At 44.6% G+C, this 129447-nt stretch overlaps 3 protein-coding genes across 3 annotated transcripts; 1 reads left to right on the forward strand and 2 right to left on the reverse strand.

The window, feature by feature from the left end:
* The first annotated feature begins 14540 nt into the window (after positions 1-14540).
* On the forward strand, positions 14541-86052 carry Vps35 (Vacuolar protein sorting 35). The gene is made up of 17 exons (XM_050194112.3): positions 14541-14766; positions 15219-15417; positions 15527-15650; positions 24516-24701; positions 25183-25239; positions 25343-25559; positions 28074-28267; positions 32284-32380; positions 41132-41280; positions 59587-59794; positions 67359-67514; positions 67617-67739; positions 72062-72241; positions 72392-72631; positions 73032-73175; positions 75610-75818; positions 85175-86052. Exons 1-16 carry the CDS (start codon positions 14764-14766, stop codon positions 75787-75789), a joined length of 2457 nt encoding a protein of 818 aa, XP_050050069.1. The 5' UTR covers positions 14541-14763; the 3' UTR covers positions 75790-75818; positions 85175-86052.
* Positions 86053-95872: 9820 nt separating this feature from the next.
* Positions 95873-98140, reverse strand: Pdp (pyruvate dehydrogenase [acetyl-transferring]-phosphatase 1-like protein, mitochondrial). Its single transcript, XM_050194115.3, has 2 exons — positions 97775-98140; positions 95873-97507 (listed from the first exon to the last, which is right to left on the reverse strand). The coding sequence occupies exons 1-2, from the start codon at positions 97916-97918 to the stop codon at positions 96230-96232; spliced, it is 1422 nt and encodes a 473-aa protein (XP_050050072.2). The 5' UTR covers positions 97919-98140; the 3' UTR covers positions 95873-96229.
* A 19499-nt stretch (positions 98141-117639) lies between these two features.
* Positions 117640-128189, reverse strand: LOC126543245 (uncharacterized). The gene is made up of 3 exons (XM_072285902.1): positions 126339-128189; positions 124274-124516; positions 117640-118798 (listed from the first exon to the last, which is right to left on the reverse strand). The coding sequence occupies exons 1-3, from the start codon at positions 126752-126754 to the stop codon at positions 118615-118617; spliced, it is 843 nt and encodes a 280-aa protein (XP_072142003.1). The 5' UTR covers positions 126755-128189; the 3' UTR covers positions 117640-118614.
* Between the last annotated feature and the right edge of the window lie 1258 nt (positions 128190-129447).

The raw sequence follows: 129447 nt of genomic DNA on the forward strand, positions 1-129447 counted from the left end.
ACACACACACACACACACACACACACACACACACACACACACATATATATATATATATATATATATAGCGAATGGTATTTGCTGTTCAGATCGCATTCTACTTCAGAATTCACTATTAAAATTAGTGAATAGCCGTTTCTATTCGAATATCTAACGCATATAACAGCACTTTTGACGTCTCGACAGTGAGGGCCCGATGCAAGTGAGGACTTTTATTCCGAACGATTGTGCTGCTGGAGAGACGTGGCTGTTGCGCAGAGGCGCACCAGTTCCTGAGAGAATTAACAGACTGGTGCTAATTCGGTTCTGCTGAACAAGGTCCCAGCTGTCATTCAATATAAACGCCCCGTTTTGGGCCAGCCTGTAAATCTGCTAACTTGATTCAGGCAGGGATAACACTTTTTTTTAACAATCACATATGTCTGCAACCCATTAAAACTGTGTGCTCAATGTGATACCAGACTTATATCTTCTTCGACTAACACAGCAGATCTACAAATATCTCTACGTGTATGTGAGGCATGCCGTGCCTTTAATTGCTTCTTATTAGAGACCTTTAGCTTGTACGCTATTCCGGTAAACGGGAGCGGTTTGGGCGGATTACCGGATGGTCGGGGCGTAAACGTGAGCGGTGAAGCCGCCTGGTGTTGTAGAGCTGCACCGCTCTGGCCGCTCACGTTTACGCCCCCGCAAACCCGGCAATCCGCCCAAACCGCTCCCGTTTACCGGAATAGCGGATAGGCTAAAAGTCTCTATTATTGTCTTTATGATAGTACACCGGATAACTGAAAGCAGCCGTTTATAATACAGAAGCTAGTTGAGTGGACGTACAGTTCGGAACGACATTGCAATTAGGTATGAAGTATAATTAAGACCCTAGAAAAAAGTTGAAAGACGCTGCAGCTACCTCCTTTTTTTTTAACAAATTCTGGCGTTTTACGTCTGGCGATAAGAGTATGAAGCACCCTGTTCACTTCTCACCTCCTGGCCTTTCTTTAACGTGCACCGAAACAGAAGTACAGGAGCGTTTTTCCATATCGTTCCCATCGAATTCTGCGACCTGGTTTGAACACGTGAGATCGAGTTTAGCAGCGCAACGCCATATCCACTATATGTAGCTAGGCTACCGCGCCGTTTTTTTTTCTTTCTTTTTCTTTTGTTGTTGTTGTTGTTAAGCATGGACTGGAAAAGAAATTTCACACGGCTTACGGATCAAAGATTAGAATACACAATGGCTCCCTAAAACTGTTTTCGGCGCCCGAGGTCCGACCGCAATAAAAGAACCCGTGCCAATTACTCTGCATTCTGTTACGCGAGGAAGACGGAAACATGAATGGACTGTTGCACTGCAGTTTTTTTTTCCTCTTTTTTTTGATAAGAATACTTCCCGTAAATCTGAGTACAGGGCGCCGGATGGGGCAATATATTTTATTTGTTTGAAGCGGCAAGCAGCAAGTTTACATATATTTTGGCCTCATGCGCTTCGCAAGACATACTGATGGAAAACTATACGCGCAGAAATACACACGAGAGATACATGCTGCTTTAAGAACAAGAAAAATATTTGTTCTCCAAAGGGAACAGTACAATAACATAGTAGAATGAGAGCCGACACTACGGCCGCAATGCACGCGCAATAACCGAGCGGCATTAAAAAAGAAAAAAAAAAGTGAAATAAAGAAGAAAGGAATATATTGCTAAGGCATAAATACATGTCATATCCAATCATAAACACCGTTTGAGCAGCCTGAACGCATATACCAGCGCGCGAAGTAGTACGAATGACCCATCCTAGAAGTATCGCCAGCACTTTCCAACGGCGCGACCTTTACGCGGCCCAATGCCACATAGAATAAAGAACCAACTTCTGGTCGAGGCCGACGCCGCGTCGCCATTGGCCTAACGGCATCATGTGGGCCCTCGCGCTGGCTTCGTTTGTTTACAGTTAGAGTTCACATCCGGTTTAACCGGGGGAAGTGAATCCGGTCTCGAAACCCGGTTATACGGATTTTAAGAAACGGATATTGAGGATATCCGATTTAAATAACCAGTTAGCCGGATATTCGAATATTCGATTTTACTTCATTTTCCCGCTCAAATGAATTCAAGCGCCAGCTTAGTCCAAGCGCCAGTGAATTTAACTCTAATGCCACGCATTCATTCTCAGCGCCAAATAATTTATCTACGCACCAGATATTTTAATCCTAAAGCCAGTGAATCTAATACAAAGTAAATATGCATTTGCGGAGGTGTTCTAACATGTTCAAAATAATGACGAAATGTTATAATATTGCGCCGACCAAACATAACTGAAGAGCTTTCTTGATGAGCGCTGTCATGTGACAACAAAAATTCCTTTCCTGCGCGATACATGATCTAAATAATACGTTGTTATGGGCGTTGCTGCCATGAACAGGTCATGTAAAACGTAGCTGTTTGATGGCTTTGTTAACATGCATTGAAACAAAGGGGCGTCCAGCAACAATCCGTTGATTTTTAAAGTTCATAAAAACAGGCTAAAAAGAGCGTAACCTGACCTCTCATCATTTTGTTTTCTACAAGGCCCGTTGGCATGCATAATAAACGAACGAGCTTCGAACTATGTCTGCGGTTACAACCACAAAACGCTCCTGAGATCACGTTGAAGAGGGTGTTACGGGATGTCACGTAACATTCTGCAGCCTATTCCTCATTCTCAACTATATTGACATGGATAGCAAACGATCGGGCTTCGAAGGAGCTCCGTGGTCTAGCATACCCACGAAGGGTATGCTAGACCACGGAGTGAAGGGTGTCACGTGACCATCTGTAACTTTCGGAAGCCCACATGTGATTCACAAACACAGTGAGATGGGTGTCAAACGAACGGGAATCGCAAGAGCCATGAGATGGTACACACGTAGCGAACGTCAAATCACGTGGGAGACGCTGTCCCGTGACCTCACGTATATTTCGCTGGCGCATGCGTGATTCCCAACCATACTGACATGGGTATCACACGATCCGGCTTCGAACAAGGTCAACGATGACACGCACTCCCAGTACTTCAGACCACGTGGAAGAGAGTCACGTGACATCACGCAACTTTAGCCAGACCATGGTTAATTACAAACCATGCCGACACAGACATCAAACGAGCGGGAAAATCAAAAGCTATGCGATGGTGTACACGTAGTTAACGTCAAATCACGTGGAAAATGGTGTCACGTGACCTCACGTATCTTTCACTAGCCCATGCGTGATTCCCATCCATACTGACATGGATATCAAACGATCCGCCTTCGAACAAGGTCTGCGATGGCACGCACTTCGCGTACTTCAGACCACGTGAAAAAGAGTCACGTGACATCACGTAACTTTAGCCAGACCATAGGTAATTACCAACCATGCCGACATGGATATCAAACGAGCGGAAAAATCAAAAGCTGTGCGATGGTGTACACGTAGTTAACGTCAAACCACGTGGGATAGGGTGTCACGTGACCTTGCGTATCTTTCGCTAGTCCATGCATGATTGCCTACCATACTGAAATGGATATCAAACGATCGGGCTTCGAACAAGGTCTGCGATGGTATGCACTTCGTGTACTTCAGACAGACCACGTGGAAAAGAGTCACGTGAAATCACGTAACTTTAGCCAGACCATAGGTAATTACCAACCATGCCGACATGGATATCAAACGATCGAACTGTAATAGAGAAAGCTATGCGATGGTGCACACGTAGTTAACGTCAAATCACGTGGGAAAGGTTGTCACGTGACCTCACGTGTCTTTCGCTAGCCCATGCATGATTGCCAACCATACTGACATGGATATCAAACGATCGGGCTTCGAACAAGGTCTGCGATGGTACGCACGTCGCGTAGTTCAGACCACGTGAAAGAGAGCTACGTAACGTCACGTAACTTTCGCAAGCCCATGGGTAAGTTCCAACCATTCCAACATGGATATAAAACGAACTGGAATCGAGAAAGCTGTGCGGTGGTGCCCACGTAGCGAACCTCAGAGAAGGTGGCGAAGGGTGTCACGTGTCCTCACATAACTTTCACAGGCCCGTAGATGCTTCTCAACTATATTGACATGGATAGCATACGAATTCAGAAGGAGTGTTATAAGACATCATGGGGCTTTCTCGAGTAATCTTATGATTTACAGACATACTGGTATGCATACTAAGGATTAGGAGTCGAACAGCCCGTGTGACTTTTGTCACGCAACACCACGAAAACGGAGGTGAAAGCGCGTCACGTGACTTCACGTAAATCTGCGTTGAACGTGATTAACTGCTTAACCGGTTGCCGTGGATATCACGGCGAGCGGAATTTACCTTGAAGGTGATGTGGTACTGATAGAAAACATGAAGTGGTAATGCTTGCCATAATTTTTTTTCTTTCCTCACACACGCACAGGACGACTGAAATACTTGCAAATTCTGGTTTCTATAGTTGCTGTTCACAAATTAACGATGCCATCGAATTGTTGTAATGGTCTCGTTCATCCGGATGCTGTGTTACATTGAGCGTAATTACTGCACACTGAGTCAGGAGCTTCAGGGGAAGTGTTTGCAACCATCGCGGCAGCACTGCGTGCTAATAAAATTTATTAAAAGCTTTGTTCTTCCAGTTCCATTCGAAAACGTCACCCGCACCCCAGAAATAGGTTTTTGTTGTTGGGAAATGAAACTGTTAGGAAACTGAGGCTGTCGTGGTAAGCGATAGTAATTTGATATAGACATGTCAGGTAAACAGGTTTGCTAAAGTTCAGTGGTGCCTGCCAGGTTGCTCGTTGCATAAACGGTGCTACATTTTTCTTGTGCACACATTGGTTAACTGAGCTAGCTGCGCCAACTGAGCACCATGTGCTGTAGAGAAATCTTGAAAAATTTGTCACGAGAAAGCGCAGGGATGCAGATTAGAAGGTATTAAAAGACTTGTATCCTTTTGATGTGCATAGTGTACTATGATATGACACTCTCTTGCTCTTTGCGCACCTCAGTGCATCGCGAAGCGCGCATATAGATTAAAATGGCGAACTGAAATATTAGAAGAAATTAGGAAATATATATGAATGAATGAATGTGTGGTGTTTATTGGCGCAAGGGCCAGGTATGGCCAAAGAGCACCAAGGAAATATATAGTACAACGCTACACGAGTTCAAGCATTGCGTTTTTTGAAGTAGAGAAATAATACCAGGATAATTCTCGCCGATATTATTCTGTTCATATATTTCGTTCCGTCGAGTGGCGAATTTCGGTGGAAATTGACACTCAACTTGCTCGAGCCAAGGTCGCATGACGAATATATATATATATATATATATATATATATATATATATATATATATATATATATATATATATATATATATATATATATATATATATATATATATATGTATATATATATATATATATATATATATATATATATATATATATATATATATATATATATATATATATATATATATATATATATATATAAAGAAATGACCGTTATTTTCTATTACGCCTAGTCATACTTCTGCTCACCCATGGTTCGGAAAGGCGCGTATCTCTTTTCGCATACTAAGGAATTTTGTGCAGTGATAACGCACAAAGCAGCCCAGAGTTCCCAGCAACGAGACCATAACATTAATTCGATAGCGTCGTTAATGTGTGAAGAGCAACTACCGAAGCAAGGATTTCAAAGCATTTCAGGCTTCCTGTGTGTGTGTGTGCGAGGAAAGAAAAAAAGTATGGCAAGCTTTACCAATTCATTCCTTGTATCAGTATACCACATATGGCTTTCCACGAAAATTCCTCTCGCCGTGAAATCTGCGTCAATCGGTTCAGCAGTCAGACACGTTCAATGCAGCGTTACGTGAAGTCATGTGAGGCGGTTTTCACCTCTGTTTCCGTGGTGTTGCGTGGCAAAAGACGCACTGGTTGTTTGATTTCCATGCGTTTAGTGCGCATGTTGTTACGGTTCACTGTGTGCGGCGATGAATGGAACGGATGCCAAGCGCCTGAGACGACGTGCCTGATCGCCACGCTGCTCAACATGAAAAGACTTGTCCGTTGGGTGTGTGCGACGGGATTATGCATCAGTGCAAATACCACTTTCGTTTGTCCTACGTTTTTCCCCTCTACACCAGGGAGTGGTATCGCTCCGAATTCCCCTGTGCGGATTGGCCAGTCGGTTAACCAGCGTGTTGACGCGACGTGACCTACGCTCCCCACCACTACTTCAGTGAGTGGTTTTTCTCCGTATTTCTCTGTGTGGGCTGACCAGTGTGATGACAAGGCCCTCTACCAGGGAGAAAGAGAGAATGAGGTTGCCCGGATTGTGTAGCGTATAAGGAGGTTAGCGAGATGCCACGAACACATCGTCTCTGCCCATGCGTGCAGGAGCACGCACGCTGAACGTTTGCTCGCTCGTAATGGTGCATTAAACTTCTGTTATTAGCTTTTACATCATATCATCTTTCCTGCCGGACCCTCAACGATGCTCAATCTGGTTCTAACTCTAAGCAGACGCTGTTGAAGGTCGCCGAAACCCTGTCCCTGAGACGTCTTTATGTTTGTGAATCACCGCATGACTGGAGAAAGTCTCGTGAGGGCACGCGACAACGTGACACACTTTATCGCGTGGTCTGACGTGCTTTTCGTGCGTGCCATTCATTGCAAAGCGTCTTCGAAGCCAGTTCGTATAATATTAATGTCCAAGGAGGTGAAAATAAACGAAAAATATGATTGGGAAGCACCCATGGGCCTGCGAAAGTTATGTGGGGTCACGTGATACCCCTCGCCACCTAGTCTGATGTTCGCTGCGTGGGTACCACCGCTAGGGTGGCTAGAATATTCTAGCCACACTACCACCTTCTAGCCACCCTACCACCGCATAACTTTTTCGATTCCCGTTCGTTTGATATCGATGCCGGTATGTTGGCAAATTAACCATGGGCTTGCGAAACTTAAGTGACATTACGTCACTCTTTTTCACGTGGTCTGAAGTACGCGACGTGCGTACAGTCTCACAGCTTCTTCGAAGCCGGTTGGTTTGATTTTCATGTCATTATGGTTGGAAATGACCCATGAGCCTGGCGAAAGATACGTAAGGTCGCGTGACAACCTTTCCCATCTGATTTGACATTCGCAACGTGCATACCATCTCATATAGCTTTTGCGATCCTCGTTCGTTTGATAACCACGTCGGTGTGTTTGAGAATCACATGTCGGCTTTCGAACGGTACACTAGGTCACGTGACACTCTTTACCACTTGGCCTGACGTGTCTTGCGTGGGTGCCATCACGGAGCCTCTTGGAAGACCGTTTGTTTGATATTCATGTCAGTATGGTTGGCAAAGACCCATGAACCTGGCGAAAATTACGTAATGTCACGTGACACTCTTTTTCTCGCGGTTTGACGTGCGTGCCAACGCAGACGTTGTTCGAAGCCCGATCGCTTGATATCCATGTCAGTATGTTTGGGAATCACGCATGGGCTAGCGAAAGATACGTGAGTGCACGTGACACTCTTTCCCACATGATTTGACGTTAACTACGTGTGCACCATCGTATAGTTTTGATTTTCCCGTTCGTTTGATATCCATGTCGGCATGGTTGATAATTATGATAATTATCTATGGTCTGGCTAAAGTTACGTGTGTCAAGTAACTCTTTTCCACGTGGTCTGAAGTACGCGAAGTATATGTGCTATCGCAAACCTTGTTCGAAGCCTGATCGTTTGATATCCATGTCAGTATGATTGGGAATCACGCATGGGCCAGCGAAATATACGTGAGGTCACGTGACACCCTTTCCCACGTGATTTGACGTTCGCTACGTGTGTACCATCGCATAGCTCTTGCGATTCCCGTTCGTTTGACCCCCATCTCACTGTATTTGTGAATCACATGTGGGCTTCCAAAAGTTACGCAAGGTCACGTGACATCCTTTACCATGTGGTCTAGCGTACCCTTGGTGGGTACTATGACAGAGCTCCTTCGAAGCCTGATCGTTTGGTATCCGGCCATGTCAATATGGTTGAGAATCAGGAATATGCTGGCGAATCTTACGTGAGATCCCGTAACACACTTGCACGTGATCTCAGATGCATTACGTGGTTATAACCGCATAGATTGCTCGAAGCTCGTTCATTTGATGTCCATGTCAACGGGCCTTGTTGAGAACAAAATGGTGAGAGGTAACGTGACGCTTTCAGCTTGCTTTTATCAACTCGCTCCTGGCTTTCGCCAAGGACGCGAAGCTCCTAGGACTCCTAGGACGGCTCTGAACACGCCTCCCCCCTCCTCTTCCTGTTCCCTATTATAGGCCTTCGAGCCATCCCTCAATATATACATCTTGTCATCATCATCGTCATAGTCATCATCATCACCACCAGCTTTCGCAATCAAGATTTTGTTTCGGGATGCCGCTTTGTTTAAATGCATGTCAGCAAAGCTATCAAACTAGCTAGATTTTGCATGATCTGTTCATGGCAGTAATATAATGTCCATAACAACGCAATATTTTGATGCTGTATCGCGCGGGAAAGGCATTTTTGTAGTCACATGACAATGCTTTTCAAGAAAGCTCTTCAGTTATGTTTGGTGGGCGCAAAATTATTACATTTCGTCATTGTTTTGAACTTGTATAACACCTCCGCAAATGCATCTTTGGATTAAATTCACTGGCGTTAGTATTAAAATACGTGGCGTGTAGAATAAATTATTTGCCGCTGGGATTAAATTGACTGGCGCTTCGACTAAAATAGCTGGCGCCTGGAATAATTTGAGGGGAAAAAACTGTATTACTGTTTTAGAGAGCACAGCAATTCGGAAAGATAAATTTAAAACGAAAGGTAAGGAGGTTAACGAGACAGGATATCATGTTTGCACGAGCGGTTGCAATGATAACTACAAATCTAATACAAAAGATTAAGAGAGGTAATTTGGGCACAAGTACAGATGAACACCGATCACTCCGGTTATCCGGTTTTCAAATTCGAATAACCGGTGAATCGAATAACCGGATTTTCCGCAAAACCGGTTTGATGTTGCTGCACTAGTTTACAGTCGCGCTTCAGCGCCATTTTCGCTTAATAGGAAGCTTTTGCTCGGGTGTTCCTATCTAAGTACATGTAAAAGGAGAATCCGCTTTTCTCGGCAACCACTGCACCAAATTTGACGAAGTTTGTCGCATCTAAAAGAAAAACTTAAAATCCAGTGACTGTTGGTTTTGAAATTTTGAGTTAGGTCGGTAATTTTTTATTAAAAATTGTCACAAATAAAAAATTTTTGCAGAACGAAACTATCAAGTTTACACCTCTGTAACTCGAAAACTAAAAATGAGAATACAATTCTGTGAATTGAATCTAATAGTGCATCCAAAGTGGACAAAATTGATATGTGAAACATGAATATAAAAAAATTAGTGATATGGAAATACAACTTTTGCAGAACCATTGTAAACAACGTAAAACATTCCCGTAAGATGTAAAATGACGTATCAAATTTGTCCGCTTTGAATGATGTAATGGACGGATTTTACAGAACCGCAATATCTGTCCTTGATGTAGAGCTATGAATTTGTAAACTTCGTGCTTCTATTTTTTTCAAACGATCGAATATTTGAAAATTTGTTTAACAAAATTCAGGCCCTAAATCGAAATTCCGCTTCCAACAGTCACTAGAATTTAGCTTTCTCTCTCAAATGCAACAAATTTCATTAAAATCGCTCCAGGGGTTATCTCAGAAAAACGTTTTTGCGTTTTACAAGTATTTGATTAGGCCGCGTCGGGTTGGGCCCGAGCTAAAGCTTCCTCTTAAGAAGCGCCTACGGAGTGGCGTGGAGAACATGTTAGCGCCGTTGCTCTTCTGTGTTGTTTTGGTTTGCGAACGCCTTGAACCTTTGTGGCAAGCGCGAACATAAAGCATATTTAGCTGGCTCTAAATATGCTTTTCATGACAGTTTACCAACACGCCCAACAAATGGCAATGCGACGTCGCTTCACGGCATTTTTTATCACCATAACCTGCTGCGCCTTCGTATGCCAAAATAGTTTCAGCAAAGACAAGAAGCTCTTCTCGACACCGTCCGGTAAGCGCTACGGGTTAGGAAGAGACATGGATTCGTCGAACTGAAAGGGAGGACTTCAGACCAACGTTATCCGCACGACTATAGGAGGTAGTTGCGAGTCTCTCATAGTATAGTCCTACGCGACGTGTTCTTTGTTTATATAAGTAGTGCGGTCGTCTTAATCATATTGTATGCTGACAGGCTTAAATTCGCGGGCACGCGAGGCTGCGTGCGGAAACGTAATTACGAAACCTTTAGGATTCAGCGCATTCCTTTTGACCAAATTTGAGACTCAAGCTTGAAAACTCATCTTAGGAAAGCAACTCTGCATATTGTAGTTACTAAATAGCCTTCTTTAGAGCGAATAGCTTTGTTTGCCTCTTTTCTTCGTGTTCATCATTGGCGATCGCCCGGTGGATTTGCGATACAAAGGAAAAGTGTGCGTGCTCTCCCGAAATCGCGTTCGTCGCCGAACGACACAAGAGACGTACGTGTTAATTCGTGTCAGCTTTAAAGTGTCTGTAGGTTAAGATGCGGCGGTGCAGCACTCGCAAAGGAAACGTGCGGTCGCCCGCTCGTTCACGGACTGGTTTAGTCGTCATTCGCGCGTTCGTTTATCGTTCGCTTACTCGCTTGTTCAGCCATATTAGCTCATTCAACCACTATATCTCTTTGAGACACACGTAATGAGACAACAAATAGTGCCTCAATTGAACGACTGCATCATTTCACTTGCCGCAATTTCGACCGCGTCATAGCGCGGCAATTCTTTGCGCGGTCATCACTTTACTAAAGTCATATCTCGCAAATGTTATTTCGGAGTGAGCGCAACCGTCTTCAATGCATGCACCTTAATTAGTGCGCAACTCGGTTCGCAACAAGTAAGTCACTTCATAAACGGACGAGTAATTAACGCACGATGAAATGTTATTCGTGATGAGTCATTAACCTGAAAAAATAACGCACTTCTTTGAGCCTGAATGAAGCGTTAATGTTACCGCGTTACCGCTTCGCGAACGAATACTAAAAAAAAAAAAACTGCTTTCATTTTCTATATACGCAGAATACCGACTCTATGATCGGCCGCGCGTATTTCTGTCGACTTTGAGGCACGAGAAACACAAAAGCAATCGCCCACCTCTGAGCCTTTGCGCGTGCTTAGAAGATTGGCAAGCACGCTCGTTGGCTTCACTGTAGCTTGTAATATTCTTTCGAACCTTCAGGATGGATGGATGGCTGGATGTTCTGAGCGTCCCCTTTGGAACGGGGCGGTGGGTTGCGCCACCAAGCTCTTGCTGTTATACTGCCTAATGTCCTACCTAGGATAAACAATAAAAAAGGAAAAAAAAGAACACTATGAACTCCAACCACCAAATTTTCTGATCCCCTATTGCGAACTGTGCTTTTGTACGTCTCCGTTTTTTGTCGTTTCCCTACTTTTATTGCACCAATCCTCCAATCGCCTCTTACTAATACCTATTGAGGACATGTTTACTTTTCCACTGCTCTCGCTGAACCCAAGGGCTTCAAGGAGGCCAGTGGTGCCTAAATCGACCGCTGGGTAGACGTCTTCACATTCTAATAAAACATGCTCCATAGTTTCCCTAGCTTTACCGCAGCAAGCAAATGCTTCTTCTTCCTTCTTATATCTCGCCTTATATGTGCGTGTTCTAAGGCATCCCGATCTCGCTTCGAAAAGTAATGAGCCTCCCTTTGAGTTATCATAAATTGTTTCTTTCCTGATTTCGTTTTTTCATCTTAAGTCTTACTCATGGCAGGTTTATTTTCCATTGCCGCCACCCATGAGATTATTTCGACCTCTCTCACTTTTCGCTTGACGTTCTTTGTTGCTGTACGTGTTGCCTACACTACAGGCCGCATACTTGCTGGTATGCTTCCTAGTCCTTTTCCTCCACTGTGAATCAATATTTTTCCTGTACAGATACCTTAACACTCTCCCAGCCCATTTACTTTCTTCCATATTCCTCAGTCGTTCTTCATACTCAATTTTACTGCGAGCTTCCCTCACTTCAAAATTAGTCCAGCCCATATCACCCTACACAGCTTCGTAGTCTTCCCGTGAGCGCCCAATGCGAGGCGACCCATGCACTAACCTTCGGTTCACATCAAGTCCTGATTGTACCCCTGATTTAAAGCAAACAACCGCATTTCCAAAAATAAGTCCTGGAACCATTACACCTTTCCACATACCTCGGAGCACCTCGTACCCCCATAGCGCTCTGTGCTTCATTATGGCTGCATTTCTCTTCCCCTTCGCTGTTATTGTTTTTTCCTGTGTTTGCATATATCTATTGCGTTCGTTTATCCATATACCAAGGTATTTATATTCTGTTACCCGAGGTATTTCCTGGCCCTGTATCGCCACTGTCTGTTCACTGTTTTCATTGAATACCATAACACCTGATTTTCTAACACTAAATTTCAAACCTAAATTGTTGCCTTCCTGTCCACAGCCAGACGTTGCAAGTCACTTTGCTTATTAGCTAGCAACACAATATCGTCCGCGTAAAATAAACCTGGAAGCTGCTGCTCTACTACTGTACCCGCCTGTTTGTATGAGGGATATTAAACCCGATATTACTTCCTTCTAGCGCCCTCTCCAGCCTCACCATGTACATCATAAACAGCAGTGGGGATAAAGTGCACCCTTGCCTCAGTCCTTTGTTGATATGAACTTTCTCCTCGCTCCTCATCCCTTCCCGTTCAACGCAAATGGTATTTTCTAGGTAAATATCTCTCAAAATCTGTAGACAATCGTCACCTAGGCCTTCCCCTTCCAGAATATCCCACGAAATATTGCGGTCTACGTTGTCATAGGCTCCTGTAATGTCTAAAAAGGCCACATATAACGGTCTGCTTTCAACTTTTGATATTTCAATACACTGAGTAAGAACGAATAAGTTATCATCTAAACGCTTACCTATTCTGAAGCCATTCTGAAGTTCTCCCAAAATGCCATTATTCTCTGCCCATGCTTGAAGCTTTAATTTGATTGCCTGCATTGCTAGCCTGTATATTACCGATGTAATGGTCAACGGTCTATACAAGTGAATTCTATCGTTCTCCCCCTTACCTTTATAAATTAAATTCATTCTACTTTATCGCCAACTTTGGTATTCGTCTATCTTTCAAAGTTTTTCCCACTGCTTTCACCAGAGCTTCCTTACCTTTTGGTCCTAGTTCGTTAATCAGCCTAACGGGAACCTCGTCTAGCCCTGTGGCTATGCGCTTAGGAATTTTCTCTTCGGCTTTCTTCCAGTTGAAATTTGTCAGCACCAGCTCCTTTTCCACCTGGGTCTCTTTCATGCTCTTTTTTTCTTCAAATACAACCTCGGCATTGCCTTGGAAAGATTCGGCTGTTATTTTTCGGATGTAATTTATTGCCGCTTCTCCTTCCAGTCTGTTTCCATCTTCGTCTAGGATATGTTGTTGTATTGTTGTTGACTTCCTGCCTTCATAGCAGCGATCGTTTGTGCCCTCTATGGGCCTTAATTTTTGTGCGCCATAGCGGCCATAGCTGATACGCGCCGCGAATTCACGTGGTAAGGACGGCGCGGATTATTTAGGCTACCGAGGGCTTGCTGGAGGTCAGGATGTTGGCATTCGATCGTAAATGTGTTATCTACAACCATTCGCAACAGCATCTTGCGACACTCACTTGACAAATGTTGCATACTTAATTGTAGTGCACGTGATACACTCGGAGTCGCCATGGCACAGCGTTAGCGCTCGTTCAGATACGTTGAAAAATGATCAAAACAGAAAAAAAAAGAAAAGCTGCCGTCACTGAATTTGTATAACCATCCGTATAGAAATTCTATGCTGTATACGAAATTACTCGGAGCTAGAAAGCCAACGCGAACGCCTAGAGCGCACCGCCTTGCTATGCGTGCATTCACTCTGTGAAAGCGCCTCTGCTACGCTCGAGCGGTGTAGGCGGCGTCACGGTCGAGGAGAGAGAGCGTGAAAGAGAGGATAAACGAGGAGTGAAGGCGGAGGAGGAGAGTGTCGCTACTTTACGTATATTCTAGGGACCATAGTTTAATGCATAGATGGGAAATTCTATGGTTTAAGGAGTTTTAAATCCACTTCGATCGAAACGCCGCCACTGTATTTTTCGTCATCGCGCGCCTCACTGCAAAGCATGCGCCGCCCCAGCCTCTCGTCCCATAAAGTTTCTATGGCTCGTCCCACTCAACCATGGAAGAAGGAAAAAAACTCAACCGTATTCTAGTACACTCTAGTTGGGAGTAAAACACAACCTGACAAAACCCCTCCATACAAGTTTTCGCGTCTGTGGCATAGAGTTTATCTATGGTCTGTGGCGCATGGATGGAGGGGCTTTAGTTGGGAGGGAGCCGGAGTTGCGTTGTGTAGACTTCGCTTTTCGTCCACTAGAGGGTCTAAAGTCTTCCTGATGTCATAGCATCATAGCTGTCTGCAGCTAATGGGACTTCTGTACCAGCGTAATAGTGGCTCACCGTCGACGTTGTATCTGTGGTTGTATGCACTTCATGGTGGGCGTCAAACGAAGTCATTTTGGTGTGTTTACGGCGGCGTACTGCCTGAGTATTCAAGCTGGTTAAGTCATAGACCACGTATACGACGTAGTACTGGACTTACAACTCCGCGGGAGGCCACTATTCCGTACTGAAGCGTTGCCTGTGGACATCCCGAAATGGTACGCACTACGTGCATTTGTGTGTATAAATAATCTGTATACCCCAAGTAATAGTTGACGGCTGTATAAACGAAAATCATTTTTGTAGCTCCTTGTAGTTGTGTTTGTTGTCTGTCGCGAGAACTCCGTGGAACAACCTCTAGGTCACTAACTCGTTGACCTTACATGGGTAGCAAACGCAGACCTCGTCAAAGCTTTAGTAAAGTTCTGCGCATATCAATATATCAATATATCATATCAATATATCAATATAGTTGGCGAAACGGCGTGACCAGGCGTATAGCGTTAGTGCATGGCTAGTTTAACATGTGTCACTGCGAGAGATGGTTTGTCGGCAGATAATGCGCACCCGCGTCAATGCTGGTCAGTGCTTGTTAGTTTACGATCTATTGTAAGTACATCTCCCGCGTGTTTAGTTCACCCTGATTTTTAAAAAAAATCGTATCTTGCAGCCTCAGACACCACAAGCGTCCCCGCAAGAAGACCAAGAAAAACTACTCGATGATGCGGCCAGCATTGTCAAAGTCCAAGCATTTCACATGAAACGCTGTCTTGATAAAGGAAAGCTTATGGAAGCATTAAAACATGCTTCTAACATGCTCGGTGAACTTCGCACTTCTCTCTTGAGCCCGAAGAGCTACTACGAGTTGTGTATCCTTTTCTTAGTTCATGGATTTTGGTATGTGACGATGCATGCAATTTTCACTGCATTTTTTTTACATGGATAATGTTGTGACGGTTTCCTTAATTATCTATTTAGATATGGCGGTTACTGATGAGCTGAGGCATCTAGAAATTCACCTTCTAGATGAAATTCAAAAAGGGCGCAAGATGTCTGATCTCTATGAGCTTGTTCAATATGCTGGCAACATCATCCCTCGTCTGTAAGTTTCTTTGGCTTCCACTGTACTGGCGTTAAATTATTTCGAATGCAGGCAGTCATGCTCACTGCTTACTCTGTGGCCATACTGAACTAATGTTGTACTGTGCAAGGCAGCTTGCTTAGTGGTCTTAGTAACATGCTCAAATACAAAATGAAGAAAGCAATGCCTTGATTGATGCTACATGGGAAAGGGCAGTGTATTGCTGTAAAATGGTGCACACTTTGACTCTTGCTGTGTAGGCTGTATTTTGTTGTCCGAATAGTTAGTTGAAACTTGATTTAACAAAGTGATGACCATGCTCGAATTATTTCGTTAAATCAGGAAGTTTGTAAAATCGAGAAAGGGATTGTTCAGTCCTTCGAAATCTAAAATTGTAATGTACCAACACCCAAAAGCTGCCACGGCATTGTATTTGCTGCTAACCCACGTTTGCGTGTTGACGGTTGACGCTGCTGGACTTACCGCTTAACACTTTTCTTGCAATCCTGTATTGCTCTTTAAAGCATGAGAGTCAGCGTGGGTTCATCTTGAACTTATGGTACCCAAGAAAGCAGGCAAAGCTATGTGCTTTCTGTTGGACCATTTTCCCGGTCCTTGCATGTCCATAAACCACATAAAGAGGGCTTCCTCCAGCTTTTCGTGTAGTGTGATCTTCAACATCTTTTTCTTGGATACGTTGCCGGACAAAGCGGCACGCTTGATGGCATCCTAATGCCATCTGGTAAGTAAGAGCGCTACCGACTGCCATGTCCGTTGTTCCGTGCGTAGACGCGGCGTGCAGCCGCGTCAAAATAAAGCTAGGGCCGTGACTAGGACACTGAGATGTTTTGATGCTGTAGTGTTAGTGTGCATGCTTGAAGAAAAACCAACCTTTGTCAAAATTAGAAAGAAATCACTTTTTTTACTAATTTATCGAGTTTGGTGGCCAAGTTAGTTTCGTTAATTCGGGTTTGTGTCAACGTACAACCCTATGCTTACCTGCCGGGGAATGGAAGTTTCTTTGTTAGATTTGGAACTTCGTAAAATCGGGTTTTGTTAGATCGAGTTTACCTGTATTGGTATATTATTTGGGGTATGGTGTTGGTATAAAATGCTATGTAATACTTTCTGCTGGTCATATCGCAATAACCATCCACCATCTCAGTGCATAAGCTGCTTAAGTATCTGGCAATGTTTCATCCTCATTTTGTGCTTCTTTTGTACAACAAATTCTGTCAACTTGGAATTACCATGCTTGTATAAGGAGCAACTTGACATTGGATTGAATTCCTATATACAAACATATAGAACAGACTAGCAATGACTTTGAAGGTAAACGGCATAAAGGACGATGACGGACAGAAGAAATGAACACACACCACAAAGCACTGGATAACAACTGGAGGATTTATTGTGATTGCAATAATAAAAAGGAAAAACAACCAACATGTGACAGCAAGGAACATTGTTGCTTGATTAAACTAGCTTGAGGAAAGTTACTAAAAAAAAAAAAAGAAGAAATCTGCAGACTCCCCTGTGCTGATCTTTACGCACTGTCAAGGTAACTGATCTTTTTTAGTTAGAGCTAAGGATGGGGTGTGCACACAAGCATCACCTCTTTTATTAATCGTGTATGCTTCAGCGATCAGGCGACCATATGTGCTACGATAACATCCTGGCACCTTGCACTTTGCAAAGTCTGGAGCACAACTGCAGGCATTGCAGTGAAGAGCCGTGTTGCTGCTTTGGGTTTGGCAACACTTGTTGGCATGCTCACTGAGCTGCTGGTCAAGACAGCGACTGGTCTGACCAATGTAGATGTTTTTACAGGAGAGCAGGACTTCATAGACGACGTTGACTGTACACTTCACGAAGGGCTTTGTGTGCCTTGTGGTACACACAGCCTTTTTGGGCCCTGTTGTGTTGACGCGTCTACATAGTCAACTCAGCTTGTAGGGGGCTGAGAAAAAAACTTTGACTCCCACTCTATTGAAAATTTTCTCGTTCTTGTGGCAAAATGCTGTGTATGTACAGAAAAATGCTCGTCTGGGACCTTCTCTAAGTTTGCTGCATGTTGCTAGTCTACCGGAGAAGCTCAGTGAAAAGCTCTTTGGCTAGGAATTGGAAGTCAATTTTCTGGGTAACCTGTGTTCCACAGTCTTTCCACTTGAGCCTTGAAGCTGAACCCTACCTTGTGATGGCATGGCCAGGTGAGAGCTTTCTTGAGCATGGTGGTGCCAACAGCATGCTTGACAAGTTTTGAGTGGGAAGAGGAAAACGGGAGCAGGCCCTTTATGGTGCAGAGTGCATAATGCCAGCAAACGTGGTTGTCAAGTCTGGTTGTGCTCCAGACATTACAAAGTGCGAGTTGATAAGATGCTGTCGCAGAACATATACTTGCCTGTTGCTGAAGTGTATGTTATCAACAAAAGAATTGAGGCCTGTGTGAGCAGCCCATCCTTAGCTCTAACTAAAATATAGATCAGTTATGTTGCCAGTGTGTAAAAATCCACGCGAGGGTCTCTGCATATTTTTCTTTGTACCATTTCTTTTTCAATAACTTTCCTCCTGCTAGTTTTCTCATGTGACAATGTTTCTTGCCATCACATGTTTTTTTTGTTGCTTTTTATTATTGCTGTCATCACAATAAACCCTCCAGTTGTTAGTCTGCATTTCGTGGTGTTTGTTCATTTCTTCTGTATGTTGTCACTCTTTGCAATGTTTTACCTTCAAAGCCATGTGCAACTAACTAGCCCAGCGTTGCATGCTTCTGCAATATAGTAATGAATATAGGGGAAAATAATAATGGGGAGGCCCCGCCTGCACTGTAGCTAGTGGCATATACATGAATGTGACAAGTGGTGCATTGCATCGCATTTCCAGCCCATCACATTCATGTAAACGGCGGCAGTGTGCTAGGGAGGGGAATAGCATTGATGCGACAGGAGACTGTAGTTCGAGATAGTACAAGTCGTCTCGCATGGTGCATGTAAACGATGGTGTGTTACACTGAGAGAGACAGAGACAGCTGCTGCCATGCGCTCCTTTCCACTTGCCGGTGGAATGCAAATACCTGAAACAGGTTTCAGCTTGTTTCGGATGAGGGCGGATGTGCCACTTGTAAATGCTGTCACATGGCAATTATTGGGGTGCACTAAAGAAGGTGACACACTACTGTTGCATTCATGTAAACATAGCTACTGTCTTGCAGCATTGAGAGAACCTGAAAGATCCCATGGCTAATTGGAAATAGTGTATTAGATCAAAAATGGTATGGTGCACAAAACAAAGGTTTCAAGAGAGAAGGGCATTAAAACTTCGGACGTCATGGCCCTGTCTAATGATAACTTGATATGTAGTCATAGCTATTTCAATGCATACTCTTCTTTGCCTTTGTTTGAGAGGCTTGAAGTGACTGTAGTCTTGACTTTGTGCATACATTTTACTTTTCTAAGATAAAAAAGTCAAAGGAACCAGTACAAACACCCTGAATTATGCCCGGGTCATTGTGTTATTCCTGAAGTATACACTCAGAAAAGGGAACAGAAGTCTCCATGACTATACAGCTAGAGTTCATTAGCCATGCATGTGGTGTAATCAAGGTAAACAAAAAATTTTTATCGGTGGCATCTGAGAAAGGTTATACGGTTCTTAAATAGTAACTTTTTTTTAACTAAAATTTTATTAATGTGCCTATTATGTTTATATAAAAACATCTAGTTCACGGACCCTTGTTAAAACTATGAGAATTATGGGGCCCCATATTCATAATGTGCCCCAATGTATAACTATCCATGCAATAAAAACTTGCATGGATGAGAAGTGCAGTAAGCACAAGTAGACAGTTGCATTCTGTACACATTGTAGAGCGTGGATGCACAATGTTACGAAAGACTGCATGAAAGTGTAAAAACCAACCTGTGTTGCAACGCAAGAATACAGCATTTTAATGTGCAACGACACTGAGACAGTGTAGAAAAGTGCTTTTCTCATTGCAGTTTTATTGTTAGAACATAAAGTTTGCAGGAGTTAAGGGGTCCCTGAAAGGGATTGGACAGATTTTGTAGACACGTAGGGCACAGCTACAGTAAACCATTGGTGCCATAATTTAAGTGAAGCATCTCGTATTAAGAGAGCTACAGACGATTACAAGTTGCCCTCCTCCCTAGACATGCTTTTCCTCCTCAACACGTTCGCCGAGTGATCGGGGCTAACATCCACCTTCACTGGCTCTGCGTCATGATATGGCGTCATGTCGGCTAGTTCCGGTTGTCTTAGAGCCAGCACGCGAAGCCCCTTCAACCTCTCCGCTAGGCGCCTGGCCGTCAATCCCCCGCAAGAGCTATCCAAGCAGCGAGCGTTCTGTTGCAGCGCCGAGCGTGTACGGTATTCTGGCAAACGCAGGCGAGCTGGGCGTTTTGGCAGATGGGTGGAGGCATAAGCTAAAGCCCCTCTATTCTACTACCGCTGTGATGAAGGGCTTTAGCGTAAACATGAGCTGCCTGCACGGTGTAGTCACCTGGCCGCACAGAGCTTAACCAGCCAAAGACAGAGCTACTATTGCTGGAACCCAGTGTAAAACATTTTAAATATTTGCATAAAAATTTGCACCAGCAGCAAAGTAGAATACACTTGTTTACTGCTATGTTAGCTATGTGTTTGTCTGGTTGAGCTTTGTGCCACCAGGTAGCTACACCATGCAGGAAGTTCACGTTTGTGCCTCCACTCATTCAGTAAAACATCCAGTCTGCTTGTGCTTACCTGCATACTGGACATGCTAAAGCTCTCTATTATGGTAGTAATCTTCTAGTGTGAAGTGATCGCTGCCAACGCATAGATGCTGGCGCTGATTGGATACTGACAGTCCGATGCGCTGCAGCCACTCTGCTCATCTGCTGCCTTGCCGAAGGACACAATGTCGCAGCTTGACATAACGGTGATGGCTACATTTGCAGCCCACAATGCAACAAGGGCGAACCATAGTGCTCACCCACTGTGGTTGCTTAGTGGCTATGGTGTTGGGTTGCTGAACGCAGAATCGAATCCTGGCCATGAAATGCGAAAACACCCGTGTACATAGATTTAGGTGCACATTAAAAGAACCCCAGGTAGTCCAAATTTTCAGAGTCCTCCAATACGACGCGCCTCATAATCAAATTGTTTTGACATGTAAAACCTCATAATTCAATTTTTAAATTTGCATTCTCATGAAAATAAAGCTCAAGCTGACCGCACAGCTCGCGTCAACATTGAGCATGTTGGAACACAAGCAGACACTTGCTTTGTGCCAGAAGTGCTTGAGTGCTGTGATTAGTTGTTGTTTTGTATTCTCCTTCTGTAACTTCTTTTAATAAAAACAAAGGAACCAACATTCCAACTTTTACAGAGAACATTTGTTCACCATAAAGTTGTAAAAATTATCAATGATGTGACCTGGGTAGCCAATCGGATAGCTCGCCAAACTGATGTCAGTTGTGCCAAATGCCTCAATTGAGATGGGGCGATTGAAATGTCAGGGGAGCAGCGTTGCTGCGATCGGTAGCGATGCATATTTTTGAAACCCTATAATAAATAATCGTATCATAAGAAGCCAACAAACACGGACACCAAGGACAACATAGGGGAAATTACTTGTGCTTAATAAATGCAATGAAGAAATGATAAATTAATGGAAATTAAAGTGGATGAAAAAACAACTTGCCGCAGGTGGGAACCGAATCCACAACCTTCGCATTTCGCGTGCGATGCTCCACCAATTGAGCTACCGCGGCGTTGTTTTCCCGTCGACTTTCTTGGGTATTCATGTGTCCTAGTAGAACCCTGGGAGTGTTAGCCAGCGCCACCACTCGCAGACCGTGGCAGCGGACGTGGAACGTCCTTTTTGCCACAGGCGTCACGAGAACGTGATCTTCTTGGGTGAAGGTAACAGTCAATAAACCCACACATGCTACCTGAAGGCATCAGTGTTGCCAGATTTGAGACCCTCGTTATGTAATGAACGAGGGGAAAGGGGGTTAACCGAGGGGCCCAATTTTTATTAGTCATATCATAAGAAGCCAACAAACACTGACACCAAGGACAACATAGGGGAAATTACTTGTGCTTAATAAATGAAAATAAAGAAACGATAAATACTCCTTCACAGACCCTAGAGGCTGACTGGCGATCCCAAACACTTGTTCTCTTGCCCGGCAATAGCCGGGCAAGGGAACATTATCTTTATCTGCAACTTATCTTTGTCTTCTGCAACTTAATCTTCAACCCCACTCTTATACTCTCTCTGTTAAGGTACTCAATCATTAGTTGTAACTCGTCTGCAGTGTTGCTGAATAGAACAATGTCATCGGCACACCGAAGGTTGCTGAGATGTTCGCCGTCGATCTTTACTCCTAAGCCTTCCCAGTTTAATAGCTTGAATACTTCTTCCAAGCACGCAGTGAATAGCATTGAAGAGATTGTAGATCTTGTCTGACTCCTTCCTTTATAGGTATCTTCCTATTGTTCTTGTGTAGAATTAAGGTAGCTGTGGAATCACTGTAGATATTTTCCAAGATATTTATGTAAACGGTCTGTACTCCTTGATTATGTAATGCCTCTATGACTGCTGGTATCTCTACTAAGTCAAATGCCTTTTCGTAATCTATGAACGCCATATAGAAAGGCTGATTGTACTCTACGGATTTCTCGATTACCTGTTTAATGACATGGATGTGATCCATTGTAGAGTATCCCTTCCCGATGCCATGGAGCCTGTTCCCTTTGTTGACTAAAGTCCAGTGTTGCCCTTATTTTATTTTAAATTATCTTGGTGAATACTCTGTATAATACAGTACTGGGATAAACGAGAAGAAAGGGGGTTAACTGAGGGGCCCGATTTTTATTAGTCATATCATAAGAAGGCAACAAACACTGACACCAAGGACCGGTTGCCTTCACCCAAAAAAGATCACGTTCTTGTGACGCCTGCGGCAGAAAGGATGTACCACATTCACCGCCAAGGTCTGCGAGTGGTGGCGCTGGCTAACACTCCCAGGGTTCTACTAGGACACATAAATACCCAAGAAAGTGGACGGGGAAACAACGCTGCGGTAGCTCAATTGGTAGAGCATCGCATGCGAAATGCGAAGGTTGTGGGTTCGGTTCCCACCTGCAGCAAGTTGTTTTTTCATGCACTTTAATTTCCATTAATTTATCATTTCTTCATTGCATTTATTAAGCACAAGTAATTTCCCCTATGTTGTCCTTGGTGTCAGTGTTTGTTGGCTTCTTATGATATGACTAATAAAAATTGGGCCCCTCGGTTAACCCCCTTCTCGTTTATTACATAACGAGGGTCTCGAATCTGGCAACATTGATGCCTTCAGGTAGCATGTGTGGATTGACTGACCAGTTGCCTTCACCCAAAAAGATCACGTTCTCGTGACACCAAATTGCTTTAGTGTGATTCATATGTGTTGACCATATAACAACTCTGTTCTAATTCTCATCCAGTCTGATTCTTGTTCTTCGCAGTTTAAAACTGCCATTAATAACAGGGCTGACAGTTGACTACAGCGGATGAGAAGAATGATGCAGGATGATAAAAATTGCTGTTATGCCATATATTATGAAAAATGACCTTCCATGCTAGCTAGCTCTTAAACTGGTTTCCTCATTTTTCATTCAAAAAATAAAAATGGACTACTACTATTAGGAAGGTTAAAATTATCATAATTGGTCAGTTTATGAAACATACATAAAATATGTGGTTTCCAAGTCTCATTTCTGAAGTAGGTGTAGGTATCTGACTAGGATTTGAAGCATCTCATGTTTTCCTCTATATCTCCCCCTTTCACTCTCTTTGCCTTTTTATCCCCCTTAACCCTTCCCCCCGTGCAGGTTAGCCAACCGGAGTTACCTCTGGTTAACCTCCCTGCTTTTCTATGCATCATTTCTCTCTCTCTCTCTCTCTCTCTCTCTCTCTCTCTCTCTCTCTCTCTCTCTCCCTCGTTTTCCTTACAGAAAATTGGCTTTGATTAGAATCTGGGGCACCTGAAAAGTAGTGTATTCAGGGTGTCACTTGTGCTCTAATGAGTAGTGTTAAACCCTGAAGGGAATCCTGAAGGCATTGGAAATTGTGCAAATTAGCATGTTTATAGCACATGTTTATATAGCTGCCAAATAGCACACACAGCTGAAATCAATCCATGGTTACATGCACAAACATTTCATTTTCTATACCATTGCTTCAAAATGTGACCCAGCTTATTGACCTTTCTAATAGGAGGTCCCTTGGCATCCATAATCTATTGCCAGACTGTTGTGAGCTTGCATGAGCACCTGATGAAAGTAGAAGGCAGCAACACATGTGCTTTGCACTTGCTCACAGCTGTCTAAGCCTTGGTGTAAAGGACAAACCTTGGTGTAAAGCACAAAACTGTTCATATCAATCTGTTTCAGATGTGGCTGTGCTTTATTATTGTGAGAGCATGTGAACCCTAGAGGAAGCTTTTTTCAATATAAACTCCTGAGAAAGAAACATTTTCATCAAGGTTTTTGGTAAACTTTCTTAATGCACAAATTTTTAGAATAATTAGGTTTAGTCGATAGTGTCTTGTGTTATTATCTGTTATGGCTCTGTCTAATATTCTCCTTGAATTTCATTTCTTGCAATTTGTCTTAATCTACATTACATTGTTTAAATGCTGGTTTTATCTTAGTGTGGCTTTTCTTTTTTTTTGTGGTAAGGATGTGTTGCTAACATATACAGTTCACTGTGTGTTTGGATTTCCTAGTCTTGATATTCTGGTTTCAAATAGCTATTTCCCATCACCTGAATGTCTTGCTGTCCTTTAAGCATGTCCTTGCCTTTCACAGTATACTACAGCATGTGCTTTCTCTTGATAGATATCTTCTAATAACTGTTGGATTGGTTTATATGAAGTCAAATGAACACTCTAAAAAAGACATCCTTAAGGACCTTGTGGAAATGTGCCGTGGAGTGCAACACCCACTACGGGGGCTCTTTCTGCGCAATTATTTGCTGCAGTGCACACGCAATATTCTCCCTGACAATGAAGAGGATGCAGCCCTGTAAGTAGCTGTGGTGTCACATCAGTATCGGTCAAGATGGCTGTAATGACATATTTGTGTAGCATTATCTAAATTCTATGCTATTTAGCCAAACAAGGTACGGGAATATGCATCTAGTGTCCTAAGGAGTGGTCAGAAGTCTGTGAATTGCTTGTGGAATCAAATTCTAATGCTGTCGTATTTACCTGTGTGGCAGGGTGTAGATGACATCTATAGAGAGACATCAAACGCCACATGTCATTTTCAGTGCTCTTGCAGCACAGGTGTGGTTTATGCATTATTATAGCAGGTACTTGATTATGGTAACTAGGTAACTGCAGTAGAAACTGAATACCTTTCTGTGGAAAAAAAAAATGTGTAGTTTTAAATCAGTTAAGTAGGTGGCTATATAACTTTTTTCTTTTTCATCTGTTCATACTTATGTTGCACAGTATAAAAGTTCATTTAACTCCACTTCAGAGTACCTCTTGGTGTTTTCCAGGAATGATGCAAACCTGAATGCTGATGGAGGGAAAGTTGAACTGCTGATGTACACAAGGTAATCATCTAGTATGAGTTTGCAGTTTTAAATTTCCAACTGCAAGGGGAACTATTTCTGTAAGGCAGCTGCTCAAAGCAGTCTTGTTGCTGTTTTTTTCCAGAGACAGCGAAGTGAGTGGAACAGTGAAAGATTCTGTAGACTTCGTTCTTCTTAATTTTGGTGAAATGAACAAATTGTGGGTGCGGATGCAACACCAAGGCCATTCTCGGGATCGAGACCGCAGAGAAAAGGAACGCCAGGAGTTGCGTCTGCTGGTAGGAACCAATCTGGTGCGTCTCTCTCAGCTTGATGCTGTGGACATGGAACGTTACAAGAAGGTAGGCTGCTGTCCTAGTTATTTTCTGCATAAATGTGGACAGGTTTTCCTTGTGATGAATGAAAGGTGTGATGAGAAACACCAAATGGCGTCTGATGTTTTGTAGTCTACTGGCATTTTCAAACGCACAGAAAGTTTGCATAGCGTTCCATTATGCTTCTGTCGTCTTAATCAGAAGCAGCATGGTTATGACAGCTGCAAAGGACAGTGCTGAATTCAAGCACCAAATATCCTTCTAGTCAGCTTACAGAAAATATTCGTATGCTTACACCTTGTAATCCTTGCTTACTGCATCATAGGTAGTTGACTAATTTCGTCATTGGTCTTCAATGCCCCCCTATACCTTGGTATTTTAACATTTCAGCAAGAAGCACGACCTTATGTTTAATCTTCGAATGCTGTTTCAGTCTTGGTTTCATTTGATGCTTTCTGATGCAGTGGTGAACCTTCATAATATTTAATGTACCCAACTAGCCGTTAACTAGGGACTCAGATGTTTGCACACACATCTGTGGGATCCTTTTTCCTAAATAAAATATGATAATGATGATGATTGTCATGTAGTCAGCAGAATGAAGAATGGTAATATAAATTGCAATTAAAGAAAAGTAGATTTGCTGTAATAGTTGAGACAGCAGTGTTGAGACTGCTTCAAAGTCTTGGTGTTTAAGTGATATCACCTTAATGATGACCATAGCTGGGGTTTTCAGGACGTGTCCCAGTTTTGTACAGTGTCTCAATAATGTGGGGTACCATTGAACATCTACTAAGCACTATGCACTTGGTTTTCATCAACATTTCTGTCCCGAGTTGTCCTGAAATTATGTTGAGCAGCCTGCAATTTACAAGTCGTCCGAACTTTCCGTTAAATGCGTCGTTATTGAACACATACCTGCATTCGGTATGTCTTTTACCCATCGTGAATATCTTTGAATTGGCAAGCAGTAATATGTAGTGGTGCCCTAAAGCAAATAGCTTTATAGAATCTGAACCGTATGCGCTTGGAACACTGCAAGTATGTGCCTTCAAGCTATGTACACCCATGAGCAAAAATATATGGACCACAGGGTTGCGGAAAAGAACAGGATTTCTTTGTAATTAACACGTATAAACAGAAACTGATGAGCGCACTAGAAAATTCGTAATGCTAAGTTTGAACTGTAGTCTTTACTTTGAAGTTGCATTCACAGACAGAGGAGAAAATTAGTTTTGTTGCGCAATCCCTGGTCCGTATACTTTTGCTCACGGGTGTGGAGTGAGACAAATTGCTGGACCAAATTATCTTCAAATGCACTAGCATTTTCCCTGTCTGCCCTCTCTTTTCTATCTACAGCAGTTGGCTTCATGCATGAGGATGACCAGGAGTGAGTAGGTGTGAAGTAGATAGTTATAATCTACACAGGGCATCGCAACAATGATGCTTTCTGCAAGTAGTGTGGGTTGAAGCAGTTTACTTTAACAGGGATTTTTCCTAAACGTTAGCTGGTAAATTGAATCATTTTTGGAAGAGGAATATATTCTGGCAGCAATCCATTAGTTTAATTTTACATTGAAACTCCTACTTATCTTTGTGTGCTCTTCCCATCTTGTTCATTATTTTTTTGTGTTGCTGCAATGAAACTGTTCTCAACGCCTGTTGTGTGGTCTTGCTTACCTACCATATTTTCCGGTGTATAAGTCATGATTCTTTCCTGAATTTTTCGTCTGTGCATCTTATAGAAGGTGCAACTTATATACGTTTTATTTTTTCCTGAAAATAACTGCTGTCACAATTGGATTGGATGCTATGGCCACGCGAAGCGCACTGGGTTGACATCCTCTGGCAGTTGCTATGGGTTGTGTGCATGCTATGGAGGTACCGGGTTCTTCTCGTGATCGAGTTGCCGAGTGTGCTGCGAGAAGGACGGAGCAGCAATGTAAGCAGCAGCAGGCTGACTGCGAGTCGACCGACTATGAAGTCGTTGCATCTGCAGGTCGCACCGCTGCACAAACTATGCGGTTGCTAAAAGAGTACAAGCCCCCCTCTCTCCTGTACTACCTTCCTGCTTTTCTTCCTTGTGTGCGATACGGCTCACCGTTGCACGCTCTCACTCGCACATAGAACATACTGTGCGTATGGGCGATGTTATTGCCCCTGGACTTCATACAGAACGTCTCGGCGACCACGACGGCAGAAATGCGCCTGAAGTGTCCATATCATTGCTTGCGCATGACCCGTGTTCATGAAGTGAAATGTCACTATCTTTTTTAAATTGCTTACTGAATGAACAGGTGCATCTTATACACCGGTGCAGCTTGTATATGTTTTTTTTTTAACTGTTGTTTTGAGGGGTGTGTGACTTATACAAAGGTGCAACTTATAGACCGGAAAATACAGTGTGTTGTTTGCAGTGTGTCATCAAAATAAAGTCCAGTTGGCCTCCTGGCAGCAGCTGGCTGGGCTTAACTCTTTTGCGAAAGGTGTATGAGTGCTGTCATTTCATGTCACTTCTTTTCGGTGTGTGTATGTGATCAGGTGGTTTTGCCAGGCATTCTGGAGCAAGTAGTAAGCTGCAGGGATGCCATAGCCCAGGAGTACCTCATGGAGTGCATCATTCAAGTTTTTCCTGATGAATTTCACTTACAAACTCTGAGCTGCTTCCTGAAGGCCTGTGCAGAGCTCAGGCCGCAAGTAAATGTCAAGAACATCATCATCTCCCTTATTGACAGGTAACTGCCATTTGTCTTGTTTTTCACATCTTTTCTGTTAGACCTTAATTTTATTTGCCAAATGCATTTGGAAGGAAAATGAAATTCTGTTTAAAGAAATGCTGAAGTAAATGTGTGCTTTGCATTTTGTGCAGTCACCGAGCGACTTTTTTGTCTAATTGTTGAATCCAGCTATTGAACTTGGTGTCACCCAAGAAATACCCGAGACATTAAGTTCGTCCACCTTCAGTATCCTTAAAATACATTGCAATTGGCTTAGCAGCTGTGGTGTTGTGCTGTTGAATGCAAAGATGCAGATTCCATACCTACCAACTCTCCTGAAGATTTCATAACGTTTTCAAATTTGGGCTCGTTCTATGATTTCATTAATGTTGTGCCACACTTTATAAAAAATAAGTCTTATTTGTAAAAAAAATTTTAAAGGTGTGATAGATGGGCTGACACAAGATTGCAAAAAAAATGCATGGGAAAAAGGAATTATGTGGTACTTGCACTGCCTTCTTGAGGCAGTGCAAGACATATACTAATGGGGTACTTGCTTTGAGCAAGTTTATTAAGTATAGTTCCTGTAGCAGGTGAAATCGGCAACAGCAAATTCGCTGAAAATGTCAGTGCAATCTAAAGACAATGTGTTGTGGGTTAGTCTCTGCTGTTCCAAGTTTGCTGCTGTCTGTGTGCTGTGTCCGAAGTTAAATCAATAATAAAGCACACGTACGTATGCTAGAAGAGGTGTGTTCTCAGGCCAAATTTCTTAAGAATGTGTGCCATACACTTCTAAAATAAAATGAACCTAACATATTGCTTAAGCATGAGGCTTTTCAGCATGCCTACCCATGATACTGTGAAATACTGCACACCTTGATTGTAATGTTTCAGTCATGGTTGATCACACATAAAGTTGTTAGAGTTGGCAGGTTAGTGAGAACTTCTTTATTGATCATTTTATACCTTTATCGCTTAAACAAAGCATATCCTTCTTTCTCGTATGCTGGCACGTCTCGGCCATAGAAGGACTACATTGTGTACTTCACACCAAGGCAGTGGTGGTGCTATCCTGTACCTTGCAGTTTTGGACAGCTTGCAAACTATGATGGTAACATGAAAATTTACAGATAATCTGATGAGGTGACATGCAAGGAATTTGAGAACATAATGATGACTTCAAGAGAAGCATTGATGTTTCACACAACATTAAATATGTTCATGCACAATTGTAGACTATTTACTGTTGTCAAAAACTGGTGTGAGTAAAGCCACCTTTGGCTTCAATAGTTGACTTAATGTGGCTTTGAAAATGACTGCATGTTTGGCTGCGTGCCCGATGTTGACCATTTTGTGACATGTCACTCTTGCCACGTAGTGTACCCTTACATGGCAGATACATGTCACATGTTGTGTTAATAGGAGAGTACACTTCCCCAGCACAACTCGAAAGGGCAAGCACACAGATGGCTACCCATGCTGTAGCATTTTTCTTGAAACTTGAGCATTTTTCCTTGGCATCATCACTTGACCAGTTGATGTTTAACTCAGCGTCAAAGTTTTGGAAATTGTCATCGACACCATGCCATTGCTTGAGGGGACCAACGCTGGTGTGCAGGTGACATGTCGTCCCTTCAACTTTTGTTGTGGTTCCACAGGACCTTCAGCTGGTCAAAGAAACTGTTATGAGACAAACAGGACCAAGCCGTCAGAAAATTTGACTGAGCTGCATCATGGAAGTAACAAAATTCAAAGCAAGCCATCAATGTTGTGCGATATCTCAAGTGCTCTAACTTTGGTTTACCAGCTGCAGAAAGTTTGGGCATCCAGAAGTTCCTCTGTGCAACAGAATGCATTGAAGAACACTATGCCAAACTTCTCAAAGGACTGGGTCATTTGCTGGGCAAATACACAGTCCATTTGGACCCTGCAGATGGGCCATATTTTGCCTTAGCTAACAAGCAGGCAGGGCAGGGCCCCATGTAGTGCCACATGCATGTGCCTTGTATTGAAACAAGAGTCTGCTTCCACTGTGCACCTCAAAGGTCAAACACATGCACATTTGCACTTTGCAGCAATACTTTTCTATTCCCAGCCAGCAGTTTGGAGAGTCACACTTCCTCATGCTCTAAACATGCAACATATTTCTTCTGTAATAGCAGCCTTCAGCAAGCTTTTAATATTGGGTTTTCTTTAAGATCCTTTTTACTGACGCTGCAGAGATTGCAGTCTAGTGGATTTAAATGTTGGGAACTACGAGGCGGGTATGACGGGCCTGTAGAAGTTCACAGATGGCTGGCTACTCTTGGGTTTAGCCAGCTGTGTGGGAGAATGCAAAGCCATCACGTAGCACTGGTACCCAGTGTGCTTGTGTACAAAAAGCCTGACTATTGACCCTGCCCCTTGGCAATGGCTTGGCAGTGGTCTTCATTGACTTTCAAGTGTTCTCACTCATGATGTTGTGTACCTGCTGGACAAATTCACCTATCTGGATGACATCCTACTGCCGGCAGTGCTTCTTTCTCTCTGCTACAGATTGAATGTTGTTAGCAGTAATGCATTCTTTTCCGACCTTGAAAACAAAGAACACATGTGACAGGAGAAACGGCACTTAAAGGAGTGCGTACATGATGCTTTCAATTCTTAATTTTTTTCATTAAATGAAGGTTTTGAACCTTGAAATCCTAGAAAAAATACTGAAAAGCCTTGGAGCACCCTAAATATTTTAATACAATTGCTTTTCTACTATCAGTGTCTGTTTCATTTCCAGGAGGTTACTGTGTTGCGACAGCACGACACAGCAGGTCATCATGACGTTTTGACACTTGCTCCAGCTTGCTAAGTTGTCTGCTGTGCTGCTACAGAAGGCCTCACAATGAGTAGCAGCATAGAAGGCGACTGAGGGAGCCAGAACAAGTGCCAAGTACCTTCTCCCAAGTGACCACCTTCTGCATTATGAGGTCACAACACAATAACCTCCTGGAAATGAAACCGAAGCTGCCTGTAGAAAAGCAATTGTATTAAATTAATTAGGTTGGTCTGGGGCTTTCCAGTATTTCTTCCAGGATTTATCAGTATATAACACCAATTTAACACAAAATTAATGTAGTCAAAAATATGTAAGTACTTCTCTAACAGGACAACAGCTGTCGACACGCACAATTGTTGATGGGAAACTTTAATCTTTATTTGTGGTGAAGAGCTACATATATGCAGGTGTCACAAAGTTCAAACCAGCAAGAAATGTTTACAAATCGCACTCAAAATATGCCAACTCTTTTTTGGGCAAAGAAACGGAAGCTTTCTTAAAGCACTGTCCCTTTGCCCAAGTATAAACCAACCAGTCTATATTAATACTCTGCGATGGAGATTGTCACATTTAAGAATGTGGCAATCTCCAAGTTGTGGTGGCTTGCAGCGAGAGCAACTAGGACTGCATACGTTTATGTCCCTCTCCATTCCCTCCCATCAGAATGGAAGCAGCTACTTTTGAACAAACATCAATGACAGAAGAGTTGATGAAAACAAATTTCAGCACCTAGACAGATAATACAGGAGTGTTAATTACTTCTGTGGTGAGCCAAAGTTATGTTCTCTAATATCTTGCACATCTAGTATTTAGAGATGGGTGATGTTTCATTCAATGTCAGTGTTTTAAGAGTTCCTAAAGCGACATATTGATTGTGAATGCATATCAGTAATGAGCAGTGTGCATTCATGGATGTCAGCACTATGTAGCAGAGCCTTTTTTTTAGTCCTGAAGCACAGAAAATGCTTGTTGAAGAAAAAATAATTATATTTGAGACATGTATCCATCTCAAAGCCTTGAAACTTGAAGACTGTAATAAATTGAAATATTCTAAAGCTAACAGCTATGTATTTAAGAACCTACTAGATATTTCTGAAAACGTGTAACTAGTTATTGACTGGATCTAGCTACATCTGTATCTCAGCATATTGAAGAGACCTCTACTGTGAAGGTTGTTCTTAACTGTGGAGCATATCAGCTTTTCTTTTTTTTTTCTACCCACTAGACTAGCAGCCTATGCAATGAAAGAAGATGGACCAGGCATTCCAGGTGACATCAAATTATTTGACATCTTTTCTGACCAGATAGCACAAGTGATACAGGTTAGTGCTTTTGTTAAATGTGTTGCTTAATTTGTACCACTTAGTTGTCTTTGGTTTCAATGTTTAGCACTTATTAGGCTCTGTTTGTGGATGTTACTACTGTTTGTGTTCGGTTTGTTGATGTGTAGTGCTGGATATTGTTAATTAAGGAAAAGCACAGTCTATTCTGTTTCCTGGAGTAGGTGTGAACATGAAATGGCCTCATATGTCATATCTGTTCATTGCAGTCTTTCTCACTGGGAGATGGAACACTTACGTTACATTCATTGTATTCAGTTTTCTGCGATATTGATGTGCGGGCCTAAGCCTCAGACACACAATGAATCGCTTGTTTGATAAGGATGGAGGACATCGTTTGACACAACAGGGTGACAGCGCAGTTAAGAGGATAGCTAGCACTCATGAGGAACTGACAAGATTATGTGGCCTAAGTCATGCAGTGGCTACTAGAGCCTCTTGCGTAGGAAAGTTTGTCGGGCTGCATTAGCATTAAATGGTCACATATTGTAGGTCAGTATATACTGGGTGTTTCTTTTTCTTTTTTTGCTACGCCAAATTTTTAAGAATCACCTGCAACAAGTATTGCAGATAAGTCTCTACAGTTTAGTCACTTCGGAGAGGCTGGCACTACTCTTGTGAGCAATCACAACATTCACTACAGTAAATAAGCAAATTTCAATTAAAAGAAGTTATGGTTAAGTACATTAAGGCACCTGGTGTGATTGCAGATGGAAGTTGATCAATGCTGAATGCATGTCAGAGTGGAAGCTAAAAAAATTGAGACTAGTGCCAGTTGCTTGATTGTTTGCACTCATTGGTCGATGACATTAAGTTATCACAAGTTTTCTAATTTGGTGGCAGTGAAAGTCATGGGTGCACCACATGGTGGTCTAGTGGTAAAATTAAATCAGGTGTTCAGAGCTCTAAATATGGGCCCTAGTTCAGCCTGCAAGAATTTAGAAGCCTTTGTGAGTAATGAATAGCTTCTTCCGCAAGTGCAAGTGGACCTGGAAAAGCTCAGATGAGGAAACAAGAAGTAATTAATTTACGGGGTTTTACGGGCCAAAACCACGATCGGATCATGAGGCATGCCATAGTGATGGACTCTGGATAAATTTTCACCACCTGGGGTTCTTTCACGTGCACCTAAATATAAGTACATGGGTGTTTTTGTACTTTGCTGCCATCGAAATACGGTGGCTGTGGCTGGGATTTGATCCCACGACCTCGTGCTTGCGAGCGCAACACCAAAGCCACTATGCAACCACGGTGAGTGAAACAAGAAGTAGGTTTCATGCTCAGTACAACTAAAATCAAGAAATAGGTTTCACACTCATGAATGAGACCTTAACTAAGCTAATTTCAGCGCCCACAATTGAAGTTTGAGGTAAGCCATTAAGACAGCAAAAAAGGCAAGCTCTCCCAAGTAACAAAGGAACTAATAAGGGAACTACAGAGCATGAGAGTGTATAATTCAGAGATAAGATTGAACTGGCTGATTATTGAAGCTGATAAACAGGAAAAAGTGACATTCAAAATTATAACATTGGAAAGGTTGAGGAAGCAGTAAAGAAGGGGGACAACATGAAATCTGTAAGAAGGAAACATTGCATTGGAAGAGTCAAGGTGTATGCCAGCAAAGATAAGCAGGGCAATGTCATCAGTAATTCTGACGATATAATAAAGCCAGCAGAGGAAATTCTATATGTGCTAGTACCCAACTTACCATGTAACTGTGATTGAACGTTGTGATGAAGAGGGAACAAGTTCTACATGTAGCTAGAGATGAGGTTAGAAGGGCTTTGAAGAAGAAGGAATTACGGTTGATTAAAAGATAGAGGGCATACTGCACTTTAAAAGCTTGGGACCCTTTATATGCAATGACTCATGACTTCAAGTGTACTACAAACTCGGAAGAATGCCATCATATTGCCACATCCAGTATGCAGCACGTAGAGGAAGATTAAAATCTCGCACATTGCAGAAGAGAAGAGGTCCCTGCGCGATCGCTTTTCAGTTGGCCTGCAATTAAAGTGTCCTGCCCTTTTTTATCAGTTCCTGCTGCTTGTGAATCGTAACACTGGTGGAGGCGCTGGGTAAATGTTTGGGTAAAGGGAAAATCAGACATCCACCCGTTTGGGACGCCTGTCAACAGCCCCACATAAAGCCCAGGACATTTTCCGCATGTCGAAACACCCGTTCACCGCTCCAGCCGTCGCCTACTAGGCCTAAGCCCAGAATTTGGTCTCCTACCAGGAAGTCTGCCTGTTACCATGAGTGCCCAAGCCATGGCAGACCCAGGCCCTGCACAGGTGACTCTTGACTCCTCGATATCCCGTGAGCTTCCACGGCAATGCCTACTAGGATGCAGAAGACTGGCTCAAGGAATACGAGCGCATAGCCAAGTATAATGAGTGGCATGCTGGACAGAAGCTATCCCATGTGTATTTCTCTCTTGAAGACGGAGCCCGCACGTGGTTCGTAAATTGCGAGGTAATGTGGCCAAACTGGGATGAGTTTCGCCGCCAGTTTCTCCATACGTTCGGGAGCACTGAAAGGCGAGACGATGCGCAGCGTCTTCTCAAATCACAGATTCAAAAGCTGAATGAAACTGTTGCCATGTTTGCTGAGAACATGGCTCGTCTTTGTCGTTGTGCAGACCCCGATATGTCCGAGGCAAAAAAACACAGCCACCTCATGCGCGGCGTAAAGGAGCAGCTGTTTGCCGATCTTGTGCAGAACCCGCCGACGAGCGTCGATGAATTTATTAAAGAATCGACGGCCATAGAGCGCGCACTACACCTACGCTGCCACCAGTATGATCACCTGACTGTCATCAACATACCAAAAGTTATACTAACCTTTTATGGGGACGAAAGTGCAGAACTACAAAGCAAGTCCTTGTGCATTGTAGACGTCATGACCGTACCACCATTATTTTGCCGTCTTGTTTCCGTCAGGTGCGACACAGAGTACGATGGGGAAGGTATTGCCCAGCAGATAATTATGCTTTTGCTCACTCAAGGTATTGCCACAACCAGAAGTCACGTCAAAGTAATGCATGGGCAAACAGAACTACTGCTGACAAACTTCAGCAAGCAACGACGACACATTGCAAAAGGCGCAGCAGTTGCTTACCTTGACGAGGTTGCGGAATGCGGCGAATGCTTTGCATTACAACAAGGAGAGCAAGACGCTTCGGCACCGTTACCTGTTCTTGACGTGAGCGCGAGCTTATCACCAGCGGAAAGGCAGCGCCTTGTGAACCTGCTTCACCAGTTTCGCGATTGCTTTTCGTTGACATCCAGAGTTGGTCAGATGCCACTGATGAAGCACCGGATTATCACGGAGAAAGCGAGACCAATCCGACAAAACCTGTACCGTGTAGCACCAAAAGAACGCTAAGTGATCTGAGAGCAAGTGAAGAAAATGCTCGACGATGATGTTATCCAACCATTGAAAAGCCCGTGGGCATCGCCGGTAGTGATGGTCAAAAAGAAAGGCGGCAGTCTACGTTTTTGTGGCAACTACCGTAAGCTGAACCAGGTGACAAAGAAAGACGTAGACCCATTACCGCGTATCGACGATTCTCTCGACAGGCTGAGGCACGCCCGCTGCTTCTCGTCGATGGACCTCAAAAGTGGCTATTGGCAAATCGAGGTTGACGAGAGAGACAGAGAAAAGACTGCTTTCATAACGCCTGATGGGCTTTACGAATTCAAGGTTCTGCGTTTCAGTTTATGCTCAGCTCCAGCAAATTTTCAGCAACTCATGGATATTGTTTTGTCAGGCCTGAAGTGACAGACATGCCTAGTATACCTCGACGACATCATAGTTTTTTCGGAAACGTTCGAGGAACACCTGAGAAGACGGCTGCTGGTGGTTCTACAAACGATCCGGTCCGCCGGCTTAACACTGAAAGCAGAAAAGTGTCACTTTGGTTTTGAGAAACTCCAGTTCTTGGATCATATTGCGAGTCATCAAGGCATCCGCCCTGACCCCGACAAGATCGCGGCCATCACAAAGTTTCCAACGCCAATGGATAAGAAGGCAGTGAGGCATTTCCTAGGTCTCTGCTTGTATTACCGGAGATTTATAGCTAATTTTTCACATATAGCTTCACAGTTAACGCGCCTTACAAGAGAAGATGTTGCCTTCATATGGGGCAAAGATGAACAAGCGGCGTTTAATGATCTCCGACAGCGCCTGCAAACACCTCTTGTACTGGCTCACTTTGATGTGGACGCTCCTACCATTATTCATATGGACGCTAGCAACGTAGGTCTAGGCGCTGTGCTCGTGCAGTGGCAAGACTCAGCCGAGAGAGTCATTGCATACTCAAACAGGACGCTCTCACATGCTGAGTCTGATTACTCAACCACAGAAAAGGAATGCCTTGTGGTGGTATGGGCAGTTATGCAGTTTCGCCCGTATCTCTATGGCTGTTCCTTTAGTGTTGTCAGCGATCATCACTCACTTTGCTGGCTGACGAACTTGAAGGATTCGTCCGGTCGACTAGCGCGTTGGAGTCTAAGGCTTCAAGGATTTGATATGACAGTGGTGTATAAGTCCGGACAAAAGCACTCAAGGTAACCAATTGAGCAGGAAGCACCGGATTGATGCCTGATGATATCCTGATAGGATGATCCTGATTGATATCCCTGATAGTGCTCACCCTGTTCTCCGTTCCTATTCATTACCTCTTCCACCTTCCTTTTTTCTCGTTCTGAGCTGCGCTACAAGCCTAGAAAAGTCATTACATACCAACTTGCCCAAACTGCCACGCTTTCGACAGAAGATCATGAAGACATGGCTTTTATAGGTGTTCTAGACACGGCCATGATTGCTCGTCAGCAGCGGGAAGACAGTGAACTGATTCCGCTTATTAAATTTTAGAAGGCCAGATTACAAGCTCGGCCAAAACGTTTGCAAGAAGATTGCCATCATTCTGCTTCCTTAATGATGTTCTTTACAAGAACTTCTCTGCAAGCGGAAGCAGCCGCCTATTTGTCCTCCCAAAGTGCCCCCGTCATGGAGGTCTTGCAAGCCTGCCACGATGAACCGACATCTGACCACCTCGACTACACGCGAACACTGCCCCAAGTCAAAGAGAAATATTACTGGCCAAGGATTGCCACCTTTGTGAAACATTACGTACGCACGTGCCTCAATTGTCAGCGATGCAAACCACCATATATGAAACCAGCTGGGCTACTATAACCACTCCAAGTGCCCACGACCCCATTTGACCAAATCGGATGGACCTTCTCAGATCATTCCAGACTTCCAATACTGACAATAAGTAGGTAATAGTTGCCACTGATTACCTGACATGCTATGCAGAAACAAAGGCCCTTCTGAGTGGCACCGCAGTCGAAGCAGCGCGATTCTTTATTGAAAACGTGGTTCTGAGGCAAGGTGCACCAGTGGGGATAATAACGGACAGAGAGACTGCCTTTACGGCTACACTTCTAAAGACAGTGCTTCGCCTCAGTGGCACCGCTCACCGAAAGACCACAGCTCATCACCCGCAAAGAAACGGCCTTACAGAACGCTTGAACAAGACTATCGCCAACATGCTGAGTATGTACGTAGACGTGGAGCAAAAAAATTGGGATGACATTCTACCGTACATCACATTCGGTTACAACACTGCTCAACAGGAAACAATGTGAAAGACACCATTTAGCCTTCTTCATGGCCGTGAAGTGACGATGATGCTCGGTGCGATGTTGCCACATGACTGAGGTGATACAGGCACAGACGCTGAAGCTTTCGCTCAATGTGCTGAAGAAGCGAGACAACTCGCCCGACAACAGGACTACGACACTCGACGCTGCAATCTATGACGCCACTACATCAGGTATCAGCTAGGTGACAAAATGTGGGTTTGGAGTCCCACCCGTCAGTGAGGGCTTTCTGAAAAGCTACTCAGGCGGTACTTTGGTTTGTACAAGGTTTTACCGTGCCTCAGCGACCTGAACTATGAGGTTATCCCTGACAGTCCTGCTTCCTCCAGGGCGAGGCAGCGTCCACCAGAAGTTGTGCACATTGTGCACATGAAACCCTATTGTTCGGAATGAAGTGCCCACACCTCGTATGACAAATCTTCCTGCCGCTAGGTGAGCATCGCGGCGATGCTCTCTCTGGAGGGAGGCAAATGCCACATCCAGTACGCGGTATGTAGAGGAAGACGAAGATCTCGCGCATTGTGGAAGAGAAGAAGAGGTCCCTGCACAATCGTTTTTCAGTTGGCCTGCAATTAAAGTGTCCTGCCCTTTTTTATCAGTTCTTGCTGCTTGTGAATCGTGACAATATTGTCATGTTGTAGTGACTATGAAGAAAACAGTCGGAAAACTGTACGACGAAACTAACTTTTTATTCGGTGAACCTGTGCCCACAAAAGCAACTTAACCTCAACGCACAACTATAGTGGCGAACACAGTCGGCAATCGTTGAAAATCTGATCTGCAGGTCAAGCACATCAACTTTTATACTCGAGTCATCTAATGTTCCAGAGTAATTTCTGGTGCCTGTGTGTATCCTAGAAAGTACTGCATAATTCGCATCGCACATACAATCAGATTATACGAGGTTCGGTGACAACAGACAGCTGATAGAACCATAGATAACATTCAAGAAACTTCCGATACATGGGGGCGTGCCCTGTGCTGAGTGATAACATTTGTTAGACGGTGAAAAGCGGTCAGCTGAGAAAGATAAACAAGTACATGTGTCAATAACTCATCCTTAAAAAGCATCATCCCGATGCTACAAACATGAAAGTGAAAACAAAACCACGCATAATAAGCAGCAAAAAGTCCGTAAGTTTGTCAGCGGGTATAGAAAGCCATACGACGCACCACATGGACGACTTCAGGTCATACGCGGTGCTGCTGTGATTGCAAAATGCTGTCTGGCACGACCTGATAGTCCAGTGTGCGAATACATCGGCTGATATTGTAGGGCCCGAAATAGCGTCATAACAGTTTCTCTCGAAGTCGTCGGCGTATTGGAGTCTGACCCAAACGCGGTCGCCGGGCTGGTATTCCATATGACATTGTCGAAGATGTAGTGCCGGCAGTTGGTCCTCTGCTGGTTCTTGATGCGCAGGCGGGCGAGCTGATGGGCTCCTTTGGCGTGCTGGAGATAGGCGATGACGTCAAGATTTTCTTTGTCGGTGACTTGCGGCAGCATGGCATCGAGAGTTGTCACTGGGTTTCTTCCGTAAACCAGCTTGAACGGTGTGATCTGCGTTGTTTCTTGCACCGCCGTGTTGTAAGCGAAGGTTACATATGGCAGGACGGCATCCCACGTCTTGTGCTCGATGTTGACGTACCTTGCAAACATGTCGGCGAGGGTCTTGTTCAGCTGCTCCGTAAGACCATTCACCTGCGAGTTGTAGGCAGTTGTCCTCCTGTGGCTTGTCTGGCTCTACTGCAGTATAGCTTGAGTAAGCTCACCTGTAAAAGCCGTTCTCTGTCAGTAATGAGGACTTCTGGTGCACCATGTTGTAGCAGGATGTTCTTGACGAAAAATTTGGCTACTTCCGCTGCACTACCTTTGGGCAGGGCTTTTGTTTCGGTGTAGTGGGTAAGGTAGTCAGTGGCCATGACGATCCACTTGTTTCCAGATGTTCACGTCGGAAAGGGTTCCAACAAATCCGTCCTGATCTGCCGAAACGTTCGGCAGGAGGCTCGATCGGCTGTAGTAAACCCGCTGGCCTTGTCAGTGGTGTCTTGCGTCGCTGGCAGTCATGGCATGTCTTGATGTAGTGGGTGATGTCGGCGGTCAGGCGTGGCCACTAGTACTTCTCTTGTATCCTCGATAGCGTCCGGGAGAATCTGAGGTGCCCAGCGGTTGGATTGTCATGTGAGGCGTGCAGTACTTCTGGATGCAGTGCTGAGGGAACAAGAAGGTAGTTGGCATGGACTGGTGAGTTATTATGAGGATGTCGTTCTGCAGAGAAAATGAAGACAATCCTCGCCTAAATGCCCTAGGGACAACAAGTACACGTGTCAATATTAATCCATAATAAGGGAGACGTTGAAGAGTTGATGTGTCAATAATAATCCATAATAAGGGAGGTGTTGAAGAGTTTCAAAATATAGGCCTATTAGCTTCCTTACTGGCACATGTGCACCTCTGTTAGTTGGCTTAGAACCACTTTTAACAATAGACAACCCCTCAGCCTATATAGCAAGATTTGCTTTTTCAGATTTACTTTATTCTGCATTGAGAGATACGAGGTGAAAAAAGTCAACCCAGACGTTGGATTGGGGGGATACCATGCCCCTTTTTGACGTACAAGGGACAGCGGCAGCAAAACAGATAATACTACATCTTGATTACAGCAAAGAAATGCAGGAACACATTGAACTATTGACAATACTACATATATACAAATGACTAGCTCTTACTTGTTGAACATGATTATAAAAAATAACAAATTTATCACATGCATGATGAAATGAATTACTGTGGCACTGGTGTCACCATGAGTGGGGCCTGAGTGAATTGGACAGTGTTGCAAAAGCTTTGCATTTACTTAGCTTTTTTTTTCCAAAGCTTTTGGTTGTGCACACCCTTGGCACTTGTCTGTATCAATGCTTGTAAAGTTTGACTAAACCCTTGATGGTTGCAGGATTGGTTCTAAAGGTCTTGTGTATAAAAACAACTCACAAAATGTATAGAAATACTGCATATGATATCTACAGAAATGCTGCGCATAATTTCTCCTTTTTTTTGAAGATGAGGCAGGACATGCCAACAGAAGACATCGTGTCATTGCAAGTTTCCTTAATTCACCTGGCTTTGAAATGCTACCGAGAAAGAGTTGACTATGTCGACAAAGTGCTTCAGACAACTGAGGAAATCTTCATCAAGCTTGGCATAACTAGGTATGAAACAGTGTTTACTCTTCTCTTGAGCAGCAAAAAGAGCTGCAGTATGTGAAATGACATATCAAAAATAACTTGAAAATATTGCTGAAAAAAAGAATGTGCACTTACAAATTGGAGATGAACTCGGTGTATTGAACATGGTGTCATTGTAGGCAGTCTTGCATAAGAAAGAATATGTTGCTGTTTAAATCATCTATCTAGCTAGCAGTAAAGTTTGACATTGAAGATAAATATGGTAGCTTTGTTATAAATATGTAGAGTGTTTCCGTAATCAAGCTTAAAAAATTGTGCTTGCTCGAAAGAATTCATGCAGCACATTGCAGTAAGAAATTATAATGGTTATTGTTTACTGCACATGACTACAGCTGCATGAGCACCATGGGGACAAGAAATGAATGGTTAGGCTGTGCCTGCCTGATGCATGTGTAAACAAGCTTCTAATGCCAATGGTTATTTTATTTTTGACTTTGTCTAGTGCTTGGAAAAAAATGCCTGAACAGTTTTTGGCACTAGCTCATCTTTTCATCTATCCTCTACAACCTTCTAATTTTTTGAAAGATTTGTTAAACTGTGCCCAACTGTTTTCAAAATTTAATTGCTTAGCAAATTTAATATCCTTCTTACATGACATGGCTTTCAAGAACACAACATAGGCTTCATTGTGTCAGAGTCATTTGTTATACTTAGATGGATATCATGTTTGAACAAAGCATGATCAAAAAAGAAATAGACACATTGCTGTACTACATTTAAGAATAATTTGACTCGGGAGTGAAAGCTATGAAGTTCTGGCACTTGAGACTCGGCAGGTGATGATATGACGCAAATGGACACAATGCAAGGTGGATTGCATTTAGGTGATGATGCTGCTGATTGGCTTATGCCAACTGTAGCTTCAATTGCAGGGCCACATTACTGCAAAACAATGCAACCATCCAGTGAATGTTCTTTTTAAATGAAAAGACCACAGTAAATTGGACATGCAGCAGATTTAGCTCAAGATGTGTTAACTGTTTTACCAGAAGAGCTGAATGGCATGCTCCTCATCCATCTAGATAAGGATTGGTATGCAAATGCAAGATTTTATGCAGTGAATAAAGAACAGTGGCTGTCAGTAGCCACTTTTCGCAGAATTCAGCTTTGGCATGTCTGGCATTTGCATAAGTATGTGGCAGCGTCAACATACAAAGTGCAGGCAGCATGTGTAGTCACTTTTGCATTGACACATCTATAAACGCATGCATGCAAGAACATTCTTACATTGTGCTGGATTCATTGTGTAATAAAGTCAGTTGGAAACTGGAGAAATGTAATGGTTGTAAAGTCTGTGCTCTTTGTTGCATTTCTACCGAGAAGGTTGTCATCATGACCTGATAACCACACGATTGATTCTTCATTTAATCATTCAAGGCTCCAGAACCTACGAGGTCTTCTTCCGTTCAGTGGATTCTTAGGATCTTAGTAGATAACGTCATCTCAACCACAATAATAATGCTCCTAGATCAACAGATTAAGAGGTGGTACTTCGACACAGCCAAGCACGGTCGGTAAGCTTTCAGCAACAGGCTCTTGGGCAGTGTATTTAGCTGGGACAGCTGAGGTATGTGCTAGCAAGATGCCTTGAAGTTTGGGGACATGATGGGAGTTTAGAAGGCTGATTACTATGTTGACAAAGCATGCAGGGAAAAATTCATAGGCTTGCGCGAATATTCAAAATGCGAATATTCGAAAATTTCGAATCTTAGCGAATATTATATTTTTAATATTCATTTTCGGTTTGGGAACTAGATATTCGAACATTTTGGAATATGCAGTTGAATGCGAATATTCGAAACAAATCGAATATATTGCTGGTGGTGCAGGAGCAAACACGGTTCTTAGCGTTTGTTTGTGACTAATCTAAGAATATGTGGCTGATATTGTGCTAAATTTTTGGTAATTTCGTGTTGCTGGTGAATTTTCGCCTGTAAAGTACGCTTATCCACTGGGCGTCTAAGCTGTGCGGGAAAGCCAGTTTATCAGTAGCAAGGGACACTGGTTTGCAGACAGTGCGGGTGCACTCATTTGCAGTGCCATCCCCAGTCCTGGGCTCATTGCTTGACAGCAAATGCGATGAGTGATGACTAACGCAGGGTAGAACGCCTCCGAGATTACGGGCATGTGATGTTGATAAGGCACAGGTAGGCGAGAACAGACATCTGGTGGGAATTACTCAGTTTTCCAAGTTAACCAGAGACAAAGATACAATATTTTAGTATAACGGCTTACTTGTCTAATTTTTGCCATTAACAATGGAATTGTGATGTTCCAACATGTTAAAAAAATTCCCAGGTGTCCTTAGCTATCGCCTAAGCGATGCGAAGGCAAAAGCCTTGTAAAGCATGCTAATCCTCCTTCATCCACCTTAATCCTCCTTCATCTACCTTAATCGACATAATCCATCTTAAGCCACCCTAATACACATGAATCGACCCTAATCCTTCATCCACCTTAATCGACCTTAATCCACCTTGATACACCTTAATGCATCCTAATCCAATCACTAATCAATCATTAATTAACTTTGCTACTCATTGATCATCTCTTATGCACGGCTGGACATGCTTTGGTTCGCTGCTGGCCTTCCTTGGGTCACGTGATATTTTCTGTACCCCACAGCGCAACCTTGAGACAGACATCTAAAACTTTCAACTTAAAACCCAACTTGCTAATAAATGCATGTGCATATCATTCAGTACTTGAAGCTAAGTCTTCATATTCAATTCGTATTAGAAAATCTTTATATTTACATACACCTACAAGTTCATAATGGCATAATTGTCACTGCTTGTTGGCTGGCATCTCCATTGAAATACTGGGCTTTCAGCTTGCCATGATACCATGGTTTTCCCCGCAGGGACATCTGCGTAAGTGGGCATTTGGTGTGTTGCAACACCACGGACCCAAGCACAAGGAGGTTGGACCCTCCCGTGTGTAGCCATGTGCGGCATAGCCTAGTCTGGAGAATAGGGGTTCTTGGGGGTTGAGCCTATGCTGGGTGTTTGGATCTTTATGGCCCCTCGGCAGAGGCAACACACCTCTTGGACCTCCACTTCATGTTGTCAGCACCCCTGGACTAACCCACCTGGCGGAAATCAGTGGTTGCCTTTTCCTGCCCCTCTTTACACCCCTGTGATACTTGGGTAATGCAGGCAGGGCAATTATTTTTATTCTTTTAAGCCCAATACCATCTCTCTGTACCTCTTCACAACTTTTCCTTTCCTATTCTCTTCCATTTCCTACTCCAAGAAATGGCGAGCTAATCTCGCCATTTCTTGTCGCAAAGAGCCTTACCGAAAAAATTGGACCTGCATATAAAGCTAGTAAAATGGCCAGTGGCGACCTCCATCTGGAGCTACGTGACAAGCTTCAGCAGGAAATGCTCTCAAAACTTGTAGTCTTTCCCGACATCCCAGTCACTGTTACTCCACACCACTCCTTGAACACCCTACAAGGCGTTATCTTCAATTCTTATCTGCTTGTTTTTACTACCAAAGAGCTCCTGGAGAGTTCGAAAGACCAGAATGTAGTAGACGTGTGACAGGTTGTGATAAAGTAAGAAAACAGATTCCTGCAAAACACTTGATTCTTACATTTTCATCCAGTGTTCTGCCAGAAAGCTTTGAAACTGGATGCATCAAAACCCGTGTAGATGCTTCAGATGTCAGAAGTATAGCCATGACTCACAGAGTTGCCATGGTCTACTCACATGTGCAAAATGTGGGACCCAAGGCCTCCCTGCAGGTGATTTTGCTGCTACATTCCACTGTGTAAACTGCGACGATGACCATGTGGTGTATTCAAGATTTTGTCTAACATGAAAAAGAAAAAAGAAATATTCACTCTGAAAGTAAAAGAAAATCTAATTCAAAGAAGGTCAGAAAAAGGGCTCAGATTTTCTTATTCTTTATTTCTTTTATTTATTTAAAATTTCCTTACAGGCCTCGTATGAGGCATTGGGTAAGGGGCCGTCACAGTAACGACTAAAAGCACAGCTTGTGCTGATGTGGCATGTCAGGGGACAGCGTCGCACCTACCTTCATGGTGGCAGTAGCTAAGTCTAGTCCACCTGCTCAGCAACGGAGCTCGGTGACTCCTGGACCATCAGGCCAGAAGGCATCTTCTCATCACACGAGGCCTGACGCAGAACGAAGAGCCTGCAGGAGCAGGCATCTAGCGCCTCCCAGGAGGCTATGGACATACTCCAGCTCCTTTGGTGCCAACTCAGTGCCGCGGTTCGCATGATTGCAACAAAAATGAAAAACCAGATCACTGTTCACTGGTTCAAGGACCAGTGAACATAAACATAAACGCTTCCCTGGTACACGGAACGCTTTTATTTTATTATTGCTATGGTGGTACAGATAATGTATTGGAATGTGAGGGGTCTCATTTGCAACCCGGATGACATCACTAAAATACTTTCTGAATATCAGCCTAAAGTGTCCTGTGTCCAGGAGATGCATCTAAACTCGAAACAACTGAACTTCCTTTGGCGATATGCCATCTTCCAGAAAGACTGTGACAACGCTGATGTCTCATCCAGTGGAGTACCAATACTTGTAAACAAGTCTGTGGCTTGTCGTCATGTAGCTCTTCGAACGCCCCTTGAGGCAGTGTCAGTTCGGACAGTTCCTATTTATAAGCTCATTACTGTCTTTTCCGTGTACAGGGTGTCCCAACTATGATGCACAAAGATTTAAAAATGTGCAAATGCCACATAGCTAGACAGAACCAAGGTAATGTTGTTTGCCATCTCTTGGAGATACTCTGAGTATATTTTGCATTTTGCCTAGTTACATAGTCTTCATTAATTAATCAACTTCTAAAATGTTATTACATGAAAGATGTCAATGAGAAAATTGTAGAGCAGCAAGTAAAACTCCCGATACAGCTTTCTCTTGCTCAATACGGGCTACATAAGTGTTTTTCCAAGCGTGAAGGACTCCCACAAATGCACACAAAATTGGCGCGCAACTGGCCGCCCGAGGCACTTTACGTGTATTTGCAGGCTTCTTTCACAATCGGAAAAACACTTTTATCGAACATGATGCACAAAGCAGCTGGCTCAGCAGGACAAAAGTTGAGACGCCTTATCAGTCGAGTCCTGTTTATCATACTCCAAGACCACAACGCTGGCGTGATGGCGAGCACAGGCAGAAGGAAGCGAATGCTTCGTCTGTCTCTTGCTTCAATATGTCTCTGTAATCTGAGACTTGCGTGACCTCTAGAACTAAATGCGCAGAAAGATAGAGCACGTGAAGCCACCAGCCATCGCAACTCTTCTAGCATATGCACCCGCCACAGATCACCTACAAGATAGGGCAGGCAGTTCACATATGCGTTTGGCTGTGCAGACAGCCATGCAAGGCCACAGCCATCCTTCTCAGCTCATCCTCGCACCCACAGCATGCGACGTGCAGGGCGAGAGAGGATTTTATCACACGTGGACTTTGTACAGAACATGGTGACGATAGGGTTTACGTTCAGTACCATTACTGCTGCTCATTTTTATCAGTGTTATTGCCTGCCACTGTGGTAGCTTAGTGGCTATGATGTTGCGCTGCTAAGCACGAGGTCGTGGGATCAAATCCCGGCCGTGGCGGCCGCATTTTGATTGGGGGTGAAATTCAAAATGCCTGTGTCCATTGCATTAGGCGCATGTTAGAGATCCCCTGGTGGTCAAGATTAATCTGGAGTCCCCCACTATGGTGTGCCTCATAATGAAATTGTGGTTTTGGCATGTAAAACCGCAGAATTCAATTCAATGTTATTGCCACATGAGGCAGGAATATTTGCCACAACCAAAACACCAAATCAGGTGCTTACGCGACGCAAACTTGGAATGCAGAATTTAACTACCATTTAACTAACTACCCTACCATTTAAACAAGGCAAACATAAAGTAATGCTTATTTCTGTGCTAGGATAAACATGTATCTAGATGCGAATATGTACATAGACGTATGAATGTTCTTTGAACAGGTTCAATTCTTGTATAATCATGTTTTTTTGTATTGTGCGTATCGAATCCTTCTGCGGTGTTACACCGGTGTTACAGCGGTGTTACATGATCAAGCATACGCAATGTATTGCTATGACGTTTTGACAACTGTCACTGGGGTGGTAACTGTATGCGTACTAAGCTTACCTTTGTCCAATCAGTTTGTTTCACCTTATTACAGGTTTGTACCAAGGTGAAGCACACTAAATATTGTCTGTTGCTTTGCAAAATGCATTAGTTTGTCATGTGTACAAGTAACCACTTGGCAGATGAGGAAAAACACATAGGGCCCTATAACGTAAAATTATCCCAATCTGTTTTTATTCCAATCTTCTGACGTTAAATTTATGTAACTGCCGACACAAGCATTGGGTGGTGACCCGCAGCGTTGTCTGAACAGCCCAATCAAAGGCTCTCCTCCATTATAGGAGGTCACTTTTGTTTGCTTTCAAAAGGAGTAAGATTGCCTAGATTGAGTGGTTGTTCTTATCTGATTGGCTGACAAGAGGCGAGGAGCATGCTCAAGTGGAGAAGGTTTCAGTGGGCCCCAGCCAGCATGGTAAAAATAGATAACCGGATGAGGAGGGTGGTTCCGGTGTCTGCGATTAGTCTGCTTCGCCTTGCTTAGCTTGCGGTGGCTGGTTGAAAATTGCGGCGGCGTGTGATGGAAAGTTAAGAATGCCGATAAAATGGATCCCCAGCAAAGAAGAGTTGGCAGAGTGAGGTCATATGCATGTCGAAAGGGCTCGATAATGTTATACTGCCATGCAAAAAGATTATTATATGCAAACAAATCCATGCTCTCTGGCAGGTGCAAATAGTCAGTGCCTGAGCGATTGGTGGGCAGCCATCTTCTATTCCTTTCGGAATGGGGCAGTCACTGGCTATTCAGAAGAAAAAAAACTTCAGTTTTGTTTATCATATTAATGCATCTTTAACGTGTACATGTCACTTTGACGCGGTGAGTTTTCACAGTTTTGTGACGTCATGTGACAGACAGGCGAAGTGGGTGCAGCCCGAAAACGTTTGACGAATAACAGAGGGCTAATGGCGAAAAGGCGCAGAATCAGAAATAAACTTTGCATTTATTCAATATGTTCATGCATTATCAGTGTGTACATGTCGTAGATACGTAGCTATCACAATTTTCGTGATGTTGTGTGATAGACAGGCGAAGTTGGGGTGGCCCGAACATTTTTTGACCAATTGTGGAGGGCTGATTGCAGAATTGGAATAGAAAAGTTTGGAATAGCTTTACTCTGTAGCGTCCATAGTTTGGAATGTGAACTCCTCTTAATGCCATAAACAATTTTTAAAGAATATCTGGAGCGGGATGGCTGCCTGCAAGATGCCATCGTATCACTGTCAGCACCACACCACATGCGTGTTTGCTTGTTCCAAAACGTTATAATTAATGCCTGTTGATGGCAGTCCTGGCAACATAGCAGGGGTATATCTGTTGGCCTAAGTCATGGTTTTAACGTCCGAGTGCCACCCAGCAGCAGTTGCCATTCGAATTTACTTTCATCAACTTCGCGTACATTACGCCCGGTCTCCCGAACAAAATACGTGCTACCTAATGGACAGGTAACTCCGCGATGGGCCATTTATCATCAGAACAAGTTCAACGAAAATACCAAACATGTAGCTGACTTTCTTCAATGAACCAGCTGGGTTCTGGGTTTTGGGCCATTGCTTCCCTGATATCCATGCCAGCAAAAAATTCGCAGATGATTACGATACACCCTAATGCAAAATTTGAGTGCAGCTCTATATGTGTTTTCATTTTGGGATGTATTAGCTGGCGCGGACAATCTGTCTCGTGCGGCATGTTACAAATAGAGCGAAGTGTGGCACGACTGCCTCTCTAATCGAGAGATCAAAAGAGGCAGCGTGTGGGTTATGCGTGAGTGCGATTCACAGCAGCTGTGGCAGACAGATCTCCACTCATGCAGCACTTTGTTTCCATGCAGACGATGCGCACTACTCTGGCACCATCTAGTAGCCATCGTCGCCGCAAAGCCTGTCTTGCGCTGCACTACACTTCTTATGCTTTTGCCCTACCTTCCTCCTCCCTTTTCTGCCTTATGGTTCCGCTGCACCTTCCTCCTCCACTTTCTTCCTCACTCTCTCTTCGCTGTTGCCATCTTTCATCCCCCACTGCACTCTGTGTTTATTTCATCCTTCACTGTGCTCATTCGCTCGGTTACAAGGGACAACATCAACGCTCACCGCAGGAACGGGTGCCTAAAAGCTGCGTACCTGGAGCATTGCTGTAACACTCTTGCACCCCACAGCACAGCAGGTTTTGCGGTTTGGACATGGATTTATTGCAGTTAATGTCGATAAGCTCAGTTTTCAGTTGAAATGTAACTGGTCCAGAGCAAAACATTGCAAAGAGCGTGGCCGGACTCTGTATAATGACACCGTCACCATTTTAATAACATAGGTTGCTGCTGCCAGTATTAGTAACTCTATATGGCTGCTGCTGCTAATCTCGGGTTACGCTCATGCCGCTGCTAGAGGCACCCTCGTCGGGGCTGCATCTGCAGGGTGCCTGTAGAGGAGCCACTGATTACCATCTACCGGGCACTTTCAAAAGCATGCTTCGGTGCAGTAGCAGACAACTCTTTGCAGCAAGGATGACTGAAGTATGCGGCTACAATTTCTCCTTTGTTCAGTTGCTGGACAGCTTCTGCTAAGATGACAGCTGCAGGAAAGGCGTGGGCCCCTATGAGAGCAGACATGTACGCTATGTTACTGGAGTTTAGGACAGACTAGTCCGCGTACATGCCAGATGCGTCCCGCAGACAAGCATAATGACTGCAAGTTACAAAGTGGAGCTCGTGTTAAGCAGCTATTTTGTTTTGTTGACTAATGTGATAACTCAATCATTTTTTTTTTCTAAATTCTACCCTTGCTGCATTGCTGTTTCTATACCTCAATAATAAGCACACATTGGTGCAGACTTATATCTCAAACGACTCTCACAGCACGATTATGACACACATTGTAGTGATCTTGCTGCTGAATACACGTGACATCACTGAATAACCGCTGTGAAAATCACCTCATCAAGAGCAATCATGAAATTGGTAACGAAAATGTGTACCCTTGTCCGAAGTCGCCGAAAGCACAGGTGAATACAAGCACAACTTGGAGCTGCACCGCGTATGCGATTTCGATGCGTACGTCGACAAAATGCCCTTCCCGCTAGTCGTTATCTCAATTCGAAATTGTCTTAGTGACCTGCTTGAAAACGTACAAAGCTAAAGTCTTGCCAAATTTCGACTGTCTTTTAGAATGCAGCTCTTAGGCGACCGTTCCTGCGGCGAGCGTCGGCGTTGTGCCTCGGTGTAACTGAGCGAACGAGCACAGCGAAAGTTGAAAGACGCGAGGAGGAAAGCACAGAGAAGGTTGCAGCAGAACCATGAGGCACAAAGCAGAGAAGGGTATCGCGAAAGTGTGAGAAGAAAAGCACAGTGCGGCGACAATACATACGAGATGGTGCCAGAGTAGTGCACATTGTCAGGGAGGTCTGTTGGTGGCCGCTGCTGTGAATCGTGCCTATGCATTACCCATGCGCTGGCTCTCACGATTTCCAGATTAGCGACACAGCCACACCACACTTCGTTCCCTTTGCAATGTGCTGCACGAGACAGATTGTCTGCGCCAGCTAATATATTCCAAGGTGAAAACATGTATAGAGCTGCGCCCATATTTCGCATTAGGGAGTAGTGTAATCGTCGTTGAATTTTTTTCTTCAAGTGTAACTGAAGAGAGTAGTTGCATTACATATTTAAAGGCAGAGCAGCGCCGGCCAAAGTACATGGGCGCTGGTGGCAAGGGCAGGTTTAGTCCTTTGCAGCGTAAACATTGCACGCCTATAAATGATTACAAAATGCACACAAAAAAGGCATCCGGCTGTGGAACAAAGCACTCAGCGTGGTAAGTCTGCTCATACAGCAGCAAGCTTTAATGACTTCACAAACTTGACTCAAATTTTTCAGGGAAAAACGAACAGCAATACCATATGCAGGAGCTAACAGCAATCCTCGCCTTGGGCTACCCCTTTTCTAAAACATTTTCCTAGTAACCACAATATCGATGATGTCCTTGGGTGAAAAGAATCACGCTGTTAAAGAATCACTTGCCTGTAATCATTCTGATGAAACACGATGCGATTTAACTCTGCTACAAATGAAGCTAACATCTCGTGCTAAAAAAAGAATGCTTAAAAAGCTCATTATATTGAGGTATAATTGTATTTTCAGAATAATTAGCAATGTAATAGTGCTTGTGTTAAGTAAGAAGGCCTTAATATATTTGATCTTATTCCTCATTGCAGTTTTTCTTGGTGAATATTTACCAAATCTTATCTCATTTCTAGTATTGTTCTCGCTGAAATTATGCAAGAAAATAATGCCAAGTGTTTGTAGACCTTAACCCTTTGAGGGTCGAATTATTTTGAAAAAAACTTTCCCAGGTGGTCAAATTACTTAATTGCGGATCTTGAATCTACAGAATGTATAAAGTCGGGAATAAATAGTAAAAAAAAATTAGGAACAGTATTTTGGTGTCGGCATCACTCAGAACTGCAAAATGTTCAATATTATTTGAGTGTAGTACTCCTTGAAACACGGGTCTACTCACAGTGCCTTATCGCAGTCTGCACACTGTTGTAATCTCGGCGCTGACACCCGTTGTTGCAAATGGGTCGCAAGCCCCAAGGGTAGCGTTGGCCTAGCGGCCTGGGGCACAACTGGAAGCATCCGAAGGTCCCGGCAAAGCATGAGTCGACTGGTAACAGAACAACTTGTTTATTCTAGCATCGCAAAAGAGCGGGCGGTCAGGTCGACCGAAGTGGAGAGACGGGAGAGCACGTAACTCAACGGAAGAAATCTGAGCCCCCCTCCTGGCGTCCGGGGGCAGCTGCTCTTATACTCTCGGAGTCGAGGGCAAGAGGAAGGCCTCGTGACGAGGCCACGTGACGGCGGGGCACGGACAGGCTGAGAGACACGTTGAGACGAGTGTAGCGACGCATCCGCCAGGCCGGCGCCGGTCAGACCTCCTCGCTTCACTCTTGGGGAGCTCCTCTCCCCGGCTGCCGCGCTTTGACAAGCGTGGGCACCAACATGCACACACACACACGCACACACGAAGACACGTGGCATTGAAACACGCCTGGACGCGCTTGGCGGGGAGGCGTATCGGCGGAGCTGAACGGGCCAAAATGTCCGCCGCTTTGAACGAAGCCCCGGCGTCCGTTGCATCCGCGCCGGCTATACCGCGCGTCGTAGGCGAAACGTAACAGACCGCCCCGCCGGGGGAAGGAGATCCCGATGGTCAGGGGACTGCATCCGCTGTCCGGAGGGATGTCGCTCGATGATGCTCATAACCGAAGTCGGGCGTCCTTCGGCGTTTCTTGAGCGCAGCGCACAGAGAAGGCCTCGTTCTCTCGTTCAGGTTCACACAGGACACTGCAAAGTGACTTCGGGAGAGTTGACATTTTTGTTCTCGTTCCCGGCAAGCGTTAGAACTACGCCGAAACTCAACCGCTCAGTCAGCAAGCACGAAACAACCCTCACCAAGTCCTGCCAGGCTCTTTCCCCTTTTATACCACTGCCTAGTTCCTTACAGTAGTCTAGCAGCACTCAGAACGCGTCCACAAATTGGAAAATTGCACTAGAAAGCACGTCATCACTTTGAAACACTAAACAAAAGCAATATGTTAAAAATCCTGCCTCAGGAAGAAAAACATCAGTAACAAATAACTTTGAGGCTGATTCTTACGTTAGGGGCTTCGACTTAAGCCATCGGCGTTACCGTTGAGACTCCCCTTTTTGTAACGCACCTCAAAGGAATGTTGTTGCAAAGCGAGGCTCCAGCGCAGGAGGCGGCCATTTTTGGGAGAGATGGTCTGCAGCCATTGGAGAGGGAAGTGATCCGTCTCAATGATAAACCTCGAGCCGGCTAGGTAGCATGACAATTTCTGAACGGCCCACACGAGACACGCACACTCTTTCTCGGTGGCGCTGTACGCCTGCTCACGACTGGTCAGCTTACGACTAGCATAAAGGACGGGGTGTTCCACTTCTCCATTTTCCCGTTGGCACAGTACAACGCCCATGCCTCGCTCACTAGCATCGCACTGAACAACGAACCCTTTTGTGTAGTCTGGCGATCGTAGCACAGGCTGGCTTGTTAAGGCGCTCTTTAGGGCGCTAAAAGCTCTTTCCTTTGTCTCGTCCCAGACGACTGTTTGGGGCTCTGTTTTTCTTAGAGCATCCGTCAGGGGAGCCGCGATATCAGAGTACCTGGGGATGTACCTCTGATAGTAGCCGGCGACACCTAAGAACGACCGAATATCGGTCTTCGTGCGCGGTTGCGGGAAGTCTCGCACAGCGGCCACCTTTATTTCAGAGGGGCGGCGACGACCCCGACCAATCATGTGACCGAGGTAGACAACCTCGGCCTGTGCTAACTGGCACTTGGGAGCCTTGACTGTCAAGCCCGCTTCGCGCAGGCGGGTTAGCACTGCCCGCAAGTGTGCCATATGCTCAGACCAGGATGCGGAGAATATCGCTACGTCGTCTAAATACGGTAAAGCGAATTCTTGCTGTCCGCGCAACACTTTATCCATGAGGCTTGAAAAGCAGTATAGCGCGTTCTTCAAACCAAAACTCAAAACTTTAGGACGAAATGTCCCCATTGGTGAAATGAACGCCGCATACCTACTAGCCTCTTCTGTAAGTGGAACCTGCCAATAACCCCTGACAAGATCTAGGGTGGAAATAAACTGAGCGCTACTAACTTTCTCAAGGCGCTCCTCGATGTTAGGGATCGGATAAATTTGATCCTTAGTGATGGAATTAAGCCTGCGGTAGTCGACGCAAGGACGAGGTTCTTTGCCCGGTACCTCAACTAAAATCAAAGGGGAGGTATAATCACTCTCACCCGTCTCAATAACACCGAGCTGTAGCATTTTCTTTACCTCAGCCTCCATAATATCGCTCTGGCGGGGTGACACCCGGTACGCCTTGGATCGTACTGGCTCTGGGGAGGTAAGTTCTATGTCATGAGTAAGGACAGAAGTCCTACCAGGCCTCTCAGAGAACAGACCTTGAAACTCTTGTAAGAGCTGGTGTAGTTCGGTTTTCTGCTCAGGCGACAGCGATGCTTTACTGATTAAGTCACTAATGACTTGATCGGTGTCTTTCCTGCTCGTCACTGAGCCTAGTCCCGGAAGCTCGACCGGAAGCTCTTCGGGAACGTTTACCATCATACACACGACTGCTTCCCGTTGCTTATAGGGTTTGAGCAGATTACAGTGGTAAACTTGCTGTGCTTTCCGTTTTCCTGGCAGACTGACCACGTAGTTCATGTCCGACAGTTTTTGAACAATCCATGCTGGGCCCTCCGAATGCACGTCGAGTTTGTTTTTTAGCGATGTGCGCAATATCATGACCTCATCGCCCACCTCAAAACGACGGGCCCTGGCTGTCCGATCATAATAAACCTTGGCCCTCTGCTGGGCCTTTGCCATTGCTTCACCTGACAACTCCTGTGCCCTTCTTAAGCGTTCGAGGAGCCTAAGCACGTACTCCACCACGACTGGGTCGTCGCCCCTGCCTTCCCACGATTCTCGAAGCATGCGAAGCGGAGACCGCAGCGAGCGACCGTACACCAGCTCAGCTGGCGAAAACCCTGTAGCCGCATGCGGCGCGGTCCTTAATGCAAACATCACCCCAGGCAGACACAGCTCCCAGTCAGTTTGATGTTCAAAACACAATGCTCTCAACACGCGCTTCATGACGGAGTGGAGCTTCTCAACGGAATTCGACTGTGGGTGGTACACTGAGCTGTGTAACAGCTTTACCCCGCACCTTTCGAGAAAGGCTGCCGTCAAAGCGCTCGTAAACACCGTGCCCTGATCTGACTGGATTTCCGCAGGAAAACCAACTCGCGCAAATATGGACAGTAGTGCATTGACTATCTCAACTGAGCTGAGTTCTTTAAGCGGCACTGCTTCAGGGAACTTTGTCGCTGGGCAGATCAGTCAAAATGTGTCTGTACCCCGTGGCTGTTACCGGTAGAGGTCCCACTGTATCAATAACGAGCCGTCTAAAAGGCTCCGTAATGATAGGTACCAACTTCAACGGCGCCCTCGATTTGTCCCCTGGCTTGCCCACCCGCTGACAGGTGTCACATGTCTTCACAAAGTGGTCTGCGTCCCGAAAACACCCTGGCCAATAGTACTCTTGCAAGAGACGGTCCTTAGTTTTCTTAACTCCTAGGTGTCCGGACCACGAACCCCCATGCGACAAGCGCCACAGATCCTGACGATAGCATTGAGGCACGATCAGCTGATCGAACTCCACTCCCCTGCGGTCTAGATACTTCCGGTACAGGACCCCACCTCTTTCCACAAAGCGAGCATTTTTCTTGGCGATACCTTCCTTGACAATGCAGCGTATGTTTTCTAGGCAGCCATCCTTCTTTTGCTCGGCTATCAAAGCCGACCGGCTGACTTTTAGCAACCTATTAAGTCCGTCTGACGTAGGCGCGATGAGCAAATCTGCAGATAGCTCTTCTAACTTTCCCGCATCGGGAATTTCCTCTCCAGTATCTGGTGCCTTTAACGCTACAGGCTCAATTTTATTCAGTTCGGGCGTGCTCTGAATATCAGCTTGCTGCGCCTCTGACCCTTTCTCATTGTTCGACAACGTCGGCCCCGCAACTACCGCCTTTGCAGCGAGCTCCCGAACCTTCGATCTGGTTAAGGCCTGAACGCTAGCCTCACCAAACAAAAGCCCCTTCTCGCGCAGGAGGTGATCGGACCTGTTCGAAAATAGGTACGGGTACTGGGGGGGCAGCATAGATGACACTGCGGCCTCCGTCTCAAGCGCTCCGAAAGGTCCTTCAATAAGCACTTTTGCTACGGGCAGACACACGCTATGAGCTTCCACGGCTTGCTTGATCCATGCGCACTCGCCCGTGAACATATCGGGTTCTACGTAAGAGGGGTGAACTACATCCATCGTAGCTGCGGAATCGCGAAGCACTCGGCACTCTTTCCCGTTCACGAGGAGGTCTCGCATGTAAGGCTCGAGAAGCTTCATGTTCTCGTCAGTGCTGCATAATGACAAAAACACGACTTTTGTTTTTGTTTCCGGACACTGCGCCGAAAAGTGACCCGGCTTCTGACACGTATAACACACGCGCACTTGCCTCGTCTCGAACCGCTTTCTGCGTTCGGCTTCGGCTGCCGCCGTCTCCTTACGTTCGGTCGGACTGCTTTCACTCGCATCCGAACTACGTGTGTCCCCCTTTGCTCTCATGGGCGTGAACTTCGGCCTCTCAAACTTGGGAGCCAAATTCACCCTTTTGACCGTCCTTAGCTCCACGAGCCCGACGCGTCACAAACTCCTCGGCTAGCTCGGCGGCTTTAGCCACTGTACTAACGTCTGGCCTATCCAAGACCCAGTACCGCACGTTCTCAGGTAACCGACTATAAAACTGTTCCAGCCCGAAACACTGCAGAACTTTCTCGTGGTCACCAAACGCTTTCTCTTCTTTGAGCCACTCCTGCATGTTTGACATAAGCCTGTAGGCAAACTGTATATGACTCACTTTTACCTTTCTCATTTTCCCGAAACTTCCGACGGAACGCCTCCGCTGACAGCCTGTACTTTTTTAGCAGACTCGATTTCACTTTGTCGAAATCCTCTGCCTCCTCTCTATTCAAGCGAGCGACTACGTCGGCCGCCTCGCCGGCTAACAAAGTGAGCAAGCGCTGTGGCCACGTTTCCCGAGAGAACCCCTGCTTCTCGCACGTTCGCTCAAAGTTAACCAGGAACAAACCAATGTCCTCTCCAAGCTTAAACGGCCGCATCAGATCAGTCATTTTGAACGATACTCGTTCTCCTGCACCGCGTGCCTGACTTCCATTACGAGCGCGTTCCATCTCTACCTCGAGACGCTTCATTTCCAAAGCGTGTTGACGGTCGCGCTCTTCTTTTTCTTTTTGTTCTTTTCGTTCGCGCTCATCTTTCTGCTCTTTAAGTTCGCGCTCCTGTTTCTCTTTTTGCTCTTTAAGTTCGCGCTCCTGTTTCTCTTTTTGCTCTTTTTGAGTCTTCCTCTCCTCAATGGTCTCAAGGCATTCCGACAGCTCGTCATCCTCAGCTTCTAACTCAAGAATAGCCCTTAGCAGTTCTGCTTTTCTGAGTTTGTCTGAGACATCCAGACCCAACTCTCTTGCAAGCTCCAGCAATTTCGGTTTGCGCAACGACTTCCAATCCATGGCTGCTCTGAATGCTGCTTTCTCTACTGCCTACTATTGTCTTGCCGCAAACTAACCCGGCAGCAACGACAACCACAATTACCAGCTCTGTTTCTGACACTAACAAAAGCCTGGCAAAGCTCAGAAGAAGAAAGTCCCGCACTCACCAAACCTCGCAGCCAAGAATTCAGCGCAGTCGTTCCGCTGCAGGCAACCAGTCATCACACAGGGCTCGTTGCACTGCTCCCGGATGGTCGTTGTGCTGCTCAGCATACAGTCAACCGCATATCTTCGCTGCTGGCCTCCGTTGTCGCGATCTCACCGCTGGCAACCAGCTGTTGGAACCTCAGCGCTGACACCCGTTGTTGCAAATGGGTCGCAAGCCCCAAGGGTAGCGTTGGCCTAGCGGCCTGGGGCACAACTGGAAGCATCCGAAGGTCCCGGCAAAGCATGAGTCGACTGGTAACAGAACAACTTGTTTATTCTAGCATCGCAAAAGAGCGGGCGGTCAGGTCGACCGAAGTGGAGAGACGGGAGAGCACGTAACTCAACGGAAGAAATCGGAGCCCCCCTCCTGGCGTCCGGGGGCAGCTGCTCTTATACTCTCGGAGTCGAGGGCAAGAGGAAGGCCTCGTGACGAGGCCACGTGACGGCGGGGCACGGACAGGCTGAGAGACACGTTGAGACGAGTGTAGTGACGCATCCGCCAGGCCGGCGCCGGTCAGACCTCCTCGCTTCACTCTTGGGGAGCTCCTCTCCCCGGCTGCCGCGCTTTGACAAGCATGGGCACCAACATGCACACACACACACGCACACACGAAGACACGTGGCATTGAAACACGCCTGGACGCGCTTGGCGGGGAGGCGTATCGGCGGAGCTGAACGGGCCAAAATGTCCGCCGCTTTGAACGAAGCCCCGGCGTCCGTTGCATCCGTGCCGGCTATACCGCGCGTCGTAGGCGAAACGTAACAACACCTAAAATGCGTGTCTTTTCTCCTCTTGGAGCGACGAGTTGTGTTGGCACACACGACATATTCTCTATCTGCGGCTGCCTTGGGTAGAGGTCTGAGGCACCCTCTCGTGTAAGCGCGTTGCCGCAGAGAGTGAGAATACCTCATGAGCGACGGTGATAAACAAGCTAAGAGTAGCGCCAATCAAGATAGCAATCAACGTCTGCCGCCCCTGCAAGAGAGTGCCAACAAAGAGAAAAATCATGTTTCGCGCGCCTTCATTGCGATCGCGCGGCGAACCGAAAGCGCGAAAGCGTGTTGCAGCTGAGAACGAGAATACCTCGCGAACGGCGATAATCAACAAGATAAGAGCAGCGCCAATCAAGATAGGAATCAACTTCCGCAACCCCTGCAAGAGAGTGCCTACAAAGACAAAGATCACGCTTCGCGGGCCTCCGTTGCGATCACGCGGTAAAACCGAAACCACAAAAGGGGTGTTGCCGCAGTCTGTGTGACGCGCTGAAGCTATAAATCAGTTCTGTTTAAATCTGCAAGAAGGTAGCACAAATTTCAAATGCTTCTTGTAAGTCCTAAGAGGTGGCAGCACCTCCCAGTAAGCACGTATCATCATTATGGCGCGAAATTTCAATCGGAGGGTTGAAACAGTACCTGTACGGCAAAGACCTTGCGGGACAGAAAACCGCCGCCGTACATATACGGCAAAAACTTTGAAAGGGTTAATAACACCCATTTTCTATAGCTTCTGTTCTTATTGAAATTGTTCATATGTAATGGATTTTCAGCAGGTTTGCAAAAATATTTGGCAGGTTACAATGGGTTTTCAATAATGTTCTAGTGAAATCTTTACAAGAATAATGGCAACACTGATGCTGATAATTGCTAAAAAGTGTTTGCTGATTTCATTGTAGAGAATGTTGTTTACATAAAAAACATTGATGAATATAAGAATTTTCTATGGCGTGTTGCACTGACCTTCTTTCAATCTCATTCCTGTTTCCTCCTCTAGAGTGGAGCTCTCGAAACCTGTTGGAAAGGAGTTGGTGCGACTGCTGAAGATACCTGTGCAGTCATACAATGATTTGCTGACAATTCTGCAGCTCAGCCACTTTGGAAGTCTTCTGCAGCTTTGTGACTACCGTGGCCGAAAAGTGATGGCCTGCTTTCTTGTAAACAGTGCCCTTGAGAATGACACTCTGATTCCAACACCAGAACAGGTATTAGTGCATGTTTTCTGGCTTGAAGTATTGTTGGTTTAAGGCTACTAACAGTATAATTAATAGAAAAAGCTCCATATTCTATCATGAAATTTCAAGCACCTGGAAAGCCCAGGCACAAACATTTATGAGCATGGAATAAGCCACATTGCAATCCGCTGATAGCAATACCGTATATAACAATGCTGTTTGTAGCGATGAGTCAGCATTGTCAGCTATTGGGTAGGCTGTATGTGAGAAACTGCATTGCAGGTGTTTCAAGGAACACTAAGTGACGTTAAGCTCAGCGTTGTAGTAGAGACTAGGGGCGGCTTTTGCAAAATTAAACCAGCCATTATGCAAAGCAAACCCATTTGCTTGAAGGCTTGTGATTAGCACCAGTTCTGAAAAATGTCCTCAGAAGATGTAGCAAAATGCAGTGCTGTTCCACTCAATGTTTTCTGCACTGCATAATAAAGCCAAGGGAACTGCTAGTGTTCATGGGAACTGTATGTTAGTACAGTGACCTGCATTTTTGTTCCTGCAAACATCTGATAAATATTTTGTGCTTACCATTCACCTTTTTTGTCTGGGTCAATTGATAATGCACTTGGCGTCATTGCTCACCTGGTTCATCTAATTCACGTACGCACACTATCATATGGGCACTTTTATAGTGAAGCTTTCTTTAGATACACTACTGGGTTGGTTGTCGGCAGGTCTCGAGCAGAGCATACCCTGCACAACACACTCACATGGAAATCTCGCCTGACGTCTCTCGAACACAGTGCACAGAACTCTAGGTCAAACACAATAGACACCAGCGTCAATTCAATAGACTCCCACATCAATCACAACAAGGAACATGCTCACATGGAAGTGTTTACAGGCAGCCTTATCGTATAAATCTGAGTGGTGATGAGACGAGACCACCAGAGATGCCTGGCAGACCTCCGAAGAAGCGAAGCAGGGGAAAGCTGAAAGAGAATGTCAGTGCTGTGCAGCAAACAGGGTAAAACATCAGCGTCGGCCAGCAATGTCCGCACGAATGCCTCGAAAGCTTTGCATTCTCATGGTTCTGACAAAGGCGTCTAACCTGTGCAAATTTTACATTGATGAACCTAGTGACTGCAGAGACATAGACTAATTTTGTTCCCTATCGGCAAATAAGGAGAATAGCATAGACAGTGATACTAGCAGCAGGGCACTGCTGGCTCAGCATATTTCAGAGTACCGCTCTTAAGTGCTTGTTCCTGTGGCGAGCATCAGCATTGTCCCTCATAACTGAATGAACGAACAGAGCGAAGAATGAAAGCGAACGCGGAGCGGCAGCAGAAGATGAAAGATAGCAATAGCAAAGAGAGCGCGAGGAGGAGGGTGCCGCGGAACCATAAAGCGCAAAGTGGAGGAGGAGGGTATTGCAAAAGCGTGAGAAGAAAAGCGCAGTACAGTGAAACCTCGTTAAACCATAGTTGGCTGTAGCTTGGGAAAAGTATGCACTAAACGGTACTGCTTAACCGAAATAGCACGAGATCGCCCACTTACCTGTCAAAAACGGAACTCGGAGAGAGTGCGATGAAAGGGCAAAAACATGCAGCATTCACTTCGTGCAGCAAAAGTGTTATTTTCATTTGATGCCGTGGCGGCCTAGCAGTGATGACAGCGGCCCCTTACTTACTGAAGCTGTGAACGAGCTTTTCAGCCAGCCTTCTCTTCTCGGCAAACACTCGCATGGCAGATTCCTTGTTGGCATTACATATTCTCCGTGCATGCCCGCGGTAGCGCTGCAGAAGTTGCGGGGCGCCTTTTTCATTGTGGGGTGCTGTTCCCGTCGCGACGATTGCATTCATGAGGCTGACGTAACGCACAGCTTCTGCCACTGTCGGGTCTGAATCGCCCATGTTGTCGCTTTCCGTGTCGTCCTCATCACTGTCGTTAGACGACACTTCGGCAACAACAGTGGCAACGGCGAAAAGTTGAACCTTGTAGCTGACATCTCTTCGTGGTCATAGCAGCGCTGCCGAGCAACTTCTTCGCATTCCAAATGCCACACACCGTAGTCAACGGTATATCCCTGTCGCATGCCAGCACCGACTTCTTCGTGTCACATTAAATAGCACAAACGATGTCCAATTTTTCTTCTATGCTGAGCACCTGGCCTTTTTTTTTAATCCGAGCTTCAGCATGATGCGAGTCCTAGCTTGCACAACGCCACAATGCTCTCTGGCAAGGTGGCACAGCGCTGAAATGATGTTGATGTGGCTTAATGCACAAATGCATAGGGCGCTTCGAGGCCGTTCTAATCTCTGAGGCTTGTTGTTCTGTCGAGCCGCCTGATGGGGACGACGCACCGCCATGATTGCGCGACGAAGAGTATCGGAAACACTACGTGTTAACATATACATATGCAATAAGCTGGTACGGTTTATGCGGATACAAAACACATGATGTTCAATGGCTGCTGAGTCGGGGATTTGACTTTACTACTTTTAAAACAAAACTACTGTTTAAGCGGGTACAGTTTAACGAGGTTTTACTGTACCGAACAAGATGGGCTTTACGGCAACGATGTCTACGAGATGGCGGCAGAGTAGCGTGCATTGTCTGTATCGAAACAAAGTGCTGCATGAGCGGAGGTTTGTCTGCGGTGGCTGCTGTAAATCGCACCCAGGTGTCACCCAAAAGCCACTGGCTTGTTATCTCTCAATAAGCGATGCAGTCGCGCCATATTTCACTCCATTTGAAAGTCTGCAAGAGACAGATTTTCCATGCAAGCCAACATATCGCAAGATGAAAACACGTACACAGCTGTGCTCAAATTTCACATTAGGGAGTATCGTAATCGTTTGTGAATTTTTTTTTCATCCTTTTACTTTGACGTCACCAAAATGGTTTCTCTTGATTGAAATGTAGCAGCTCAGCTAAAGTACCGTTGGACCAACTTGGACTATATTTGGTTTTTGGAGGCCAAAATTATTTATAAGCTGGTGTTTGGGTTTCACTGATATGGCAGATTTTTTACCAGCAGATATTTTTCTACATTTATCAGTTCAAAGCGAAAACCGAAATTCTGGAGGTTTGCCTACATTAGACTACTGTACTGTATGCACCATTGTTATTCTTACCACTACTACTATTATGCATATTCATTCTTGATCACTACTGCAGTCAAATTTTGATAAAACAAAGTTGTATTTGCAATGAAAAGCTTTGTTAAATTGCGAATTTCTTTACGTTGAGGTTTTTAAGTTCCGGCTGTTAAAATAATTTCATAGGTTTCCAGAACATTCCTGGTGGATAGTCTCCTGTCAGTAAGCATTAAAAATGAATTATTGCAAGAAGATCGAGCCATAAAATAAAAGAATATAAATGTAAGGCGCGATTATGAGCACTATCATGTGCGGTGCAGATTGTGCTCGCAGCAATGCATGCACTCAACCGTACGGACAGCCATGCGCAGCCACAGCCTAGCTAAAGAAGTGAGATCTCTCAACACTACTTATGTTGGTTCCCTGCTCATCTTGGGATGATTGAGGGAGCCCCTCCAAATCTCAATGAGTCCGCTCATGAGGCAGCGCAAGATCTTACTCTCCGCTCTGCCCCGCGCCACACCGTGGCGGTACTCCCCGAGAACAGAGACTCCCCTTCCACATACAGTGAGATCATGAAGTATTACTTTCTTAATCGCAGGGTTTACGGTTTGCCGCATCCTAAACAGGGCTCAGGCACTTGCATTATGCTTACTACAGACTGGTACTTATCCTTGCCCACGGAGGCTGAACATGTTTTATCCTGAGACGTATACAGAGCCTTATTGCCAGGATTGTGGTGCTTTAGCCGCGTTCGAACACATGCTCTGGTCTTGCGAAAGAATTGAAGACTCGGCGATCACGGACACGTCCAGGTGGGAGGCTGCACTTCGCAGCCCGGACCTGGATGAACACTTCTGGGCTGTCCAGCAGGCTTATGACGTGGCCGTGAGGCTTGGCCTTCCGGTCCCGACGTGGGAACGGCCCGCTTAGGGGTTAATTATCACTACTTGCAGGACCAAATAAAGTTTTCCATCCATCCATCATAAGTTCGTGCCCCCCCCCCCCCCCCCCCTTTCTCCTTACATTCACTGTTTACAATGTTCACATGCAATGTTTACTTGCAATGTTTACAAGTTTATACTGTTGATAAAACTACTATCCTTTCTTCATATAGCTGTCTACTAACTTGCTATCGCAATTGATGCTTCATCTTTTGGGCAAAACTGCGACTTATTTTTGCTAGATTTACTAGCCATAGAGGCTCCATGTACATGTTTGAAATGGCTGAAACTTTCATTAAATTGAAACCATGTCACAATATTACTTTGTTAAAACAATAATAAAAAAAAAAGAAACAAGAATGCATACACTGTTTTTAATAGAGTTAGGATCGGGAAATGCAAATACCATATTTTCCGGTGTATAAGTCGTGGTTTTCTCTAAATTTTTTTCCTTGGTGCGTCTCATAGAACGGTGTGACTTGTATATGTTTTTCTTTTCTGGAAAAAAGTGCCGTCAAAATCGGGTTAGATGCTATGGCCACGCGAAGCGTGCTGGGTTGACTTCCTCTGGCAGTTGCTACAGATTGTTTGCGTGCTATGGAGTTACGGGGTTCTTCTTGTGGTCGAGTTGCTGAGTGCTGTGCGAGAAGGATGGAGCTGCAATGCAAGCGGTGGCAGGCCGACCCCGAGTCAATCGACTCCAAAGTCGTCGCATCTGCAGATTGCTTTCAAGATACGGCGCGCACCTCTGCGCAAACTATACTGTACAATCTGCCTTTTTCATGCGCCCTGCCCTAGCAGATTAGTCGCGAAACGTTTTGGAAGGGACGCACGCGTGGCCGCACGGCCAGTTATTGGGGGAAAGTACTCCGAAAAAAAAAAAAAAAAAACGCACGGACGCTCACTGCAGCGAACACTTGTGCTGTGTACCGCGTTGAAACTCTGCTGGTAGCTCGACGTCGGTGTGGTGCCAAAAACGTGCGTAGCGTAAGACTGCAACTCCACTTTAAAACAGAAAAGGGCCAGGGCTTCGTCCGGACTGCACCGTGAACCACGTAGTTGCCACCCTGCATTGACGGCTGTCAAATTTATCAATAAATCCCTGTGTTACACTTGGGTGACACTTCAAAGACACGTTGCTGACGCAGTCTTCTTGCAGAGTCAACCCACTCTTGCTGGTGCATGTGGTGGCAGCGCATACCTGAGTTCACATACTCATTTAAGGCGTGGTAACGCTGGGTCGATACGAGACCGACAAGATGCTGACGCCGACGATTGGACGACTATTCAGCACTGTGTCACTGAGACCATTTGATCATAATAGGCCGACAGCGACGCAACAGACGGGTGCGAGTTGTCATACAGCTCGACGGGCTTTCTTGTCGATGGCACCGACAAAATCAGCGTGCTGACCACGATAGCTTGACCGAACCCTACGCGATCAGCCTTCGAACCGACAATGCTATAGCTGCAGCTCATTCACTTGTATATAAATTATTCGCGCTCAAAATGTGTCGACATGCCTTCGAAGTTGAAATGCATAAGCTTCAGTCATCTCAAGCCGTGCACGTGAAGTTTGAGCCAATGTTGATCCTGTTCAGCGAAGTTTGTGTTAGGCGTCACCCCGTCGAGACCGTGCATCCGCTACCGATGGACCTGAACTTAAAAATAAGCAGTCAGGACGAAGGAAACCGCTCTTATATAGTTCAGTTGTGGGATTTGACAACTACTCTTCACTTTGCCCGGCACGTACACGGTAAGCGGCAAGCGGCGACACAGCGCTGTGCCAACATATTGTACTTTGGTCACCGTTTCCGACGCTGCCGGTTGCATCCGCGTAGATGGTGGGTCTGTGTGTGTTGTTGTGCTGACACATTTCTTTATTCCAGAGAAGCGCTTTTTACCTCTGCGTCAAACGGGAAAGAAGAGACAGTGAATTCGGTACAGCAGCGTAAGCTCGCTCAGTTACCAACGGTGTAAGCGATGGCATGCACGTTTTTGCGAGATAACTACACAGCCTATAAATGAGGGCTTATGCCGAGCAGTGTTCTCTAATAATACATTATAGTACGCGCGAACTGTAAGTATGATGAAGTTAAACAAAAGCAAGAATCAGTAGTAACAGCCCGTAATATATGTGTGTCTGGATCACAGTTGCAGTTGTTTAAGTGGCTCGGCTGCTGATATTGACTCGTCTCAGGGTGGAACAATACAGCTCACATGCGCAAATATGTATGTTTTGTTATGTTTTGAGAATCAGCGATGCGCTGTTTCTACAATATCCGAAGTTAACAGCGACCTGAAGCTGTAGATGTAGATGTAAACAAATGCACTGCTTTGGCAAATCCGATGTGGAAGGCTGCGCTTGAAGGCTTCTTGAATATGCGAAATGTTTAGTGAATGTGTAAAAGGAATACAGAAAGCGATGTGCAAGTGCAGACATCAGCAACAACGAACTCCAAGGCAGCCGCGTCGGCAGACGGAACTCTGCGTGCCTTTATCGGCCGCGCTGTTACCACAACAGCATACTCGGGCCTGTTCACCCAGTATAGTCGATAGGTGAATGACATGCTGCCCCAGAGAAACCATTAATAATTAATCGCGATCCATGAAACGCACAACCGACACACACTCAACATGGGCGCAGGTACACAAATCAACCGGCGAAATCTCCGCCACCCTTCCAAAACGTATCCAGTAACGTGCGTCAGAGGGCAGCACAGGAACATAAAAAATGCGGATTGCGCAGTTTGCGCAGAGGTGCAAACTGCGCAATTGCTACCAGAGTACAAGCCACTCCCCTTCCCTGCTATGTTGCCTTCCTGCCTTCCTGCTTTCGGCTCACCGTCGCACGCTTTCACTCGCACATGCAGCATACGGTGTGCGGGGACGATGTTATCGCCCTTGTACTTCATACGGAACATCGTGGTGATCACAACAGCAGAAATGTGCCTAGAGTGTCCATATCATTGCTTGCCCGTGACCCGCATTCACGAAGTGAAACATCACATTATCTTTTTTAAATTGCTTCCCGAATGGACAAGTGCATCTTATACACAGGTGCAACTTACATACGTTTTTCTTATGAAAAAACTGCTGTTTTGAGGGGACTGCGACTTATAGACCGGAAAATATGGTAGTTTGTTACATTGCAGGTTTCATTAAATTGAGTCTTGATTTTATGTGTCATCATTAGAACTTACCGAGCTTGGTAAACCTTTTTTAATTATTTATAATGATTATATCTCATTTGACTGCAATCAAAATCGGGTACCAGTTGATGTAGTCAGTACACGACTTCTTTCTTGTTGCATAATTTGCACTGTTACAGATGTTGACCACAAAGCAAGTAGCTCACCCTCTTACACAAAAGCTATCAATTTTGCCACACATGAAATAATTTCTCCCCCTCCATAATGTTCTACTGAGAAACTGTGCCAAGTGATGACCAAGGTAGCTTATGAGCCACATTAAAAGTAATTCAGACTTCTGACCTGATGTGCCAAACACAAACCCTTCAAGCCTACCAAATGGTTTGCTTGCTGTTCCCAGGCAGATCAAGTGCTCAATTTGATAAGCCCACTGGTTCAGGACCAGCCAGACCAGCCAGACGAAGAGGAAGACCCAGAGGACTTCTTGGAAGAGCAGGTGCTTGTAGGGCGATTTGCAAACCTCATGGTGGCTGACTCGCCTGACCAACAGTATCTGGTTTGTATCAATGCCACTCAGCTGGAAAAAAAAAAAAAAAAGAAATTGCACATTGCTCTTGTGATTCGAAACATTTTTCAACATGTATTGTTTAATTTACAGATCGTGATGACTGCCAGGAAGCACTTTGGCAGTGGAGGCAACAAGCGCATTCGCTACACATTGCCTCCACTTGTCTTCCAGTCGTATCAGCTGGCTTTCAAGTACCGTTCCTTGAGTGACAAGGTATAAGATTACCAGGATTGGTAGGGCAGTTTATTTGCCTGCCCTCTGAGTGTTGTAAACATTTTGGTCACTGTGTTACAATTAGTCTGTAGGGTTGATCTAGTGCCACACAAGCTATTAAGTTATGAAAGGGAAAATCATCATGCACTTGACTGTAGCACGAAGCTACAAACCTTTCTTTCAAAGCTCTCTTTCACAAGCCTTTCATCATCTTGTGGCCTTCCACAGAGCTGAATTGCCATATTTAACCTTCCATGCTTCAAATTGTTCGTTAATTCGCCTTTGCTCTGCGATCTGCTAGCCTCCTGGTTAGCTCATTTCGTAGTGATTGCTCCGGAAAGGCTTTGGTCCCAGGTTTGATCCTCATACCAGGAGAAATTTCTTAACTGTGAAGCTTTCCTTCTGAGAAAACCGTATTGGGGTTCTTTCATAGCTTCATGCTACAGTCGGATAGATCACAATTTTTCCTTTCACGAACCTTCCGTCACTTTGCGGGCTTCCGCACTTCCGAACTTCCAAACTGATTTGCCGTATTGCCATATGTAAGCTCTTAGAACATATAATTCATAAACATATAACTGGTTTTCTAGACGAACATAACGTTTTCACAAACATGCAGCATGGTTTTAGAAGTGGCCTTTCGACGACTACTAAACTAGTTGAAATCGTACATGACTTTGCTAACACTGTAAACAAAGGGAAACAAACAGACGCAATATTCATGGATTTCAGCAAGGCATTTGATAGGGTCTCATGTTAAATTGCTTCATAAGCTCGGAGCTGTGCTTAAAATGATAAAATATTAGCATGGATTAAAGCCTACGTTACAAACCGCCATCAGTTTGTTACTGTAAATAAAACAACCTCTGATATAGCTGCTGTCAATTCTGGTGTCCCACAGGGATCCGTTCTTGGCCTCCTTTTCTTTTTGTTATATATAAACGATATTGTCACTAACCTCTCTGTTAAAATCAGGCTTTACGCTGACGACTGCGTTCTGTACGATGAAATAACGGAAGAAGACCAACTTAGGTTAAACAGGGACTTTAATAAGGTAGTTGAGTGGTGTAGACAATGGCAAATGTGCATTAATTTCGAAAAGACAGTATATATGCGGATAACTTTAAAAAAAGAAGCCACTGGTATATCGCTATGGCACAGAAAATGCTTTTTTGTCAGAGGTAGCGCAATGCAAGTACCTTGGCTTGTACATAACAAAGGATCTTTCCTGGTCAAAGCACCTTGACAAAGTAATAGCAAATTGTCGCCGCAAGTTGTTTTTTCTAAGACGCGTATTAAAATCCTCCACACCAACAGTACGTCTATTGGCATACAAAACACTAGTCCGCCCCGTTTTAGAATATGCTATAGTTATATGGGACCCGTTCACTAAAAGCGATATTGCAAAACTAGAAAGCTTACAGAAAAAAGCAGTTCGATTCATCTACAATACATATGGGCGTAGTTCTATTACTAACCTTTTATCTCGGAGCGGCTTGCCTTCTATAAGTGACAGAAATCGTGCATGTCGTCTAAAATTCTTTTTCCAACTAATAAATGGTCACTACAACATCGACACGTCTCACATTATCACCTATGCAACAGGCTACGCTACCAGACAGCGACACTCACTAGCTGTAACTCCCATTTACAACACGTGTCAACTGCTTCAAGTATTCCTTTTTTCCGAGAACTATAGTAGATTGGAATAAGCTGGCCGATAAAACTGTAACACAGGACTCATTATCACTTTTCGAGACATATCTTTAACTTATCTTTTTTTTTTGCACTTGCTGAGATTGTTAGTGATAGCACTGTTTGACTGTATGATTGGGAAAGATCGCTGAAGTAACGTTGAAGCGCTTGTTTTTGTGCCTGTGTTTTTTGTGCCTGTTTTTTGCATCTGCTTTTTTGCGCTTGTGTGAAAAATGTTTTTAGTGCAGTTCCCCATCTTTTTGTATATATTTTGTTTTGTGAACTTACTCGTGTACCACGCTGCTAAGATCTTCTTTAAGATCGCAGTATTTATAAGTAAATAAATAAATAAATATTCATTGTAGCGGGGGTCAGCATTTAAAGGGACACTAAAGGCAAATATTAAGTCAGGCTAAAGTGATAGATTAGTGTTTGAGAATATCAAAGGCGTCAATATTATTGCGAACAGAGCTTTTGTAATAAAGAAATTGAGGTAAATGCAAGACATGATTAGGGACTTCCCTGGCAGATTCAACTACTAGCTTGATGACGAAGGTAATCCTCATTATACCATATTTACTTGAATCTAATGCATATTTTTTTCGTTAAAATGGGTCGCGTGCGCGTTAGAATCGAGTACGACCCTAAATCCGCGTTACCATATCGCCATCGGCATTTAAAAATGGCCGCCTCGTACACGTTTTGAGCCTAGCTGCCGTAGCTTTCTCCATGTGCTGTAGTATGTGTGCTTAGGCAATGCTTCCTTTGGCTTAGGTTAGTGCGCGGACCCTCTTCCCGTTTTCTGCGTTTGCTCTAACAGCATGGAAGTGCCGACTGCAAAGACATACTGAGTTCATCACGATGCCGCAATTGAAAAGAAAGCGATCACGTGCGCGAAGACAGGCTGAAATCGGGCCGCATCACGGGCGTTCGGAGTTCTCAAAACTTGCGTGCAGGACTGGCGCAAAGAGGAGAGGCGTTCTACACTGACGGCCGCCATGTACGGTGCAGCCGCGTGGCCCCTATCTTGAAAGCCATCTACGGCGGAGACAAGAGTCTGCGCATCTAGGCGTACCGCACTGTTCTCATCGCCTAGTTCGCGTCGAAGAGAGAGGCCCTACAAAGGTCAATTCCCTCGCTCCTGCTGCTGCACTTCCTCACTCCAGCGTTTAAAGAGTTTCCACGGTCATTGAGTGAGACGTGTTCATGCTTGCGTGCACGTGACAGCATGCTTGTTAATTTAGTTAGTAAGCAAATGTTTAAATATCCATACGGCCGATAAAACTACTATCCTTACTTTTCGTATAGCTGTCTACTAATTTGCTAGCATAATCAATGCTTCGCCTTTCGTGTGAAACTCCAACTTTTTTTGTTTATTGCAACTTCAGTGCATTGGGAGTAAATATTTGTTTTTTCCAAATGAGAGAAAGTTGTAATTCTGTGAAAGAATGAGCTGCGCAGTACTCTAAAGAACTTTTCTTTCATTAAGTCACGGCAAACAGGTGCACGTTACAATCCAGGGCGTTTCTTTTTCCCCCTTTTTTTGGTCACTAAAAACTGGTGCACATTACAATCGAGGGCCCAGTAGAATAGAGTAAATACGGTAATTCTTTCACCAGTATTCGAACACTCTTGTAATAAAAAAAATCAATGTATTGCAATAGAAGACGAAAGAAAATGCCATTTTTTCAGTTCTATTTGATTTTTAGAAAGAACTCGTCGATGTTGCCCGTGACAATGACACGGGCAGTCGAAAGGTTTCGTTTTTTCTACACTGTGCTGGCTGCACTTTCGCATTTCACTAGTTTCGTTATCGCGTAGTTCTGTGCTAGTTTTGCCAGCTTAGGAAACTCACACAAACTGCAACTAGGGGAGAATGCCTCATCCATGTGATGTTACAGTATTCCAGAACGGTCGTTGCGACTTGACCAAGAGCAGCTGCAGCAGTGAATCCAACGCTCTGTCTTGTCTCGGTTCCTCCATGGCCGCGTGTTTGCATTTTGCACAGAAAACCATAGCCGTTTTACTCACTGACGGCTGTTAAGGGTGGTGATGGCATATGTAACATCACCGTTCCCCACTCAGGGGCGGGTGATTTGAATTGTGCTTAAGCATTGCGCTTCAGAGGCAATTTTCTCGTAAACCGAGTATTTTCTTGGCATGGAACAAGCACTGTGAGGTTTCTGTAATGGTATTTTAACAGTTTACGTCGACTTAGTATTTTTCTTTAGTGTCCCTTTAACAACAACATGGTGCAATGTATCAATTTTGATGGGACACCTGTACTAGCAGTTATTGCTATCTAGAGGTGGTCACATGTACATGGGGATGTGTTTAGTGTGAAAGAAAGCACTTTTCTGCACTGCACTGTTATGTAAGGATCCACATGTCATTGTTTGTCCGCATGACAATTGTCATTATGAAAAATTTAATGAACACAGGCTTTCGCAACATGCAGTATTTTCTGACATACGAGGCTCGTTGCATGTCTCTTGTAAAGAGTGTGACCTATACATGCAATAAAATATGTTATAGCTGCACTAATCTTGTTCCGATGGTTTCAGTGCTGAAATTAGTACACTGCTTCTCACAAAAAACTAGCTGACAACCTTATCCATCTGATGCAGGATGACAAGTGGGAGAAGAAATGCAACAAGATTTTTCAGTTTTGCCACCAAACTATCAGTGCACTTATCAAAGCTGAACTCGCCGAGCTACCTCTACGCCTGTTTCTTCAAGGGGCACTAGTTGCTGGTCAAATCAAGTTTGAAAATTATGAGACTGTGGCCTACGAATTTATCTCACAGGTACTTTCATTGCACTTTCATACGCTTGCTACTCTTTCATTTGTTCTTGAGACTTGAGAGCTGTAGACCATGAGCTGAAATTAGGGTGAAACTGTATTTTTCTGTGTTACCAACACATAGCATATGAAATTGCTTTTTTTTTTCTTTTAGGCTTTTTCTCTGTATGAGGATGAGATTTCAGACAGCAAAGCCCAGTTATCAGCAATAACCTTGATTATGGGCACAGTAGAACAGACAAGTTGCTTCTCTGAAGAAAACCATGAGCCGCTGCGTACACAGTGTGCACTGGCAGCGTCCAAGCTTCTCAAAAAGCCTGACCAGTGCCGTGGTGTAGGTCTTTGTTCACACTTATTCTGGTCGGGCAAGACCCAGGAGTCTGGAGGTGAAGAGGTTTGTGGCCTTTTTATGTGCTAAGTATATTTCAGCATCATTGGACATATCACTTCAAGAATTCCTTCCTTAGATTATGTGGCTGATATGAGGAGCATTAGATTATGGTGCATTCCATTGAGACTGCACTGTCGAGCTTGTCTCTGCCTTTACTTTCTTACCTTCATAATGTATTTGCAACTTTATTTAGAACGAAGTTTAATTTAAACTAAACTTTTGCAGTTATTATTGTAGTAGGTTTACTTAGGCACTGGAAGCTGTCTGCAATCATTTAGTTAACTCTAATCTATCATTGTACAAGTTTTGTTGTTCATAGTTTTGTAGCCTGCTTAGAACAGATGATTGTAATGTTTCCTATCTGACTTTGCACAATTTTGGTTGTGTCTCTGCTTTCTTGCAGCTGCATGATAGCAAACGAGTTGTTGAATGCCTTAAAAAAGGAATTCGTATTGCCACACAATGTATGGACCCTTCAGTCAAAGTGCAGCTTTTTGTAGAGCTGCTGAATTATTATATTTACTTCTTTGAAAAAGGCAATGAACAGGTGAGTCCCGATTGTTTTTATTTTCATGTAATGAGTTAGTTTTATTTCTCCTTTTTTTTTTTTTAGTTGTTGAAAGGAGGTGATGTTTGTGTACCTTATAGTCTGTGGTATGCATCAGACATTCTGGACATGGAATAATAAACTAAAGCATTAATAGCGCTTGCTGGTACATTTGAATGTATGACAACGGCACATTGCTGCGTTCTGCCAGTAACTGCCAGTTGCTACCGATTCATAAACAAAATGGTTGTATGTGAAATGAATCCTTTTTGTTTGGGGATGGTGATAGTGTCATTTTGGTCCATGACTGTGTTACACAAAGACAAAGGAACTCAGTTTTGAGAGATGAGAAGTGTGGGCTCTTGTTTAGTGATAGTTGTGGTAATAAGTTGCTTTGATGCCAAGGTGATGGTATAGCATGGTGCTGAGTTGGCATGAAAATGCTCTACTTCAGACTGAATTATTTTCATGGGCTTGCCAGGAAACCTGCTTTTTGTCACTAGGCTATTTTTGTCACATGGTATATTTGACCTTTTTGGCCCTGGTATTCTACAAAAAGAACACAAAGAGAAATTATTCTAAATCGTGACACAAATGGTCAGCAAACTCAAGAAAGAATTTGAGCCATTCTCCATGCACCTCCGCCAGCATAGGTGACAGTTTCTTTGTCCTTGTCTTCCTCAGAAAACCCTAGCAATAAAAACAAAATGGCGCAAGGCAAGAAAGACGACTGTAGCAGTATCCATGTCCTTTGATATTTTGCTCAATACCTACTGTCTCGATAGCGATTATACTTTTATTTGTTGTTTCTGATATGCTTCGGGGTGTATATATATCAGGAAGTTTTGCCTCTCATTTGCGCATAGCCCACAGCACGCCGTGATCTACGTGTCATAAATATAGGACACCAAGGCTCAGTGGTTGTCAAGGGCCCCGCATGTATTGAATGTAGAGTGAGGGTGCTGTTGCCTGTGACAGCTTCCCATTTCTTGTTTTATTATTCCAGAGGCGATAAGTCATCCTGAGCTGCTGTACTCAGTGGTAAGGGGACTCCTATAGGGAAAAGTCTTTTTATCAAGGACCCAAATATATTTGCTACATTATAGCATGTGTGCGATGACGATGAAAAGAAACATATACAGTTTGCTTTTACAGGCTTGGGGAACAGTAATTAGTAGATGAAGAATTAGCCGTGTATGATGAAACTACATCTGACAAAGCTTTGACTTATTAAAGCTAGGGGAGGGGATGGGCAAACTTATAGCTTGGACACAAAACAGCTTTCCCACTCTCATGTTGCAAACTCAAGTTTTTACAAATCAGCTGACTTGAATTGGACATACTTTGGCCAACTAAAGGGATATAATTGGTCACCAGCATTTCATTCAAGTATATTCTCACACTTGTGTGTTTTAGCATGCACCAGCACTCGCCAGCCAGCATTTTCACACTTGCTTGTGGCCCTCATTTAACTGTTATAAGTATGGGCAACTCATATGGTAGTGCTCACCTGTGGCATCAAGCTATACTCCATTTCATACATAGCAGGCAACACTGCAAAGGCGAGGGGGACTTCTCTGGCTGGTGTCTTCCCTCTTGCATATGTAGCAATTTAATCTAATGGCTAAAAGAATTTATAACTTCACTGGTAATGTTGTGGTGATACAGAAACTTGTATATAGTAAAGTTGTAATACGAAGGCTGCAAAAGGATCTGCACTCATATAAAAAAAAAATCAAAGGCCATTATGGGCTATTTGGAAAAAGATTAAGGCCACAGTATTTTTACACATACAGCCCCATTTTGGATAACTAGCCATGCAGCCTAATGGTCCAACTACACTGCACTAAAAATAATAATAATAATAAATTCGCTTTGATGTGATTTGAAGTTTCACAAGGGCGAAGTAGTGGCAGCCATACAGGAAAGGATGGCCCACTCCACAAGAACATATGAGTATGACACGACAGGTGTAAAAACAGCATGATTGGGCTCCCCCTTTTTTTCCTACGGCACTTTCACTGCTGGTTCTTTCGTTGATACTGGCTGTCTTGAAGGTATGATGGGCCGATTTTCCTTCACATGCTTGATGAGTGCATCATTCTGCTCTCATTGAGTGCATGGCCTATGCTGTGCATATTTGGTATACAAATCATGGCAGTGTTTTTGATATTATGCCAATCACTTAGAATGTATAACTGTGGTGGCATATGAAATTATATATACACTTACTGTGATCATTAAGCTGGAGTGTTCTGTCTAACTTGCCTAGTCTTGGCAATTTGAAACATTTCATGTTATGTTACTTACAAATTCAGGGAGGGTACCATCTTGATTATTGGTAAAATAAGTTGCCTGCATGACACAGTACATGACCCTTTCTCAACTGAAGTGACGTTCCTTTTACTAACATATTCATCTGAATATTTTTCAGATCAAGACTGACACTGTTGGCCAACTTATCGGTAGAATAAGAGAAGAGCTTCCACAGCTTGAAGCAAATGAAGAGACAGACCAAATCAAGAAGCACTTTCAGAACACCCTAGATCATCTACGCACTCGTATGGAGTCTCAAGATGCCGAAGGACCATCTTATGCAGGCCTCGCATTATAAGTAGAAATTCGGCAAAGACTGATCTTCAGGTGAGCTATCTGTAATCAGGATTTTCTATTCTTTTGTGTTTTGGGGCACATGTAGCATAAAATCCAAACATACTGCGCTCACCTTGATTACAAATGTAGTACAAACTTCAAACCTGCTGTGTTCACCTTGGTTACAGATGTGTCCTCACATTATTAAGAAATCTTGGGCATCTGCTCCCTTTTCTAGTGACAGCAAGATATACAGAAACTAAAACCCCACAAAGTCCGAACACCATTACACTTAAATAAAACAACAATTTGTTCACATATATTTCTGGCCATGGAGAGTATACTGGTACGAAGAAAACAGTGTAATGATAATTGAGTAAAAATTAATTAGTATGGTGATTACTTACTTAGTAATTGATTTGCTGAACTATTCATAACTGAAAACTCCCGCCAGCATATCAGAAACGCTAGTGTGGGCTCTACATTGGGCTTCCAGTGCTTAATCCCTGCCGATGACAAGCTAACTCGTCATGACAAAGGTTGCACTACCTTGTAATTTTGACACAAATAATTCACAATGTCTTTTGCTATTTTTTCAAACAGCAGTAAATAGAATTGCTATAGGCATTCCTGGTATCATATTTTTTTTTAGGTGAATGGCAAAGTAAATGCAGGTAAAAAGAATCTGGACTTTTCATAAATAAAAAAAATTTTCTATGGTAGTTAAGAGGTTAGGGTAGATGCAGATCTTGAAATGCTAAAAAATATTGATATTGTGAAAATGCATTTTACTATGTTTATACATTCAAGAATGTCCACAAAATGTGAAAGCCAAATTCAATCTCAAGGTATTGTATATACATGGTATTGTATATACAGGTATATACATGCCAGGGTGGACACGAAATGGCCAAGAATATGCCAAATAGTCGAAGTTTGCACATTTTCGACGTGCGAATGTAGTGACCGGCAGTCGCCATCTTGGGCTTCTTTTGAAACTGCTTTCCTTGTGCGTAGTTTGCCCATCTTCAAAATGGCATCAGTGTGTGGTCCTGTGCATTTGTTTTTCTTTCTTTCTTCTTTTTTTTCTTCTTGGCTATGGTGCTTCTACGCCTTGCATGCTTCTTAGCGTTTGCTCGATGCATCACATCTGTCTACTGTATCACTTTCGTGCAGCCGCTTGCTTCGCGACCACATAGAATGACCGGCCGCCTTTCTTTTGCTCAGGGCCCCAATGGGGCCCCAATGTGTGGAGATATTCATCTTAAGAAGACTACACATGAAGCGTTCAACAAGAAACGAAGGTGACCGTGGAATTCACGACACAAAACAGCAAGGCATGCCATACGCTCAAAATCGCCGTTTACCAGATCCGAGGACGGAGCCGCAACATAACCTAGCACGTTCAGAGTGGACTCCTCGTTGATCCGTACCTCATGTGCCAGCATGGACTGCATCATACTCCTGGAATTGCTGGTTGCTGGATTGAACACGGAACTGCAACCTAGCATGTCCAGCATGTACACCTCATCGGCCCATGCTTCGAGTGCTGGCACACACCGCATCATACTCCTGGAATCGCCAGTTGCTGGACCGAGCATGTTCAGCGTGCATGCCTTGTTGGCCTATGCCTCGAGTGTTAGCATGGACTGCAGCGATATTGTTTTCTTTTCGGCTGAAGAAAGTAGCGAGTGCACAGCAAGCACCAGCAACTTGAAAAAATGCTTGACCTAACAGTTGCCAATGAAAAGCAAGTTCAGTCTGGTGGGCATTGACATGAAGGAAGGGAATGACAGTGGGATGGAATTTGTGATTTGTGGATTTGAACGTCATCAGTTTTTCACGCTCATGCCCTGCCTCGAGTATGGCGAGAAAGCGGTGATGCTATATGAGAACCAAGGCAAAGAGTATGGGCTCTCTGTGAAACTTGTGCTAACATTCTGTATGTGCAGCATGCGCAATGCATGGTTTTCTTTGTCGAGATTGAGTGGTGGGGCCTAGATAACTCCATTCAAGGTGAATGAGTGATGAAGGCGATCCAAGGCATAGGTAAGGGAGCAACATTTTTGCAACTATGAATATATTACACTGCAGCTTGCACCATAACACCTATCAGGGTCACGTGGGCATGATGGTGCAAGTGTGCAGCAGTACGAACCTGGCTATATCGAACATGCAAAAAAACTCCTATCAGTTCGACATAGGGCATAATTCGATATAAGCCTGCTAAAGAATTGGACGTCATAAAAGCACATACCATTTATAAAATCACTTTATTGATGAAACTAGCTTAGTTTCGCATGAAATAGTCCTGTGTTTTCTTCTGCTTGGGGAATTTCTTTGCCAGCGACGCACACACTTCTCCACATTGTCTAAAGAGTCGGAGCAGCTGAGGCTGCAACCTTCCACATTCACGCAGAAGCACCGGACTAGTGCGAGTGCACCAAACGCCTCAGAGGATCTGGGCAAAGGACCATCGTTGCTTTCCTCATGGTGCCGACTTTCACTTGTGCTCGGTACAATGTCAGCAATGTAGTCTTCGTATTGGGGCTCTCCCGTGGTTACGACACCATCATCTGCACTCACAAAATCGTTGACCGTTGACTCGTCAACGGCTTCTGTAAATTCTGATAGCTCGCTCCAAACTTTGGCAACACCAGCAACCGCTTTGTTGCACTCATCAGAATTACAGTCATCATTACAGGCACGCGGAAGCCGGCATGTCCACTTGTACACGGCCGTGCATACGTGTTGGGCGCCACAGGCACCGGGTCACGAGTTTGTCCGCTTTAGCCCTAATCTCCCCCTTAATCTTTCAGATCGTGCTGAGAGTGCTCCTCAGCACACTGCGGGGTCATCTAACCTCTCACCATGTTCGACCCGATTTATGATTTCAAGCTTCACAGCGAAAAGCAAATTCTGCCGCTTCATCACGGCAACACTGCGGGTGAAGGCCCACAAGGCAAAAACACAATGAACCAGAAAAGCAGCGAGACAACTCGCACTTGCACCATCTTGCACAATGAGGGCACAAGAGCCTCTGATTGGCTGTCTGAGCAAGCGCTGCGGGCGGGCCAGGATCATTTTTTGCAGGGGGGTGTCGATGGCTCGCCCGATGCAGTGCGGTCACAGTAGGGAGAGTGGTTGGATAAAGCTGGTCCGCTGTGAGGGAAAGCCAACTTCTGGGGGCACTTTTGTGCCGCTTGTCGTTCGACATATCAGGAGTCGCTGCTATTTTTGTTCGATGTAAGCGTAATTTTTGCTATGTGTACTCATTGTAACTATAGTACCGTGTTCAGAAATTGTTCGATATACAGAATAATTCGATGTAAACGGGTTCGATATAGTTGGGTTCGACTGTAGCACAGCAGATTGTGAGGCCGCAAACGTAGACCATATCAAGGAACTATATAATGACTTTGCCAACCCAACAGGGAATATAGATGTGATTTTTGATAGAGCCTGGCTCACACGCAGCCACAGTTTTCACGTTGCTGTTGGCTGCATCATCAAGATGTACTCCAGGCTTGTTGTGGACCACATTGTGCTGTCCAACTTTTGCTTAGGCTGCTCAAATGAACCAAAGCCCAGTCAGCTGGAGTACAGTACACAGCTTGGCATGAAAAACATGCTATGGAGTGCCAAAAGAACATTGACTATAAGGCTGGGCAAATGGGTTGCCAGCTGTACTGTACATGTATCAAAACCCACTTGACAAGTATAATCTGCACCATACAATAATGCTATTTGATGGGCACAGCAGGACCTTCCATGCCTTGACAGATTCATCTGTGTACAGCTTCTTTAAAGTAAAAAAAAAAAAGACTGTCAACTATATCTACCAAGTACGTGGGAGCAGCCTTGCGTGGGCTTGTTGACCAAAAGGAGGTTCAAGGTAAGCCGATTGGAGGAAAAGGATGTCTTGCCCAGGACAAAATAAAAGTAAATAACAAATTACTATGGCTATGCCCTTCAGAGCCACAGGATCGATGTGCCAGGCATGAACAGTGCAGTTGAGGCCACACTGCGGCTCATGTCATCAACTGATAATGTTCCTAAGCATGGCCTTTGCACTGAAGGGCCATGGAAGCTTTGGAACCTGTCTTCAAGCAGCTGAGTGAAGCCCTCTTGGAGCGGTGCAGTGGTGGCATGACTCAAAATGCAAGTGAGAACCTGTATTCTGTCATCTTGGAAGTCCCGAAGAATAAACATGCCCCACTACACGCAGTGTTCAGAGGGCAGTGGGCTGAAGCTGGTTCAACCAGCGCGTGAGATGGACAACATTGCAATAGCCAAGAAGCTCGGCTACAGTGCAGGCACCTGTTAAGTGTGCTGGAGCCTTGAAAAAGATTGCTGACAGCTTCACATGTCTAACAAGGACCATGCAGACAGATCTGCTGTCAAAAAAGCAATCTTGCCAAGAGGCACGAGCCAGCAATAGACTCTGCCTACAGACCCGGTCAGCTGTAGGGTCTAAAAGCGATCAGAGGCCAATGCCGTAGTGCTGCAAGAATTAAAAAAAAAATATATTTTTTTGCTTCGTGACTATGGACTTGGTGCAACTTTACTTGTAGAGGGGCAGACCACATGGGGATGTGATTTGTGCGACTGCTGTTCATCTACAAACTGAAAAAGAAATGTGGGTGAAGTGGCTGGTGGTAGCTTTCTCACACTGTTTTCTAGTACTATTCATGACGCTACAACAAATTTTTCATTATTGTTATTGTGTTGTGGCGGCGTAGCATATGTGGCATGAACTTTTTGATGAACACAGCTACATGGTGATGCTATTTATATTGCTATAGTACAACGCCAAGTAAATTGACAGAAAATGGAAACCTCAAATGCATTTTTCTCTGTTTTCCATTTTTCGACATCGCACCTCGCCTTGTGTAGCATTTTCATATATTGCTAACAAAATTTGTTGCTGGGCTAGCTGGTTCATGCTTAACTCAATACCGGTAAGCGCAATTCTAAGACGGGACAGAAGATAGACACAAAAGCACAGGACAAGTGCTTTCCACTATTCGAATTCTAGGCAGGAGTGGCAATGCTTTGGCCAGAGAAATCATGGAGGCATATCACATTAGAAAGAAAGGAAGTGCCTGTATTAGCGATACGTCGGTTGTTTTGCGTAGCAAAGAAAAGCAGTTTTTAGAAATGATGCTGTAATGCTTCTTGATATGATGCATTGGTTGGCTTGATGGACAGTGCACTTTCACGACCCTGGTCTGCTGTGTACTTAGTAGGCGAAGTCTTCAGAGTAAAATTTAGTTTCGAGTAGTGCTTGTCCTGTGCTTCTGCATCTACCTTCTGTCCTGTCTTAGAATTGCACTTACCATTATTCAGTTAATCATATATTGCTTTTGAGTACTGGCAAAAAGTTTTATACATTTGTGTTCATATTGAATACATCTAGCAGGTGATGCTACTTATTTTGTTCCAATCTTGTTTGCCAATTTATAATTGCCTATAATCATAAATAACATGTAAAACCTTTGCACTCAAGTTCGCACTTGTTTATTTTGCATTTCAATTGCATTGAGAACAATAAAACTAGCATCACCAGCTAGAGCAATTCTGACAGTCGGGCTATGTACTTTGTTTTTGTGTTTGACAAAGCAAAGTTACTAAGGCCCTGCAAGAAACAGACTGAAATTAGATATTAAAAATTTCATATCCCTTGTTCATATGCACCTATCCAAAATCCAATTGCAGATTTAGAATTACCAGGAGAAAACTGAACGAGAATGTCAAATTGGGGGGAAATTCAGTTCACACCCAAAGTAGAAAAATTGAGGTCCTCGTCTCTGCTTAAATCACGGGTTTTAGGCATCAAATTCAGCGTATCAAAAATGATACTTTAAGCTTTGTAGGGTGAAAAGGGCAGGCCATTCTGCTCATTGCTTAGTCAACAGTTAGTGCAAAATTATGAGCTTCATGCTCTGTTATGTACTGGTTTTATTTTACAAGCTACAACCTGCTAAAGCTGGATTTTGCTTTATTTTGTTTCTTGCTGTTGCTATCTTTTAATATGATTAATCTTAGGATGTGAAAATACAGTTAAAGGTACACCAGGTGACATTTCAGAGTGCATTTACACGATATTTAGTTTTAATATTTTTTTCTTTACTGGCACTTCTGTGGAACTGTCCAAAAAACACCATTCCACAAAAACATTTGGGAAGAAGTGGCAGTGTAGGCAGTATAGGTATTAGAAGCAGTTCAGCTGACTTCCCTCATATATTCCAGCACCTTCATCCTACCATGTATGGCCCTTGTAAGCCTTTGGGAAGAATATCTTGTGTCATGAGGTGCTCTGTTGCATTTGCTTTGGTGCTGTGCGACAGAAATGTTCTATCCTAGTTGCTACAGTTTTGCATTCTCTGCGTCTGCTGGCATTGCAAGTTCATGAAAAATTTTTGTGGCTGCAGTAGCGAACTCGTGTTGCTGATTTTGCAGTGCCTGTACTGATGCCACTTACTGTCCACAAAATTGACAATGTAGCTGGACAGTGTACCCACACTTTTTTTAGGCTCCACATAATATCTAGAGTGTTGTGTGGATCACTTCACCTAGTGCTACAGTATGTATTGAATCAAAAAGATCTGCACAACCCACTGCAGTGACTCGGGGGCTATCACAGTCTCCTGCTGAGTATGAAGTCATGGGTTCAGTTCCCTGTGTGGTAGCCACGTGCGAAGGGAGCAGAATGCAAAATTGCTCCTGTACCGACCTTTGGGTGCACATAAAGGAGCTTGAAGTTTTCAATAATAACCTGGAGCCCTCCACAGTGGCATCTCTTAGTCTGTAATGCCTCGGAATGTTATACTCCATCAATCAACCATGATCTGCACTTTTCAACTACTGACTAGCAGCCACTACTGTTGTTCATGCTTTGGTAGGCATTGTACTGCTACAATAAAACCTTGTTAATTTGACCCTCGTTAATTCTGAAAATCTGATTATTCGGACTCGTCCTCTGGTCCTGGTAGGCATGTGCATTATTTAATGCAATGAAACTCGTTAATTCGGACGTATTTGGGCGCACATAGATTAATTTGGACAACTCTCGGAGCTCAAAAGGCGCGGAGCGATGCAAATTTCTGACGCAAACGAGCAAAAATGGCGTTAGCGTCCACCAAAACGAAGTGGCCGAGTTTGCATTGCCATAGTCATCAGTGGAAATTGTATGTGAATGACAGCAACGCCAGAACGCTGCATGCCTATTCGTGGCTTTAAAGCCTTTCTTTTTGCATTTACCGCCACGCTTAGCACTGCATTGGCCACGTGCCTTCACGACTGCGTAGTTGCCATACATGATCGTGTCGATAGCGGCCGCAGTTTCGTCCGTGGCGGTTGTGGCAAACAGTAGTTTTGTTTTGACTCGGTGCACACTGCCGATGGTCCGCGCGTCGGCCGCACGCCTTCAGAACCACAAGGTCACCATGCATGATCGCGTCGACAGCGGCTGCGGTTTCGTTCGCAACGGTTGCGGCAAACAGTAGTTTCGTTTTGACTCAGTGCGAAACTGTCGAGGATGAGCACCGTCTACATCGCGATGGGTGACGACCTGGCAACACTGGCGAAAAAGTAATCGGGATTGCGCGCGGTAGTGAAAAGCGTCTCAGATAAAGACGCGTGCCCCGGCCACGCTGTGAAGGAAGTCGTGAGGCCTTCGCTGCTGCGAGCGCTTATCAGTCTCCAGATGAAAATTGCAGCTTTGCACTGCTTCTGTGCAAAATAGAAACAGGATTTATTTTATTCAGTAAACAAAATCATGTTGACGTAGTATGCATTTGCTTATTGTTTTCTTGATACCCCCTATAATTCAACATTCGTTTAATTCGGTCATTTTTTTTATCCCGTGAAATCTGAATTAATGAAGTTTTATTGTAGCTGTTTGAAGGTCACTGATAACCTGCCACAGTGATGCTGCAGTTGTGGGGTTCTCATGCTGAGCATGAGGTCGCAGGTGCAGTTTAACTTTGGCAGCTGCATGTTGATGGGGGCGAAATGCAAAAACGCTCATGCATATGTAGATTTAGGTGCAAATTAAAGAACCCCAGGTGGCCAAAAATTAAAGGGAAAACTGCAATGAAATTTCACTTTGGCTAAGTTGGTTATAGATTAGTATAACACCACTAAAGCAATCTTGGCAAAGTCGCTGGGCAGAGCATTGTATAATTTTCCTATTAGCAGCCTCTGAACAGCATCTAAGCAGATGGCGCATTTACCTGGTGGTTAGCAGCCATAATGCAAGTCCCAGCATGCACCACCCGAGATCTTTCAGCACGCCGTAGGCTGTTGCGGGCACTGGCTAATTTCAGAAGTCATGCTGAGGAGCTGTGCGTTTCAATATCAAAATTGGCTATTTTTGCAAACTTTTCATGATGCTGCCATTTTTATTTCAAATGTGAAATTTTGCACGGAGGCTCCTCCATACCTAAACTATCTTAAGCAGATTTAGCTTGAGGAATCCTATCTAAGTGCATGAAAAAGGAGAAATCATTTTTCTCTGCAACCCCTGCACTAAATTTGATGAGGTTCATTGCATTTAAAAGAAGTTAAAATCTAGTGACTGTTAGTAAGGAATTTTTGATTTAGGCCGTAAATTTTTAAAATAAATATTTATGAAAATCTCATTTTCAGAAAATGAAACTATGAAGTTTACAACTCTAACTCAGCAATGAAAAACAATATTACAATTCTGTAAATTGTATCTAATAGTACACTTAAAGCGGATAAAATTGATGTATTATATATGGCTCTCGAATAGGCCACTAAAATGTGAGTGGAACTTCTGCAAAACCCTTGCAAACAGTGTAACAAATTCATGTAAGATGTAAATTGATGAATCAAATTTGCCCATTTTGGATGCTGCAACGGATGCAGTTTACAGAAATGCAATATCTGTTTTTAGTGCAGAGTTACAGATTTGTGAACTTTGTGCATCCATTTTTTTTTCAAGCTTACCAATTTTTGAAAGTGCCCTTAAAAAATTCGCACCCTAAATGAAAATTTCGCTTCCAACATTCACTAAAATTTAACATTCTCTGAGATGCAACAAATTTCATTAAAATCGGTCCAGTGGTTATTTCAGAAAAGCGTTTCTGCGTTTTACATGTATTTGAATAGGCGGCATCAAAGTTAGGCCCGAGCTAAGTTTCCTCTTAAGCTTGCTTTTTTAGGCATTTCTAAATTTTGTTGCAGTTGGCCTTTAAGGCCTTTAATCTAGGGCCTTCCACTATGGTATCTCTCACAGACCCAGTGCTGCTTTGGAACATTAAACTCAATGAATCAATGTAATTAAGATCACGAATACATGGCCATTTTTTTTCCTGGTGTGCAGAAATTTATAAAAAGCAGCAAATATTTAAGTAATTAAAGTATTTTGCCTTTTGCAGCACGGTCCCTGTGATGTATCATCGCAGCAATCTTCAAGAGGAGGTGCTGAGTACCCTATCTCGGAGGCGTGTTCAGTCTTTTTTTTTTTTTATTCATTTTCTTTAGCCAGAGCTTTGTTCACAGAGAATTTGCCCTCACTTTAAGGAAATATAAAGAATTGCAGGAAATTTTTTTTTATGTCCTTCCAAGTAAGCATGAAAATGCATGCACAATTAGTACTATAAATCATTTCATTATGAGAGTATACTATTTTTCACTGCAAAGTTTGTTTTTTTGGAGAGGTGAGATGGTGTGGTTTCTTCCCCCGTTTCTACCATGTATTATACTTGTCTGTACAGTCTGATATTTGTGTTGTAATGAATACCAAATAAAGTGTGGTCCACTAGTATTGAAATGTCCAGCAATTCTGGTATGAGGCAGTATGGAAGGTATCAGTTTTTTGCCTGAGCATCTCCTACAGTTTTATGGGTAGCCTTATTAGAATTTCTTATTTGTTGATGCCATTATGCAAGCGGTACAGCTTCATTTGTGCAGTAAATTTTTTTTAGCTGTTGAGAGCCTCACACTTAGTGCGCCTTTCACTACTTTAACCTGTTGGCAGGTGTTTTTGTAGTTTTCACATTTGTTAAGAATAGTGTACTCTGTGCATCACTTTGTACAGCATTTTTTACAGAGTAAGGGACAGTGAGGAGTCAGATTTGTGCAAGTGTTTTAGCGCAGTGCAGCATTTCTAGAGGACATTTTGTTCAAGTTGCATTGTGCATAAAAGTAGGATGGCTATATGGCAGGTGACATTCTTGTGTGATCATGTTAATATTCATGCACTCTCACCAGAGATGTTACTTTTTGAATAAAACTGCACTGCTTGAAAGTAAAATTTGTATATTGTTTGCTGTATAGCTTTGTTGATCCACTGTGGTCCACAGCACAGCGCTGTCGTGTAGTGACATGCTTTCACTTTGTGTACTTGCTAGTCGGCAGTGTCATGGTTTGCCAAAGGTTTTGGTGACCATATTTGCACCAGAAAGTAAATCTTTTATAAGGCTTCACTTATTTTGTATTGGGGTTGTAGTGGCGCTGCCTGCTGCAGCAGTGTGTTCGGTCGCAGACGACGACATGGATGATGACAGGAGTTAGTTGAAAAGTTCAGTGGGCATCTCCTGCTTCACTTGCAGGAAACGCCATACTTGGAAGGTAATGACATTCATATAGAGGATAGTCTCGCACTGAGTAAACCAGCCAACTGGGAAGTTATGGTAGAAGGCTTGTAGAGGCAGTGGTGCAAGGGAAAGGAGCGGGGTCTGGCGCAATGTGTTGTGGTGAGAAGCCATGGTTGTAACCAAGGCAGCAAATAAGCTGTAGACTAACTGAATTGCTTGCAGGTTGTTGTGGTCCACGCAGTCTGTGCTCACCAAACTGTGGGGATCGGCAGTGAGGTGATTGCAGCTACATTTATTCAAAAGGTCCCTGCGAGGCAAGAGCAGCCGACAGACATGTCAGGTCTGACTTGAAGCCAGAAATATCCAAAGCCCACGTTCCTGTCATCATCCTCGTCTTCTACTTTGGGTGGACACACTGCTGCAGCAGTCACTGCCAATACAGGGGCTTTAATTTGCTTTGAGTAGCATGGCGCAGAGACTGGATCTCTGTCATGGCACAGTGTTGCATCTGGTTACATGAATCTCTAGAATGGCAAGTTGGGCAAGTTTATAGCATAGTAACCCCCTTATTACGAGATGTACATGAAGCTGCCTGTGACAAACTTGTAAGTTGCAGCTTATAAAAAGAATATGGTGTGGTCATGCACATTTAGTTACTCTGGCTTACTCCGCTGAAAGGTTATTTAGCTGACATCATAATACACTAGAACTTGTTATGTAGTGCATATAAGATTCATATATGTTCTGTAACAAGCTGTTCACTTTCTTTAACTGATTGTGAACCCATGCAGCCTCAATTATTTTGGCTATCAATATGAATATAAGTCCTTGCTCATTCAGCAAATGTAGTAATGGAAAATTTTAAAGCTGAATAATCCATATTAGCATGAGAGTGAATTGACCTTTGTGACCTTCAATGTTGAATGTGCACTTGACTTTGAACAATGAATGTTGACATTACATTTAATTTACTTGTTGTGTTGCATGTTTGCTTTTACAGCTCTTGAATATATACATGCACCAAATCAACTTTTGTACCAGAATGCTACATTGTTGCTCCTAATTTTGCAACACTATTAGTGCTAGTATGCATTTGCTTATGGATTTTTTGGACATGGAGGGTGTGGTGAAAAAATAACCAGGTAAAAAAAAAGCAATTTGAGGGAAAGTTTGTCTCCCAGCAGCACAGCACCCGTTAATGTGCAATATTAAGTACAATATTATAGTTGAAAAGTAGTGGTGGGTATGCATTTAATTTTAGCCCAGTGTGCAAGCTGTGTCGTCTCACACATGCTGCACATAAGCAGCATGCAAGTGTGCCTACCATTGTGACTTGGTTAATAGTGTTCTCTTTCTGAGAATGAGGTTGAGAGATTGAAACCTGGTTGTGATGGCTGCATACTTTGATGGAGACAATGCAAAAACATCTGTGCACAGATATTTAGGTGTGTATGAAACAGCTCCGGGCGGTCAAAATTAACTTGGAGCCCTCTGCTATAGTGTCCTGCATGGGATTTAAGCAGTTCCTGTGCCATAAATGTGCTTTGTAGGCTGTTTGCACCAAGCACTTTGTGGTAATGTTGAAGCATTTTCTAACCCAAATTGGATGCTCAAAGGCTCCCACAAGTTGAGTGAACACCAAATAGATAAGAGGATACCCATGCTCTGACTCTGATATCCTCTTGCAAGGCTGACACTCCCATTGAAAACCACTCTTAGAAATGATCATACTAGGCATTGCCCGCATCCCTAACTGAAATGCATGAGTTGTTGGCCTTTCTGTGCGATGCCATGGCTTGAAGTGCATAGGCCTATTGTATAGGAGGTGTTGGTAGGGCACCCATGTACAATCGCTCACTCCCTCAACTACCTTTGACTGGTGGTAGAATGTGCTAGTGATAGGCATACTCGCAGTGCCCAAGTTATGTCTGAGCTGTTTCATTAGTTTTGTGTTCACTCAATTTATGCTTAGTGGTGATATTACACTTGTGAAGTAAAAAAATAGGCCTCACCACTGTACACATCGCTCATTTATATTGCAAAAGCAATTGTATGGACATTCCAGGTGCATTTCTGCCGTCGCCATGATGTTCTGTATAAAGTCGAAGGGCGATAACACTGTCACCGCATGCCTTATGCTGTATGTGCTAGTGAAAGCGTGCGAGAGTGAGCCGACCATGGCGGTTCAATCTCGCACACACAAGGGAGGAAAGTGGGGTGGAAGTGCGCAGTCTTCCGTCGCGTGCAAGACTGGGAAGAGGGGGGGTGCATTCTGCTCTGGCGGCTGCTGCGTATGGCGCAGCCGTGCAGACCCAATCTGAAAGCAATCTTCGGTCACATACAAGGCGCCGGTTGGGGGGGGGTCTACTTTTGCAGCTGCTGTGTATAGCGCGGCCGCTATCTTGAAAGCAAACTGTGATGAGTAGAGTCTAGGTGCGCAGAGGGCTCAAAGCTTTGTGTTTTGACGCTTAGTTCGCGTTGAAGCAGGAGGCAGCATGGAGGTCAGTTCGCACCCTGCTGCTGTTGCACTTCCTCACCCCAGGGTTTTGACAGCTAGTTTTTGCAGTCATTGAGTGAGATGTGGTCATGTTTGCTTGTGCGCACGTGACACCATGCTTGTTAATTTAGTTAGCGAATGTTTACAAGTTTATACAGCCGATAAAACTACTGTCCTTACTTTGTATAGCTGTTTACTAATTTGCTGTTGCAATCAATTGTCTGTCTTACGGGCGAAACTGTGACTTTTTTTTTTATCTGAAGGACATTAGGGAAGAGGCAGGAAACCAAAAAGGCATATAAATAGTTTTTTTACCAACCAGGGCCGGAATAATGTATCGATTCTATTCCAGTGCTTTTCTTTTCGTGCTTTGTCAGTAGTCCGAGCGGTGCTCGATCCACATTATCAGTGGGATCTATTGGCCAGTTGTGAATGGTGGATGATAAAAACAGTACAGAATCAAGCGAGAGGAATATGTACAGGCGCGGCCACTGCTAGCGGGAGCACGGGAGCTCGTGGCAGTATAAATAGCAGCGCTATGCGGAGTGCCACCGCCTTGCGAAATCTTGCGGCGTAAGTCATGGCCTCTGAGATCACCCCCGCCTCGGAGGCCATGCACAGGTGCAAACATCGTCTGCTACGGCACCTCCCCTTTGCCATTTTCGCCGTGTGCGTGTTGGTATTGTGCGCACTAGCGGTTCTGAGTATTCATGAGAGTGCTGCGAAAGCCAAATGTATGCAAGCTTATTTATCATGCTTAATGCAGGCACACAGAATTTGGAATGTGAATAATACTTCCACGAAGTCTTCGTGTGCTAAGGATAATTTTAACCTTTGCTATTGCTTTGTAAAAAATAATGCTGGTTTCGAAAAGCTGTGCTTTGACTTCATTAGAAAATAAATGGAAAAAATCCCTTCCCAAGGACTATGGATAGCACCATGGCAATTCCACTGGGGCAACAATCGGAGGAGCCATCAGACTATGCCAGCAGCTGTGGGGATAAGAGCTGGGTCGTATTCTTGGGTGATCACTTTCGTGGATATATTCACTTTAGTGCGATTTTGCGTGACTCGGCACCCATAGAGTTTCTAGATAAATACCCTAAAGGGAAATGTGGCGCTAGTGTCTACGGGGGCTCTCCTGAGCGTTGCCTCAACTTACATGGGAATGATGGAAAGTACAGGCTTCGGATTGACTTTGATCTTTAGACTAGTGGCGTTTGCTTTCGGCGTAGTAAACGAAGCTATACTCAAATATCCTGCCAAATCAAATTGTATTTCTACAGTATCTTATATAATACACAACACATTACACAAACGTTGTATGACTTTGAGATTGAAGCACGGTTTACCATCAGGGCACACCAGGGTATGCATTCTTCTGCAATTCTGTTCCCGATTTAGCACCAGAGAATAATTATTTATTTTTTACAACAGCGATAACAACCGTGCATGTGTGTGTATGTATATATATATATATATATATACACTCGTCAAGTACTTATGGAAATAAAATTCTTTTATTGTGAGAAAGTGTTGCGCCTTTGAGAGGAATGCTACAAGTGTCGTCTGCTACGACGCCTGATCGCTGCCATATGCTTGCTGCAAACGTGACACTTTCCTCATAGACGCCAGGCTCTCACAGACGCCAAGGCTGTGTCGGCTGTCATGATTGCTGAATGCCTTCAAGTACTTTTAAGCACATCTGCTGCTGTGCTAGCTAGGATGCTTGTGGCCTCCTATGAATATGCTTCTTTATATTTTATATTGACGTACCGGTTCCGAAGTGTCCGCCAGCAGCTGTTATGGCATGGCTTTGTACTTATCAATTTTGAGACAGCAAACTACAGCCAGGAAGCAGCAACCTTTCCTACCACAAGTAAGTTTGTGTTCTCAAAGTCCTAAAACACACATTTCAATGAGCACATAAACGAGCAATGCATAATGAAGCCCTCAATAAAATTTGATTGTCAAGCCACTAGACGTACAACTGTCTATGTCTTGTATCAGTAGTGCCTTCTTTTTGCTCTTCTGAAGTTTCATAAAGCATGTAACACTACAGCGCCAACCTAACACACTTAACAAATCAAGGTCAAAACGGTCCAAACACGTTCTTTCAACGTTTACGATGCCGTCGCTTTCTCGTGAGGGCCTCGCCACTACACCGCGACACAAGCATCGGCCCAGCCGCTGGCCCAGCGCGCTATCGCCACTTCGAGCAACAGAACAAAGGTAGAGAGCTTTGAGTCCCACTGTCCTACTGCAGGTTATAGCAATTGCGCTTCGAGTGAAACCATAACTGCCAAAAAATACTTGTAGACTAGTTCGCCAGTCAACAAAATGCCAATCCATAGCCTTTACTTCCCATCATTCCCATGATGATTGAACGATCGCAGGGCCAGATTTCCCTCTAGTTATACTAGTATGAAACTCTATGTCGGCACCAGACGCGTCTGTGTTTAGGACAACATTGTTTCTGGCACTGTGCCAAGTTCGCTATCTTCACGTAGTACCAAGTGCTCTGTCGGCCGTATGTACTTCAACGAGAGCGGTGCGAAGTCTTGAGGAACCTTCAAAGTTCCTGAGAGTGAACGCTTGAGAATACTGCCCCTGTAGGACGACGCATTCAGCTTGTGTGGTTCGAGCCCATGATGCGATTAGCTCTGGTTTGCTGCATTGCTCTCAACGACAGTTGTGCAATAATCCAGCATAGCATGGAGCAGTGAGGCATTCCAGAAGCGACACATGCAGCTTGTGTGTTCCATGTGAACGACACCAACTAGCATCTGATACTTGGTCGCATCACCACCGGGAATAGTCGCTCAGCATTCGTCCTCTGATACTCTAGCCATTGCGCAGCAGCTTGCTACAAAGTGAAGTGGTGCAAAATTGTGCCAGTTCTTTATAAAGTGTTATGGAGATCAAGGTCATATCAAAAGTTGGGATCATTACAATTGTGCTAGTGTGTCCTTCAGTATTTGCCATAAACCCACTGACGTTGAGAAGGGCTGGTGTGCTCTAGCTGTTCTTTATTCTTGGCGATGCAGGTGTAGCTGCGCATTTTATCGCCTTTGAATAAAAAAAAAATACAGCCACATACACGACCTGGCTTTTAGGCTTGATTTACATGACGGGATGTAGTGCCGATTTAGTCCAAGGACGACCGTGAAGCGATTGAGCTGCAACTAACGCCTGTAGCACCTCATCTCCAGTGTTTTTTGTGTGTGGCATGATTCAGTGGCACTAAGCCACGTCATGCTCATCCGTTGGCTGGATCTGCAATCCATCCTGTCGTGTGAATCCCGCTTTAGTCACAAAACTTTGTTGCCATTGACAACATAGTAATGCGAACATCGAAGCAGTGTGAGTGGGAGCGGCGGAGCGAACTGCAGCAGACGACGCGCCAGGCACTCTGCCTATCGCTTTGACTGGGCCTGCACAGCAACACTTCATGAGGCATCAGTAGTGGCTCTCTACAGAGCGCTGCCCCCCGTGTTCCTGGTAGAGAGGCCCCCCGTGTTCCTGGTATCAGTGGCCGCACCTATACATTATACCAGCTCTTGTTTGGTTATTTAGTCTGCTGTAATATTTAACTGCTTAGTTCTATATGTTGCACAGTGTGCACGCACAATAATATGAAGTCAGAAATGCAGTTAACATGCCACTGTATATTCTGGTGATCAGGTACTAGCATACAAATTGTAATAAAATTTGAGTCGTACAATATATGAAATGATGGCATGGCAAAGTATTTATTGGGACACATTTAGATTACATGAAATGCCATCAAAAGGTTAAACTTTGGACATGGGTATTTTTTAAAGCAGTCTGGATAACACTATGTTATAGTCACTCAACCAGTACTGAACATTTTTGTATAGATCTTACAAAGACATTTGATGTCATGTTTAGCAACAACCAGCAAAATTACATAATATTGTGACATTTGCGAAGTTCAAAGCAAAGTCTCCAAAATAGGTTTCCATCCACATCTCGGTATCTTGCCCATCTGACTCCACTTGTCATTTCGAACATTGTATGACTATGCATTTACATTTATAGCAGATGAAACAGCCATTGTATGCTAATCAGACACATTGCAAATATTTTGCTCAAGAAGTAAGGGAACAAGAAGTGAAAAAGAAGTGAGGTTCCATTGGGGCTTTGTTCAAAAGTGTAGTGTAATGTTATAAATTTTTTTGTTTTGCTGCAGCACCCCATATGCAAAATGATGCTTCTCAGGATGATTTCCCCTACCATTAGTGATGGGAAACCACTAAAATTCAAACTACCTATCGCCAATGAATTGTCATGTGCTATCAGCATAAATTTTAAAGCCTTACAATGTGCATTTGGGTCCACACCATGCTCAATAACCTGCTAGGAAATCATTGCAACTCTCTAGTGGTTACAAGGAAGAAGTGTTTAGACAATTTTTTTCCTGTTTACGTTTCCGCTTATGCTGATAGTACCAAACTTGTCCTTTGTAGACAGCAGTTTGAGGTTCAGTGAGCATTAGATTTTTTTTTTTTTTTTTGTAATGAGCTGAGACACTTGAAATAAAAGGGACTGCAGAGAACAAACTTGAAATGTCATGTTTCGTATGCACCATACGAGAAATTCCCATGACCTAATGACGACTTTTTTGGTTAAAGCTGAAGGGTGAGAAAGCTGTTGGCTCAGCTTGTAAAGCAGATTTATTGGAGTGCTACAGACAAAGCTTGTAAGAGGGCTCGGGTCATCATTTATCCCATGTTCTCTCAACAAATATTAGGTCTGTCGTACTATTTACAATGCTTGGAAAGTGCAGGTCCATGCAAGTGACAGTTTGTGAAAATGACCTTGCATCTGGATCACATAGAAGATCAGACATCTGGTGCACTCACTACATTAAGACATTACCATCAACCACAATGATAGTACATTATGAACGTAAAAAGTATGCTGCTTCGATTTGTATGGAATTCTTCCTGAACTGATGCCGTGATTTATAATTAACCCCAATTTGAGAAATTACTCAGTATGAACACCTTTGCATCATCCAGCAAATCTAACAAGAAGCCTCTGGAGCACTGCCAGCTCAGTTACAATTAGTGAAACTAAGCAAAACTGTGGAACAGTAGTGTCACGAATGCCCAACATGTAAACCAAGATTTGCAGCGGAAGCTTCTCGTAGCTCAAAAATTGTCAGTAGAGCCCGTTGAGTGCACAGGAAGTTGGCAAACAAAATAGGCCGGTTAAGCTTTTAAGATTGCTTACCTTGTATGCCAGATGTTGTGATACTGGGTGCACGCACGGAATGCGTGGCCAGTTGCCTGGCTGTCAAAGACACCATTGACTTTAAACAAGTGCAGAAGGGAGGCAAGTTCTGTAAAGAAGGTGCTCTCCAGAAACAAAGGCCATGCTTGTGCCTATTTGCAGCACACTAGGCTGCAGGTGGCAAGCATTGGACTAGCTTGGGGAACTGTGAGAATGCAATTATTTGGTAGAGATTATTTGAGCAGACCTCAATTAGCTTCTTGCAAAAATAAAAAAAAAATTGCCTTTTGTGTTTTCTTGTTTCAAGCATTGATCTAGCTCCTTGTTTACTCCTTCAGAGGATGCTTTATGGATAGTTACAAATATGACAAGCTTATAGAGAACAGTTTGTTGTAAAGCTATATTGCAAGCACGCTTACTGAATTACATTTTCTTATAACTGTGCAATGTCTGTGATGCTGCAATTGTCACTTCCGAGTTAATGCACTTGTGGATGCTACTAGATGAAGTTATTGACAATACAATGACAGGCATGAGCAGGCCTTTGCATTCCTTATTTGCCGAGGCTGCCTGTATTGTGCTTAGGCAAACCACCGAGGTGGAGCATAATGGTGGAATCGGGTCTAATCAAAAGCTCATACTATTTAAAAACCATATTGCTGTTCTATTCATTTATTCTAACTTTCATGCTTCTCCACTCCATGGCAGTGCGGCAGTTTACACCAATAGGCAAGGCAGTTGGGATGCATGTGGCCTCTCCCTTTCTAATGAGTACAATAAATTACTACTACTACCACCGAATACTATATGCTCATTAGTATCGGCAATGGCAGAAGGCTAATACCAGACTTGCATGAGCATACACTTTTAACAACTGCTTGCAGCAAGAGACATCCTCAATAAAAAGCGTCTGTCAGCAAACTTTACACAGCAAAGGCCATTTCACTGAAACTAAATGTAGGTGGCATGTGCTACTTGTACAAATAGGTCAGATAAAATTTTATTGCAAGCACTGCTGCAACTTAATGTAAGTTGCGACCCATTGACATAAATGGCAGCACCAAGTTATAAATGCAGAAAAGAGCGGCAAGGCTTAAAACTTGTGTGGCCACATCTTGGTTAGCAACCTCTTCCAGTGAACCTGTTGGTTTTTCCACATTCATAACATCATGCAGTTTTGCTTGCTTAAAGAAAATCCTACTCTTTATAACACCATTAAACATAAGCGACGTTTGCTTTATATTTTTTCTCTCCGAATTACTATAGTAAAACTACTTTATTATTGATATACCACTGATTTCACTGTCAATATCAGTCAGACTGTCATATCACATGTAGAAGGATACTTTTTGAGGCACAAAACAATGTGTCTGCCCAGCTAAGGCCTCATTGAAAGGTTACTGTAAAATAAAACAGTACCAAACCTTGGCGATTATTGGTGCATGTCAAACTGCAGAAGTGCATTTATAGGCAGCCAGGTAGTGACACTTAACAGCCTGTTTCCATGTACTGTCATGTGAATAAATAAATTCATTGATTATTTATTCATGAAACGAAAGACTATGTTAAACAGCCACAAAGTAGCAGGAATGCACTTGCAGTGCTTTCCTGCTTCTTTACTGCAACATATCAGTGTGATTTCACATTCTGAAATTGTGCTGCGTGGAACATTTTGTAGACTAGACAAACCTCGTTCTAGCACTCAGCACTGTTTGTGCACAACTGTAATTTCTTGATAAATTATGTTGAAACTGGTGATAAGAAAAGATTCTGCTGTGTCATAAGACGGTGAACATAATTTATTAAGAACCCTAAGGTAATTACTACACACTGAGGTGTCCAGAGCAGTCCTCAAACACCGATATACTATTTACCCTTTTTCAAGTTGTTGCTATTCCTATCGTAACAACCGGGACTGAACACCTGGTTGCCATGACTTTCACATTCTGAAATTGTGCTGCGTGGAACATTTTGTAGACTAGACAAACCTTGTTCTAGCTGCTATGTGCCTCAGCACCATGGCAGTGGCAGTTTTTCTTGCTTCTTTTTCTGCACAATAAATATTTTTACATAAAATATCACAATGAGAGGGTGAAGCAGATGAAGACGGAGCAATAAATAGATGATGTCCAGAGCTGTTAGCCGGCAGGTGAAAGCCGAAGGAAGTCAGAGTCAAAGTAGATGACAACAACAGTGATGTCGTCACGAAAGCTGCGCACCACTTCTTGTGGCAGTGCCAGCATGGCAGCCAGCTTGCTGTGCTCAATGCCATATTCAGTGCGCCCCAGTGCATTGCGGATGAGGTGAGTTGCTGCATTGGCATCTGTAGGTTTCTGGGCCAAGTCTTTCTGGCGGGCAGCAAGAATGCGTGCCACCTGGATGAGGCGCATGTTGGGCTGTGGCAGGCGCAATCGGTCCAATGTTTGCCGGCCACTCATGTGCTGGCCCACAAGCTTTGCCACACGGTGTGGTTGTAGCTGCTCCCAAAGGCCATCAGAGGCCAGCACCAAAAATTTGTCATGGGGGCCCAGGTGGTGGTGCGTCACTTCAGGTGCACCAGTCAGGTAAGGAGGTGTACAGTAGTTATGTGGCAGGGCATGAGGTCCAGCCAATGGCACCAGAAGCTTGGTCACCTGGCTGACAGGCCATTTGTAGTTGTAGTCTCCCAGGGCCCTTAGTGGTGCCAGCTGGCCCAGCAACCGGTCCTGTCGCACCACTGTGTTGTTTTCAGACTCTGGATGCTCGCTCAACACACGGCGAAGCTCTGCTATGTTGTCTGTGTTGTGCTCCAGACTGAGTGGCTTGGCTCGCCAGCTGGAGTCTTCAGTGAGGCTTCCCAGTACTGCTCTGCAGTCACCTGCCGAGGCCACATGTAAATGCAGCCCATCCACATGCACGACGCAGGCGCAGGCTCCCATCAGAGCATACCGAAGGGAGTCTTGCCACTTTTGCTCAGTTACTTCACATGAAATGTCAGCATCCAGTTGCAAAAAAGCTTGGTGCAGGGCATCTTGCATTGAAAACGGCCTTCCCACACTTGAAAGCAGTTTACGAGCAAAGGCATAGAGGCTGTCAAAGTGCGCTTGATTTTGCTCGTCTGTTAAAGAGTCTATACAGTGCATAACTTGAACAAGATGTGTCCTATTATTTTGTTCTATGTATTCCTTAAGTAGAGAGTGGGGAAGAATAGAGAGTGCTATGTAGTCAAACAGGCGTTGGCTCACAAGTTGTGCAAAACCAGGTCCACCGTGTCCATCGAACACGCCGAATAAATGTCCCGTAGTGAGCAGGCAACGAGCAATAACAAGGCGGTCCTCCATGGGGCTGTTGGACGCAAGCTGATTTGTATCGAAGGACCGCAGAGACCGGGCTTGTACTTCTCTTGACGTTTCATTGCTTCGGAGGATCTTTGATACCTGCGGGAATAAACAGTTCCAGATGAGTCCCTTCCCAAATCTATATGACAATTTACAAAACTTCAGCGTGCGAATCATGCGGTGAATTCTGACACAGATAACAGTATGAAAAACGAAAACCACTCTACTCGGCAGAGCGTGGCGTTCGCATGGGGTATGTCTTTTAACTGGAACCAGAATATTATAGGAAAACCTCCAAAGATGATGCTAAAGGTGGGGATGAAGGTTATTTGAGGCGGACACTCCGCATGTTACTAAAGACATTACCTCTGGAGGCCCTAGTCTCGGCGCTCCAAAGAGGTCGCTCCGTGAGCGTGACTGCTGCTTAGGAACGGTCAGGCACAAAGCAGGTGCAATTCTTCGAAGCCTCGGAAGCGCTAGATGCCGAAGTCCAGTCAAGGTCGTTGCCATCGCTTTCTCCAAATCATTTGTATTTTGCTTAACCCCAGAGGTGTTTACACAAAAGTCGTCTAGGTGCTTAGCTTAAAATATTTCGCCATTCTCTTGAACATAGCAGATTAGACATTAACCAGTCAGGCATTCGACGCACTGCGGTCGGTTAACGCAATAACTCCAACCACCATGACTCAAACAACTACTATCGTGCACGTCGCCATGAATGTGGCCAGATGCCATAAGCATTCTTCCGCAGCTAGACATGGCTACACATTTACAAATAACTATGCATCCTGTGAAGGTGCGCGTTATCACTTGTAATCTCTAACCTAAAAATGCGCAATATTCTATTCTTGTCAATCTTCGAGCAGCTTATAAGGCTAGACATCATCATCAGCAGCACCTGGTTACGCCCACAGCAGGGCAAAGGCCTCTCCCATACTTCTCCAACTACCCCGGTCATGTACTAATTGTGGCCATGTTGTCCCTGCAAACTTCTTAATCTCGTCCGCCCACCTAACTTTCTGCCGCCCCCTGCTACGCTTCCCTTCCATTGGAATCCATTCCGTAACTCTTAATGACCATCGGTTATCTTCCCTCCTCATTACGTGTCCTGCCCATGCCCATTTCTTTTTCTTGATTTCAACTAAGATATCATTAACTCGCGTTTGTTCCCTCACCCAATCTGCTCTTTTCTTATCCCTTAACGTTACACCTATCATTCTTCTTTCCATTGCTCGTTGCGTCGTCCTCAATTTAAGTAGAACCCTTTTCGTAAGCCTCCAGCTTTCTGCCCCGTACGTGAGTACTGGTAAGACACAGCTGTTATAAACTTTTCTCTTGAGGGATAATGGCAACCTGCTGTTCATGATCTGACAATGCCTGCCAAACGCACCCCAGCCCATACTTATTCTTCTGATTATTTCAGTCTCATGATCCGGATCTGCAGTCACTACCTGTCCTAATAGATCGATATATTCCCTTACCACTTCCAGTGTCTCACCACCTACCGTAAACTGCTGTTCTCTTCCGAGACTGCTAAATATTACTTTAGTTTTCTGCAGATTAATCTTTAGACCCACCCTTCGGCTTTGCCTCTCCAGGTCAGTGAGCATGCATTGCAGTTGGTCCCCTGAGTTACTAAGCAAGGCTTAGTAACTCAGGGGACCAACTTTCTCGTAATCATATCATCAGTGAATCGCAAGTTACTAAGGTATTCTCCATTAACTCTTATTCCCAATTCTCCCCAATCCATGTCTCTGAATACCTCCTGTAAACACGCTGTGAATAGCATTGGAGAGATCGTATCTCCCTGCCTGACGCCTTTCTTTGTTGGGATTTTGTTGCTTTCTTTATGGAGGACTACGGTGGCTGTGGAGCCGCTATAGATATCTTTCAGTATTTTTACATACGGCTCGTCTACACCCTGATTCCATAATGCCTCCATGACTGCTGAGGTTTCGACTGAATCAAGCGCTTTCTCGCAGTCAATGAAAGCTATATATAAGGGTTGGTTATATTCCGCACATTTCTTTATCACCTGATTGATAGTGTGAATATGGCCTATTGTTGAGTAGCCTTTACGGAATCCTGCCTGGTCCTTTGGTTGACGGATTCTATTTGCAATTACCTTAGTAAATACTTTATAGGCAACGGACAGTAAGCTGATCGGTCTATAATTTTTCAAGTCTTTGGCGTCCCCTTTCTTATGGATTAGGATTATGTTAGCATTTTCCCAAGATTCCGATACGCTCGAAGTCATGAGACATTGCGTATACAGGGTGGCCAGTTTTTCTAGAACAATCTGCCCACCATCCTTCAACAAATCTGCTGTTACCTGATCCTTCCCAGCTGCCTTCCCCCTTTGCATAGCTCCCAAGGCTTTCTTTACTCCTTCCGGTGTTACTTGTGGGATTTCAAATTCCTCTAGACTATTCTCTCTTCCATTATTGTCGTGGGTGCCACTGGTACTGCATAAATCTCTATAGAACTCCTCAGCCACTTGAACGATCTCATCCATATTAGTAATGATATTGCCGGCTTTGTTTCTTAACGCATACATCTGATTCTTGCCAGTTCCTAGTTCTTCTTCACTGCTTTAGGCTTCCTCCATTCCTGAGAGCATGTTCAATTCTATCCATATTATACTTCCTTATGTCAGCTGTCTTACGCTTGTTGATTAACTTCGAAAGTTCTGCCAGTTCTATTCTAGCTGTAGGGTTAGAGGCTTTCATACATTGGCGTTTTTTGATCAGATCTTTCGTCTCCTGTGATAGCTTACTGGTATCCTGTCTAACGGAGTTACCACCGACTTCTATTGCACACTCCTTAATGATGCCCATAAGATTGTCGTTCATTGCTTCAACACTAAGGTCCTCTTCCTGTGTTAAAGCCGAATACCTGTTCTGTAGCTCGATCCGGAATTCCTCTATTTTCCCTCTAACCGCTAACTCATTGATCGGCTTCTTATGTACTACTTTCTTCCGTTCCCTCCTCAGGTCTAGGCTAATTCGAGTTCTTACCATCCTATGGTCATTGCAGCGCACCTTGCCGAGCACGTCCACATCTTGTATGATGCCAGGGTTAGCGCAGAGTATAAGGTCTATTTCAGTTCTAGTCTCGTCATTCGGGCTCCTTCACGTCCACTTTCGGCTATCCCGCTTGCGGAAGAAGGTATTCATTATCCGCATCTTATTCTGTTCTGCAAGGTCTACTAATAACTCTCCCCTGCTATTCCTAGTGCCTATGCCATATTCCCCCACTGCCTTGTCTCCACCCTGCTTCTTGCCTACCTTGGCATTGAAGTCGCCCATCAGTACAGTGTATCTTGTTTTGACCTTACCCATCGCCGATTCCACGTCTTCATAGAAGCTTTCGACTTCCTGGTCATCATGACTGGATGTAGGGGCGTACACCTGTACGACCTTCGATTTGTACCTCTTATTAACGTTCACAACAAGACCTGCCACCCTCTCGTTAGTGCTATAGAGTTCCTGTACGTTACCAGCTATATTCTTATTAATCAGGAATCCGACTCCTAGTTCTCGCCTCTCCGCTAAGCCCCGGTAGCACAGGACGTGCCCGCTTTTTAGCACTGTATTGGTTTCATTTGACCTCCTAACTTCACCGAGCCCTATTATATCCCATTTACTGCCCTCTAGTTCCTCGAATAGCACTGCTAGACTCGCCTCACTAGATAACGTTCTAGCGTTAAACGTTGCCAGGTTCAGATTCCAATGGCGGCCTGTCCGGATCCAGGGATTCTTAGCACCCTCTGCTGCGTCGCAGGTCTGACCGCCGCCGTGGTCAGTTGCTTCGCATCTGCTGTGGACTGAGGGGCCGGGGTTTGATTGTTGTGTTCATATGGGAGGTTGTGGCCAAGTACTGCACCAGGGTGGCCAATCCTGCTCTGATGAGGGAGTGTGTTACCGGTTCTGGTCGCCGAGATCAGGCCGCACTCCATGCCTGTTTGTGCAATTTTATCAACACGCGGATTTCTTTTTTTAATCCGGTCGAGCATTGCGCGGCACTGGGATTCGAACCACGGTCCTCTTGCACGCGAGGCGGATGCTCTACCTCTACGCCACCGCTGCGAACTAGACATAGTCATAGGCTAGACATAGTCACAGAGAAAATTGCACATTGTAATTTGCCGAGTCGGCCTGCAGGCAACTTTCTGTGGCTATGAAGGGAAAGCTACGGGAGGGGGCAGGGGGAGCTTGGGAGCTTCTGCACATGTGTTACCGCGCCAAGTAGTTAGCCAGTGCTTCACAGTGCTTTTGGTTCCTCGGAATCCTCGGAATAGACGCTGAATCGACGCAGCTTCCACGTGAGACGGTTTCGCGTTTGACCAGCCGCGAAGGGAAAAGCCGCAAAATAAGTAAACCTTTAAATTCAGTGGTGTGTTTTAACTCTTGCTAAGCGTTAAGAGACAGAAAGAGAGCGGTTTGTATCAGACGATATTCTAATTGACATCAAGAGAAAAAAAAATGGAGCTGGGCTGGTCATGTAATGCGCCGGTTAGATAACCGTCGGACCGTTAGGGTTACAGATGTATACCAATTGAGAAGGGAAACGCAGTCGAGGAGGGCAGAATACTAGGTGGAGCGATGAAATTGGAGATCGCAGGGAGAGGCCTTCGTCCTGCAATGGAAATAAAACAGGCTGATGATGATGATGATGAATAAGGCGTTTATGTTTTTTCTTCCCCAGCTTAAACTAAGGTGGATGAAAACACGGGGCTCTTCAGAAGCGCTTTGCCTTTGTAGCTTTCCCTTCATAGCCACCATAAAGTTGTCCGCGAGTATAGCTGAACACTAGTAAAGTTAAAGTAAGGGTAAGAACGGAAAGCATGGCTATGTATCGAACTATGCCCCCCTAATGTGTGCTGTAGAGATGGAGGACATACATACCATGGCAACTACTCCCGAAATCACAAGGTGCTGCTTCGGAGGGCTGCGAATAAAGAAAATGTGCTAGTCACTCATTAAAAAATATAGGTGAGTGGGACGTTGCGCGGGGAGCTTGAAATTCACGCTCCTGACAGTGGAGTTTCCCGGCGACGGCCGCGCCACCTGTAGCGTCGAAAGCGCAACTCTGGTACTGATACAACTTCAGTCGACGGCGTAGAATCCAGCTGGCGCACGTATTGTTGTCATGGCCGCGTGTGATTCGGAACTTCTGAACCACGTGCGCCACCACGGAGGAAGGAAACTAAGGAGAGGCCCTGACGTCACTCTTTGTGAAGCAAAAGTGAAGCCGGAATTTGGCGTTGCTCATGGCGATGCTCCGCCTTTTGGGCCACCCTCCTCTCTTGTTTACATCTTTCGCGAAACCACGCCGCGCTGCGCGTGGTGTCGCGCGCTCGCTCAACATCTGGCAGAGCACGGTGCAAGTAACACAGCGCAACAAGACACGGTGACTAACGCAAACCCGCCCACTCAGCGCCTTTGCCACGGCCCGAAACCTACCAGAGCAACACGTGTGAGCGCTCAAAACCATAACAACGCCGCCATTGTGGCCCAAAAGGCGTGGCCATACAAAAAAAAAATAAAAAAAAAATAAAAAAGCAGCAAAAAAATGAGAACTTACTACGTCATTTCCGCCACACTTTTCTCCTAGCGCGCGGAGGGGGCAAACGTTCTGCGGGCAAACGTTCTCATACCACTGTTTTATGATGGTAAATGTGCAAGACATCGAAAACAGCCCAGGAAAAAATAGCGTGGGGACGGCGGTACTGTTGCGTCAAAGGCTGTAACGGCCGTGCAGAGCTGCCTGCTGTCCGACTCTACAGATTTCCTGGCCGGCCGTGGTTTTGTGCTCGCGCTTCCTTCCTGGAGGATCGCGCTAGAAATTATTGTAGTCAGTAGACTGAAGTTTTTGGTCGAGAAAGAGTCTTGCCGGGCAGCCGACTTACATATTTTTGCAAATTGTCCATATCTTTTAGAGCTATTTATTTTGCTGTACGAAGCGTACTGCGTGGTGGCTGCAGGTGTTCTTGCTTGCGTGAGTCGCTGAGCACTTCACGCTGTGTGGCTCTGCTTGGGTCCAGGTTGCCGGTTAAGGTCACCCGAGTCTTGGCGGCCGGAGTGGCTCAAAGTCGTGCTGGTGCCTCGGCAGTTGTATACTCTTAGACATTTGTAAAACGCTCACATTTGTAAAACGCAGTCGAGCAGGCTCAGCACATTGCGAAGCGTGCTTGTTGTATCGGCGCAGGACATACAAAATACCGAAAGTACAAATGAGCTCGCGATACAACGATGCTCTAGAACAGGATTTTGAATTCATAAACGAACCAAAATGCTTGGTTAAAGTGACCTGCCAAATCTCTCCGTTCCACTTGTTGAGCTTAGCGGAGGCGGACGTCTGTTAAAAGGCGGAGATATCGATGGCACATAAGCAGGATGGTTCGCAACGTTGTTTTCTTCTGTCACCAACGAAGTGACGGCTGGAGATTCTTAAGTTTTCGCTTGGTTACCACAGTCCTCCGTCAGGGCTACGCAACACAATTACAGAAGAAAAAAAATTGTCGCACTTTCTCATGCGAGCCGCTGTGTTGTGGGCAATGCAAGTATTCCGGCCGATTACCCAACAGGTTGAACGGCCCGTATCCAGCGCTCTCGCCTTTCCCCTTCATACGATCGCGATGGGAACCGGTAAAACTGAACGTTGTTATTCCGTCCTTCCCGTTCATGGCAATTTACAACACAACAGTAGCGTCTATTGCGGCGTTTCTTCGTAGCGCGCGGAGCTATCGCGGTTGCCGTCGTTTCCGCCATCATTCTGATGAGTGAGCCAGCAAGAGCTTTATGGCAGTTCGGCGGCGCGTCCGACTAGCGTAGAAATTCATAGCTCTGTCTGGGTGTTAAATGCGCAAAACACTCGCCATATGGACCAAAATCTAGTTAAATCGTCGTTTCGCAGTCGCTAGCTGCATAGGCAACTTAGCAAGGGAGTCGGGCTTCGCACTACTCAATTACTGCCTCTTCTCACCGGCAGGTGGCGCTACGCGTCTTGCAAAACTCGAGAGTCTGACGTCCATTGTACGCGTCCTTTTAGGAAATGTTCGATCCAAGTAATCAGTGATGGGGGGATTCCAAGAGTAGATAATTTGGCAAGTAGGTGATTGTGGGGGACGCGGTCGAAGGCCTTCGAAAAGTCTAAGAAGATGGCGTCGATTTGTGGGTGATCGTCCATGTGTTGTACGATTTCATTGGTGAATTCAGAGAGCTGAGTTTCGCAGGATAATAGTTTTCTAAAACCATGCTGATATGAATAGAAGGAGTTAATTGATTCAAGGTAGTGTAATAGATTGGTTGCTATGATATGTTCCAGCAGTTTAGAGGGGATACTGGTTAGAGAAATTGGACGATAGTTACATGCTTTTGTTCGATCACCAGATTTATGGACGGGAATGACTTGAGCCTTTTTCCAATCGTGGGGAACGTCACCAGTACTGATTGATTGCTGGAAAAGTAAGCTAAGTATTGCGCTTGACAGGGAACCGGTGTTTTTAAGTAATTTGCTGCTGATTTGATTGCAACCAGCCGAGGAGGATAATTTTAGAGCCTGTATTAGCCCAGCTATTCCATCAGCGTTAATCTGGATATCGGGCATTGTGGTCAGCGAGTGGTATGGTAATTCGTCAGAAGTGAAGTTTATAGCAGGAGAAAATACTGATGGGAAGAAATTGTTAAGGGCTGTAGCACATTTTTCAGTTTCAATTAGTACGTTGTCGTCCTCTGATATAGCTGCAGCTGTGTTTGGCGCTTAGGTGGGGAGATAATCTGAAAGAATTTACGAGGGTTGGACTGAAGGATTGATAAGAGGCCAGTTGAAAAAAAATTGTTTTTGGAAGCTTTCAATTCCTTGATGTATTTTTTGACGCTTAGTTCGTACCTATCCCAAGCTCTGTGGTTACTAGTTAACTTTGTTTTCCGATAATGGCGTTTTTTCTTATTAAGTAGACGTTTTAGGTGTTGCGTAAACCACTGGTTATTTTTGTCGGTATTGATAAGGATAGTCGGGATATATGTTTTTTTTTTAAGTTTAGCATAGTGTTTTTATATAATTCCCAATTGGCGTTGACCGAGAGAGCAGAGTATGACTGTCGAAAATCTTCGTAGAAGAGTGCAAGTTCGCGGTTAAATGCGTCGAAGTTAGCTTTCTTGTAATCAGTGATTAATTTTTGCTTGGGGGCTTTCTTTTTTAATGGCAATGAAATGCCGATATGAAGTACGTTGTGGTCGCTAAAGCCAGGGAGCGAAGTCAAATTTTTTATGTTTTCCGGGCTAGATGTTAATAAGAGATCCAGGGTGTTGTCGCCCCTAGTTGGGCATGTTATTGCTTGGTGGAGATTAAAGTCTAGTGTTAATTCAAGAAACTGTTTGGGTTCACTACAGGGTGTTCATTTGGGTTCTGAAAGTAGTGGCCAATTGATGCTGGGATGATTAAAGTCTCCAAAAAGGAAGATAGGTGCAGCGGGCATATCTTTTTTTATTTGTTCTAAAGAGAGGCGTAAGAAATTGCAAAATGAGGGGTTGCTATCTGGTGGACGGTAACAGATTCCAAACACTATTTTGCCAATTGTACTGTGCAGGCTTACCCATGTTAGTTCGATGTTGTCGTCGTGATTTATCAGGGATGATGGTAAGCTGTCTTTAACGGCGCTGCTTGAGCTGGTTGATCAAAGCATAATATGATAGTTGAGTGTACTCAGACCACAGATACGCAGCAGTTGTGTTTGCCTTGCTGGGAGTGAGACTTCGCCAGCACAGTCACACCGGCTACTTCTTTCATGCTGTGAACGTGCCCGGCAGCGTAGAGCTTTTCCCCTTTACGACGAATGGCAGGGCGTATCTGACCGTGTAATTTTGAGATTGGTCTGAAACCACATAGCAAAACTTGCGCCATTTGTTCGTTTCAAAACAAGCATGAACATGCGATCACGTTGGCAGATCCGCTTGAGTAGGGTGGTCCGTCAGTGCCAGTTCTGATGTAAGATGCCGCAAGAGGCGCTGACGATCGCTGCTCGGACGCGCCGCCTGGGCAGTGTCAGGAGCGTGAAGTGAACCGTGTTCCCACACTAGAGTTTGGGAATACGGTTCACTTCACTGAGGGGCTCGGAACGGCTCAGCTCACTGAAATGAACTAGTTCATTAGAACGGCTCACCGGTCCACTTAAATATGTAACCTGTGTTATGCTTAGTATAGTTATGTGGCTTTAAAAAATTGATATCTGCTTTAGTAGACTAAGCATATTGTTACACACGAGGTGTGTAATGCAGAACCAGATGAATCTGGTTGACAGGCGCGGTTGTTGAAGAGCGGTCTCGCGGCAGCTTGGCTAACGTCGTTCTTCTCTTTCTTTGATCTGGTTGTCTGCGCGGCAGGCGTGGTTCATGACAGCTTGTGACATTTCCCCGCTGGCAGACGAAGCCCGCCGGGCGAGTCAGTCATCTCGTGGGTTGTAACGCCTCAGACGCGCGATGTGTGTCATTTCAGCCTTGGCCGAGCGTCGTCCACTGCTCGTGAGACGCGCAATGCGGTAGTTTACTTCGTTGAGGCGCTCCAGAATAACGTAAGGGCCGACGTAGTGGGCGAGAAACTTCTGGCACAAGCCACGCTTCCGCAACGGCGTCCAGAGCCACACAAGGTCACCAGGATCGAAGTAAACGTGGCGGTGACGCCCATCATAGCGTATCTTGGACCGGTCCTGCGATGCTAGGGTGCGTAGCCTAGCGAGGCGTCGCGCTTCTGCTCGACATAGGATCTCATCAATTGATTCGTTGTCGTGAGCGAAGTAGGGAAATATGGTGTCGAGGGTGTAGCGCGGCGGACGAGCATACAGAAGGAAAAATGGTGAGTAACCAGTGGTCTCGTGTCTCGCGGTATTGAAGGCATAGGTAATGAAAGGCAAGATACTGTCCCAATTCTTGTGTGCTGAATCGACGTACATGGACAGCATGTTGGCAAGCGTTCTGTTTGTGCGCTCGACCAGACCATTAGTTTGTGGATGGTAGGGCGTAGAATGGCGGAAGCTACATGAACACAGACGAAGGGTTTCTTCAACCACGTCCGCGGTAAACTGTCGCCCACGATCGCTGATTACTATGCGAGGAGGTCCATGTCGGAGTATAACTTTAGCCAGCAAGAAGATAGAAACTTCTGTAGCTGTGGCCGATGGCAATGCGGCGGTCTCACAATAGCGGGTAAGGTGATCTACGCAAACGATAACCCAACGATTACCCTTGGAGGATCGCGGGAAAGGGCCCAGAAGATCTATACCAACTTGCTCAAAGGGGACTTGGCTTGGCTTGGCTTGGCTAACGTCGTTCTTCTCTTTCTTTGATCTAGTTGTCTGCGCGGCAGGCGTGGTTCATGATAGCTTGTGACAATATTATAGGCATTTTGACTATACTTGGTGACTTTTTAATAATTTCTTATGTTAAAAGCTCTGACTGTGTTATGGGACAAAGGCCACAAGAAAGAACATGCTTAGATGTTCCTTTGACAAAAACTAAAAGCCACCCCATCTCATATAAAAAGGCTCGCGTATAATAATCTCGTGAGGCCAGAACTAGCATACACGAGCATAGTTTAGGATCCGTAATTAAAAAAGGATATTTACAAGCTTGAAATGATTCGAAGAAAGGCAGATTGTTTCATCTTTAACTCCTATTGTCGCAAGGATGCGCGGACATTTTGTCTTCAGATAAGAGGAGAGCCTCCGCTAGACTAAAAGCTGTTCTTATTGCACTCCAGTCAGTTTAATATTAGTCCTAAGTCGCACTTACGCTCATGTTATCACGAACAACACGGCACGCTCATAATTTTCACTTAGCGCCATATTTTGCTCTCACAGCGCTTCTTCGACATTCATTTTCCCCCGCACTATCCTACAATGGAACGTCTTGCCAGAAAGTGTTCCGATGATTCAAGATGTGAAAACATGCAAGTGTGTTATTAAGCGCTTTTCCTTTATCTTGTATCTAACTTCTCGCCAAAATTTTCTTTTTCTCTAGGGTCATCACTACTCTCCTTTCTTTTTTCTTTCTTCTTATTGTTTTTTTTTTTGGCATGTATTTAGATATTTTGTTTTGTACAATGTTATTTTGTATTTTGCTGTATATATGTCCTCCTGCTTGGTCCTCGGACCGCAGTATATCTTAAATAAAGAGGTGCCGGCAAGCCAGGATAGACAGACTAGCCCACAGATTACGAACAGTTAATTATGGACGATAAGTTCCACGGGCCACATATGCTGCTTCTTCACGAAGGACTGCACTCATTTATTCATCATAATACCTATATATGCCGTATGCAAACCACACGTGCGGTCAAAAAGAAGAAGAACAAAAACTATCTCAACTAGGCTCCGTCTACATCTACTAGGCGTAGGAGCGTTTGCCAGATGCCTTCACGTCTGCTGTGACGTGCTAATGCTAAAGAAGTATGCACACCGAGTTTAGTTCTACTCTTCCGTCGTCATCTGATTACATCTTATTATCGTTTTTTCCCCTCATCTCGCTCCCCTACGCGGTGTAGCAGGTAACAGACAATCCTACGGCCGACCTTTCCATCCTTCTGATATCAAAAGTTCACCACAACAGAACACCTGCTGGCGTTGTGTTGATGGGCACTCGAGGATGCGAGAAACACTGGCGAAGTAGGACTGCACGTCTTAATTGATGCGCAGAGGGCTTTCTGTGGCTGGCCAAACACCACCATTGAAGTCTCATAGGACGCTTTGAGGTCGCCGACAAACGACGGCGGTTCATATCCAGCTTCCTGAGCGGCCGCACCCTCCGAGTTCGGGTAGGAGGGACCTTATATAAGGCCTCAGCACATACCCGGGATGTGTTGGTTGGCGTGCTGAATGGGTCGGTGCTGAGTCATTTCGTATTCAACCTGGCCCTGTCCGGACTACCGGCCTCTATCCCAGCTGTTGTGAGCTTCCTGGCACACTGCTCAGTGTGCGCTGACGTCGCATATGGCTCGTGGGCTTGGGGCCTCGGAGCAACTTCCCTGCAGTACGGAAGTGGCTGCAGCAGAGCTTGGACGTTGTGAAGGCGTGTTATTCAGGACCGTGGGACGGATGGTGTCGCCAACCAAGGCCAAAGCCCTCCTTATTCACCCGATGACTGCTGCACAAAGAACCGCTGTTCAGCTGTACCTTGTAAACTAAATTCACTTTCATGGCAGCAGCTGGTTATTTACCTCTGTTTGAAGCGGATCGACCACCGCCTCACATGGTTCGAGGATGTTCAGGCTTTAACCATCCAGGTGATCATGGTCACCAGGCAGCGGACCTGCAGACTCTTCCTGCGGGGCCAAGGCTGCTCTTTGACATGGGCCCACCGCTTCTATGCGACGCGGCAGGCATTTTGCAATTACTATTTGCGCTGCATCCACCTTGTTGTTCCCCGCAAGGAAAAACAGGCTGGAGCTTCTTCACCGCAAAGCCACCAGAAAAATTCTTGGGCTCAGATTCTCCAAGGTGGCCCCCACCCTGGCCTAGGCAGGAGCATGACCGCTGTCGCTCCTGCTCCTGCACAGTGGCCTGAACCACACAGCAGGCGATGTAGCATGCATCAGACGTTTCGGTTTTGCTCGCTCGAGCTTGTGGAGCCAGCTCTCATCGCGCACGCATGAGCAGCCTATGCGAGCTCTATGCAAAAGTCCCCGAGCCCCCAGCTCCCTCCATTATGCAGCTACCAAACCATGAGATGCCGCTGAATATGAGTCTTTCCCTCGAGGGACTCAACAAATGACGCTGCGCCCTCCAGCAGGCAGCAGCCTGCAAATTGCAAGACCAATTGGAGAGCCGCATTATCGTATACTCGGATGTCTATGCCCTTTCACATACGAGAACCACGGCTCCCGCCTGCGAGCCTACTTTCTGCAACGCTTCATTCAACGCACGTATTATGTAGGCGTATGCCGAGACTGCGATCTTCCGGACCTTCGCAGAATGGCGACGAGCTCCACAGCGACGGAGATTACAGGACTCTTCCTAGTAGCCGACTTTGCGGATGACATTTCCGAAGGACCACTTGGCGTTTATGTGTTTGCAGCCCGGTTCGCCAATCTTTCCTGCACCCAGAGCAAGACCGACACAAGCGCTAAGCTCGTTGCCATCCAGGCCAATGGGCTATCCATCTCCTTTCGCTTGCTGCTCTCGCATATGTTTGGAAATATTATGACATAACAATTGTTCCACTAACAGATGAAATAATACTCTACGCTGATGACACTAATGTCTTTTTTCCGGAGTCGACCTTCACGAACTAGAAGTTACCGCAACTCATTGGTTACGAGAACTTAGCAAGTGGCTATATCTAAATAAACTTGACTCAAACACACACACACACACACAAAAAAAAAAAAAAAACTAAGTTTACAGTTTTTATTCAAAGAATAAGCAAATACAGTAGGTTACGACCTAAAACTTTTCTACTGTGGATCGCAACTTGAACATGTCTCAAGCCAATCGTTTCTGGGTGTTACATTTCATAAAAACCTAAGCTGGACAGAGAACATAAATAAGGTAAGCACTAAGGTTGCACGATCTGTCGGCTTGGTACAACGGATCCGATGCTTTGTGCCTGTCAGGCTTCTCAGACAACTGTACTTTTCGTTTGTGCACTCATATCTTAGCTACTTAGGGGAAATTTAATGGTAATAAAACTGATATAGAAAAAATGGCAGTATTGCAATGCCGAGCTGTTCGGTCGCTTAACTCCTCAAAACAATACATAGGATTTTCTATATTAATGATGCCCTACAACATTCCTAATGATAGAGACTCTTACAAAACAAATATCTGCATACGGCTATTTAAAGAGGTCTCTAGCAACTTTGAACAATTTTCAAATCGTCATCTGAGTAGAGACACAGGATACAGCCTATGTTGCACTTCAATAGTAATGAAGAAACCAAGGACAAAATATGGCACGCAAACTATCGAATATGAAACTATGGGTCTATGCAATACGTACCCTAATATTGTTGACGAAGCTACAAATTGTAGAATAATTCACAAATTTAAACATGCAATACTAAACAGGCTATTTTCTGATCACGACATATTTAATGAATGTTAATGGAGTTTTAAATTGCTCGATGTTAATACTGATGCTATAAATGTTACATTCAAAATGTATAACTTATGCTTGTAACAGAATGTTCTTTTTTTGCAGTGCTGTATGTATTTATTTACTTGGGATTTTGCAAACAGCTGATACTTTGCAGTGTGTTTAAAAATTGTGCTGTAAACAGTTTTGATGTTTTCTGTCTTATTCGTTGTTGTATTTGATTTTATTAGTATTGATACTTGTAAACCGCTACCTGTGCTGCTCCAGCGAGGTAAAGGCCTTAATCAGGAGGTTTATGCCTTCCTTTTGCCTTACCTTGCGGGCAAACCTTTATTTGTTTTGCCTAAATAAATAAATAAATAAATAAATAAATAAATAAATAAATAAATAAATAAGTAAATAAATAAATAAATAAATAAATAAATAAATAAAAGAGGCAGAAACACTGGTTAGGGGAGCACAAGCGCATTGGGCCCCCTCTACCGCGTAATGGTGGCCTTCGATTACAGCGGACGAAGGTCACTAATTGCCATCCATCTAGGCCGCTGAGTCGCCGCCGGCAAACCGCCCCACCTTCTGCTACGGTTTTCATAGGAACCTACTTATGCCAGAGAAGTACCTGTCCAGGCGAGAGCGGGCACTACTTCTAGGAATGCAGACTGGCAGCATATGGACAGCTGTCCGCCGCTTCAGCAAGAGCGCGCCAGTCATATCACCGGCCTTACAGTTAGTGAGGCCAACCCTAGACGCTGGAGCACCTCCTGTGTGCCTTGGCTACGACGCGTAACACTTTCGTCCCGCCGTAGCCCTTCTCCGAGCAAACTCGCAAGAGTTTGCTCTTCTCTGGACGACACCAGTCGTAATCACTAGTCGTAATCAATGGACGACACTAGTCGTATTCTATGAAAGCCATATAGAGAGGCTTATTGTACTCTGCGGATTTCTCGATTACCTGATTGATGACATGGATGTTATCCATTGTAGAGTATCCCTTCCTGAAGCCCGCCTGTTCCCTTGGTTGACTAAAGTCCAGTGCTGCCCTTATCCTATTGGAGATTATTTTGGTAAATATTTTAAATAATACTTGGAGTAAGCTAATGGACCTATGGTTTTTCAGTTATTTAACGTCTCCCTTTTTGTGGATTGGTATAATGTTTGCATTCTTCCAGTTTTCTGGGACCCTTGCAGTCATTAGACACTTCGTATAGAGAGCCGCCATTTTTCCAAGCATTAGGTCTTCTCCATCTTTGACTAAATCCACTGTTATTCCATCTTCTCCTGCCGCTCTTCCCCATTTCATGTCTTGCAGGGCCCTTCTGACCTCATCGCTAGTTATAGGAGGAGTTTCTGTATCCTGTTCATCACTGTTACGAATGGAGGTATCCTAACTCCTCGGTTACTGTACAGGTCAGTATAAAATTCTTCCGCTGCTTTTACTATACCTTCGAGATTGGTGATGATATTACCCTGCTTATCTTTGAGTGCATACATCTTGGTTTGTCCTATGCCAAGTTTCCTTCTCGCTGATTTCCGGCTGCGTCCATTTTTTACGGCTTCTTGAGTCTTTCTCTCGTTATAATTTCGAATATCACTTATTTTCGCCTTGTTGATCAGTTTTGACAGTTCTGCGAATTCTATCTTATCTCTTGAGTTGGACACTTTGATTCTTTGTCGTTTCTTTATTAGGTCCTTTGTTACTTGGGTAAGCTTGCCAACTGGTTGCCTTGGTGCCTTGCCTCTCATTTCAACTGCTGCCTCTGAAGCCAGCCTAGTTACGGTTTCATTCATTACCTCTATGCCATCTACATCTCGCTGTTCTAAGGCTGCATATTTATTTGCAAGTACCAGCCTGAATTGGTCCGCTTTTACCCTTACTGCCTCTAGGTTCACCTGTTTCTTGTTGACCAATTTTACTCTTTCTCTCTTCAAATTGAGGTAAATCCTAGCCCTCACTAACCTATGATCGCTGCACTTTACTCTCTTTATCACTTGTACATCCTGCACTATGCTGGTATGGGCAGGAAGTATGAAATCAATTTCATTTCTTGTTTCACCATTAGGGCTTTTCCAGGTCCACTTTGTGTTTCTACGCTTCCCGAAAAAGGTGTTCATTATTCGCAGCTTACTCCTTTTTGCGAATTCTACCAGCATCTCTCCTCTAGCGTTCCCAGAATGGACGCCGTAGCTGCCAATTGTTTGTTCACCAACTGCTTTTTCCCCACTTTTACATTGAAGTCGCCCATTACTACAGTATATTGAGTTTGCACTTTTCTCATCACTAATTCAACATCATAAAACTGATCTACTTCCTCATCATCGTGACCGGATGTTGGAGCGTAGGCTTGTATTACCTTTAATCTGTACCTCTTATTAAGTTTGATTACGACTACACCTACCCTGTCATTACAGGGACACCAAAGGTTACTATGAAGTCACGTTAACGTGATAAAGCAATGCTCTAGAACGTCTAAAGCGTCAATATAATCGTGAACAGACCTTTAGTAACCGAGAAATTGAGGTAAATGCATGACACGATTTGAGTCCCCCCAGCGTCATTCCGGTACTAGTCCGATGACGAAGGCACTGCTCATCATAATTTATGTCACTAGTACTCAACTACTCGTATTAAAAAGATCATTTCATTAGGTTATAAGATGGAAGAAAATGCTACTTGTCGATTCTAAGAAAAAATAACATTTTGACGTTTCCCTTCAGTAGGGTCGAAAGGTTTCGTTTTCGCTCGACTCTGCGCGCTCGACTCAGCGCCGCGCGCGCTTTGGAGTTTCAATTGTTTCGTTATCGCGTCGTGCTGCGCTGGTTCTGCTGGCTCGCGAAACTTGCATTTGGAACAAGCAGCGAGAATGCCACGTCCATGTGATGTCATGGGATGCGCGAACGGTCCGCGGAACTTGGCCAAGGGCAGTTGCAGCGGCGAATCCGAAGTTACTTATCACTGTGTGCCAACGAGTGAACCTCTCCGTTCGAAGTGGTTAAGTACCGTACCTCTGCCACAGCGCGCTGGCAAAGAGGCGAAAAATCACGTCGTGTGCTCGCTGCACTTTCGTCCAGAGGAATACGTGTTCAACGCTGACTTACTGAAGTCCTGTGGAGTGCCTTTCAAATCAATGCTTTCCCGTAGCGCTGTTCCGTCAGTCTTGCCTGCATTCTCCGAAGCGCAAGAACTGTAGGTCGAAGACGGGGCGGTGAGTGCGGCATTTGGTTTACGAAGGAAATGTGCGAATATGTACAGCCATGACATACAGTTGCCGTCGTAGTAGTACGCAACGACGCCGGCAGCGCGAGCCCTCAGCAGCAGGTCATGTTCATCAGTACTTAAATCGCTGAAGTCGTGCTCAGCATCGCGAGCCAATGCGTCGTTCTCAGGGTCGTCCATTGCAACGAGCGTCAAAGTTGGCGTCATAAAATAAAGAACCAGCTTATCGTCGCGCGCTTTCCCTTATGCTAGCCAACATAGTTCCGCTTTCGCGCTACTGTCGGCTCTGTCTTGGCTCTGTTTCTGTCCGCGCGTTTGCGTTTTGTGCAGGAAAGCCGTAGCGCCGTCTGCGGGCGCCGTTTTACTCATCGACAGCGCAGCGTCACTATGAGACCATGACGTCACCACTCCTCGATCGGAGGGCGGGCGATTTGAACTGCGCTAGAGGTACGCGGGCGCTTCAGAACGCATTTTCTCTTAAAATAAGTCTCTTCTTCGCATGAAACAAGCGTTTCGAGGTTTCTGGGATGGTATTTCAACAGTCCACGTTGACTTAATATTAACCTTTAGTGTCCCTTTAATGCTGTAGAATTCATCAATGTTGCCCGCTATGTCTTTATGGATTATGAATCCTACCCCGTATTGCTTCTTATCTAGGAGACCTCTATAGCAGAGGACATGCCCGTTATTCAGCACTGCATAAGCCTCACCAGTTCTAATCTCGCTAAGGCCAATGATATACCAAACAATGTCTGATAGTTCCTCAAAAAGTCCTGCTAAGCTATCCTCACTCGACAGAGTTCGGCTGTTAAAGGTTGACACGGTCATTTCCATTGGCGGCCTGTCCGGTCCCAGAGATTCTTAGCGCCCTCTGCATCGTTACAGGTCTGACCACCGCCTCAGTCGGGTGCTCCGCAGCTGCTGGGGACTGAGGGCCATGGGTTAATTGTAGGAATCATGAGGGAGGTAGTGGCCGAATGCTGCACCAGGGAGGCCAATTCCTGTTCTGGTGAGAAAGTGTCTTTGTTGAAGCTTAGTGGGCCTGCCTAATTTGGTTGTACCTGGATTAGTATATAGCCCCCCTCGCTCTCGGCATCTTTTGCCGGCGTCAGGCGTCACTCCAAGCCTGCAGATGTAGTGCACCACAGAGAACCTAATTTCGATTATACGATGCCCAGATTATATGGCGGTCTAGCATGGGCCACTCAAAGTCGTATAATTGATTTTCCACTCGGCTGGAAGTATGCTCTAAATGTGCACCCATACAATCAGCCTGGCCCTCAAAGGTGTCTTTCTGTGTATTTACTAATAGTAGAGGATGAGTAAGCTGGCCTTTTACTTTTCTTTCCTCTTTGCGCAATGCCATAGGCGTACAGCTGCGGGGGCGGGCACAGAAGTGTTGATTTCACGTGCGACCGTTTCCCTAGTTTCGCCCTGACGCCACAGTACTTTATTACGGGTTTACGTCAGTACGCCGTGTATCATTTGTCCGCTTGACATATTTGCATAGTGTTTACTTTTCAGAAATAGGAGAAACGGTATACCGGACCTTGAACCTAAACTTGCCAGTTTGCCCGCAACTGCTGTCGTGTGTATAGTAGTAGCGCTTCCTCGCCTTCTCACTTCGCCTTTTCCCTCTCCCGCCCACGCCTTTTCCCTCCCGCTCACGCGGTACCCATATATATATGGGTACCGCGTGCGAAGAGTGGCAACGCTGTCATTCATTTACTTCGCGACTGCGTCAGTTCTACCAATACCACCTGGAAGAAGTTAACGTCGAAGCACTGCCTGATGTCTGCGACCCTACGTCACCGAATGGAGCCGTTCCAAAAACGCACCTCACCTTGGCCGTCAAGCTTGTCAAACGGTGCGCCCTGGCACGGGAACATTGTTTGCTTGCCATCGCAATCGGTACCTATTGTCATGGCCCGTCAACTAGTGCACCCAGTAGCTGTTGTGCGTCAGATGAGCAAATTCGCTTGTTTGATCAAGTTGTCTACAATTTCTCGTGCTGTCCAAAATCGCGTCACTACCCATCCCCCCATATGATTTCAAGAAGGTCCACATGTTATTATTGGCGTTATATTACCATCGGCATGCCTAAGAAGTGTTGTGTTCCCAACAATCAGGGAAAGCACGACGCAAAATGCTAGCTGCGTGCATTCAGCTTTCCTCGCCATAATCGTCTGTGCTCTAAGTGGATACGCTGTATATACCACAAGATCTCGTTCCTTCTCAGCACTACAGGGCAAGTATTGTCAAATACATTTTCATTAGGGTTGACCCAAACGCTCTTTAAAAATATGTTGTTCGCAGAATATTTAACCGTTACCAAATATAGTGCCTTCTAGCGAAAGTATTAAAGTGTGTCGAGCAGAAACATGTTACTTGCAGATAACATCCGTTATACACGAATACACGGTACCAGAGTGAAAATCAACGTTACTTGATGTAGAAGGATATTTAGACGAAATACAGAACATAAATGTTTTGCAAAGGCAGCAGCAGTGTTCGAGACATCGCCATTTTCATCATCAATACATACATCTTGGTAGGTCTTTTTACAACAGTGAGAGCGCACGTAGCTCCTGAAATATCTTGATTTACCTCTCGTGCTGGCTTCAACACGTTCAATGTGGAAGAAGTGATCGTTGTTACAATCAAATTACAAAGGTAATGACAGCGCCTAAATTTTTTAGTTTCTACATATCTAGGCCTGTTGGCCCAGCTTTTCTGTGTGCGCGGTCTTTCAGATTTATTGTCGTGTATAGTACTTTACAAGACCAGTCAGGAATTTTGAGCCATTTTGTAGGTAGAATATGGGCAAATAAACTTTCATGACCTTCGTAGAGCAATTAAATCAACATCAGCTGTCACATCTACGAACGACCAATTTAATTTTCAACATAGTGGTACAAGCCGAGGGAAACGTTCACGCTGCGCTTAGTGTTGTTGTCGTAAAGGATAGTGCGTTTCTGAGCTACCAGAGTTAAAGGAACACTTAAGGAGGGGTGGAACTTGCAATAATAATAATAATAATAATAATAATAATAATAATAATAATAATAATAATAATAATAATAATAAGCTGGATAATCATGTTCTCGCGCTTCTACTTCATCTTCCCAACCATCACCTCGTCCGAACGTACAGTCCGCAAGTCCCTCTTAGGTCTGAGCGATACGAAAACATTTCTGCGTATGTGACTGTTCATATTTTGCGGCTATCCCCCAAGCAATCCTTAAGAAGGAAGGCTGAATGCAGGCAGCTTTAGAAGGACTTCCTTTCGAGCAGCGCGGCGTGCAATTCCAGCAACCCCTGTGCATCCGTGGATTACAATGCATTGCAGGGTATTACAGTCAAGCACACAAACAGAACCATTTGACTGGTCTGGCCACATTGTCGCGAGGCAGGATTGTCGAGATGAAGTCGTAGCTTTTGAATGGTATAGTTATCAATAATAAAAAAAAAGAAAACAGAAATACAGTGCAGCGCTCATTCAATTTCGCCCATTACCATCGCCCACAAACGCCATGCTCAAGGAAACAACATAGCAACATATTTCGATCGCAAAAAATTGTATTTGAAGCACATATAACAATGCTACTTTCACACAAATACACTGAAAAAGATGTAAAAAGTTACGAAAGAAAAGTGCACCCACTCCCGGCAAGCGGCGCCACAGTTTTGAAGCACTATCATCGCGGGATAGCGACACGGCGACTAGCTCGCAGCGGTTGCTGGGGGCGTCCTCGCCAAACCCTGCGCAGGTACACCAGCCCGTGAACGTAGTGGAGCCCCCACTGCGCCCCTAAACGTCTAGTGTGGCCATCGTGCCTGCGAACTGAGTGCGCTTCGAAGTCGCCGGTCACGTGGTCAGGAGAGAACGCACGGTCAGCTACTCAGCTTGCATAAGCACAGCTGAGGGGACGGTAACGCCGCCTGCAGAGCCTGGTGGTGTTGTAACGCTGCAGCAGTGACAAAGTGCAGCCGAGCACACGGCAGCCACACGTGCGGCGATGCAGGCGACGACGGGCGACTCCTGTCGGGATTGCCGTACTGCCGTCGACTCTGTTCGCGGAGAACCTGATGGAAGGAAGGAAAAGATGCGAATTGTTTGTGACTCAGGCAGGGGGAGAGTCAATATCCGCTTTCCCAATCGGAAAATAAAAAAAAAAAAAACTTTTTACAGTAGGTGAACGCACTGTATCGCCGAAAACAACTTTTCGATGGTTTGAGCTTGTGTGAAGCTGCTAATGATGTGTTCTGCGCAGTTAATCGAATATACTTCAAAATAGCTATCATCCTTTCAATGTCTTCAGAACGAGTAAAGGACAGATTTACCTTTTACACATCTAGGAAAGAAGGTTTGTCTATATGAAGGAGCTCTGCCAAAGGAATAGTTATGTACTGAAGAAGCTTTAGAGAGCGGAAGTGTAGAACAAGAGACGGGGCTTGCTATGCACAACAGCAGCATACGCGAACATGGATAAGTAAGTATACTATTCGAGTTACTTCGAACACTCTCTCTCACCTAACGGCACACGGTGAAATAAAACGCTATGTCTAATGCTTTCTGTGATATGTGTAACGCATTTGCAGTTGAAGAGGAAAGGAGTTGTAGCGCTTTCAGGACATGAAAACTCAGTTGTACGAAAGCACTCAACGTGGAGGAAGGCTCATGAATGAGAAAAAAGTCATCCACGTGAATTTTCGCATTTCGTTCCGAATTTAAAGAAGTGGAAGCGAAATAAAAATTCGGCTTTGTGAAATCTCCTTTTCACTGTCTTAAGTTCGACTGTAGTATGACGCTTTAAAGGAAAGCCTTCACCGTTTTTCAGAAAACAAGATCCTCAGTTGATGAAAAATTCGTCCGGGTCCGGAGAGATCGACCTCATGACCAACGCCTTTCAATAGCGGTCTTTCTGAGTTAAGGAGGAAGTTAATGCGTCGAAGCAGGAAGGTGAATTAATCGACATCTCCCAGCACATGGACACTGAACATCGGAAATCAGTTTTACTGAGGCGCGCAATGGGAGGAAGGATCATGAAAGGGAAAATTGTCATCCACCCAAATCCATGTGTTTCGATTTGTCGACTGATTCGTCTTCGTGCTGCGTTCACTGAAGCTAGACTCCTGGTTATCTCAGTTGGTGGAGAGACAACCCCGGAAAGGCGTTGGTGCCGGCTTCGATCCGCGAACCTGGACGAATGTTCCTTGAATTGTGAAGCTTTATTTTATTGGCAGCTAATCTGGACATGTGGCAGCTATCGTCGCAAGTGGCTGCTGGGCGAAGCTTGCGCATTTTCTGTAGAACGAACAGGTTTTTCACGAATACCTGAAGGTACAGGGCAAATCTTGGAAAAAACAGGTGAAAAAGACCTTCTATAAAACAAGCCACGCGAGACAAATGCAGTGATTAGGCTGTGGAAAGCTGGAATTTCGTTGCCACAGGCGTTAGAGATCCAGCTTTGGAAGCCTATGGAAATGACGAAACGTTTGGCTCGATTTTCGAGGCAAAAACAGCCACTGTAATAAAACTAGGGTAGCTGTCGATATAGTCGGTAAATTGTATGTAGTCCGACAACATCTTTTGATTGATGCGTGTCTCAACTCTCCGTAAACAGCGTTGGGCTGTTCTTGAAAGCGATTTTGGAAACACAGTTGTGCAAATCCCCATGGCACTTTGATAATCCAAAGCTTATCGTTGTAGCACTGTCGGAAGCAGAGACAGAGTGGTTGAATCGCACGCTTCAATCTCTGCATGTAAAGCGGGTAGCACTTCACATCCACGGTATTTATTTTTTTCAGCTAGACACGACTTAGTTCTACAGACTCGCACCAGAGGACGGAAACAAAAACTCAAACCTTAGTTTCGATTATTTTTTTACAGTGTTGCTGTTGAAATATTGTTATAAATGATTGGTTTGAAAGAGACGTAGCAATCAGTTGCACATTTAATAAGTTTTCGTGTTTATAGTAAGAGCGTATTCCTTAAAGCCAAAGAAAGGCTACTTTGCCATTTCAAGCGCGCAATGAACGTAAAACGCACAATTTCTCCCCGTCAATGAGAGCAAGCAACATACAGCGCTCGAACACTGTTTATACAGGCGTCTATAATTTCGGCAGAGAAGTGAAATAACACAGAGGAGCCGCTTAAAAGAAAGCTATTCCAATCCGTTATTATTCCAATCTCTTGACGTCATATTTACGTAACCGTCGATGCAAGCATCGTTCGGTGACCCGCGGCGTTCTTTACAGAGGCCAATAGAAAGCGCTCCTCGCTATAGGACGAGACTTTGCTTTGCTTCTAAACCGAATAGCATTGCCTACCTTCACTCGTTTTTCTTCTCTAATTGGCGGACCAGAGGCGAGGAGTACGTAGAAGTGGCGAGCGTTTCATTGGGGCCGAGCTACCGCAGTGAAAGTATATAACCGGACGAGGATGGCAGTGCCGGCGTCGGCGATTGGCCCGCTTCCTTTGCTTAGCTTTCGCTTTCTGGTAGAAGAACGCGGGGACATGATACGGAAGGGTAAAAATGCCGCTTAAACGAACCCTCAGGGTAACAAAGGTGGTGGAGCGATGTGGCGTACCCGTGAACAAAAGTATGCGGATCATGGGGTCGCCAACAAAACGGAATTTCTTCGTAATTAACACGCGTAAACGGAAACGAATGAGAGCGCTAGAAAACTTGCAGTGCCAAGTTTTGATTCCAGTAATTTCATTCTGCATTCACAGACACATGAGAAAATGAGTTTTAACGGCAATCCCTTTTCCGTATTATTTTAGCCACGGGTGTGGGTGCCGAAAGGGCTCGACAGCATCATCTGCCGCGCAAAAGTTCGGAAAAAATTGAGTTTTGTTACGCCACTTCGAAGTGGTGAATTTTCGTAGTTTTTTCATATCTCGTGACTGGCAGGCGAAGTGGGCAAAACCAAAACACATTTGACCAAGAGTGACCGACTCTTGGTGAAAAAGTCGCAGAATCTGAAATTGTTCTTTTTTCTTTTGCTCGGTCTGATGATTCATAATACGTCATATGAGTTGAAGGGTTTTCCTGACGTCACGTGACAGACAAGCGAAGTGTTGGTGGTCCGAAAAAATTTTGACCAACCGTGAAGGGCTGATTGCAGAAATGGAATAGAATATTTATAATAGTTTTGCGTTAGAACACCCACGGATGTTTGGGTAGGTCATGGTCAAATGAAGCGAAGCGAAGCAAATTGTAAAAAAAATAAATTAGTGCTAGTCATTCCTTTCACAAAAGGATTCATCGGAGTTGTAAGAAAGATCACTGCCTCTAGACGAGCAGTACAATATTGCAAATTAACGCCTCAATAGTTTGCCATTTCATTTAAAAAACAACCACATCAAAACTTCGGACCGTAAAAATAAGCCTGTTTAAAAAAGCGCAGGTGCGGGTAAGAGCAATTTTCGTGCAAAATATTGCATATGAAATACAAGGGGGCCTGTTTGTATGTAGAAAAATAGGCGTTTTCGACACGGAAACCGACCAAAACGCCTCTCACTCGCGGAAATAACGCACACCCCAAAACACTGAGAACCAACTCGCTTTGCTATTTGCGAAAATCTGAGGGATTAGGCATCACCAGGGCAACGTGAAATAACGCAGGCCGTGGTGTGGGATTTGCGGCCCGCCCCGTCTCCTTAAATGGTACTTGCGGGATCTAACTAAAAAAAAAACGCAGGCAATTACGAGCCAATCTTTGCCAAGACTACTATTATAGCCTGGTGCTACTCATTTAGAATCAACTTAGCCAAGTTTAAACTTTGTTGCGGCTGGACATTAAACGGGACATAGTGTCATTTGGTCTTGAATTTGGTCGTGACCTCGACGCTTTGGGCTGTACGGAGTGTAAGTCAAGGCTTAGTTTTCCATCGGCATCCAGATGTATATATACATCTGCGCGAGAAACTGGCTTCTCAGCTGACTTTCTGTGTTTTTGCCAAGACTAAAGAACGGGAAAATCAGTTGCGCAATATTTAGTATGCCTGCTAAGAGAACCAAATAACTCTGTGTCGCGTTCTCCTGGAGGGCGCGTTTTCTTCCACGTTCTACTGTATTCAATGCGCCTACAGGATACGCTGCGCATGTGGCTGTTGACATCGCGAAGGCGATGTGAGCCAAGGCACATCGCCTAGGCTGAGAGACCCTTATGGGTTTCCGTTATCCCTTCGTTCTCCAGTCGGGTGGATAACAACTTTGCCTTGCTTTCGTTCCTTTATCAGTGACTCGTTGCTTGTGACTCGTTGCATTGTGACTCGTTGTAACGAGTCACAATGACAGTGACTCGTTGCTTCCACCAGGCGATACCTTTTCTGTAAGACCATATTTGACCACCATATGGTCTAGCGACTGGTCTCACGGAACACTACAGATTGCGAGGCAGAAGTGGCTACAGCGACTTTGGGCTTCCGCGTATTATAACCACGGCGGATCGACAACGCGCAGCAACACATTTTCTCTATCGCTTCATTTTAAGTTGGTGCGCTTGTCTGTTTTCTTTTCTAAATATTTACATACCAGTTGTATATTTATGGTATTTCTAAAATAAAAATAAATTAGGGGTGTTAGCTGCCAAAACCACGGTCTTATTATGAGGCACGCCGTAGTGCAGCACTCCGGAAATTTGGACCACCTGGGTTTCTTTAACGTGCACCTAAATCAAAGTATAGGGGTATTTTCGCATTTCGCCCCTGTCGAAAGCAGCCGCCGTGGCAAGGATTGGATCCCGTAACTTCATGCTTAACAGCCTAACACCGCTGCCACTAAGCAATCACGGCGGGTGTATCGTACTATTTCTCATCCTGCACGCTTTTATCTATAACACGTACTTTCGTACAAACTTTATCGCATCTATTACTCCTGAGATATTGCGTCTTTTTCATGGTAGGTGTATATGATTCAGGTGTCCATAGAGAAGACAAACAGTAAACAAGCCCGCAGCCTCTAGCTTTCCTCTTCGTCTACGAATTTGCGTAATGTTACCAACGGTATACTGTCCGCTTTATGACTCAACACATGCATATTTTAGAAATATATCGTTCATATATTACTCAGCTACAAAGTTATAGACTTGGTGCAGCTCTTTACCTCGTGTCTTCTTTTTCTAAGATTTCAAGTTATATGTGAGTGAAAGAAAACACGGATTATGCGAACTAAAAATTTGCTCTTCACAGCCCGTATATTTTTACATACTCTCTCTATCTCATAACAGCTTTGACTGTAAAGCCAAATAGCCCATAACTGGGTACTAATGAACAGTCTACATGCCCTTCTACAAGTATACGGACATCGGTATTTGACGAAAGCGCTACAATGCCTTCGTTGAACGATAATTTGACATTGAAAGATTACGCTAGATGATTACCTCAAACCGGTCTAAGCAGTAGTTCATCGTGACACCTCGGCTTACACGAGCATATATGTGACCTACAATGACGGTGTCTCTTACGAGATAAGATGGCGTAAATGGAATAGCAATAAAACAGGCCGCACGTTTACTGCAGCGTTTTAGTTGGACTGGTGTTTGGCTTACCTCGCGCGTAGCCTCCAAATGCGGCTGCTTGTTACAGCCACGCCGTACGTGTCGCCGCCGCCGTCAGCCTTGATGGCGTTCAGCACCGTCGACGCGCACGGCAGCGTGTCACGCGGGTGGATGCGTCGCCTGCAGCCCGACACGTCGAGGCTGCACTCGGCAGAAGGCACGTGGTCGCACTCGACGAACCGGCCACTCGTGGTCGCGGCCGCTTCCGATCCACGCGTACTCGGACCTCGCGCACTGCGTTCACAATACACGACGACAATGAACACCGCTGTTGAAATGCACAGTCGTCAAGCAAGGCTCCGACGAACGCTGCAGCTCGTCTCACGAAACGTGTCCTGCTTTATTCGAAGCAAACAGCGCCTTCGGAATCGAAACACTAACGATGTCATCACCCATCCGGGAAGTGGGAAAATAGATTCTGGCTGCTCAATTGGGCTTTTTTACCATGCATATATGCTACGAAATGACGATTGGCGCGGAATATACATAGTAATGTTGGTTCTGGAAATACAACTGCCATGTATTAGGATATAACATAATCTATTCTAACTCATCCTCACCACACTGAAAATGTTTTATAGATTGCCAAAAAATTATTCTGTGCGTTCCAACAATTGCTATTTTCCGTTGTATGTCAACCTTGATGATTAGCCGCGACCGAAAAGACCTCTAGCAGCGGTATTCTAGGTTAGAATTTTTCGCTTCGATTTTGTTTGTTCAGACACGACTTCAATGCAACCAATAAAGAAACGTAAAAAAATAAGAAAGTGTCCTAATAAAATATTTCCCGGTGTACTGTGATTAATACGTCATGCGCCACTCGTTTTACTGTGTTTTTCATGCCAGAATTTCAAGCACTTTTGTTGTGTTTTCAATTTTGGCATTTTTTTTCATAAAGGGGCAATAACCGGAACTTCATCCTTTGATACCGCGCTTTTGTCTATGTGACACAATGTGGTATCGGAAAGGTGCCCTTTGGGACAAGAAAGTGGCTGAATGCACGCTTTTCAATTGTTAATTTGCTATTTGATTCTTATGCAATTTGCATGGTAGCAGAGAGGGGCATCGTATATACATAGGAGCGCCAACTTATCACGTACCCAAAGATGACGTTGTTGTTCTCGTTGCTATTATTATTATTATTATTATTATTATTATTATTACGGGGTTAAAAACACACAGACGTGTATTTACAGAATATTTACAATAATTATATCAGCTGACAAAATGGTAGCCAGCGCGCGAAGCCCAGAACATCGTCTTCTTCCGATGATGATTAAAGCATCTTCTTCGTCAGCGTGTCACATGATTATTATTATTATTATTATTATTATTATTATTATTATTATTATCGTATGCAGCTATGCTAAGTTTTTAGCCCATTTTTTTTATACCATTGTTCGCACAGGAAGATATATCAATACAATAACACTGAATCATGGGCTGTAACCCTTCCTGAAACAATGCTATCCAACGAAATGACGTAGTCTAGCTGTGAGGAGAGTCGAAATCAGTTGGGGAACCAAAACTACCAAGGAACGAATGGATAAATAAAAATAATAGGCTCTATATTCACGCGTAGAAGATACAAACCTCCCAATTTGCGGAGGGGTTCTCCTTGGCGCAAGTCGTGTTCGTCTCTCCTTCTCTAGACTTTTTGTAAAAGAATAGCAATACTTGCGCTTTCGGCGGGCTTTATCTTCCTTCTGCCAGACTAGTGCCGATACGAGACATCGCCGAATTCGCACAAGTCCATTCAAGGCGCTCAATCGTAACCCTTTGCTTGGCTTGGGGACGTGAAAATTAAGCGATGAAATTTTTTGTATTTACGGGATATAGCAGACTTCAACCGACTGACTGAGCCCACATGTTCATTTGAGGCGTAAACGTGTAACTCAACAAGTTACACGCTGTCATTCTTTTCTTTGCGAGGCAAAACAACCTGTCAATGGGATTTTCGCTCAACAGTATGAAAATAACATAAAATTATCCGCCCACTGAGGATGTTCGCAGTGGTCCTGACATATGATATAGAAAACACCGAATTGACCGTTACCTCTGCATCAGTAGGCGCACGGTGAACCTCGAGGCTTCCACCGTCTGGTGCCAGGCTCCTTGCGCGGTCCATGGTACTTGCATGGTGGTACACAGAGGCACGGTGTCCTTGACGCCCATACCAACGAGCGGGTACCACTCGGCCCTCGGGAACAGCCTCCTGGGATATCCTGCGTGGCGTCCGCAAGTGCGTTCTTCGACCGTGTACCACTGCTTGAGGTCCCGATTATCTGGGAGGACGTCCTCGGTGGCCAAGTTACTGAACGCGTAGGACACGTCATCCTTGGCCCCATCTGGAAGTGCGGCGAGTGCAATCGAGGAAGGCGTCTTGCGGGATGGCGTCTCTTCGGAGATGTTTGACAGGCAGCCTTGGCGAAGACGGTGAATTTCGATACCGCTAGGTACACCGATCCCCATGACAGGTGGTAGGACGATTCCGTTCCTTCCTGCGATGGTTCTAAGTGCGTCCGCCACGATTAGCTGCGTGTTCGAAAGCACGAGAGAGATTCTCCTTTGTCGCGTGGTCCTCGCGTGCCAGCGCGCGAGGGCGTGGCCTCCGTGTCGTTCTTCTTTTTCCTCTCTTCAATTTCTAAAACTTGTTTAGCGAGATATCGCGCTTTGCTAATAAGCTCTATTTTGGCCCACTCGCGAGCTCTAGCGGTGAGTGAAATTAGCTGAAAGAAGAGTGTGTAAGACCCGCAGCCAGCTAAAAAAAAAAAAAAAAAGAAAAAAAAAAAAACAAACGTGTTGGGGGGGGGGGGGCGACACAATGGCGCGCATATTGACTATTCGGATTTCCGTATTGAAAGGCATGTAAAACGCTGAACTACATTTATGAGACAACCGCTGTACAGATTTGGGCAAAATGTGCTGTATTTAATAGATAAACTTACAGGCTATCTAGTTCGGGGAGCACAATATCAAATTATGGCTGTGCATATTTCTAATTATGACTGATAAGAACGGGTAAGTCCAAAAAAAAAGATACACAGCCAGTATTTGCACATATTTAATTCGCCAGCAAAAACAGACAACAAATTTCTATCAAGTGAATGTCTTAGAGAAGATAAAGTGGCAAAACGGCATATATGAAATCATAGTCTACGTAATATTGCTACAATGTTTACAAGCGTCTTGCGAAAGTCATAATAAAAATAGTGGTGTGTTTCAGAAAGAAGTGTCATAGATCACGTTTATCTGCTCTAGGCGTGTTATTAGGTGTACTTTAGGGATTAGTAAGATTGTTTTTCATTGCTTAATTACGGAGTTGTAAAGATGTCCCTTGGCTTTCTTGTATATTGAACATATCGAACATTATTATAAGAACACTGGCGGAGTAAGAAATGTAATTGCTGCACTTGATATTGCTTTTTTCCTTGAAATGCAACAACCCGCATCGAGATTACTGTTGTGGTTGCCGAGTAAAAAAAAAAAAAATCTGGCAGTTTCGCCCGAGTCCGATTTGGTCCTAGCAGCGGTCGGCGGCCAACGGTGTCTGCATTGCTCGTCACTTGGATTTATGATTTTGGGGACTGCTGTCATATGTTGGCATTCTCATTTGATCTTATATATGGTCTTTAGCTGCGCATCTGGTGGGGTAGACGTTATACTGGGTATATTTATGTTGGGCAAGGTTCCTGTCTGGAGCTGTCTCGAATCATTGACTTCCGCCGTCGTGAGTGATTTATGTGAGGGAGGATATCGTATCCTGGTTCCACTGCAGTAGTCTGCCAATAAATCCGAGTAGACAGTGGGAACAGACGGTGGACTATCCAGTTTGGATTCTTCGCGTACACGGATTGTATACCGTTCAACAACTCTGTCCGTCTCTTCGTTCCCCGGCATTCCTCCATGTCCCCGCACCCACAGGATCTTGTGTTGGATCGGCTGTGGCTTTGTTGTGTGAAATTTTACGCTGCCTCTCATCTCGAGGAGTACATTGAGTGCGCGGTGGCCTATTCTGCTGTTAAGGAAATGTGAATCAGTTGGAATGGTTAGTGATTTGCCGGTTCTGAGGCCCTCCGCCGCAGCTAGAGCGATGGCTCCTCAGCTTCAGTCACGCTTCTTCAGCTTATTGAGCCGCCTGCAATTCCGGAAAGGCTTGCGTTGATGACCATGGCCATTCTGCATCCTCGTTCGGGATTTTGTGCGGCTGCGTCCTCGTACACTACGTCGTTTTTGGTGGAGAACGTGCGTTTGATGTCAGTACGTTGGATGTCTTCAGCTGATGTCGCGTCCGTCGGGTTCCCATTTTTTAAAATATGTTTGCTAAACTTTCACAGAGCTTGTAATAGAACTTACAAAATATATTTGTCGTTAATAATTTTCTCACGGCATATGTACCCTGTGGAACAATCAACAAATGAAAGAAAGATCCCCACGATTTGACCACGTGAGTCTGTCTTTGCCATCCACCCACGAGGTGACGTGCAAGTGATGTTAGCCAATTAACTAAACGCGTCCCTGTAGTTAAATGTCATGTCTCCATACGACTAGCTCATTTATGAGACGGGGTCGGCAGAGCTCACGAAGAGTACAATGCTTGGAAGAACTGCAGGCCTTCATTCATAGCGCCCCTGCGCTTGGATGTCTCATTGTGCCGTATTCTAGAGCTTTGTAGGTACCCTACCCCATATGGAATCAACAGATAATCAAACCAAGAAAACAGATGCGAAATATTTGTTGTTTTACTTGGAGTGTAGAATTGATAAGCTAAGGGAAAATCGAAGTCGACGAAAAAACACGTAGTACGGTTGGAGTGTGTAGTGCGAATATTCAAGCGGTAGGCTGTGGTGTGGGCCAGGCGTTTTCGCTCCCTGTCTCGAACTCACTAAATCGCTTGGGAATTCGAAGGTTTCGTTTATTTCATGACATTTCAATGTGAAAAAAAAAAAAATGTATCATAGCGTCCTCGTTTAAACTACTACGCTCATATTTAATTCTCGAGCGCTCAAAGTAGTTCTACGGATAGTTTAGCGCATCCGAAGGCGCCATGAAGACGATGCTTAACCGTGGCATGACGATTCTGAAATAATGAAGATAGTATAATGAGGACAGTACGACGACGGCGGCATGATGATAATGGGATGACGACCGAGCGTATGACGATG

This window comes from Dermacentor andersoni, chromosome 1 (genome assembly GCF_023375885.2).
Source record: "Dermacentor andersoni chromosome 1, qqDerAnde1_hic_scaffold, whole genome shotgun sequence".
Lineage (NCBI taxonomy): Eukaryota > Metazoa > Arthropoda > Arachnida > Ixodida > Ixodidae > Dermacentor > Dermacentor andersoni.

Excerpts from the sequence above, each read along its gene's own strand:
- Vps35 (XM_050194112.3), top strand. Across the intron at positions 25,240-25,342 it reads GAACTGCTGATGTACACAAG|AGACAGCGAAGTGAGTGGAA; the intron begins GTAATCATCTAG and ends GTTTTTTTCCAG. Across the intron at positions 59,795-67,358 it reads TGATTCCAACACCAGAACAG|GCAGATCAAGTGCTCAATTT; the intron begins GTATTAGTGCAT and ends TGCTGTTCCCAG.
- Pdp (XM_050194115.3), bottom strand. The coding sequence starts at position 97,918 with ATGGCAACGACCTTGACTGGACTTCGGCATCTAGCGCTTCCGAGGCTT. Across the intron at positions 97,508-97,774 it reads CGAGACTAGGGCCTCCAGAG|GTATCAAAGATCCTCCGAAG; the intron begins GTAATGTCTTTA and ends TTATTCCCGCAG.
- LOC126543245 (XM_072285902.1), bottom strand. The coding sequence starts at position 126,754 with ATGGGGATCGGTGTACCTAGCGGTATCGAAATTCACCGTCTTCGCCAA. Across the intron at positions 124,517-126,338 it reads GTGCGCCTACTGATGCAGAG|TGCGCGAGGTCCGAGTACGC; the intron begins GTAACGGTCAAT and ends TTGTGAACGCAG. Across the intron at positions 118,799-124,273 it reads ATTTGGAGGCTACGCGCGAG|GTTCTCCGCGAACAGAGTCG; the intron begins GTAAGCCAAACA and ends TCCTTCCATCAG.